The 140,056-nt window shown below is 44.3% G+C and overlaps 5 protein-coding genes and 1 long non-coding RNA gene across 21 annotated transcripts; 4 read left to right on the forward strand and 2 right to left on the reverse strand.

Moving 5' to 3' along the window:
- Window positions 1-237: 237 nt before the first annotated feature.
- THSD1 (thrombospondin type 1 domain containing 1) lies at window positions 238-31,289 on the forward strand. Its single transcript, XM_075741916.1, has 5 exons — window positions 238-488; window positions 6,845-6,984; window positions 12,348-13,313; window positions 21,563-21,721; window positions 26,088-31,289. The coding sequence occupies exons 2-5, from the start codon at window positions 6,927-6,929 to the stop codon at window positions 27,461-27,463; spliced, it is 2,559 nt and encodes an 852-aa protein (XP_075598031.1). The 5' UTR covers window positions 238-488; window positions 6,845-6,926; the 3' UTR covers window positions 27,464-31,289.
- On the reverse strand, window positions 31,064-54,538 carry LOC104635807 (fibrinogen-like protein 1). 6 transcript variants are annotated; one of them, XM_075741925.1, is made up of 11 exons: window positions 54,341-54,538; window positions 53,915-54,044; window positions 51,365-51,450; window positions 42,364-42,422; window positions 40,502-40,586; window positions 38,614-38,824; window positions 37,360-37,519; window positions 35,775-35,872; window positions 35,606-35,694; window positions 34,033-34,223; window positions 31,064-33,325 (listed from the first exon to the last, which is right to left on the reverse strand). In XM_075741925.1, the coding sequence occupies exons 5-11, from the start codon at window positions 40,574-40,576 to the stop codon at window positions 33,136-33,138; spliced, it is 1,014 nt and encodes a 337-aa protein (XP_075598040.1). In that variant the 5' UTR covers window positions 40,577-40,586; window positions 42,364-42,422; window positions 51,365-51,450; window positions 53,915-54,044; window positions 54,341-54,538; the 3' UTR covers window positions 31,064-33,135. The 6 variants fall into 6 exon arrangements, with proteins under 6 accessions (XP_075598040.1, XP_075598043.1, XP_075598041.1 ...); XM_075741928.1 differs by lacking the exons at window positions 51,365-51,450; window positions 53,915-54,044; window positions 54,341-54,538 and adding an exon at window positions 42,711-42,945; XM_075741926.1 differs by lacking the exons at window positions 51,365-51,450; window positions 53,915-54,044; window positions 54,341-54,538 and adding an exon at window positions 42,804-42,827.
- On the forward strand, window positions 53,984-74,401 carry LOC104640912 (phosphatidylinositol 3,4,5-trisphosphate 3-phosphatase TPTE2). 7 transcript variants are annotated; one of them, XM_075741924.1, is made up of 19 exons: window positions 53,984-54,054; window positions 55,605-55,673; window positions 57,734-57,811; window positions 59,808-59,855; window positions 60,577-60,738; window positions 61,146-61,265; window positions 64,100-64,199; window positions 65,003-65,066; window positions 65,564-65,628; window positions 66,183-66,243; window positions 67,159-67,240; window positions 67,323-67,411; window positions 68,662-68,723; window positions 69,660-69,740; window positions 70,750-70,855; window positions 71,513-71,610; window positions 71,995-72,090; window positions 72,589-72,659; window positions 74,138-74,401. In XM_075741924.1, exons 2-19 carry the CDS (start codon window positions 55,624-55,626, stop codon window positions 74,238-74,240), a joined length of 1,536 nt encoding a protein of 511 aa, XP_075598039.1. In that variant the 5' UTR covers window positions 53,984-54,054; window positions 55,605-55,623; the 3' UTR covers window positions 74,241-74,401. The 7 variants fall into 7 exon arrangements, with proteins under 7 accessions (XP_075598039.1, XP_075598038.1, XP_075598033.1 ...); XM_075741923.1 differs by having other exon boundaries at window positions 54,035-54,054; window positions 55,600-55,673; XM_075741918.1 differs by lacking the exon at window positions 53,984-54,054 and adding an exon at window positions 54,641-54,876 and having other exon boundaries at window positions 55,600-55,673.
- Window positions 74,402-78,006: 3,605 nt separating this feature from the next.
- On the reverse strand, window positions 78,007-93,630 carry SLC25A15 (solute carrier family 25 member 15). Of its 3 annotated transcripts, XM_075741932.1 has the most exons (9): window positions 93,491-93,629; window positions 92,582-92,703; window positions 91,082-91,144; window positions 90,645-90,773; window positions 86,588-86,846; window positions 82,935-83,072; window positions 82,432-82,601; window positions 81,248-81,406; window positions 78,007-80,343 (listed from the first exon to the last, which is right to left on the reverse strand). In XM_075741932.1, exons 4-9 carry the CDS (start codon window positions 90,697-90,699, stop codon window positions 80,219-80,221), a joined length of 906 nt encoding a protein of 301 aa, XP_075598047.1. In that variant the 5' UTR covers window positions 90,700-90,773; window positions 91,082-91,144; window positions 92,582-92,703; window positions 93,491-93,629; the 3' UTR covers window positions 78,007-80,218. The 3 variants fall into 3 exon arrangements, with proteins under 3 accessions (XP_075598047.1, XP_075598046.1, XP_075598048.1); XM_075741931.1 differs by lacking the exon at window positions 91,082-91,144 and having other exon boundaries at window positions 92,590-92,703; window positions 93,491-93,630; XM_075741933.1 differs by lacking the exons at window positions 91,082-91,144; window positions 93,491-93,629 and adding an exon at window positions 92,864-92,882 and having other exon boundaries at window positions 92,590-92,703.
- LOC142599896 (uncharacterized) lies at window positions 93,538-97,443 on the forward strand. Of its 3 annotated transcripts, XR_012833340.1 has the most exons (4): window positions 93,538-93,660; window positions 94,181-94,257; window positions 94,980-95,063; window positions 96,390-97,440. It is a non-coding gene; the product is annotated as an uncharacterized LOC142599896 (long non-coding RNA). The 3 variants fall into 3 exon arrangements; XR_012833339.1 differs by lacking the exon at window positions 93,538-93,660 and having other exon boundaries at window positions 93,814-94,257; window positions 95,656-97,443; XR_012833338.1 differs by lacking the exon at window positions 93,538-93,660 and having other exon boundaries at window positions 93,814-94,257; window positions 96,390-97,439.
- Window positions 97,444-98,673: 1,230 nt separating this feature from the next.
- MRPS31 (mitochondrial ribosomal protein S31) lies at window positions 98,674-121,156 on the forward strand. The gene is made up of 7 exons (XM_075741936.1): window positions 98,674-98,865; window positions 101,099-101,389; window positions 102,055-102,213; window positions 107,931-108,077; window positions 111,161-111,234; window positions 115,497-115,640; window positions 120,803-121,156. Exons 1-7 carry the CDS (start codon window positions 98,735-98,737, stop codon window positions 121,012-121,014), a joined length of 1,158 nt encoding a protein of 385 aa, XP_075598051.1. The 5' UTR covers window positions 98,674-98,734; the 3' UTR covers window positions 121,015-121,156.
- Window positions 121,157-140,056: the final 18,900 nt, after the last annotated feature.

The raw sequence follows: 140,056 nt of genomic DNA on the forward strand, positions 1-140,056 counted from the left end.
GCCCGGCTGAGCCTGGGGCGCATACGGCGAACGATCCCGGCGCGTCCCTCCCGGAGCCCCCTCTCCCACAGGGGCCACCACACCCCGGCGGCGGGCGGGAGGGCGTGTGAGGGCGGTGCGGCCCCGGCAGGGCAGGGCAGGGCAGGGCTGGGCTGGGCTGGGCTGGGCAGCGCCTCGCTGCGCCTCGCCCCGCCGCCAGGGGCGCGGGCTCCCCTCGCACGGCGCCCGCCGCCGCCCCGCGCCCCGCTGACAGCCGCCCTGACAGCCGCGCCGCGCCGCCATTTAACCCTCCCCTCGCCGCCGGCCGGGCTGGGCGCTGCCGCCGCCGGAGGTGAGTGAGCGCCCGCCCGCCGCTGAGGGGCAGCTTCGGCGGCGTTTTCTCCGCGGGAAGGATCACGCTTCAGCTCCGTTCTTACGCGCCCGTCCCGCCAGCGGCGCCGGTGCGGCGGCCGCTCCCCCCGCGCAGAGCCGCGGGCAGCGGCGTGGAGGTGAGTGCGGGCCGGGCGGAGGGGGAACCGCGTCCCCTGCCCCGCGGCCCGGCCGCAGTTTTCCCTGGCAGCGGGGCGGGCGCGGGGGCCGGCGGGGTCCCGGGCCTCGCTGAGGCGCCGTCCGCGGGGCGCGGGTGGGTTACCCCGCGGCGGGGGTTGCCTCGCCTCGCCGCGGCTGACGAGGGGCTCAAGCTGTGGGGGAGCCCCGGGCAGCCTCAGGCTCGGAGCTGGCTGGGTGGCGTCTAGCGGCACCGACCCCAGCCGGCACAGGATGGGGACAGCCCGTAGGTCGCCGACGAAGGGTGCTAGCAGGACCGTGCTGCGTTTGCCGTAGCGCTTGGGTTATTCGGGTTTTTAAAAATACCCGTGTGACTTCAGGTTCTGGGTTTGTATCTGTCCTCTGCCTAGGTTTTCCCTGTGATCGCCTCCCCCCCGAGGCAGGGATCGTCCCGCCCGGGAGCCCTGGTGTTTTAGCACTCCGAGGTGCAGGCAGCACTGACACGTCAAGTAACTGTCGGTTTTTTTGTCACTCTGAGTCTGTGATAAGTAGGATTAATTTTAGCATTTTTCGGTATGTTTAGTGATTTCTACTTTATATTAGCCGCTAGACCAGGCGAAACCACGTGAGTATACGACAAAATCAGTGTAAAGCATAGGAGACAGCTTCCCAATTTTCTTTTTAATACTGATACCTCGTGATATTTCAGACCTGCTTCTCAAACATATTTCTAATTGTTTTAGCTGGGCAATATTTATTCCTCATACTATGATCTTTAAGATAAACTTCACTAAAAGGGGAATTCCAGAAATAGTGATCATTATATACATATTTTAAAAAAAAATCTAGAGGGGAAAGAATGGATGACTGCATTCCATCCCTTATGCCATAAGGGGTGATCTAATGTATTTAATTCTTTTCATTCATTATTTATTATTGCTTGGACACTTTCCCAAATCTCCTTGTGCTTAATAAACTTATTTTCACTGTACATTTTCCAAAGTAAATCTCATCCATATATTCAGTCTACTGTAGCCCTTAGGTTTTAAAGGACAGATACTGATGGCCAGCTAGCTCTTGAATTGCTGAGTTGATATCAAATGGAGCTGAGAAATCCCAGGATTTTGTGAGATCAGACCCCAAATGTTGATGAAAATAGGCTTTACCAGCTAATTATTGGCTTTTTTTCTTGCACACAGATAATCTGGTGCTGTCAGTTTCAGCCTAGTGAATTTAGATGCATAATTTTAATAAAGCCATTATCTGATAACAATGTAAAATTGTCTGATGTGTAAATAAGAATGAAAGATGCCTTTGAGGATGTCAGCTCTAGCCCCCTGCTGTGGCAGGCTTCACATACGTACTTTTCTTGCTAAACTCAATATGTTCTGAGAGGTGGCATATTTTTGGCCCTGACCACTCTGGTCAGTAGTGATTAGATTTTGATAAATTGTGATCTACACCTGAGGTGCTCCCTCTTTAATGTCAAAGAGAGAGGATTATATGGGAAGTTCTGAAATTCCCAGCAGGTGGTAACACTTCAATAGCTGCCTAATCCCACATAGCAATAAGCGAATGCTGGTTGAAAATAATTAATCTCTTTCCTGCCATACAGATGAAGTATCTTAAATTTGCAGAAATGTTGCAGATAGATACACATTTCTTTTTGCTGTCAGTGCTGCTTGGTGTCCATTAAATGAAACGTAGGGAGGATTTGAGGACTTTCAGGCTTTTCTGTCTTTAGCCTATTTTACCGCTAGCCTCTCATGCGTAACCAGAATTGTGCAAATTTCAGGTTGCAAATATGACTGAAAAATGTTTACTAATGGACAGCTATTAAGGAAGCTGTTTTTCATCTCTTCCCCCCCCCCCCCCCCCCCCCCCCCCCCCGCCTTACATTCTGGCAACATTTTGCTTGTTTTATTTTAAATTCCAATAGATAACTTTATTTTTCTGACAGCATTACTCCAGACCCCGGCTGGTTCCCTGGGTCCATCAGGTGGCTGGGGTATATCCCGCTGTTTGGGGTGGCACTTGGCAGGGGGGGCAGGATGGCTCCGAGAGGATCAGTCCTCAACCTGACCCACACATGCACACTTACTCCTGCCAGAGCCCTTCTCCCACTTTGCTCTCAGGTGTGCCCTGGGTCGTGGAGGATCCTGTCCTGTGGCTGGGTCCACCTTCACCTGCATCTGTGGGGCCTGGGGGACAAGGAGGGAGCAAGGGGGGAGAGATGAGTGAGGACAGGCCTCTTCCTGATTCCTGAAGGAGGATGGAGCTAGGGCAGGGGAGGGCTCAGCTCTTGCAGGGATTTGCAAAGAGGAGGACTGAGGGTATCCGTGGTGAAATACGGGATCCATTAGTGGCACTCCCCTTTGCATGAATGAGGTTATGGAGCACTGAGGTTTTGAGTGCCGTGAGTTTGTGTTCTCATTAAAGTCAGTGCTTGGTCATGGAGTAGCTGATTAACTCCTGATGGCCCTTTCTTAACTGCGGGGCTCATTTGCCTCTCATCTCACTTCTGAAGGGGGAGTAGCTGCTAAATGCTATGCTGTTGCAGCTGATGAATCTGGTAACTGGTTAGCTGTGCTAAATCAGCTGGTGACAGCGCTTGGAGGAGATGGCTGGTGTGTGAAGTGTCTCTGTGGCCTTGGATACTGCTGCAAAAAGTACTGGGAGTCACAAATCCAGTTGGCTTGTGGTTTGTTGTTGTTTTGGGTTTGGGGTTTTTTTGTTTGTAAAACCAAAATGATCACAAAGTACTTTATGTTTTTAATGATGTAGAGAAATAGGGACATTATTTGAGTATATTAATATATGTGACTCTATATATAAACGTATACTGTTACTTCTTTATTTGCAAAAAATATTGTAAATAAAATTGTAAATTTCATTTGGTTTGTTTCTTACATGGTTCCTGGCACTGAGGTGCCTGTAAGCCTTGCACTTCATGGTGGATTTATTCTTGTAATACCTGCACCAGATAGATAGTGAGGCACTATTTCCAGTGGAGAGCTATGACACAGGAAAATGAAGTGATGTGACCAAGATTGCACAGGAAATCTGTTGCAGAGCAGGGACTTGAAGCTTTCCTGTGTCATTTGAGTTACACACAAGCCTCTTGGTCTTCATTTCCAAGGCGTTTTATGGCTTATTCCCTCCTCATCTGTCATTTCCAATTCCCTTTGGAGAGGAAGTCTTCCACTTCCAGTCAGCCCATTACACCATCTCTTGGAAGAAGAAAGCATCTTTTTATGTTGCTGTGCTTCTGCTGCGTCTCACACAATAGAGCCTTAGTCCATGCTTGTCCACGAGAGCAATAAATTAAAAAAGCCAATTATTCAAAGTCTGATAGCCTTCTCTGATCATTTTTCATCTCATTAAGCTAATGAACTTGAGGTAGGAGATCTGAATAGGGTAGAAACCATTTAAGATGTGCTGTCTGTCTAGAAAGGCAAAATTTTATGGGAGTATTAAAAGTGGAAAAGTAATAGAGTGCGGGGCAGGAGGCAAGGATGTGGAGAGTTTTGAAGACGACCTAAAAATGAGAAGAAACCTAGAAAGAAGTTGGCTTAGGGAAGGCTGAGGGGAGAGAGGAGAAGTCTGAACTGAACTTGGAGGTCAGCATAAGGTCTGTCCAAAACTGGGGTGAGGCAAAAGGAGGGAAAGCTGAAGGAGGGGAGGGGAACAAACCTGTGGGGAAAGGGAGGAGAAGGACAGGGGCAATACTACACCAGAAATGGGCTGGCAATTCTTGCATTCAAAGCTACTGTTAGAATTGAGCTAGCAAAGGTGCGAAAACTCAGGGAGGCTTCATGGAGGAGCTTTAATCGGAGCTTTGTTCAAAGGAAGGGCTGCATTGCAGCCGGTGGCCTAAAGTAGCTGTATGTGAGGTGGGAGGGCTCCTGCTGTGCGGCACTGACGGCAGAGACTTGCTGTGGGTGAAGCAGCCCCGGGCTAGGCTTCCAGAGGTACCTGATCTCACTAATTGGAAGTTAGTTTTGGTACCATTTCAAATACTCCATTCTAGCTTGGGTGTTGCCCGCGCTGCACGCCGGAGTCTTTTCCCAAGTGAGCCAAGATAACACAGAGGGAAGGGTGAGAGAGGGAAGGAGTCTTTGGTCTGACGAATGATCGGCATGGGCCCTGGCACTGGAATCTGTCCGCGAGCTTAATTAGAAAGAGTCCCTGTCCTGAAAAGTCTGTGCTATAAATACAGAGCAGGAGAGATGGGGTGGGAGAGCGAGGAGCGGATTAATGCTGCAGTTTGCTGACACGGTATGCCTGGCAATGGCAGGAACAGAAGTCAGGTCTCCTGTGCCTCCCGCCGGCGCCCTGTCTCGTGAACCATGCCTCTTTTGCCTGGGTCGGGCTGACACGCACAAATTAAGATGCAAGGTGACTGTCTTGATTGAGAGTGTTCTCCCATGCAGGCTTTTTTCATTCTTCCCGAGGATTTATTTTCCCTTCCATTGCTTCATTTCCTCTCTGCAGTGTGTTGCTCGTTAGACTGAGATTAGGATTATTTGAATTTCACCTGTCAGTGTGTGACTCTCTGAAAGAAGTGTTTGTAAAAGCCATTTGAAAAATATACAGCTGGGAGAGCTAGAAATGGAAAGGACCTGTTAAATCATCCAGCATAATTACGGTTGTGGCCCACAAAGCAATTTTTCCCCTCTATTTCAGAGCAGTTTACAGCAACGCTGCATAACTTCTGTTTTCCTTGAGTACTTATGCTAGAGGCTGAGGCATCTATCGCAATTACTTTTTTTTTTTTTTTTTAAACCAAACCTACTTTTTATTCCTTGGACTGCTTTGATCCTTTGTTTCGATTAACCGATTAATGATCCATAATGATACATGAAAAGAATGATGTACCCAATGCTGTGCTGTGCTTGCTGCTGGTAGCCGGGGGTGGTTGGGGAGCGGCCGCCCTGGGGAGCAGGCTGGCTCTCCACCACGCTCTGCTAGCAGCCCACCCCTGTCTTGAGGCATAAGGTTTGTATTTCCTGTAATTTACGGCGTATCAAGTGAAATTGTGGGTGGTGGCAGTATCACTGTCCCTATCTAATTCTTTCTGGAGCCTTGTCAAGTTCGTGGGCCAGATGATGATTATTCCCTTCAGATATGTACAGCTATTACTGTAATGGGCTTTTACTGAGCAAAGCCATGCTGTTAGTCTTTTCTTAGAAATTATTCTCTCCAGCCACTTGGCACAGAGAACAGTTTAAAAAACTTTCAAATAACACGTCTGCTGTCTCTTAGTTCAACAAGTCTAGCAATGTAATTGTTGAAATATCTCATTTGTGATTCCTAAAGACATACCTGATCTTTGTCATACCTGGTTCCTACATTTTACCTCTATGCTCTGCAGCTTTTTTTGCTCCTAACTGTTGCCCACTCCAGTGCCGGATTTCTCTCATAAAATTAGGTTGTAAACTTTATGGAACAAGAATTTTCTTGCATGTTTGCTTGACGGCAAACACAGTAAGACTGACTTGCCAGTGCTCCTATGCAATACAAAAGAGCAGTTCTTGTATTTTGAGAATGGTTCCCTTGAGGTAGATCTCTTTTTAGATTCTCCCCTTCTGTTTCTGAAGCAAACTGTTGGTTTTGCTGCTATCATTGGGCTTCCAACCTGTTTTATGTGGTTGTTATGGGACTCGTAAAGACTGGTTTAAAGCACATGGACACAAAATTTTGAAACTTGTCAGAAGGAATTCAATTTTTTGTTGGCTTAACCAAGGCTGCAAAGAATGTAAACTTAAAAAAATGATGGAGGAAAAAGTAGAAGCACCTTCTCCACATAATCAATGTGAGTGACATAAAAGGTAGTTATAGATCTTTTATAAATCTAGTAAGATAAGTGAATATATTACTAGACCTGAATAACAGGGCAGTTTGAGGACCAAAATGGTAGTTTTCTACTGAGTCTCTTTCAGGCTTGAAAGCAGTTGACAGTAAATGGTATGAATTGTATAGCAGCAATAAATCTCCAATATCAATATGGCTGAGGTCAGAGTTACATTTTGTATAAAATACTTGTTATTTCATGATCATGAGTCTTGATCTTAATATAAGACATACCCAGCAGCAGTTACTGCAGTGTAAAGGTAAATTGTTGTGACCTGTCTTTGTTGTTCTGGCTCAGGAGCTGACATTTCAGGAGGGAAAAATTACTGTACAGTGAGTTGAAGTTGTGCTTATTCAGATCCATTGATACAGTATTAATAATTGTTAAGTAAATGGGAGAAAAATATTGATTTATAGTGTGGATTTTTTAAATTATTAGTGGGATGTCTTTCTTCTTGTATTTTATGAAGCAAAGTCACCACAGTTGTCATTTGTTAACTTTCAGGTGTTCCTGGAAAAAAGTGCCTGCACTTCAGAGCTGAAGAAGGACATGAGGAGTAAAAGGACCTGGGATCTCACTGGTCATAATGAAACAGATGTTGAAGGATTTTTCAAATCTGTTGTTAGTAGTGCTCTGTGACTACGGTGAGTATTAGAGCTGTCAAGGGAAAACTGTGAGGTGTGTATTCACACGGTGGTTTTGGATGGTGCTGCTTCCAGGTGATCTGTTGAAATTGGATGCCACAGAAGCCACTGATATGCATAGGCTATAGTCTAAATCTTATGCAATATTTAGGTGGAAAATGCAATTTGTATAAACTGCCCCTGTAGATCAGAGTGGCAGCAACCTTTCCTTCTGTAAATTTGTTCAGAGAAATAAACAAGATAAATGAACAGATTTCCATGGGCATCATTGAGGACTGGCTGTGTTAGAAACAATAGCTGGAACTCTGCTCTCATGTAAGACTCATATTTCGTAATATTTAATGAACGTCATGGAAGATAGATCTGTTTTAGATATCCATACCAGGATGGGCGGAACTGTGCCATACAACTACCTGTTTCTCTGCATTAACTATAAAAGGAACCTACGGTCTTTGGCTGAGATGTAAGCATCTACAGTATGGGCAACCTCCTGTGATTGAGTGAGCCTCCCTCCGATGGACCTGAGCTGCCACTTAGAGAACTTTTGAGAAAAACAGAGGTGTTCTTTCTTCTGACTGTATAATAAGCCAAAGGATGGTATTCATACTCATTCAATTTTAGTCTTGTAAAATTAGGCAGCTAGTCAGAGGCAATCAGTCGCATTTGAGACACACAAATCAGCACATATTGAAAGCAGCTCCAACCCATCTGCAGTCTGAGATGTGTGGAATGACAAAGCACCTCCTTCTCACCATCAGCTGCCAAGGAGGGAGATTAGATGTCTCAGTTAAAGTTAGACAACTGTAAGATGTCTACAAGCTGAGGGGCATCCTACGCATGGTGTCTTATCTTTCTCCAAGAATGTACTAAGTAGGAAGTATTTGCAAAGGGAGTTAATTCCTTATTGCACATTTTACAATTTTGAAAATAAGACTTTTAGTTCCTAAATAATACATATGTTCTCAAAAATTACATTCCTAATTTAAAAGCAGGTGTTCTGACAGCTGCAGAACATTGTCAAACCATGCTGAAGGATTAAGCCATGCACTGCTGAAACGTCTATAGCATGGAAAAAATGGAAAAACGATTGATTAGTCCCTGCTTATGGAATGAGCTGTGGTAACAGGTAGTTCACACACCAAATGGCTGAAGATTTCTTACAAAGGAGAGAAATGGACCAAAAATGTATGCAGTTTGCTTTCCTTGTACAAGTGAGAAAAATCTGATTATAGTTAATGACTGAATACTAAGTATGCTCAGCTACTCATACCTCTGTGCTTGCTCCATCTCCACTCTAGAACAAGGGATCACTAGAAGGTGTAAAGAACCTAGAATTGCCATCTTTTAGATGAACTTCATTCCAGTAGAATTGGAGACACTTGTCTATGGCTTTTGGTACCATTTCTTCTTTCAATAAGACAAAGTTAACTAGCCAAGTTAGGAACACTGCACTGAGTGGGGAACACAGTGAAAGTAAGTATTGAATTCACTTAATCCAAGAAGTGAGGTGAATGATTGCAATATCCACTGGTTCTTGGTTAGCTAGTCCTGTCGGCATTCACAACTAGCTGACTCAGAGATAAAAGCTATTATTCCTGAACTTTATAGAGCGTGGCACTGTAATTAACGCAAGGTATAGTTAAAGAGCTAAATCTCTGCTGCAAACTTTAGGTGCATCATATTTTGCCTTATTTCCAGTTAAAGGGTAGTCCACAATTAGAAAATTACTTCCAAACAGTTCTGCGTATATGCATCTCTGAGTTTCACGTGTACATAGTTTTTAGATAACTATTATTTCACTCATACGCTTCTCTGTTTCAGATCAAGACTATTTTTTAAATGATCCAGTATGCTCTGGAAAATTCCTGTAATGCTAAAAAAAGCGCTAACATACAACAAAACAGTATTCTCATTTCTTATCAGGTTTTCTGATGTGTTTGTTCTTCTTAGCTCTGTGCTACTGGTGGCTGACAAGCCAACAGCACAACCCAAGCTGGCTTAAACACAATTAAAAATAAATAAATATCAGTATAGCACCCTCAAATAATTCTTCTCGCTCTTCAGCAAAAACAAGGATTTTCCGTTTGATCTTTCTAAGCGTGAGTTCATGCAAAGTCTCCTCTGGCAGGTTGTTGGCGCCACAGCCAGGCTCCATTCAGTGGGAGACCATTGTAATAACAACCAAAAATATACAAATGCATTGAAAGCTGCCCCTGACTGGCTGTCCGAACAACTGGGACTAAGTTTTGGCATGTGACACAGTGGTGTGCACGCAGTGCTGAAGGAGCTTGCGGTGGAAGCTGGCTACTTCTGACTGGTGCCCTTTGGAACATCATGAAAAACTGCTGTGTGGGCTGTCCTAGAGTTGCAAAGTTCTCGTGTTATTAACCAAAGATGGGAGGAAAGGATGCTGTGAACTGGGGCACAGCAGAGCTCTGCAATGCTGTAACAGCATCCTCCAGTAATGTTCCCTTCTCTCACTTCCCAAGTGATCTGCATTAGGATTGATGGGAGCTGCATGGCTGTCCCCTGGCCTCTCACCAGCCCTCCCACACATATACACAGTGGTGTTAATTCTTGTCGTCTGAGCCGTTCCAAATAAAAAATAGTGCAAGAGAGTTGAGGCAGTCGTAAAAGGGAGCAAGGACAGTAGAGCAGTAGATACAAATATCGATGCTTTTCATTACTATCAAGTTAATGTTCTTGATGTAAGTTTAAAGCATGAAGTTGGAGTTTTCCATGCTGGGTTTTTGCCATGGTATGATCTTTTTTTTTCCCTTGCAATGTTTCAGCCAATTCCTTTGTAGAGAAATGCATAATTTTGCCCATGTTCAAAGAAGCAAAACCAAGCAACTCAGAACTATTTCACTGGGAAACTCTTAACACGGCTCTGGGAACCTCATGTTTGTTTGAGTGCTCATGGTGGCCTGGGACATGCTTTCTTCTGTGCCTATGAAGATTTGCTCAGACTTGGTCCAGATCTAAGTCCTCACAGCTAAGTTAGTGATGAAGTTCTCTGAAGGGTTGAACGTGCTCCAACTCCCACTGGCTCCTCTTGCCAGCCCCACACAATACTGTGTGTGCTCCAGCCCAGGGCAGCAGAGTTCCCCCACATTTGTAATATCTGGTACTAGAGTTGTTTGTTCTGTGCTCTCTGCTGTCATGCTAGCAGTGAGGAAGAAATGCTGGAGTTAATTGCTGGCCCAAGGAACAGGAGAAGGTAGAACATCTATAAGGCAAAGGGATGAGGACAGGAGTTTGGAGAATCGTGGCAACAGAGTTAGGACAGTACCCAAGAGATATTGGCAATAGGTAATGGTAGGAACAGGACTGGAAAATATGGGCAGGTACAAATGACAGAAGCAAAACATGAAGAGCAAGGAGAATGCATTGCTGGGCAATTTATAGAGAACCATTTTTCACAGGCATTCAGGGTCTGTTTCCTACTCCCTGAGTGTCAGAGTGGAGATCAGGTTTGCTGGGGTGCCATGTGCTCACCACAGCTGGGATCAGTGGGATCCTGCTTTGGATGTCTGAAGGACCATTGTATTTAAAATCAGGTGCTGGATGTCTTAGGACATACACAATTAGTTGATACTTGACAGTTTTCACCTTTGTGCCTGTGCCTTGATTCCTAACACACTAAACAAGAATAGTGACATCCTCTCATCTTTTGGGGATATTGGAAGGATAAACTCATTAATATTTCTAATGCACTAATATACTATGATGAGAGCACAACAGAAGAGTCTATGGGGGAAAATGAATAATTCCGTGTTATCAGGATGGATTTTGGATTGTATGTGCAGTCAATAATGCATGGGACCACCCATGGAAGAATAAGAACAAAAAAGCCCTCTGGTAACGAGCACCATCCATCTGCCAAATGAAGCAGTGTCTTGTGGAAATGCAAATTAAAGACTGAGTTATAGTACATATATGTAAAAGTATATGCGTGATTTATATGTGTAAGGCCACCTTCATTTGGACTTTATGGATGTGGTTGGAGCTGGTTATTTTAAGCATGTGTTATAGCTCACCCTGATGTAAATGTCTATAGCTGGTCAGATGAATTTCTTCCTGAAAATTTTCCCTGCTGACAAGAAAGTGAATCCAAGGTGACTAACTCAAATTGAAGCTTAGAGCGGTAGGCGTCTAAAATTATGTGAGATGAGTCCTGCTACTCCTGACTACTGAGTGCTTGCCTTGGCAGTTGCAGTGTTTTCCCAGCAAAGCTTTCTTTGAGGTAGTCTTAAGACATGTGTAACAGATTTAACAAGTCAAAGTATTGTTAGTTGATACTACTTATGAAAGGATTGCTTTAACTGAAGTTTTACACTTCTGTAGCACCTTCCATCCAAGAGTCAGAAGCCTTTTCCCAGACAATTAATTAAATAAAGACGTCTCACAGCACATTGTATATCTGGAATTGATGTATGCAGATCCCATTTGTCAGATCACCTTTCTACGTCTGAAATCCTTAAGTTTCAAGCAATGCAGAAAAGCTAGCTGAGCTGAGAACAGAAATGTGATCTTCCCAATCCATTGCTTTAGATACCATCTATCCCCGCTAGTTACAGCACGTCTCAGGATAATTTGGCAACTTGCACAAACATGGTCATGCAAGAAGTGCATTTAAAAAGACTGTGCCATTTATAATGAAATGATGTCATTTAGACATGTTGCACCACATCTGAGACAAGAAAAATGCTGCAGTCACCATCACTGTTATTTTCAGCTCTTTCACTCAAGTGTCTCTGTGATGCAAATGAGCAAAATGAAAGATTCATAAGACAGAGCAAGAGAAGAGGCTTCAAAAAGCATCATGCAGACTTCCTATTTTATTTAATTTGAGGGACATTTTTCATGTTTCTGTATTAAGAAACTACTGTCCTTTTTCTGCTAAATTATAGCTGAAGTAAGTGGAACAACTGCTGGTCACTGTGAAGTGGACTTTAAGAATCTGTAAGTGAAAGAAGTTGAGAAGTTTGAGAATCTATCTTTATTTATTTATTAAAAAAAGTTTTCCCTGAATCTTTTGGGTTAGGTTTTTTGTGGGTTTTGTGTTTTGTGGGTTGTTTTTTTTTAAAAACTATTTTAACCTTCCTGAACGTGTTACTGCAGTGGACTTTGAGGTGGTCCAAACCACATCCCAACACAAATGAGAGGTGGTGACCTTTAATTGCTATAGCTAGGACCTTTTTTTTTTTTTCTTTCTTAGGTGAACTGATTAACTTTTAAAAAGTTTGAGAACCACTACTTAAATACCCACTTTATAAATCTTTGTTCTCTTTTATAAGGTAGATAAACAAACAGTTGTCTCCTTGGTTCTTAATACTGTTGTGAAACTGTTTTCCTTTCAGTTCTCGGTGAAGTGGAGTATCTCCTGTTGGAGCGCCCAGGTCATGTAGCCTTCAGCAATGACACAGTGTCTGTGGAATATCAGTACTATAGTGGTGGTAATGTGACAGCAGAGCATCTGTCCGTCCTGCTGCTGGATGCCAGCACCAATGAGATCATTGCAAGGAAACAGCTTCCAGCAAATCAGTCCCAAGGGATGGTAGAGTTTGAGTGTTTCCATTTCAAGAGTGCTGGGGACTTCTTGTTCAGAATGATCTCTCCCAGCGATAACGGCAGTGCTGCCCAGTGGAGCAGAAGAAGCATGTCCACCCTCCATGTGGAATGGCCTGTATTTCACATTGATTTGAACAAGAGTTCAGAGGTGCTTGGGAGCTCCCTTCAGGTTGGACTTTTTACAAATGAGCAGTTGTGTGCCATGAATGAGACAGTGATTTCACTGGATGTGATATTCACCAGCACCCTTTTTGAATTTGGAAGAGTAAGCTCAGATGAGACTCTGGGCATTAGAACTAGTAAAGGAATCCCCCTGTCAAGGTCCCAATGGATAGAGTTTGACTGTCCACCTATTGGTCAAGAAACATACATCACTGTGTTACTGAAATCGCTAGAAACACATTCCATCATTGCCTCCATAGGACCCATAGATCTCCTCCACAAATTTGGATACAGACTGGTTGTGGCACCAGAAGCAACGTGCAAAACTTTGATTCAGGTTTTCGTAGTCTCTCCACCGTGCACTTCTATCAGTGGAAAAATTGCCGTCTATAAAGAGGCTCTCAAGCATCCTAGTCAAAGAACAACTTGGCTGTATGAAAACACCCTTCACCCAGGAGACAACAGGACAGAATTTAACTGCACTTTGTTTGATGTGGGGAAGAACAAATACTGCTTTGACCTCTTTAATTTCTCAAACCGAAGCCATTTCCCAACAAGGGTTAAGGAGTGTATGATGATCCAAAGGAATATGGGTTTGTACTGATGTTTGTCCTCTTTTAGCCAAAATCAGCACTCTTCCCAGCCAACATGAGTAATGATAAATAGATTTGATTGTGGTGTCCGCTATTGAATAGCTACTTTTTGGGTCTCCTACACCGGACAAAATAGTTGTAATGTCATATGGAGATGGGAACGAGATGGAGTAGACTTATGTAGAAGCGTACACAAGGACATTTGATTGCAAATGCCACTGTGGTAGCTTAAAATTGCACTAAGTTAACACTAAGTACTAACCAAAACCATTTGGGGCATTCTGAATAATGTATCTATCTAGTCTGGGTAAAACTGAAACTTGGCCCTCTCAGTGAGATAAGAAGCTACTGCGTAGATCTGGCCCATTGGAGACAGTAAAGGTAGGATTAGTCTTACCTACGTATAAGTGTCTAAAAGCCAAGGTGCCAACATTAAGTAGCTGTCTAGCTGTTTAGTCAAGAGAGATAGGCATCTCGTGAGGGTGATTCACGGGTATAGAAGATACACAGGCTGAATTGTCACCTGGGCGTCTTTTTCTCTAGCCCATTTGGTGTAGGAGTTTAGAATCCTACCTGTTAGATACACAAATTTTGGTGAGATTAATCAGGCCATAGCAAAAGACACTGTCCTGTCACTTGGACAGCTTACGTGTTTTTCAAGCAGCCTTTCAAGACATGTCTCTGCTGCTTCTTAAAACAGACTACGGCACATTTTCTGACCCTTGAGGCCACCTGGCAGATCATGGGTCACATTTGTATTGCTAAACTTTTCCTCCTAGAAAAGATTAGAATCATGCAAACTGCCAGCTAGGGACAGTCTGTGGTCCATGTAGTCCTTTGGGCCATGACCAGCCATGGTCTGGGAGAGTGCTGGTTGGCAGAATCCAAAACCATGTCCAGGAGGAGTATGCATTATCATGGTTAAGGAGTGATCACAGTTAAGACAGAGCTTGTGCCCGTTCCTCAGCCTTGTTTAAGGAATATCTATACATTCTATTTATATCTATATATCTTACACAAATGTAGTTCAGAGGTGGCGGTCCATGGTTTGGCAGAGTCTACAAATCACAGTAGTGTGGCAGAGCAAGCAGATGAACTAAATGTCCTTCTTATCCCTCATTTGTGGAAGGCAACCACAGTGAGGGCTGGGCTATATGTGCACGAGGGGATTGGGGTTGGGTTGGGTTAGGTTGTGTTGCGTTGCCTACACTCTGGAATGGAAAAGTGAATGTTCTCATTTGGAGCAGGCTTGTGTCCATATGTAATGAATTAGTCTTTCACATGTAAACACTTCAAAGAGTTTGGGTTGAAACGTTTGAGATGTGCACCATTTTCTACATCTCCCCAGCCCTGGTCTCCCTGAAAAGGAAGTGCAGGAACTCGAGCCAAAAAAGGGTCATTGCACTTCATGGGCTGGTCTCTAAGCAGGGTCATCAGGAGACCAGGAGTGTAGGACATGCTCCATAGCACACAGTTCAGACACAGCCTACCTTACTTAGGTTCCCAGTGTCATGTGGTCTTTGTACTATTTCATAAATTCTAACACTGTTACCTCTGTAATTAACACTCTGTACTAAAAATGACCTCTGTTTTCACCATATGCTAAACTCGGTACATAGTTCTTCTCTTTATCTTAACTTCCCATCTGCGTTCTCTGTTGGCACTCTCTCTCTTCCTTTGGCATAAGAAAGTCTATTTAAAAATGAAAGCATATTATTTTCTTAATGGAGAATAATTCTCAGGGAAAAAGGAAGAGAGAATTCTAATTCTTTCTCTGTGCTTGGGTGGGATGTTACACTGATGCAATCTAGATAATTACCCTGACAGATGAATACCTAGGATATGACATAGATATGTTTCTGTGCCCAATATTTGACTGTTTTAATTGATGAGATCCACCTTAAGCAATTAATCCCTGCAATGGGCTTTGTTTCCTTGGGTTCCCCAATAGCACCATCCTTACAACTGCAGTCAAAAGAATCGGGCTATGCCTGTGAAGAACAGAGTTAAGTCAAGAGCTGCCAAGTTAGAAGTGTCAAATCTACAAAGCCGATGAAAGCAAAACCATGCCGCGTAGCCGTAAATAAAACGTCAACCTGAAATTAATTAGACTGCAGCACATCTGACTTTGTGCCTGTATCCGTGAGACTTCAAAGCCCGCAGGCAGCGTTGGAAAGGAGTGAGGTGTTCTGGGAGGGGCACATCACACTGAAGCCACGACAAGCAGAGTGAACCTGTGCTGCTTTCAATGGCCATCAACCTCCTGGCTGTTTTGGAAAGCTCTCTCCTGGGTTCCAGAGCATGTCTCACCCTGCTGCAGGGCACTGTGCATAGACCTGGATCCCTGATAGCTGTTCATGTAAAATGTGAGGCTGCTGCACAACAGGCACCTCTCCACAAGTCACTTATATTCTGCTTTGGACTCCCTGAACTCACTTTAAGGCAAGGAGAGGTGATAAATCCCCTAGTCTGGGCTCCTGGGCAGCATGGGCCATCACTTTTCATCCAGTTGCCTTATTGTTGAGTCCCACAACTAGTCTTTGCATTCATCTGCCACTTATCCTCCAGAGACTTATCCAGTGTTTTATTGAAGGCACCACAAAACAGAGACCCTTCTGGTAATTTCTGTCAATAGTCTGCTCTGATTTTTTTTTTTTTTTTTTAAAAAGGGAAGCTCTGTGTGTTTCATAACTAAAGCTCATCTAGCTTCATCCTCTAGTGACTGGCTCTTACTCTGCTGCTCTCTGCTAGAGGAGACAGCTGTTTCCTATCCACTTTATTCCCCCCGTGAAGGCATTTGCACATTCAGCTCGTCTCAGTCCTTCCAGATGATCTCAGTGTTCTTTGAAAAGATTAAGTCTTTAGTTAGAAGGTAATTTCTTCAGGATTTGATTAATTTTCTGGCTCTTTTTGGCTCCATTTCCATTTTTTTAAACAGTCCTTTTATTTGATGACAGGGTTACCAGCTTTGGGTGCTGTGTTCTGATGTCCTCCTCACTAATGCCCTTTGAGCAGCTACTTATTGCCCCTCTGCTTTAATTTCCACCAATTGCATTAGCTAATTTTGCCATAACTTTTACTCTGTAAACTCCTCTTGAGGTGTTTTTGCATACGACCTTTCCATATGTAATCTACCATCCTGCAGGTACAATTTGTATTCCTTCCTCCTACATTTTACGTTTTGCTGATTTACAATCTACTTTGCTTGAGTTATCCTAACTTAGCAAGTAACCTTCATTGCTCCATACAACCGTACTATCTACTTATGTCATCACAGGAGTGACATATTTTCTCATTAATGGTTTTGTATTTATTTCCATGTCAACTAGGCAAGCACTGTACAGCACTGAGCCGTATGCTAATCCGTTTGGAATCTCTCCAAATGCATTCCCACTTGGTGATGGTTTTCTGTTGACAATTGCACATCAAATCTGTCACTCAGTTCTTACTTCATTTAGCATGTGCTCTATTATTATGAAGCAGAGATATCATCTTGTAAAAGATCAAATCTCCTAAATCATTAAAATTATCTTCATCCAAACCACAGAAGATCAGATGAAAGATTATTTTCCCACACCTGTTTTCCATAGATCAGGCATCAGTTATATTCCTGACCCTTCGTCAATCCTGCTCTTTACTCCTCATCCCAGCCAGGTTTAGTCCAGCCTGTGGAACAGGAATCTGGCTTGTGTCTGGAGTAGGGAAGAGAAGGTTCCTGGTGGCCCTGAGTGGGCCGGGACAGCAGCTCTTCCAGCCCAGGCCATCAGACTTCAGAATGAGTGTCACAAAAAGGCTTATGCTATCGAAGACTGTGATATATCTATTAAAGGTGGGGAATACATCTATTAAATGTGACCCAGCACTTGTGCAGCTTTCTGTAGACTCCAGCTGGAGAACCTGTGAAAAAATAACGGTGAGATGTGAGTCACTTCGTTCATCTCAGTGGGGTTTTAACTGTTCCACGCTGGTGACTTAGAGAGAGTCATACAGCTAATTTTTTCCCTGTGTTTGATGGGATTATTTGAATGGCTGAGGTAGGAAACTCTGTTAGATCATCTTACCCAGCAACAGACGCATTGCAGGCTCATTCTTTTCAATGCTTTATGCTGTGCTTTTCTCATCTGGGATTAAAATGTCCCCCAGCAGTGAGACTTCTGCACTCCTTAGGAGGATGTTCCATGACCTAGCCTGTATCCCGCTTGAAACATTTGGATGAGACTGATAAAATTAATGAGTAATGCTACAGCATAGAAATGGGCATATTTTCTTCATATTTCCGGTGTTAATTAACTTTCTTTCACAGTTCTTAGTTAAACGCTCAGGAGACCAGTTTCAACTTTGGTATGACTCTCAAGTGAAGTCTCTTGCACTTGTCAACAGCAGAGATGAATTTTTTTCATCTGACTTTTGCTAACTGTCAAATAAAAAAGCTATCGGGAAGTCAGCAGGGCATAAGAAGTGCAGCTGTTGCCAGTGAAGGGAAGGAGGAAGGTAGGGGAAGACCTTCTGAAGGGAAAAGTCAGTAAGGGAGGAGAGGAGTAAGTGGAGTATTGAGGGGTCAAGCAGGGATATACAACTTCCATCAGATTTTTTCTCCCTGAATAAGACTGTATGAATCAGACCTGCCTATCTGTAGGAAAATCTGGAAACCAATTAGGTCTATTGCCTGAATCTGTGCCTGGCATGCATTTATTTAGAAACAGGCAGATGCAGGGGATCTGGGTACACCAGGGCTGCTTTGTGCCCCATGCGCTTCTCTTATGTCAGTGAATGCTTCATCTCCACACCCCCAGCATTTTAGGAATGAATCAGGTGTTAGGGACTCACTGGGATAACTCTTAGCTTCTGAAAAAAAATTTTTAGGTTGTGCCTCTGCAATTCTTAAAGATGCCTGTTTGTGGGGAGAAGACTGTAATTTGCCCAGGCAGAGTTTAGGTTTTCTTCCTTTAAAGGGATCCTCGTCCTTTCATTGTCCAAATTAGTAACGTGTTGGAGCATGCCACCATTTCAGTGCAGCCAGACTTCATTTCCATGGAAATAGAGAAATACGGAACGGGTGAGAAGGGTATTTTCCCAGTTCTTATCCAAACATCAATACAACTTACAATACCCAATCTCAGGACCTGAAAGCTGATCTCAACTTTCACAGATACTCTGCAATCCCTCAGGCTAGCCTAGGCATTTACATGAGCCTGTAAATAATGAGTGATTTTGTCCCATGTCACTGGGCTTGTTGAAGTGCTTAGGACTATCACGTGCATCAGGCTGGAAGGATGATGCTGAGCATCCCTCGCTGACTGTGCCATTGGATAGCATTATATGCTCAAAGTCTTATGAACACAGAAATTTGAGGGGAGATATTTATGCAGAGCAACAATTAACACAGTTAATTGCATTTATCTTTCATGTTGGCAGATCTGCCAACTGTCAGCTATTTCAAACTAACTCATCAGTTAGATGTCTTCACGTTGATAATTGATTCCTCAATTGTATGTGAAAAAATTCACACTTATTAGAGCTCGTTTGCAGTGCATACCTTCTGTTTTTTCCCCTGGCACTTTGGATCTGTTTGTCTTAAATGAAGGTTAATCATTTCATTTCCTTGAGGGAGAATAAACTATGCTTCATTTTCTTTCACATTCTGGTAGTTGCAGGAAGTTGCAGAGCAAGTTGCAAGAGTTTAAATCTCCCATCTTTCATGGGAGCTGGAGCATTTCCTGCTCTCCTGCTCCTTAAAGCACATACTTTTAGCCCCAAAGCTATGGATGCCAAGTGTTTTTCCTAGGGAGCTCTGTGCCCTCAGCTAAAGCCGAAGTCAGTGAAAAGTGCCCCGGAGCAACGGGCACATCATAGGTTTGACGTCAAAGTTAGAAAATTACTCATCCTAAGTGTTCTTGTACATGTAAGCCCACAGGCATCAATGTGAAGGCTGCCAAGCACCCTCCACTATCACCAGTGTTAGCACCGGAGGCAACCAGAACCTTTCTGGGTCTGGCTCTATATCTGACTAATTAACAGAAGTTTAAACAAGCAGGGAATGGGGAGAGAGGGGAATGAGCTAGCTCATGCACTGGAAGTTATGGCAGGGACTCACCAAGCTGCTCACATAGTCTACAAGGAGGTAGGTGCTTCTCCAGCTAGCCTACCTCCCTCTGCCAATGATGAGGGACACTGCTGGAGCCTCTTGTGATACTCATATGAAGAAAAGTGTCATGAGATCCCCAAGTACTGTGACACCATGAAGTCTTTTGGAGGAGGGATCAGTGAGCCCTTGACTGACTATTGATTATGGCCATTTTTTCTTGCTGCCCTCACTAATAGCTCTGTTTGCTAGCTGGTCTCATTTTGCAACTATCCAGGTCTGTACCTTTCAGGGACTCTTTACCCCGACAAACTTCACCAGTTCCCCCCTCCTTGACATACTCTGACTCCCTTTCCTCCGGACACCACACACTATCCTATCTTGCTCCATTTCACACTTTGCTGGGGACTGGTGCGGCTGCAAACTGGAGGAGGAGTGCCTCTTCCAAGCTCAGCCTGCCTCTGAGCTCCTCTCCCCTGCTCTAGTAGCTCTCCAGCTTCAGAGACAGAGGGGTGAAAGCAGAGGGGTGCACAAAGTGAAAGACACCCTGAGATCATGGATATCCCAATATTGCGGTAGAGTCAGTGGCAAATAGCCGGGGAGGTCACTTGGTGCTGTGTGGGCTTAAAACCACAGCACACCGGGGTTTCTCACCATGCCCATCTCTACTCTACATTAGGCAAGGCAGACATACTCGAACATGCGTGCGCAAAGATGTGTGTGAGTATGTGCCCACACACGCTTTGCAGCCTTGGCTGGCAGCACACGTGTAAGCTCAAAACCTCCGGGCCTCATCCTGCAATGCAGGTGAGTACCTGCACACGGGAGAGCAGCCCCACTGGTTCTGTTATGCTGCTCACATTAATGTTTTTCATACTGGCATGCTCACAAAAAATTGTAGGACAGGGCCCAAAGCAGTTTATTAAAACACAGCTGAATTTATTTTTCTTTGAGACTTTTAACAATAATAACACACCATGAACAATACAGCAACCGATTAACCTGAAATCGTAAAACCATTTCCAGTTATGCATGCTGTCTAGTGCTTTAACATCATAAATTGTTTGCTGATCAGGAGCTCAGTGGCATGCTAGCAGCAAAGCAATGCTGTAAGAAAATTAAAGATTGTGACCTGTGTTGGCAGTAGCAACACCATAAATTATTTAAAAGAGCAAACTTTAGTAAATCTAATCTACATTTTGTGATTTAGTTGATTTTCCACTTTATCTGTGAGCAGTGAAATAGAGTAAGTGGTCTATTGTTTTTCTTTCTGGCACATTTCAAAGCCAGGTCACTGGGGAGGGTCCCCAGGGTATCTGTCCTTAAAGGCTGCACCTGGACTCGTGCATTGGTTTGGAATTTAAAATTGTGGCCCTGCTTCAGTGTCACCGCTGTCAGATACAGGCAGGAACAGTCCCTTTCTCTTTCTGGGTTCTTGCTGCTGTAAAGTTTGAGAGTTGAACACTGGATGAGGATGTTGTCTAAGCAAAAGAGGGATTTCAGTACATATTAAAAAATTATAATATTTGAGGTAGCAATAGAACCTGAGCCTGCCTCCACTTAAAATAAATAAATGAACCTGCAAAATTTCATCTTGAGTTAATTGCCTAACCATAAGCAATAAAACAATAGGGACCTGTAAGCTGTCAAATGAATGATTCAATAGCATGTTTGTGTGCTGAGAAGATAATAAAGAGAAAAAACAATATTGCCGTTTCATTAGGCCTTGTAGGCTTATCCTCCTTTCACAGTCATATAAATCAGGAGTAACTGCACTTAAGTCAATGAAGTTATCCTGCTGTAAAAGCACTATCTGTCAGGCAGGAATTGGATTAATATATAAATTATGAAACCGTTCCAAAGATTTGTGGATTAATTTCCATTTGCTGTTGTTCCAGGCAGTTCCTGCCAGCCCCAGTTAACTGACCACTGTGTCGCTGACTGGCACTGGAGTGAAAAAAGGGGGAGAAAAAAGTGGGAGCATTGCCCCAGACTCCGATGGGAACAGGAGCAGGTCTCTGGATGCTGCTTGCTCTTTTGGTGTTGCCGTTTGCATTGTTTGGTTATTTATTGTTGGGTTTCTTAAATAAGAGAAGACAAATGACTATGTCTTTAAAGGTAAGGAGGCAGATGCGTTCCTCATTGCTGTGAGCCTGTGTATTTGCAGAAACGTGGAGCCCATGGCAGCCGTGGAGCCCTTGCAGCGTCACCTGTGGGGATGGCGTCCGGGAGCGCTTCCGAGAGTGCCTCACCTCCTCGCCGGCAAAACCAGGCTGCGCTGGATCACCAAGGGAGACTTCCTTGTGTTCGCTGGAGGAGTGTTTGTGTACGTAGTTCTGCCGTCCCCTTCCCTGTGGTTGCGTGTCTGCCCTGGCAAAAGCAAAGGGCCTGTTATTAGAAGGGCTTTGTAAAATGGCAGCATCCGATCTCTCTTTCAATAATACTGATTTTGGGGGGGTGTCACATTCCTGCAGTTGATAGAGTAGGGCAAGAGCCTACATGCGTTTGTGGGACAACTGGAGAGATAGGGCTCTAAGGCTTAAGGTTTCTGCGTGCCCGGAGTGCCATGGAAGGAGTTTAAAATCTCCAGGATGGCTGGGGAGTGTGGAAGGGCTGGGGTAGAGATCTTGGGGCTAGCAGAACATGTTCAGTACTGAAGGCCAAAAACTCCAGGCAGTGAAAACCTGTGGAAAAGTGAAAACCTGTTAAAAGAAGACTGGTTCCAGCTGGGACTCGTGGTGTGGGATTTCACTCTGAGAGTTTTTTGAGGTGGCAGGTCCAGGTCTCCCCCCTGCTCCAGCCTACTGGCGGGTGGCAAGTGGGTGCAGATAGAGGAGACTTGAACCTCCTGTCAGATGAGAGGAGGTTACAGCCCCGATGAGGCTGTGCCGGCACCATAATCGGGTGCTTGCAGCCAGCTTGAGGGGCAGGAGAAGCGGTCCCTTTTAATGGGCTGATGGTGCTCAGTCCATGCAAAACTTTTGCTTCTTACAAACTCCCTGCTGAAAAGGACGGTGCTAATGCCAAGGGGCCCCAGAGGTCCATGTGCTCAGAAACTGGCTGATGTACAAACTCCAATGCCTTCGTGTCCCACAGGTGCCACAGAGGGCAGGGATGGGGAAGGAAAGGTACACAGGGACTGTGCAGGTTCCTAGGCTCTCACGCTGTAATTGAACAGATAATTTATTACAAAGTGAGCAATGCCTTACCCCTTGCTTTGGCTGCTTCCATCTTCCATGCACTTCCTTGTGCTGGCAGAAGTGGAGTGTGGAGAACTGGAATGGAGCCAGCTAAAAAATGGACAGTTGGGGGATGTGGAGAAGTTGTTTATCACACAGCCACTGCAATGCCTGCGCCACTGAAAAGGGAAGGGCAGCAGAGGGGGAGAACGTGTAGCTGGAGCAGGAAGAGGGCAGGACTCCTTTTTGATGGAGGTACTGGTTTGAACCAGCTTCAAGGTGTTTGTTCAATGAATGCCTCAGAAGTATACAGGCAGGACTGAAATGTATTGTGGACCACTGTAAGAAATGGGTTGGTGTTGAACAAAAGGTTGGGTGAAGGGAAAATCGTAAAAATTACATTCCATCAAGTCAGGTATTGCATTTTGTGAGTGTTTCTGCAGCACTTGGGATGTTTTAACAGTTTATTGTTAACGCGTCTGATGTTTTGTGTCTGATGTTTTTAATGACTGGAAAATGCTGGCCCTGTGGGTTTGCTTATTTCGTAAAGCTCTGAGTGTAAGCAGAGAAGAACAAGTCAGACGTTTAGGGGCCCAGCTTAAAGCCAATGCTCTGCTCTAGGGCTAGTTGTTGTCTCTATGCCAAACTCTCTCAGGCTGCTGCAGGTAGTGATGCCACCAGCAAAATGCAGTGGAGTAACTAGTGTTTTTCTAAAGCCGATGCTAGGCTGTGCTATTCCGTGCCTTCTGTTACCTGCTGGAGGGGTATTTCCATAAGCACAGTGTTTGCCTTGGCTCCTTGCCTGCCAGCTTCACCCTGCTCCTCTGGAGCTGAGGGAGCAGTCCCGGTGCACAGAGCTGCCCAGAGAGGGGTCTGCACGTGCAGAGCACGCGCTGGACACCTGATTTGGGTGTGCACTTTGCTTTACGCGCGCAAAAGCGACAGGCCTCTCTGGTGCTTCTTGAAAGTGTCACTCTTTCCATACAGGTGTGCAATGGTATAGGGCATACGATGATTTCCACTGAGGTCAGCTGTCCTGTGAATGTGCAGTGCACATGGCTGTGGCAGTCTGGTTGGAATTACTGTCTGATGGTGCTCAGCAGGTCTGGAGAAGACTTAGATTCCAGTGAGGTCTCTGGGTTAATGAAGAGAGTTTATATATAGGAAACCCAGATGCACAGGAGGCCTACATCTGCACCTGTTGTGGGATCATCTGGAGGAATTACCTCGCTTCTCTCTTGCACATGGTTTCTAATCCTCCTGCTCCCACATCAGGCAGCTTCCTTTATTCAATCATCTACATGATTTCATCTCATTGAACCTTAAATTGCTCGAGAAGTGACTCAACAGTGTGATCTTACAGTGTTCATCTGCTGCCTGATTTCAGGCTGGGAGTGTCATCCTTCCCACCCCCCAACTATCCGTACCTTTCTGGAGCAGGAAAACTTTTTTTCAGCATAGCTATGTTTGCAGTCGTTAGTCCAGCAGATGGAGCAAATGGCTGAATAAACGAAACCAGCACACAGGCTAGGGGCAGAGGTAGATGAGATGGAGAGAAGCAAACCTAAGTAACTAAGTCCTGTTTTGAACTTCGCTGTTTGCTAGCTGTTTCTACTCCAAATGATACAACACAGTGAGCATTGCAGATAGAAAATGGAGTCTTTAGAAAATAACTATGAGACTAAGAGAAAGATGAGCAATGCTCTGCTGCAGCAGTACTGAACTGTGCAATTGCTGGTCCTGCCTTCTCCCCTGAGGTCCGCGTGTTCACTCACTGACTCAGGCCCCAGAACGACAATGCTCCGTGCTGCAAACATGGGGGCATTGGGCTGAATGCAACTCTTAGAGATTGTCTGTAAAAGATTCAGCAGGCAGTGCTCGTGTTCTTTATTCTGATGTCGAGCTCTCAGAGTGACATGGAGATCAAGGTTAATCCCATGGCAGGATTTTTTTCAAAGGTCTTGGGGCTGTTGGGTAGCCTCAAGTAAAAGAAATGGGTGTCCTGCCCACCCAGCACCCTGCATGTCTGTTATTGTAGCAGCCTCAACCTTCTGGTCTGTGTCCATCAGTGCATCCTGCACACCTAATAGCTGTGCTACCAGCTTGCTATTGAATGAGTGTTTTTCTGGATTACAAGAAGTACATGGTGTCTGCTTCTCATTATTCTGCAGACACATTTCCTATGGCTGGATAGTCACTGTGACGCACCTGGCAAGTTTTACAGCAAAGTGTCTATCACTCTGATGGAAGGCTTTGTGTTCTGCATAAAACTAGATGCTGGGGCAGGGTTATTAAGTGGTTCGGTATGAGCTCACAGCTTCATGGCCAGCTCTTGTCAACTACAACTGAGTAGTCTTGTCCTCCAACAGCATTTTCATGGCCTTATGGAGCTGATATTTGGCGACAAGAAATTGGGGAGTGCTACACACACTCAAATTTGCTGCTGGACCAATTCGTCCCCTTTCAACAGTGCTGTATTCTGCTCAGGGCTGCCCCTGAAATGCTAGAGACCTCATCCAAAAAAAGAACTATTAATCTCTTGTTGGTTCAGCTATCTGTAATGTGGTGCAGTGGGCAGGTGAGAGGTTAAAAAAGGGCTGTTGAAAGCTCTGAGATGTTCATATTACAGGTTAGGATCATAGAATATCTCAAGTTGGATGGGACCCATAGGGATCATCGAGTCCAACTCCCTGCTCCTCACAGGACTACCTGAAACTAAGCCATATGATTAAGAGCATTGTCCAGACACTCCTTGAACTCTGACAGGCTTGGTGCCGTGACCACTTCCCTGATGAGCCTGTTCCAGTGACCGACCACCCTCTCAGTGAAGAAAAGTTTGGAGAGTAGTATTCTCTCTTTGAAGGCCCATCTCCACGACAGAAGAGTGTCAGTACTAGAATGCCAGGGGCACCAGAGCAATGGCCTTCTCAGCTGGGAGCTTGCTGTGCAGGGGGAGGGTTTTGTCCTCTGGGGCTGTGACACCAGGCAGCGGTGGAAGAAGCACCCTCAAAGGACTGCTTGGAAAAGTTACACTGCTCCTGCTAGTGCTGCCTCTCTGCTCTTCAAACTCACTGCAATTCTCACACCCACTTAAGGTATCCTAAAAATAATTTTAAAGTGGCACCTGAAGTACTAGCCTGGGATGGGTTATTTTTACCCCTTTTATGGCACTTTTCACCAGGGGATCTTAACATAACTTCATAAAGGAGGGCAAATATTGTTATCCTGTATTACATGTATTTAGGAGTGCCTTACAGAAATGGCAGAACAGGCAAAAGTTAGGATTACATTTAAAAGGTCCATGGAAGCCTTCATTTAAAGAAAGTAGATCTATTCCTCCCAGTTGGTAGTCAACAGTAGCAAGTCATCTACAATGAGCAAATTTTAACGGTTGACAACTTCCTGTATTGTATTAATTGGTTATTTTTTTCTTTGTAGTAAAGTATCCACCCTAAAATACCAAAATGCTGATGACAGTGCAACTCTGACAGACTTGTGTGCTCTTTGTTACAGCTATCAAGCCTTCCACCCCACCTTCTGTCCAGCCAGGAGAGGACCAGAAAGCAAATAACATAGTTACCATCACAGGTATCTCCTTATGCCTGTTCATCATCTTTGCCACCGTTCTCATCACTCTCTGGAGGAAGCTCTGCAGAGCTCAGAAGTGCAGCACTGCCGTCCACCGAAACTCTGTCCATTCCCCTGGCTTCCGTAAAAACTCCGATGAAGAGAACATTTGCCAAGGCAACAAGCAGCGGGACAGCTTCGCTGAAGTAGGGGATGCCCCTGTTAACATTCCTCTGACCTACAGGCGGAGCCTCCAGTTTGCCCAAGAAGATGAGGCCTCTGGAAGTGAGAACTTTCAGCCAAATGCCCAAAAAATAATCCCTCCGATTTTCAGCTACCGCCTCGCACAGCAGCAGCTGAAAGAGATGAAGAAGAAAGGCCTGACTGAGACCACCAAGGTGTACCACGTCTCTCAGAATCCCCTCACGGACACAGTTGTTGGTGCCACCACAATGCTTCCCCTGAGTGGGGAAAACCAAGAGGAGGCAGTGGCCAACAAATTTAGGATCAAATCTCCGTTTCTGGACCAGCCAGCCAGCCAGCCCAGATTCCCAGGGGAAAGCTCTCACCCTAGGCTGGATTTTCCATTCTCACAGGCCAATCCAGCAATGAGCCCTACCCAAACCTTGGTAAGAAGACCTCATTTCAAGCACCAGGATAACAGAGGAGACTTGCCCGAGAGGGGCTGTCACAGAAACCCACACTTTAGAAGAACAGCCAGTTTCCATGAAACTAAAAAGGCCAGGCCTTTCAGAGAGAGAAGCATGTCCACCCTCACCCCCCGACAGACTCCTCTCTACAACTCCAAGACCAGACCATGGGACCAGGGTTTGGAGGACAGGACACGGCCAAAATCGAGAAACGCTAATCCAACTTGTGAAAAGCTGGACCAGCCCCACAGCGCTGTGCTGGGGTGTGAACCACAGGGCCATGGTGCCAAGGGCCACCACAGGGCAGGTCCTCCGGTGAAGAAGCTGGACCCGATCACTGACCGTCAGCCTGCTGGTCAGGAGAAGGCAGCTGATAAACCTGAGCCCAACCGAAATAAGAGGGGCCCTTCACCTAACCCCAGAGGTGCATGGCGGAAGGAAACGGGCTCGGCTGGCAAAGATAATTCCCAAAGAGGTCTAAGTGTAAGCCCTGCGCAGTACCGAAAGGACAAGTGCCAGAGCTTCCCCTTGGACCCGGAGTTTGCCTTTTATGATAATACTACTTTTGGCTTAACGGAGGCAGAGCAGCAGATGATCGACCTCCCTGGGTATTTTGGCTCAAATGAAGAGGATGAAACAAGTACTTTAAGCATTGAGAAGCTGGTGATCTGAGTGACTCATTGCAGCCCTGCAGGAGGGGCGTGCACGGGAGAGGATCCGCAGGATCTGTTGGCTTCTGGTGGAAGGAGAAGCAGGAATCACGTTCCCCTCCGCACGGAGCAGGAGGGAATAATGGCCCAAGTCTGACTTGTGGGAACACATTCCTTTCTGATTACTGGAAAGTGCTTCCATATAATTAATTTTGGTATGTATGTGTGTAAAATACACACAAAATACCCTGGGAAAGCATGTGTTAGTGAAGGCGTGATGCAGGAGTAGTCAGTAGATTTTATTGCATAAAGAGTCACGTTTCATGCATCGTACATAATGAATGCCGCTGATCTAGTCTTTCTCACCTTGTGGACCGTGTACTAGTAGATTATGGTGTCCTAAAGCATCCATTGTCCACTGTCCTCAATCATCTGTCCTAATTAGTCAATCATTTCCCATTTAGAAAACACAAACCTCAAGTTGTGAGCAGTTTTTATCGGTTTTTTGGTAGTTGTTACTGACCTGTGTTAAATCATCGTAATTGCTCAAAGAAGTCATATGTGTTTCTTTTAGCTGGTTGCACGAAAGTGCAAACAACTGATGCTGAATACTTGGAGTGAATCTAAAATTGAGGGGGCATTTTTCATCATTCCAGACTTTGATATTTTCTTTGTGCCAATATTTATACCAAGAAAACAGAGTAACTTACAAATATTTGCATTTACAAAATGAGTAGAAAAGGTCCTGCTACTGGGAGGGCAAAGAAAATTGATGATCCAATTTTAGCCCTCAGAAGTGTTACTGGAGAGCAAAGTACCTGTAAAAGGCAGTGAGAGAACTATTGAATCACCCATCTTTTCTATAATCATCTTTGCCTTTATTAAACTTTTGTGTGTGTGTGTAATTGGCAATAATGCTACTACAGCAAGTTCAAAATAAATTATGAACCAAACCAGCGAACAACACATTTATTTGATGAATACCTGTTTTGCAGACAAAAAGAAAAAGTAAAATGGCTTGACAACATCTGGTGATTCCTGGAGAATTTATGGCGAAGTACAAAAGTTACGTTGTGGGTTTTGCCATGCTTTAAAACCAGAGATCACAACCTGGCCATTACACCCTGCTGCAAGTATTCAGGGCTGGGTTGAAACCCCAGTTAACAACAGAGACAGAGCTCTGGCCAGCGAGAATGACTCAGAGACTTCGCTTGCCATTTGTTAGGATAACCATCCCTTCAGGGAGTTTGCAGAGACCAGGGGAGTGCTGTTGGGCAGCGACAAGAAAAGAGGAAATGCTGCCCATGGAGGATGGAGTGAGAGAAGGTAGGTTCAGGCAGAGGACTGTCAGCCTTAAAACAGCTCTCCCATAAGGAGTCCAACCCTGTGGGCCCTTTAACCTGCCATCTGGGTGTGAAGGAAAAATAAGGATGTGCTCAGTTCTCTGGCAGGAGGCGGCTGTCTTTCTCAAAACTGGCTTTCTGAGTGGAAAGAGATTTCCCAATCCCACGCTTTTTTTTTTTTCTCCAAACCAACAACAATTTTAAAGGGAGAGCAGCATTGCTGTGTGTTAGGCAGTTACCAGTGGCACCCCACTGAAGTGTCCAAAGCGTGCACAGGTAACTTGATGGGCGCATGGCGGGAGGGCTTGCTGTGACAGCCTAGGAGCAGCAAGACTCTCAGCATTTGGCCGCCAGAGTCAAACCCCACCGTTTGAACGGCCTTTTTGATGGGTAACGTTTCGCAGCGGCTGCTGGAGCGCCGGCTGTGACTCGCAGGGTGATGTGAGCTCCCTCTTTCCCCAGACCTGCACCAGCGTGCTGCATTGTCAATGTTCAGCCCTTTGGCCCAGCGCGGTGTTCGTACCAGCTACATGTTCCCATAAACTGTCAGCTTGAAATGCTGTTTAAAGCATTTGAGAACATGTCCACACTTGAGCAGTGATCCAAAGCTAATCAAATGTAATGAGTCTGTAAATCAGACCTCTGAAGCAATGGCTGCTTAGGTTACTTACCACCCCTGCATTAAGGTAAACTCCGCCGTGTGAAGCACGTTTGCCCTGGAGCAGTGATTTGTCAGCGTTGGAGCTGCAGTGCCACAGTATCTATGTACAGCTTTGGTGAGCCTCGCAGCATGGGAGACCCTGGAGAAACGGGAGATCAAATGTAGAGCACAGCAGCATTCAGCCAGCATTCCCCTAACCTTCTGCGGGAGTGATTCAAGCTTGGCGGTAGCCCTTAGATCAAATAAGTACTCGGCTAGTGGCATTTTACCCTGGTTTTTAAGATAAAGAGGGTTCTGAAACACTTCCTGGGGTTTGCTGTGGGAGTTGAGGGTCCTGCACAAAGCCCTGTGACCCCTGCATCTCCGAGGGGGTTCTCTGTGCTGCAGGAGGGCAGAGGAGGGGGAGCCTTGCTCTAAGCCAGATGCTACTGCCTGCAACCTTGCCTCAATGTTGGGCTGCGTTCAGAACAGCTACTGTAATGCATTAGATGCACTTAGGTACATCTTGCATCTAGGACAGCAAGACAGATCCCTTCCCTCCCAGCTTGTCAGATCTTGGCCCCTTTGTCTCTCTCAGACGAAAAGGCACCATAACATCTTGATGCTGGCTGAAGGCAGTCCAACTATAATGCCTGCCTCTCCATATGGACACAGGGCAAAACAGGCGCTGTACTCTGGACTTTTACATCGCTCACTGGGGAACTGGACTGGGTAGCACTTGTCTGACTATCGCCCACTTGATGCTCCATTTTCAGATAGGTTATGGGCTGCTCAATGAACTGTCAAACCACTGGTGTTGCCCATTTGGTGCTGTAGTTGATTTCCAGCATGCAGCATTGAGCATCACCAGTCTGTAATCTTTACCCTGCTTCCCTAGCCCTCTACTGAAGAACGGGGTTGAGCATCATCTGCCAGAAGGCATTAACAAGACCTTATTTCACTCACATTTCTCTGTGTCTTCTGTCTAGACAAAAATTGTCCTTGCTGCCCTCAGCACTGCATCAGTGGCCACATAGTTCTAACGTGCACAGCAATTCCTCACGTTCCCGACATGCCGTTAAAACCTCGCACTAAGATTTTACCATTGTAAAATACAGCAGCAGTGATCAGAAAGGAAATAGTAAGTGCTGGTTGTTCACACCTGCAGCTTTCTTCACAAGGGCAACCTCATTTCGGAGATGTAGGTGCAAGGTTTGTTCCGCATGGGTACCTGCCCACGCTTGGGAAGAGGGCAGCGGCGCAGTTTTGCCAGGGCACAGGCTTTAGGAGCACGGCTTCCTGGAGTGCTGGCCCGCTGCGCTCCGGTGTTCACGTCTGTGCTCACTGGGATGTCCAGGAAGAAGTGAGAACAGGGTTTACCTCTTGACAAAGCAAAGGAACTAAACCAAATTTTTTTTACACTGAATGTTTGCGTGTCTCTGCATTGTCTTCAGGACGGCTTGAGCCATGGAAATTAAACTTACCTTGCAGACCCTCTAAACTACCCAGGACTGCAGGTGCAAAAGCACCAGAGCCAACACCAAAATAATTAAATTCTCGTATTATGAGCTTTCTCAAGATTTTCATCCATATTTCTGTTCAAGTTCCTACTGTTGAAAACCAGACACAAAGCATTAAGTCCTACTCAGATGGTTTTATTTCACTCTTTATGGATACATAAAGCAAATTACAATATGTATGGATCTAAAAGCAAATAAATGGAAAAGAACTACCATTTTTAAAAATTACTGTAATTCAGAAATAAAATAGTCTCATTCTACAACATGGTAGTTAAGTGATTTGCATCAAGCTCATATTACTGTTCATTTTTAACAACTTGTGGAAAATAAATTTTCAGTATTCCATTTCTTTCAGTCATTTGTGTTGCTCTCGTTTCACTCCAGTGAGACAATGAAAGCAGTGTGCCTCATGGTTCAATCACTTTCCACTTTCTGATTGCCCTTCCCTCACCTAAAGTCATCTGGTAGATTACACAAGACTGTACAAATGAATCATGACTGCATTTTATGAACTCCTAAGAATATCTGTGCTCATCTTAAATTTAGTAAAATCTGCCTATTTTTAATCTGGGGCTTAAGTCTGGTGGGCAGTGTTGTCTGCGTTAATGTGTTGCAATGTGCTATAGAAGTGGATCTGCAGCAGGAAGCTGTTGGCAATGAAACCCAGTGTCCGTGCTGTCCATGTTGAGGGGGTTTACTTTGAGCCGCCTTGGTCTGGATGCACATTAGCAGTTGGAGCACGTCCATCCACTGGTTTGGTTTCACACACTCAGGAGCACTCTGCAACTGAAGCGTGGCAATAGGGGACCAGAGGGAGAGTGGCTTAAAAACATTCTCCTGATCCAGAACAAAGCACTAACAAAGGCACACCAGATGAAGTCCAATTCCCCATCACCTTGTTGTTTCTGTTCTTATGTTCTCCTACCTGAACCACTGATGTTTAAAATCAAGATGAGAAAAATTTAGCCTGTGAAGAGTACAGATAGATAAAAGAACATGCTTGATCATTGTCATGAGCAAGTTTGCAGATGACACCAAATTGGGAGGAGCTGTTGATTCCGTTGAGGGTGGAGAGGCCTTGCAGAGAGATCTGGACAGATTGGCGAACTGGGCAATCACCAACCGCATGAGGTTTAACAAGGGCAAGTGCCGGATTCTGCACCTGGGAAGGGGCAACCCTGGCTGTACATACAGACTGGGCGATGAGACGCTGCAGACCAGCCATGCTGAAAGGGAGTTGGGGGTTTTGGTCGACAGCAAGTTGAACACGAGTCAACAGTGCGCCCAGGCTGCCAGGAAGGCCAGCGGTATCCTGGGGTGCATTGAGCATGGCATTGCTAGCCAGTCTAGGGAAGGGATTGTCCCACTCTACACTACGCTGGTGTGGCCTCACCTCAAGTACTGCATGCAGTTTTGGGCGCCACAGTACAAAAAGGACATAAAACTATTGGAGAGTGTCCAAAGGAGGGCAACAAAGACGGTGAAGGGTCTAGAGGGGACGACTTACGAGGAGAGGCTGAAGTCCCTTGGTTTGTTCAGCCTAGACAAGAGGAGACTGAGGGGAGACCTCATTGTGGCCTACAGCTTCCTTGCGATGGGGAGCGAAGGGGCAGGCGCTGATCTCCTCCCTCTGGTGACCAGTGATAGAACCCAAGGAAAGGTCATGAAGCTGCGACAGGGGAGGTTTAGGTTGGATATCAGGAAAAGGTTCTTCACCGAGAGGGTGGTCGGGCACTGGAACAGGCTCCCCAGGGAAGTGGTCACAGCACTGAGTTTGACTGAGTTCAAGAAGCGTCTGGACAACGCTCTCAGTCACATGCCCTGATCCAGCTGGTCCTGTGTGGAGCCAGGAGTTGGACTCATGATCCTTATGGGTCCCTTCCAACTCAGGATATTCTATGGTTCCATTCAAAGTCCAGAGAGCTTTTCATAAACACTCTCCAATGAAGTCCTGAAAATTGCTGAAAAAGGAAACTGTGGTTATTCCATGACAGAGATCCATATGTTTTCCATTAAATTGTTGGCTGGCTGTGCTCAAACAACTTGCGGCGTTAGCTTCAGCTAGCAGAAACAGGTGCAACTCCAGTTATCACAGTGCAGGTTTGGCAACTGGCAGCAGCAGAGGGCTGGCTGTTAATTTACATGATTCTTTTCAGCCTGTACCTTTTTTTTCTTTCCAAAGCAGCAGGTTTCATCTGCCCTGGCTGTTCTCACCATCTCCACTCTCACCATCAACAAAGAACGGAGCCCTGATTTTCATGGCCGAGTATTTTAGCGAGTACCACGTCCCATGCCACGTAGACCAAACCATGCCATTGTCGTGGGATCCATTGTACCTCCCTGTTCTGTAGTATCGTCCATTGAGGTTTACGGCATGGCACCTTGTAACGATGTAGGAGAGGGGAAAAAAGGAGATTCAGTTTAGCGTGGGAAGACACTGCATCATTACAGCAAAGTACAATTTTCACACAACATACATTTAGAAGTACCAGGATGGGATTCATTGACAGGTTCAGACACCTAGATATATTTGTCTGTGCTGAACTGGTTATCTGAAGTCCTATAATAGCCTATGGAGATCCAGTTAATGCATTTAGTGGAACCCAGAGAAGTAAGTGGGTCATCATAAAGGAGACACCTACGCTGGTCAGATAATTCAACTTGTTGGCTCCTTCAAGTGTATTAACTAGGGACCTGATTCAGTTGCCTGAATGGAGGGGTGTAGTGCCATTTGGTAGGCTCTAGCTCAAGTTTAGGCAGCTACGTATTGACACCTAAAATGCAGATGTCTTTTAATCAAGGTAAATCCCATTATCGATGCACGTTTCTGTAGCTCCACCGATTTCAATTTGTATGTGATGAGGGCAACTTACCTGTGGCCCTGTTTCTTCAAATGAATCCAACTTACCTGCTTTGCTTCATAATGAAAGAAGCAGATTGCTTTCCTTTGAGGATTTGTGGGTGTGAATATCTTGCGAGGTGGCAAACGCACACAGCAATCTCCAGCTGCTGTAAAGCAGGTAAGTCCTCTCGGCTGTACAGCCACCCACACCCTATGCATCCAAGAGGAATCAACTGTTTTCCGTACCTGTTAAACCACCAACCGCCCTTGTTCTCTAATGCACAGTTGCCTGCCAGGAATCGATCGTGATCCTTGTCAGATGTGGTGAACTGCATTCCTCTGTGAGAGGCTGACCACTGATCTTCAAAATTGCTGCCACCAGACAGAGCGTCGCCAGCGTTACCAGAATAGGTGCCAAACCATAACCTGTAATTGTCCTGCAAGAATATGTGAAACATGTCTTTAATATCAGCTCTTTCTGCCCTTCCAGTTTTGAGATGAAATTTGTTCTGGCCATTGTATCCACTGTCAAAGGCAGGACTGTTGAAATCGAGGGTGACTTTTGGCTCCATGCTTTAATGATCCCAGTGTAGATCAATACAGGATTTAAACTTTCAAAAGGGATTGCCAGTTACTACTGCTGCTACAAAGGGCTTCAGGCCTTATTGTCTTTCAAGAACCATTTGATACACTATACAACAAGCTGGAAGGCTCTTCCTAGCTCATCAAGAACAACTTAGCAGGAAACTGTGCCAAGTAGTTGCCTTCATAAACTCAGTTGTTCAGCTAGAATAACTCCTTAGGAATGTTGCTCCTCCAAGAACTAGAAGCCATCTGATTTCTAGCTAAATGGTCCTGTCCTGGTAGGAATACTTGGAAGAATAGTTCCACTGTGCACAGCTAACAGATCTAGGAGACATTTGATGTGAGATGGATGATTACTTTTGTGGTGTGGGATTTTTCCTGTCATCATATTCCACTTTTGTTTATGAAAAATAGCAGTAAGGTATTCAAATGAAATTGTTCAAGGTTTTCATAAGAAAACTCTAATTGCTAACTGAACATAATGTGTACATTTCTGGAGCAGTGATGGAACTAGGACTGGTCCATGCAATGGAACTCATGTCCTTGGGTATTCGGGCTTCTTACACGTGGTGTTCAGAAAGGTAAGCCTGCAAAGAACAGTGCCTGCGTTGAGCAGGACGCTGCCTAAGCTAGAACACAAACATGAAAACACAGGGATTTACTGCCTTTGGGCTTTCATTACTAAGTGTAGTGCTACAGGTACCTCTCTTCAAGACAGAAATTTACAACTGCTCTTTCAAAGCTTTGATTAGAGTTCAATGCTTAAAACAGTAGAGGGGGGTTGTTCTGATGGTTGCCCTTTATGTGACAGCCTGAAGCATTCTCCTAGGAAGCAGGAGAACAGGATTCAGTTTCCTTGCAGAGGTTCAAACCCTATCTCCTCCCTCATGGAAGACTCTTTTAACCATAAGGCTGGAGGTGAACGCACATGGGAACCCCAGTGCCCTGCGGCAGAGAACTGCCCTCCATGCAGGAGCAGAGTTAGCAAGAGAGCATGTGTGATGCTGTCACCTGGTGACTTTGACATTTGCTGGTTGTGAGGAAGAAGTCTCAGGCTTATGTCCCTGCTCCCAGGGCTGTTTGTCAGTCAGCCAAACCAGGAATCCCAGGAACCAGAGAAGGTAAGTTTTGCAGAGCTGTAATTACAACCCTGATACTGAAGTCTGATGCTGCACATGCAGATGTCCCACCTTCACAGATAAAAAAGCAAATTGCCACTCTCTCCATTTCTTACCTGCTCATTTGCAAGCCGGAAATTTTCATAGACTGCATAACGTCTTTCCCCATGCCAGTCCATCAGATCAATCTTTAATGAGTTCTCTCCTAAACACAAAGCAGTCTCCTGTTAAATGAACTATTTCATGTGAATTGGAAAGAAATTTGTGGAGGGAAAATACTTGTACCTCTAGCGAGCAGGTCATAGATGTGGTCATTGCCCAGCCAGTATTCATCATTCCTGCCCTGGAATTTCCCAAATCCCAGTTTGTAATCATCCCATTTCCTGCAGCAAGATACAAATATCAATTTCAGCACTTGAAGGAATTAGTTTGTGAGACTTAGCTGTGGTAACCAGTAAAACTTCAACTGTATCTCTAGACATTGTTTTCTAAAAGTATCTGATTCATGGCAAGCTGAGCTGAGATTTGTCACTCTGCCTTAGAAATAAATACAACTCACAGTTTCTTCGCCTGCTAAACCTGTGCGCACACATATATTGGGATCAAACCTTCAAACTGCCAGATGTAGTGCTCGCAGAATGAGGTTGTCAGATAGATGGAAAGGGAAAGCAGCAGTTGTCATATTGGTCTTCAGCAAAGCATCTGATACTGTTCTTCAGCAAGTCATAATTAAAATACACTCCTGCCTGGAAATTAATGTTGCAGTCTAAGATACGCTTGGATGTATGATGTGGTATGGTGAAGAATCAGAAACTGAATAGAAGCTGCAAACAGAAGCTTCCAGATGAAGCTAAAAGGAAAATATCTGGGTCTGATTTCTGCTCCTGCTACACTTAAATCTATTTTTGATTCATTGACTGCTCTCACCTCTGCTTTTTTTGCAGGATCACTGTTTGGATGTGGCAACTTGTTCTTCAAAGATAAATACTTATTTTTCATTAGCATTTCATCAGAGATCTCCTGCTGTTACTTTGTTCTCATAATTTGTTTCTCTTAAAACCTCTGTTGTTCATGTATTATCTTTGATATTCACATATACTTCCTGTATATCAACATCTCCAGTTTTACTAACCTTGTGTTTATTCCCTTTCTCATGTTGTTATTAGGGATATGAATTCAGCCTGACCTACATACTAGTCAGTGCTCCTCCTGAGGATGTTTTTCATTCACCTGTGCTGAGCGCTGAACTACCACAGCTAGACAGCTACCACTCTCTGGGCAAGCCAGGTTAGACCCAGTTGAGGTAGCTTGGGAATGGACTGTGCTCACTGTGAGAGACACCATACATGCCCTGAAATTGTGTGTGCTGTGGTAGTGAATTAATCTGCACGGGAATGTTGCTTCTTTACTGTGCTACCAGGGCATCTATCCTCCTGGAGATTTCCAGGTGAAAGTCACCTCTCTGGGATTTTTGCATAGAGGAAGAGCAATCTGGACCAATGGTTTGGCATCTTTTTGAATTATCTGAATAAGGAAATAAATGTTCAATGGGTCTCAGTCTGTGTGCTGGCAGCAGATGCCTGCCAGTTTGGAGCCTTCAGCAGTCTTCAGTAATGATAAAACAAGTATGTATACACAGACACACATACTCAAATGCAGAGAAACCATGGAAAAGGCATTATAGGTCCATTTGAAAATGGCCTCCCGCTACCAATATATACTCCCACATTGTCCTAATGCACAGTTATCATTAAAGCATAGTTTTGCATATTCTGCTTCTCAAATGTTGGGTTTTGCCAGGCAGCAGGATGGAGCGAGGGAGCTGGAGGCCTAACTGCAAGCCATGATGATGCAACCACGGCGCACCTACCTGTTGAAATTCTCCTTGCCGTTACTCCGCCGCTGAATGACAGTCCAGCCCCCACCATCAGACATGTCACAGTATGCCAGGAAAGGCTCTCGGTCTGCTCGGGGCCTGATCCGGTAGTAGCCATTTTTGGTCTTCTTCCGATTAAACAATGCGGAGCAATCTAGGCAGAACAGTACCGCTTTGTTAAACGGGGTGGGGAGAAAGCAAAGGGGTATGTGCAGCCAAGAGAAGACATCACCGAGAGGCTGTGTGGGACAAGAACACTTGGCCAGCCTGAGTAATAGCTCTGCAAGCCCTGCAAAGCCAAAGCGAATGGTTCAGCAAGGTGGTAGCAGTGATGGTTTGCAAACTGCTGGGCCTGACGAAGAGCATGAAGGCTTGAGAGCCTTCTCAGCCATGCCCTCTGAGGGAGTCATTCCCAAATCTTTGGTGAAGTATGGGATGGCTGCAGCTCAGGCTGGGGCTATAGCATGGGAGTGACGCAGGACCAGGCCTGGCTCTGTCAGCAAGATCATTTGCAGGGAAGCTAATTCCATGTGGAAGGTATCCTCAGCTGTACTTCAGATTGGATTTGGGCCCAAAATTTCTAAAATAAGAGGCTAAGGTCCTGTGACCAGCTCTACCAGGGCTGCATCAAGAGAGTGCCTTTCAGGACTGCAGGGCTGCACACTTTCAATGTAATGCCCATGAAGGATAAAGTCGTGGTCACAGGCCACAATTCCAGTTATGGCCATATTCTCAAAGTGACACCGAGGAACAGAGTATGCATGCCTGCTAGCGCGCCGCAGAAGTGATGGAGGAGCCGAGGACCAGGGAGGCTGGGCTCCCCCAAACAGGTTTCAGTGCTCGCAGCTGAGCCAGGCACTCTGGGATCCCGTAAGTCACACAGGGGAAATGGGCTCTTCAAGAGTCAGACCCATCTCTTCGTAAAGCAGACATCTAAAGGAGGTCTGACTGAAAACATCTGAGAGGTTCCTGTTCCTCTCTGCACCAGCGTCCCAGGTGAGAAGCCCAGCTGCACGTTTCTGCATTGTACCTGGGCAGTAGCTGACTTTTTGGCCCCAGCGATGTCCCCTGGTACCAGGGCCAGTCTGCCCTTCTCCTTCCCATGTATCTGACTGTATTTTAAATCACAATCCACATTAAAAATTCTAAAACTTTTAGCAGAAATAAAATATGACACATGGGTCACTGCAGGGAGAAATAAACATTGTGGCAAGCTGAAATTTCCACACACACTACTGCAAACTGTACCTTGGTCATAGACTATCAAATTTCCACTGGTTGTGGGTAAAAGCATCTCATGCTGCATGCTCCTGTTGCCTGAGAAAAGCCCACTTTTTGTTCTATGGTAATTGTTCTCCAGGATGTCCTTCAGTTGCAGCTCATATAAGTAAAGCAAGTCTTGAAGCAGTTTTAACCTTTGTCTTAATTTATTGTTGTCTAGGAGGCAGATATCCTTTTCCTACGGAGAAAATAAAACAAAAAAAACCCCACGCTTCAGGCAGTGGTAAGAACAGAGAGGCAGAGAGAGAAGTAGTATCATAGAATTGTAGAATGGTTTGGGTTGGAAGGGACCTCAAAGATCATCTAGTTCCAACCCCCCTGCCAGGGGCAGGGACACCCTCCACTAGACCACGTTGCCCAAAGCCTCATCCAACCCGGCCTTGAACACTTCCAGGGATGGGGCATCCACAGCTTCTCTGGGCAACCTCTTCCAGTGCCTCAGCACCCTCATAGTGAAGAATTTCTTCCTTATATCTAATCTAAATATACCCTCTTTTAGCTTAAATCCATTACCCCTTGTCCTATCACTCCATGCCCTTGCCAACAGTCCCTCTCCAGCTTTCTTGCAGGTCCCCTCCAGGTACTGGAAGGCTGCAATAAGGAGTATCTATCTCCTCTTAACCCTAACATGTCACACTGCCTCTGTGGATCAAGACAATACAATGGTGGTCTCTCCCTAAGACACATGAATTCTGCACAGCATGGGCTGTTGAGTTGAACTCAGTGGAAAAGGGTTTTCTACTATGATCTTGCCACTGCTCAGAGCATCCCAGAATATGATCAGATATACAGAAAATTACTTTGGACAAAGTTCATTTGACTTGACTCCCACTTAATGAACTCAAAGGGAGTGTTTTCAGACTGTGAAATGGCTTGTGGTACTAAGAGGGGGAAAACTTGGCTCTTGCCCTGCAGCCAGGTGAAACCAGAGAGGTTCCAGAAACATCTTCTTGTAAAACTGGAAGATAAAAGAGCTGATATTTGGTGCAAATTAGCTGAAAGCAGTGAGCCTACAGTGGTATAACTTCAGAGCTGCATTACCGTAACCAAGACCAGACTCTGACCTGCACTGGTTGGGATAAACATTTTCAGTAACAATCTAGTCTGTGGCTGGTGTTACTCCATTAAAACCATAAAAAATCAGAGCAAAATATCTTCTAAGACAACCAAGCAGACCTGTGCAATAAGAATCATTAGCTGGTTTTGCTCTGAGCAAGCTGGCTTGAGTGATACCAGGTCAGGACCAGTTCCAGGCATAAGCAAAACAAGCAGTTGCTCATGACAACAGACTGCCAAGCATGCTCAAACACGGCCTCCCAGCTGCCTCTTCCTTCTCCTAGGCCTGTCAGTTTTCCTCCACAGAGGAGGATTTCCAGGCTGGAAGCACACAGGGGCCTGCTGCAGACAGCCCTGAGCTCGCCAAACTCTCCTTGCCCAGCTCTGTACCTCATTGGGATGGCCCAAGAGAAACGTGCTCATCAGCAGAGTACAGATCACCTCAGACTATGCCTACCTCCTCTTCCCCTTCCTGTTTTCTAAATCACAATGAATAAATGAAGGCAGTTGTCCCTGAGGGAGCCATAAAATTGCTAATTTTTTGTTTTAAAGGGCTTTTGTTGTTGTTTTTAATTTTTGGCAATGTCGGTCCAGCCACCCAGAGAGCTGCACAGCCCCTAATGCCATGAAAACCCTGTATTATCAGAACAAGAGTGAGCTTCCTTCAGCTGCAGGCAGATACCTTTTTGCTCTGCTTTTGCAGGTCTTCATCCCTCCTGTGGGTAAGCACCTATCTCTACATGACTGGGAATGAGAAACCATTGAGAGGTTGTACAGACACTAGCTGAAAGATACGCACCGAAAACCTGGGTGCAGGTGAGCCAAAACTGACCAGGAGAAGAAGCAGCAGCAACCACGGCATCATCACACTCATTTCTTATCACCTGAAAAGAAGCACTGACAGGCTGCACAGGAAGTTTCTTTAGTTCCACTCACAACTTAATCCCCCCTCACAATCACGTTTAATTCACCAGAAAATGCTGCAGGATTTGTTAAGGAGGTTGCTTGAAACTAGAGGCAGGACAAAATCGGTGATGCTGATCCCTGAGACGGGGAGTTACTCAGTAGTAATGCCTCCTTGGAGGACTTCTTGCTGAACTGGTGAGCCAAAATCACACAGTCCTTATTCAGTCCAAACTCCCCAAAGTTAAAAGGAATTTTGCTTCTTGGTTGCGTGAGTGTAGGCATTGCCTCTCCTTGGTCCATGGAGTGGTCAATCAGGATGGGATTACCTCGGAGGCCGAGGGCAGAAGTCACACAGACAGAGTGGCACAGGATAGTTTTTGCTTGAATTTCAGTGGGAGAGATCTCTGCTGTCAGCCTGCCCCAGCGCACAGATGGGGCTTTGGCCGGAGAGTCTCAGCTAGAAAAAACACTAAGCGACTGCCACAGGGAACACACAGCTGAACGTAAGCGAACAGTACAAATTGTTCGCAGTGTACTTGCATGGTGCTTTTAAAAGAAAAAAAAAAAAAATCAGAAAGAATGAAAAAAATCTGCAAAATAGGCTAAACCAAACTGTGGTAGGCTGACCTTGGCTGGAGGCCAGGTGCCCACCAAGCCGCTCTATTACTGCCCTCCTCAGCTGGGCAGGGAAGGGAGAAAAATAAGGTGGAAAAAAACCCTCATGGGTCAAGACAAAGGCAATTTAAGAAAGCAAAAGCAAAGGCCATGCATGGAAGCAAAGGAAAAAACAAAGATTTATTCTCTACTTCCCATCAGCAGGCGATGTCCAGCCACTTCCCAGGAAGCAGGGCTTCAGTACGCATAGCAGTTGCTCCGGAAGACAAACGTTGTAAATAACAAATGCCCCCCCTCCCCCCTCCTTTCTCTTAGCTTTTACTGCTGAGCAGCCATCATATGGTATGGAATATCCCTTTGGTCAGTTGGGGTCAGCTGCCCTGGCTGTGTCCCCTCCCAAGACCTCACCCACCCCCAGCCTACTGGTGAGGTGGGACGTTTGGAGACAGCCTTGGTGCTGTGCCAGCCCTGCTCAGCAGTAGCCACACCACCAGGGTGTTACCAACACCTTGCTGGCCACCAACACACAGCGCAGCGCTGTGAGGGCTGCTGTGGGGAAAATTAACTCCCTCCCAGCCAGACCCAATGCACCAACTCCCCCGCTTCACATCTGGAAGTGCTGTAGAACCTTGGCTGCCCAGCTCCTCGCTCTCAGTGGCGTGCTTTGTTTCAGCTATGGCTCTAATAGCATCCCCTCAGCGGCTGAGGGGAGGGCTGCTTCCAGAGCCGGCAAAGCTGCTGCGACAGGGGAGCTGTCTGCCAAGCCGGACAGACAAGGCCCAAAGCAAGCTAAGAGACAAAGCGCCCTGTGGAAGTCATCCATAAAAGATGTCATGCAGGTGGGTGCCCCAGCACAGGGCATTTTGTCAGCTCATGGAGAGAAGAGTTCAGTATTAGAGCAGGGGACCCCCCAGGCTGTGGCCGCTGGTGCTATGCATTCACACCACCCCACAGCAGCCGTGGCGGTGGGCGCAGCACTGGCACTGAGGTCAGAATCAGGCCCCATAGCATGTAGGTAGAGGCAAAAATCTAACAGGAACGATGGGTTTGAGCAATGGCTCCTCAAAACCACAGTGAAAACCAGAGGGAAAGAAAGCAGCTTCATCTATGCCTTTATCAACATGTATTAAATGCACATACCTGTAACTCGCCTTCCCTTCAGACCTCCTCCTGATAAGATTATCTCCCATAAAAGTCAACTGCAAAAGAAAGCAATCATAAACCTGGCTGTATTTCTAGAGGTTGATGAGATTTTCCTCTCCAGATGGCCCACATCACGGGCGCAGATGAAGGTGGTTTCACGGCACTAGGCAGTTCCACAGAAAAGACACTTGCAATCCCACGCATGAAAGAGTTACCCAAACCCTGGTTTATCTGTTGTTACCCAGTAGTCATCCTGCTGCTTCCCGGTGAGGATAAACGACAGGTTTCTATCAGCGGTGCTCTGCCAAGGCAAGGGGCTCTGCTGGTTGTGCACCACTACCCACCTTATTTGACTAGGAGGCTCAACCAAGACTGACTTCTTTTAGTGTTTATATGAATCACTCAGACTAATGCTCCCTGTGGGAGTTTTATCTCACATTTAATATAGCCAGGCTCATTTCAGTAAGTCCTGCAAGGTGGAAATAACACAGCTTTCCCATTCAGCATTCCTTTGACTGTTTAATCTGGTTTATATGTAAAAGCACAGCACAGCTGTAACGCCAAAGGAGCTGCAAATCTGAAGCAAGCAGCGAACATGGGGATATTAAGCAAGATTTGCTATTAGACTGAAATCTCAGGAGGTTTGCAGTTGTGTAACTCCCCTCTGAGCTGGATGATTAGATTTGCTAGTTAACACAAACAAGGACATTTGTGGAAGAGAAAAAAAACCACCCAAACAGATGGGTGCCTCCCTTTGCATTATGGCCAAGGAATTACAGATTATTTTAAAGAAAACAGCAGGAATGTTCCATTTTACAGAGCTGTGTTTGGAGGAGAGACCATGCAGCCAAAAGACAAGGCATATAAGTCCATCGTAAACTTCTGTCTTACTCTCCAGGAAAGCAGGACTGTCCAGCTATTACCAAGTACCCTGATGCTGTTTATTTTTTAAAAACTGCATTCCTCTTCTCCCGCAAGAACCGCTGACCCACTTCATTGCCAAAGGATCATGTAAACAGTGCTTTTCTTCTCACTTGTTCTCTGGCCTCGGTTTTAGGCTGGTTTTGGAAGCTGTGAAATTAAATAAGTGAAATGTCTCCTCTCCTCCTTAGTGGGTACTCGGCCCTTTCTTCCACCCCTTCGGCCAGTGGCTGCAGCTGACAGCGGGGTGCTCGGGTACTGCACACCTGAGCACAGGGTGGGCTGCGCCCCATCCTCTGGGCTTTCATCCACAGCAGCATCTCTTTCTCAGCTGGAACCAGCCAGCCAGCACTTGAGATGCTGCGCACCAATTTATGTTCTTGCCTAGATGGCCAACAACTTCCTTGGCCCATGAGCACCTCCTGGTCCCAGGTGGGACTGGGGATGGGCCTGGGTCTGTGGCGGCAGTGTTGGAGTCACAGCGGGGGCAGCACGGTCAGACCCCACAGCTGTCTGCAGGGCTGTATGGCCAGGGAGCATCGGGCCCCACGTCTCGAAGTCCTGCTGGTCCCTGGGTAGGAGGGGGCGGTGGAGCTGCAGTCCCGGTGGCACTCACACACGTACGTTACGTGAGTGCAGCTTCACAGGAGCAGGACTCAAACTCCAGTCAGAGAGTTACTCAGCTACTGGATAACTTCAGAGACCCCCCCCAAACACCTCTCAGAGCCAAGATGTCTGCAGCACTCTCATGATCTTTCGAGGACTCCACCAGTGTTAGCCTCACCAATGTCTGCATGTGAATAAAAGTCGGCTGGAATGTGTTTCTTGCATACCTGTTTCACGATGAACTTATTTTCCCAGCCTAGATGAAGCTTTAGGAATATCTGAAGCACTGCAGAGGGGATGCCATGAGGTTGAGTTCACGTGAGGTGGGTCTAGCAGGAGGGTGTGTTCATGTACTGCTCCACTGGCCCAGAGCTAAAATAATCAAGTCATCGTAAAGAACGTGGACGCTGTACGATCACTGATGTTGTTTCCTCACAGATGTTCAAATCCCTAGGCAATGGGACTGTAAATGCTCTTCTTTTTTTCCCCTGGAATACACATGCTTCACACATATTCTGCAGTGCAAATTCCTGTTTAGTTACTTGGAAGGAGATCAAATTCCCTCTTAAGATACTCAGTGATCTTGTCAGCAAATAATAACAGTTTCATTAACTAAAAACCTCCCCACCCTGCTCTCCTCCACCATCCTTCCAGCAAAAGTACGTAGGTGCTGAATAACACTCATAAAAAAACTATTGTTCACACATTAAATGCACAGCCAGCACAGCAAGAATGCAAACTAGTGGATAAACGTGAATGAAGAGAGTGGCTCTGGGGCAGCTCTTGATATCCCGGCAGTCATGGGGCACTGGGCTCCCCCAGAAAGAATGGCTCAGGATGAAGACATGAAGACAACACCTGATGGATTTTCTCTCCCCCAGAGCTCAAGGGAATATCACTGCAGCTGGAAGACAGTCATGGCCTCTCAAAACTCTCCAAGATCAGTTTCTTGTTGTTTGTTTGTTCTTAAAGGGAGAAGGGAAGAAATGAGGCGGACTGCCTCAGACTCCAAAGGAGGTACAGAGACCTGAGGTGTTCACAGCAAGAGGCTAACTGCCTAACGATGCCCTAGGAAAATTCAGAGTAGTCTAGAGCCAGCTCCAAGCAAAGCAGCTCATTTGCACTGAATCCAGGGGCTTTATGCATTTGCCATTATATTTATACTTCTCTATCATGTCGCACCTTCCATGAATGTCCTGCTCACTAGGAAAGACCGTGGACCAGGCTCCTTTGCAGGCACTACAGGTGTGGATGTACCAGGGGCCTGCAGGCTCTTGATGTGTGAGCTACTATAGATCTTCTGAAGGAATCTGGGCTGCCAGGTTTGTTAAACCCAAGTTAATGTATGAGATCTGAAACAATTTTTTTTTTTTTTAATCTAACAATAAAGGGTTTCATCAAAAGATAAATTTAAAAGGTCAGGATGACATCAGCTACCATAGTTTCAATCTACAAAATAACCGAAACCAGCATATGTGCATTAAAAGTCTGTGGTTTGTTAGCAAGGAGTAACCACAGAAATCTGTGTACAAAGAAGGAGTAATGGTGGCAGACCATGAAACATGCTAGATCTGAATGTCTTGATAACGTTCAAAGAGCAAAGACATAATTCAGTCTAACTAATGAGTCTGCATGCAGCCTATGAGTATCTAATGGGTTGACACAACAAATGTAATTAGTTTGTAAGTTCCTGAGGGCAAGCACAGGTCCGAGCGGATCTCACATCAGGAATAGCTGTACCAAAGGGAATTAGTCACAAGGCCAGAGGGAGTATGTGGATTATCTGTGTGATCTTCTACCTACCTCAGGTCAGAGAACTCCCCTGACCTAATTCAATCCCATTTGAACTAGAGCATCTCTGAGAAAAAGACATTTTGGTGGAAAATATTCAGTGTTGAAGACCCAGCCACAGACCTTAGCATGTTCTCCTAATGCTTAATTACCCATATTGTTAATTATTATTGGTTTTTGTCCTGAGTCTGAATCTTCTAAGTCTTATCCTGCAGCTTTTTAATCTCACAATGCCTTACTCTGTGAAAGAGAAGAGCCTTCTGCTGCCAAACGTCTTTTTCCCTGCTTAAGGCTAGGTCCAAGTACATACAAGCTGTGTGCCTGCCCCTGCCTGGGAACCCAAACCCTGGTAGCTGCTTTGGCTGTGGGCATACGTGCTGGGGGAAAGCCAGCAGGGTCATGGAGCGAGGGGTTGCACGGAGCTTGTCCTGGGCAAGGCTGGGCACCATGGCACAAGCACATCCCGAGGGAAGAACACTAGTGGGTAGGGCACTCAGCTGGCATGGGGAAGGAGGAAGGGCAAGAGCAAGTTCTGCTCTTGGGGTGATTTTATGCAGGGCTGTTTAATGCAGAATGTGTACAAAAAGGTGAGAAGAGCTGTGGGTGGTATATGGCAGTGTGTGGTGGAGGTGGTCTCACTGGGCTTGTTGAGGGAGCTCCAGGGACTGCAATACCCCTCTGCCTAGTTTTGGGATCTTGATCTGCCTTAGGCAGGGGCAAGCAGCAGAGATACATGGCCAGAACTGTGCAGGACACACAGAGGAGCACAACTGCAGGTTCCAGGGGATCTGATCTCTGCAGCCCAACAGAGAAGTACCCAATCAATTTAATTGCCTCAAGGGTTAGGCACCTGCAGAACAAGTTCCTTTCTTTGAGAGCTTTAAACTAGATTTGAAGGGGGAAAGAGACAAAACCAGGCTTGCTAGAGATAAGCCAATGTTTGCAGGACATGTTCTAGCGAGGTCCTTCGTTTTGCCATCTCAGTGGTAGTAGGGGATGGAGATCCATGCAGCATCAAAGATGCAAGGATTATTGATGTGTTAGAAACCACAGAAGTGCCTGAGAACAGTCACATAGGAATTAGGGCTTCTCCCCCCAAAAAAGGTGGCGGGATCAATAGCCCAACTGCAGTGCATCTACATCAATGCAGGCAGCATGGGCAACAAACAGGAGGAGCTGGAAGCCATTGGGCAGCAGGAAAACGATGATATAGTTGCCATCACGGAAACATGGTGGGATGACTTGCACAACTGGAGTGCTGCAATGGATGGCTATAAACTCTTTAGGAGGGCTAGGCATGGAAGGAGAGGCAGTGGGGTAGCCCTGTATGTTAGGGTGTGTTTTGACTGTCTAGAGCTTGACAACAGTGATGAAAGGGTAAGAATCAGGGGGAAGGCCATCAAGGCAGATATCATGGTGGGAGTCTGTTATAGACCACCCAACCAGGAAGAAGAGGCAGATGAAATATTCTATAAGCAGCTGGGAGAAGTCTCACAATCGCTAGCCCTTGTTCTCCTGGGTGACTTCAACTTACCAGATGTCTGCTGGAAATAGAATACAGCAGAGAGGAAACAGTTCAGGAGGTTCCTGGAGTGTGTGGAAGATAACTTCCTGACACAGCTGGTGAGTGAGCTAACTGGAGAAGGTGCCCTGCTGAACCTGTTGTTTGTGAACAGAGAAGGACTTGTGGGTGATGTGGTGGTTGGCACCATCTTGGGCATAGTGATCATGAGATGATAGAGTTTTTGATTCTCTGAGAAGTAAGGAGGGGGGTCAGCAGAACTGCTACCTTGGACTTCTGGAGGGCAGACTTTGATCTGTTCAGGAGACTGCTTGGCAGAGTCCCTTGGGAGGCAGTCCTGAAGGGCAAAGGAGTCCAGGAAGGCTGGACATTCTTCAAGAAGGAAATGTTAAAGGCACAGGAGCAGGCTGTTCCCATGTGCTGAAAGACAGGCCAACGGGGAACAAAACTGGCCTGGCTGAACAGAGAGCTTTGGCTGGAACTCTGGGAAAAAAAGAGAGTTTATGGCCTTTGGAAGAAGGGGCAGGCAACTCAGGAGGACTACAAAGATGTCATGAGGTTATACAGGGAGAAAATTAGAAAGCCCAACTAGAACTTAATCTGGCTACTGCCATAAAAGACAATTAAAAATGTATTTATAAATACATTAGTGACAGAAGGAAAGCTGAGGAGAATCTCTATCTTTTATCGGATGCAGAGGGGAAACATAGTGGCAAAGGATGAGAAAAAGGCTGAGGTACTTAGTGCCTTCTTTGCCTCAGTCTTTAATAGTAAGACCAGTTGTTCTCGGGGTACCCAGCCCCCTCAGCTGGAAGACAGAGATGGGGAGCAGAATGAAGCCCCCATAATTCAAGGTGAAATGGTTCGTGACCTGCTACACCACTTAGACACACACAGGTCTATGGGGCTGGATGGGATCCACCCAAGAGCACTGAGGGATCTGGTGCCAAGCCACTTTCCATCATTTATCAGCAGTCCTGGCTGACCAGGGAGGTCCCAGTTGACTGGAGGTTAGCAAATGTGACACCCATCTACAAGAAGGGCTGGAAGGAGGGCAGGGGCAACTACAGGTCTGTCAGTCTGACATTGGTGCTGGGGAAGGTTCTGGAGCAGATCATCTTGAGTGCCATCATGTGATCAGGCCCAGTGAGCATGGGTTTATGAAAGGCAGGTCCTGCATGACTAACCTGATGTCCTTCTATGACCAGGTGACCCGCTTAGTGGATGAGGGAAGGGCTGTGGCTGTTGTTTACCTGGACTTTAGTAAAGCCTTTGACACCGTTTCCCACATCATTCTCCTGGAGAAAGTGGCTGCTCATGGCTTGGATGGGTGTACACTTCACTGGCTAAAAAACTGGATGGATGGTGGGGCCCTAAGAGTTGTGGTGAATGGAGTTAAATCCAGTTGGTGCTCGGTCACAAGTGGTGTTCCCCAGGGCTCAGTACTGGGGCCAGGTCTCTTTCATATCTTTATCAATGACCTGGCCAAGGGGATCGAGTGCACCCTCACTAAGTTTGCAGATGACACCAAGTTGGGTGGGAGTGTTGATCTGCTTGAGGGTAGGAAGGCTCTACAGAGGGATCTGGACAGGCTGGATCGATGGGCTGAGGCCAGCTGTATGAGGTTCAACAAGGCTCAGTGCTGGGTCCTGCACTTGGGTCACAACAACCCCATGCAATGGTACAGGCTTGGGGAAGAGTGTCTGCAAAGCTGCCCAGCAGAAAAGGACCTGGGGGTGTTGGTCAACAGTTGGCTGAATATGAGCCAGCAGTGTGCCCAGGTGGCCAAGAAGGCCAAGAGCATCCTGGCTTGTATCAGAAAGAGTGTGGCCAGCAGGACTAGGAAAGTGTTTGTGCCCCTGTACTCGGCACTGGTGAGGCCACACCACGAGTACTGTGTTCAGTTTTGGGCCCCTCACTACAAGAAAGACACTGAGGTGCTGGCGTGTGTCCAAAGAAGGGCAATGAAGCTGGTGAAGGATCTAGAGCACAAGTCTTATGAGGAGCAGCTGAGGGAACTGGGGTTGTTTAGCCTGGAGAAAAGCAGGCTGAGGGGAGACCTTATTGCTCTCTACAACTCCCTGAAAGGAGGTTGTAGCCAGGTGGGTGTTGGTCTCTTCTCCCAAGTAATAAGTGACAGGACAAGAGGGAATGGTCTCAAGTTATGCCAGGGGAGGTTTAGATTGGATATCAGGAAAAAATTCTTCACTGAACGGGTTGTCAAGCACTGGAACAGGCTGCCCAGGTGTGTTGGGTTTGCGTGGCAAGGTTTTGGTAGCGGGGGGGCTACAGGGGTGGCTTCTGTGAGAAACTGCTAGAAGCTTCCCCTGTGTCTGATAGAGCCAATGCCAGCCGGCTCCAAGACGGACCCGCTGCTGGCCAAGGCCAAGCCAACCAGCGCCTCTGTGATAACATATTTAAGAAGGAAAAAAAAAACCAGTTAGGGAGAGCTTTTGCAGCCAGAGAGAGGAGTGAGAAGATGTAAGAACATCTGCAGACACCAAGGTCAGTGCAGAAGGAGGGGGAGGAGGTGCTCCAGGCACCGGAGGAGAGATTCCCCTGCAGCCCGTGGTGAAGATCATGGTGAAGCAGGCTGTCCCCCTGCAGCCCATGGAGGGAGGATGAGGGGGTGTAGCGATTCCACCTGCAGCCCGTGGAGGACCGCACACCGGAGCAGGTGGAGGCACCTGAAGGAGGCTGTGGCCCGTGGGAAGCCCATGCTGGAGCTGGTTTGCTGGCAGGACTTGTGACCCCGTGGGGGACCCATGCTGGAGCAGTCTGGTCCTGAAGGTCTGCACCCTGTGGGAGAGACTCACATTGCAGCAGTTCGTGAAGGACTGTCTCCTGTGAGAGGGACTCCATGTTGGAGCAGGGGAATGATGAGAGGAGTCCTCCCGCTGAGGATGAAGAAGCAGCAGAAACAGCATGTGATGAACTGACTGTAACCCCCATTCCCCGTCCCCCTGTGCCACTGAGGGGGGGCAGAGGTTGAAGCCGGGAGTGAAGTTGAGCCTGGGAAGATGGGAGGGGTGGGGGGAGGTGTTTTAAGATTTGATTTTATTGCTCATTCCTCTACTCTGTTTTGCTTAGTAATAAATTAGATGAATTCCCTCTCTAAGTTCGGTCTGTTTTGCTTGTGATGACAATTAGTGAGTGATCTCTCCCTGTCCTTATCTCAACCCATAAGCTTTTCGTTACACTTTTTCTCCCCTGTCTAGTGAATGAGGGAAATGATAGAGCAGCTCTGGTGGGCACCTGGCCCTCAGCCAGGGTCAACCCACCACACCAGGGAAGTGGTTGAGTCACCATCCCTGGAGGTATTTAAGACATGTAGATGTGGTGCTTAGGGATGTGGTTTAGTGGTGGACTTGGCAGTGCTAGGTTGACAGTTGGACTCAATGATCTTAAAGGTCTTCTCCAACCTAAATGATTCTATGATTCTACATCTAAATTTTGAAGCTTTAGGTGTGCTTACACCCCTTTTAGTGCACCTAGACTTTTTCCAGATCTAGTGCTGACCAACTGTGATTAAGTCACTCCTTTTTTTTCAGAAGTTGGACAGCTGTGAGCTCCTTGACCCAGTTGTGATGAGGTGCACTTCACAGACTTTTACTCACATCATGGCTCTTCCCTTTTCCTTCTGGAGCTGTGGTTACCAGAACCAGAGAGCTGAGAGCACACAGGAGCCAAGCAAAGAGCTCAAGCAATATTTCCAGCCCAACATCTTTCCTGTTTGTGGATCCAAGGATCTTGTTATTCCTTTTGAAAGAGCCATGTGCCACAACCACCTATGGTTGGCTATTCTGTACCGCTGCCCCAGGATTTTTCAGTTACCTGTCTTCATAGTACAGTCACTAATGTTCCAAATCTGACCTGCCATGGTGCTACTCCCTGCAGTCAGGATGGCTGTGATTTGCATCACAGAAGTTAGTCCAGAAATGCTTGCAAGTTTTTTGACTTGTACACACATACCCCATGTAGGTGGCAGGTGCCTCGCAGTGACGGTCAGTGGGACTATAAGTAGACCAAGGATTTTTTTTTAAGATGTTGCATGGTCCTTCAGGTACCAAGGGCTGAAAAGCACCGTCCTGAGTTCCTTTGTTCTGAGATTGACAGTGGATGTATGGAAAAGCACATCGCTCACTCATCTGTACTTACCAGATGTTACAATTTGTTTTGTGCTAGGCAGCCGTTCTTGTATCCGACCACTTTTCCAACCTCTGTGTCAGCTGCAAACTCAATCACTGGGGATTTTATCAGGAGCATGGTGCAGAACAAAATAACACAACATTAAACAGCGTAAGACAACATCCAGTCCCTGCAGAACCTCTCTGGAAAGGAATTGCTTAAGGATGGTTCCACTTTCAGTTATTTTAAGACTAGTGTGCTGGGTTTTCACCAATATGAACCAGACTGAGTTTATATTCTTCTACCTTTTTAATCATATGTAATTTTCTAGCCAGACAGTTGCTTACAGAAGCAACAAAATACTTTTATCAGTATCTTGTAATCTTGTTTTAAAAATATAAATTAGTTTGTCAGGAATTATTTTCCCTAATCCCATGTTGATTTGCATTAATTATTATTATTATCACTAAGCTTATTTAATATTTTATTAGTTGAAGCCTCTATCTACTCTACTCTCATTTTGTCTTGGAGCAAAGCCAAACTGACAGATCTCTCATCATCAGGTCATCTGATCTACCTGCTTTTTAATATTGGCAGAGAATTGATTTTTTTCCCCCACTTATCTCCATATTTCTGTTATCCCAAGACTTAACAAAAATAAAATTATTTTTCTTGGCATTTATATCTGATGCTCTTAAGAATATCTGATATAAATGAGCCATACCTGCTGATTTTAAAATCTATCAAGTTAAGAGATTCTGTTTACCACCCTCTCTGTTATTTTTGGAATGTAAAGTATGTCATTGCCCCTCTGAGATATGCATACTTCATCCTGCTCTTTACCTAGTATGTAACTGGATTATTTACTGAACATTTCAATCTCTTCTGCATTTTGTTGACAGTTCTGCGGTTTTACACTGATGAATAATCACCAAGGGATCAGAACCAGATTCTGAGGGGGTTTTAAATGTCAGTATCATGAGTTAACCAGCAAAATATAATGAAAATGATTTAGAAGTCTTGAATTTTTAAACCAGAATATTTTCAATGCTTCCTTTTTATTTTTAGCTTTATGAACCTTGGATCTTGTTCCTACGCTTTTCTCCACCAGCTGAGAGCTAGAAATTTAATTTTATTAATAAAAAAAAAAGTGGTGCTTTTAACTCCAGAAGTTAGGGTTTTAAGAAAAATATATCAACCACTGGGAAACTTATGATGACGCATGAGAGCTGGCAAATCTTTTACAGCATCACCAGTGCTATAAGATTAGCAACATTGAAAGGAACAGTTACAGTGTTATCATTGGCAAGAAAGTGTCTGCCTATTTGATGAAAAATTGGAAGAACTGGTTTTCCTTTTTACTTTAAGTGCATCTGCAGCCTCTAGCAAGCTGGTTCATTTACAGCCCTGGCATTCAGTCTAGATGCCAAACTGGAAGCCTCCCAGCCTGGTTCTAACTGAATGTTCTGTGAGAAGTCCTCTTCAATACCCAAACTGCCTTCAGATCTTGGTGCTTACGGGGCCCAGGACAGGGGAAAGTAGAGTCCCATATTTCTACACTCTTCTCTGATACGATCCTCCCTCTGTAGGTGCTCCATGGGCATAAGCTTCCGCTGAGAGTAACTCACAGGGCACCCACATGGTCCACAGGATCAAGCCTGTACCAAATAACCTGTGCATGTAACATTTTTTTCATGACTAAGAGCAAATTAATCTAATGTTGCTTCTCATCATCCAGCTTAGCTTCCATTGATGTTTAGCTGCTTCTCGAATATATAATTATCTTTATAGAATCATAGAATCATAGAATGGTTTGGGTTGGAAGGGACCTCAAAGATCATCTAGTTCCAACCCCCCTGCCAGGGGCAGGGACACCCTCCACTAAACCAGGTTGCCCAAAGCCTCATCCAACCTGGCCTGGAACACTGCCAGGGATGGGGTATCAACAACCTCTCTGGGCAACCTGTTCCAGTCTCACCACCCTCACAGTAAAGAATTTCTTCCTTATATCTAATCTAAATCTACCCTCTTTTAGCTTAAATCCATTACCCCTTGTCCTATCACTCCATGCCCTTGTAAATAGTCCCTCTCCAGATTTCTTGTAGGCCCCTTCAGGTACTGGAAGGCTGCTATTAGGTCTCCCCAGAGCCTTCTCTTCTCCAGGCTGAACAATCCCAACTCTCTCAGCCTGTCTTCACAGGAGAGGTGCTCCAGCCCTCTGATCATCTTCATGAATATACCATATCACCTTCTGAATATACCAAACATATTTAGCTAATTACTTGCTACCACTGTTGTTTGTACTAGCTACTTACCCATATACTTATATATGACAGACTTGAAAGGGAAACTTTCTATTTAATCTGATGCCCAGAAATGCTCCTTATTCTCAGCATTTATCTTAAAGATTTCATTTCATTTGGGCAAGGGACATCCAGAAAGTCTCCTGCTATCGGTTAACCGCATCTACTCCCGACCAAGCTGCAGCAGCCCTGGGAGCAGCCCCCAAAAGCTCGCTTTGAGCTCCCTCTGCCGCCGACCGTGCTGCAGAAAACCTTTCCAGCGCAGGCCTGGCCTCACCTCCAGCAGTATTCCACCGCAAGATGCTCATGCTCAGGGGCTGTTATTACTTGACTGTTGGTCACCGGTGAGGTAGGTGTGAAGCCCCTGCAGAGGACAGCGTCAGGAACCTGCCCTGCAGGCTCCGATTCTGTAAAAGTGTAAGTGCCCAGCGTTACGTGACGAACAAAAGTGCTTAGGGTTATGTGCCGCTGCCCTGGATGGAGGCAGCCACAGCCCCCAAAAGCTGCCATCCCACACGAAACACATTAAGAGGCATAAAAGTGCAGCAGCAAAGTGTAGAAAACCCGAACAGACGAGGCTCGGGGGAAGGCGGCAGGCACCGCTCCGCGGACTCAGCGGAAAGTTACGTTAAATTTCCTAAGGGCTGTTCTCCCAACCCTCCCGCCTTCCTTCACACCGGCCGGGCTGCAGAGCCCCACTCACCCGCCGAGGTGAGGCTGAGCCGCGGAGCGGGAACACCGCTCGACTCCCCGCCGGGCCGCGCCTAAATGACCCGGCGATGGGCAGCGGATAGGTTACGGGCCTCCCCGGGATCACGCCGTCCTGGGCCCGCACAGGCCCGCAGGAGCGAGAAGGCCGCCCGCAAGCCCGCTGCCCACCGCCCGCCGCTCTGACTGCGGTGTGGCGGGCGGTGTCGGGAGCGGCGGCGGGGCCATCGCCATGGCAGCGGGCGGTCCCGCCTGGCCCGGCCCCGACCCAGGTGCAGCCGTACGGCGCCGCCGGGCCATTTAGCCTCGGCCCGGCGGGGGGGTCGAGGTGTGTTCCTATTCCACGGCCTGGTGTTTCGGCTGGTGAGTGGGGTTCTGCGGCCAGGATGGGGTGAAGGAAGGCGGGAGGATAAGGAGAACAGCCCTCAGGAAGTTTAACGCAACTTTCCGCTGAGTCCGCGGAGCGCCGGGGGGCGGGTGTCCGGGGCTCGACTTTGAGCTCGGCGGCTGGAGGTGGGCGGCCGCGCTGAGGTGAGGGCGGCGGGTGGCGAGAACTCCCGGGGGGCTGGGGCCACCGAGGGCTCTTCTCGCTAGAGCTGCGGAGCCGCGGGCTCCGTGTGGTGGTCGCCCGGGGCTCGGCCTGCGGGGCCTCCGCTGGGAAGGGATGCCGGCGGCTGGCCCCCTTTTCGGGTGAGCAGGGAGGCTGCTGGCGGGACCGTACCCGCCTCTGTGGGAGCCTGTTCCCACTCCAGGACTGTGAAGCTGTGCCCGAGCGGCGGCCGCCCGGCGAGGCAGGTGGAGATGGGGGAGGGGGCCGAAGTGCGGGCCTCCCGGCTGAGGGGCTGATGTGCGCCGGCAGCTCTTGGAGCCGCTCCCCGGGGTTTCCAGCCTGCGCTTGCCAGAGCAGCCTGGGGCTGCATCCCTCCCAGAGGTGCCAGCTGGCGCTCTTCTGTCTTTCATAGCTCGAGGCAGGGGAAAATGCTTCATTGTGAGGTAAAGATGCAGTTTTAAAGTTATTGTCACTGTTGCATATTAGGTATAGTTAAAAAAACCCTTTATTGTACTGCTGGGTGCACTGACTCTCACTAGCCTTATAGATAAAGGTTCTGTTTTGTCAACTGTGAGGGGGGGGAAATAACTGCAAATAAAGCAGAAGCCCATCTGCTTGTAACCTCAGTGTGAGGCTGCTATAGGATGCTGGTATTCACTGTTTCTTGTACTGATCCCTCTTTAACTGTATGTGCTTCTCTTAAGACCAGCAGAACAACAACAAGCAAAATGGCAACTGTAAGGTACGAACAAGGGGCAGAGCTGACAGAAGCATCCAGGTGAGTGAACTGCACCAGTGGATGGGTTTGGAGTTGAAGTATGCTCTGTGTGGTCCCCCCGTCTAGAGTCTCTTGGTGCTTTAGATATAACAAAGTAATAATGATGGAGTGCTTGAAGTTTATATACCATATAGTCTGTATTTCCCCCTGCCCCCTTAAAAGGCTGTTGTCTGAGAGGAGTGATATCTTTGAGAGAAATATGCTGTTGTGATTGACTTCTTGCAAGTAGTTAAGAACTAAGTACAGAGCACCCAGCCCTGGTGTAACAAGCTCATGGCAGTAAATACTGCTCTATTCTAGCATCCAGAAATACTGTCAAGGTTTCTTGTAGAGCAAGATGCTCTTGCTCTGCTCTTCTTAAAAGCCTCAAGTCTGAAGCTCCCTTTAGCTGTGAGCAGTCAGAAAAGCTTATGCTCTGTATGGAGAGTGTGTGTAGTGAGGAAATAGGTTCTTCTAGTATATCCTCACATTCTTCTGCCACCCCAGTAGTCAAAGACTAGATGTAGTAGCTTGTGGCAGAGAGTTTGTTCCAGCTTGCACAACAAGTAGATGTAGAGCGCTCAACAAAACAACCTCCCTCAGAGGAAAGTGTTATCTAGAACTGAATTTTTGTGTGAGAGCGCAGTGAAAACAGTGTACTCGGACTTAGTTTCTGTTTAATGTTTGGTGTTAAGAGCCAATCCTCAACACAAAAAGAAATGTTGTTCATTCCTCTACTGCGATTAAAATAAGAAGGCGGCATTTGGTGCATTTCCTGCGTCCACAAGTATAAGCAAGTGACCTGCAGCAAAATTGCTGTAGCAGCAGCAACCTACTTCAGTGAGTGAAGCATTTCAGCTGCACAGTAAGTGGAAACTCCCAAGTGAATATCCTGTAAGAGCAGCTGGGAAGCAAAGCTGAATGGCCATACATCGCTAGAGCTTTGCATCAGTTCTAGGAACAAAATGAGGTTACTGGTGTCTGGAGATCCTGGAGCTGGAAAATTAGCCTTAAATACCAAAATTGCTGGGGGGTAGTCATTCCTCTATTCAGCATGTACTGATGATTTACCACCCACACTCAGTATCAAGTTCCTGAAACTATAGGAAATGCATCATTAAACTTCTTGCCTCAAAGGGGGTTAGCCCACACTGCAGAATCAGTGCTAGTACCTGGGTTCCTTGTGGAGGATGAAGAATGCTTGGATCCTCTGAGTTGTTACAGTAATGCTTCAAGCATGCTAGGTTGCCTCAGAACAGCATGGAAACATCAATATTGAATATGTGTATGTAGTTGCTCCTGCCCAAGAAGCAATGATGCCAGAGACAGAGCCACAGCAAACGCTGTGGCTGTGCTGTTACACAGCACAGTATTTCTGTGGAGAAGGTTGAATTAGAAACTCCTGGATTTGGATGTTACACTTTATTTTCTCTGAAGTCATCATGTGACCTTCAGAGATTCTCAGGTGGCTGAACAAAAACTTGATCTAAAGAGACCCTTTTAAGGAAGTTATGGCAAGCAGCCACTCCACCCCAGAAAATGCTGTTCTAGCACTAGCTCAGCTGCTGCTGCTCTGGTCTTCCAGTTTCCTGTCTGGCATCCTGCTCTGCACAAAAACATCTCTATGCTATGGCTTTTCCTGGTGAAAACATTCATTCTCTGAACAAGTAGTTTACTGTAATAGCATTAATGTCATTTGGACTCTGAAGCAATTTTGCATATGCATGTTTCCAGCACTTCCAGAGTCTGGACTGGACTGTTAAGTCCTCCGTGGACTCTTGGATGCCCTACTTCAAAGCCCTTTATCCTCTTGCTGAACATACCTGTTCCCTTCCTCCCCTGAAAATGAAACTTTTGAGAGATGGATTGCTAATGGGAACTAGGTCAATATAAGTCAAGGGGTTCTGACATGCCAACATGTAGGAAGTCTTTCTTCCCCTGGTACTTTGCCTGTGCTCTGGCCCAGGCTGCTGCTTGCAGCTCAACTGACAATTAATATTCTTTTCTCTGGAACAATGAAGGGTAGCAATGTATAAAGTTGACATCTGTATCAATATGTGACGTGTTTATTCCCTTGTCAGCTCTCCAACACCAGAAGAGCCCGCAGTAAAGATTGACGATGGTCGTGATGAGGATAATGAATCAGACAGCTGTTCCAAGTAAGTTAATGATATACTAAATGCCTTGTTTACCCCCAAAAGTGGAAACTGTTGAACCAAAATAAGAAAGCAGATGGCTTGCTGCAGTAAAGAAACCCAGTAAATCACTTGATACAGACATTTGTTCTAGTACATAATAAAGACAAGTAAGTTCAGGAAGCTTCTTTATGCCTCTAGAAGTGAAAGCCCAACCCAAGAACTAGTTACAAGTCCATCACGTTATGGAGAATGGGTAGTTCAAACTGCATTGATTAAATTTTCCCAAACGGATGAGCTTGGGAGAGCACAAAAACAAATGTTGGCGCAAAAATGAAGCGAATGACTACTGGGGCAAATAATAAGCATCATGCCCTCATCAAGACTAAACTCTGAACTTGCTAGTGATTAACTGTGTTCTTGAAGTAGTTATTTTCTAACAGTGTTTAGCTTTTGTCACCAGATTGCTAACTCTGCTAGCATACTTAGTCAAGTCAGTGACAAGTGAATAGACTTGTTTCTGTGTTCTCGCAGCTCAAGAACAGTAAGACTAAGCCTGTTATCTCAGGTCTTCTATGTGACAGTATGTCTTTTCTAAAATTCAAAAGTTAGCATTTACAAATGCATTTCACAAAGTCTTTAAGTATGTGAGCAAATGTGCCATGTTCTCCTCAACTGATTTAAGATGTGGAGTGGCATGTGTATATTTCAGTCTTCAGTGCACCTAAAGGTACTCATTCTTAGACTGTGGAAGCTGAAGTCTTGGTGTACCTACTACATTTACGTTGTAGGATTGACTGGGCAAAGATGTAGACCAACAAACTGTTAGTGTAATTGTTGCAGTGCTTCCTTAGATATTAGATATTCATAAATGCAAGGAGAACCTCCTATATGCTAGGCTGCCTTAAAGACAAGACCTTTTATTACATCCTTGACTTCCATGTGAGTACTAAAACCTAAATATCTCCTTCCTGCTTAAGGATGCAGATGTTTGCTGGTTAGACCTTGTTGCTTAATTTAAATATGAACCTAATAATGAGAAGTGTGGGTTAATTCAGTAAGCCCAGCAAGATGCTTCCTCATCACTTCAAAGATATCTAGCCTTGTCTTAAACTGAGTTATTGAGGTGTTAAGGATATGCACCAAGTGAAATGCAATGCTCAAGTTACCCTGGAGGAAACAAGTAGCTCAGACTCACTGGGATGCAATATGCATTATTGAGCTCACAAAGACTTCCTGTAACAGTGGTATCTCTAATGGTGGCGAGGAGGGGAAGTGTAGTAACTCTATATAACAGGAAAAATAGGTTAGATATGTGAACAACACAAAAGGAATCTACCAGTACTTTTTGTCAGTATGTCAGATCTCTTGGTAGGTCCTACTGTTAGTGATATACTTGGAGAAAGTGTTTTCTTTTAAGTGTCCAAGAAAAGACTTGGTGCTTACAATAGTTAAGTAATCCCAAGATTACTTAGCAGACTAGCAATTTGTTTCTTAAACTCTCAGAAATCAGAGATTTGTCTTCCTCTATTCCAAGAGCACAGAAGCAGTAGTGGAGCTATTAACAGGTACAGCTTTTTCCAGGCCTGGAAAAAAAAAATCCTCTGATACAAGAAGCTGATACATTGAACAAGATACCTTAAGAAATGTTTATCCTTTTATCTTCCTCTTTACCAATAGCTATTATGTAAGCCCACTTCTTAAAGCTTATAACTGGACACTAAGCCAGACTTCTAGTGTCACTAAAATTGTGACACTGAATAGTAACTACACTGTGGTACTTGTAGGGTCTGTAGCTGATGAATATCTTTTCTATCAAATGGTCAAAGCATTCCTTTCAAGTACTGTCTTAACCTGCATACTTCATGAATGCAAGTGAATAATGTCCTCCTAAAGAAATCACTGCTATACAGAATTCTAAAACTGAAAGAATGTGAACAAAAGAATGTAACAATGCTCTTATAGCTAATATCAGTAGGAAAATGTCACTTGTCTTGATGCCACTTTTCTTCTCTTGCAGTGCAATTAAGAGAAAAATTTCCCCATTTGTGATGTCATTTGGATTCAGGTAAACGATGCTTGTAATTATATGGGTAGGGCAGAAATAGTCCTTATTTCTGGTGTAAGAACTTGGAGAGTTCCTTGAACAACAGTGACTCCAGCCTGCTCTGTCTGGAAAGTACTACCACCCCCAGAAAGGGTGACTTGAGAAAAGTACTTTGATTGGGAAAGAAGTCTTAAACAGATATGACTGCATTCTCCAAGGAAAGCTGAAAGTCAGAACTGTAAATGCCATTGACTTGGATAAAAGCTCTTTAATGGCTTACTCCAGGCTGTGGCAGCCTTTGAGCAGCCAGTTCATCAGTTGTATGCTGTCTAGGTGCTGAAACAAGGTACGCTGTTGAAGAAGTTAGTTATTTTTAAGGTACTATGCTAAGTCACAAGTGGGAGGGAAGGCGAGTAAGCTGAAAGACAAGCAATGACACTAGTGTGCCGTAAAACATTCAGTTTTGCACTGCTTCTAGGTAGTTGTGGAATTATAGGTTAATAACTACAGCTGAGTCTGAGGGAAATGTACAATTCCATGTGGATGATGTACTCTGTGCAGATCACAAAAAAAGGCAATTTGAATCCTTTAGCTGCTTATGCAGGCAGGCCTCAATCTGTATATGAGAACACGTTCTTGCTGGAACAGCTTAAAACAAAAATCTGGGCTTGTGCTCTTCAGTCAATAAACATCAGCAATGAACTCCTGCCTCTCACATTGACTTGTATTTCTCTTTTTGCAGAGTATTTGGAGTTGTACTTATCATTGTGGACATTATAGTTGTTATTGTGGATCTGGTCATCAGTGAGAAGAGGAGAGGTGTTAGAGAGATTCTTGAAGGTGTTTCCCTGGCAATAGCACTCTTCTTTCTCATCGATGTTCTACTAAGGGTGTTTGTTGAAGGGTAAGACATGGGCAAAATTAAAGTCAGCGTGGCAAGTCCTCAAGCTAGTCAGGAAGCAATACTTAAAGCTTGGACTACAAACATGGATGCCTTGTACACTAATTTTCTGGTCATAGATAATGGCCACATCTTTTCTTGGCCATGTACCGTAGCTGTTACCCTTCTACAGAATAATCTGTAAAGTGCTTTTGGTCTAAGTGAGCACTTGGAAACTGCATTGGCTTTGCTGTGACTTATGTGTGTAGACCAGGTGTAAGATTGTTTTCTTAGAGTCTTCAGTGCTTAGTGTTAAGAACTGCTTAAAAGAGCTTGACTCTAGCAGTAGCTCTATAGGTAATTCTCTTCCTGAAGATTTATTTCAGTCCTTGTTCATGTGGGCATCTGTCTAAAACTCTCCTTTGTTTCAGCTTCAGGAACTATTTCCGGTCCAAACTGAATATTTTGGATGCATTCATTGTGGTGGGCACTCTGTTAATTAACATGACATATTCCTTCTCAGACCTTGCTGCAGCAGATCAGATACCAAGGTAAGAATGGTATGGCAGCTGTTAAATGCGAGCTCCCTCTTCTTGATAGTCTTCTAAGAATTTTTTTTTGGGCACCTTGAAGCTAGATGTGTGCATATTACATCATGAATATGTCTGTGATAGTATTTCATGGTACAGACTAATGAAGGATAGAGACGTCTAACTTTGGTCTACAGTTATACTGTAGACTGTCCCTGTCTCAAAGGCAGAGATGATCTAAACCTATCAGGGTAACTAAAAGTGAATAGTGAGGCCATCAAATGCTCTGACTCAAGCATTTTGGGGTGTGTGTGTGGTGTGTGTAAGGTGTACAGCAGCCCTGATAGAGGAGAGTTTGAAGGTCAGAAAGAAGAGTTGAATTATAATAGCAAATGGAACAGACAATGAAGGAGGGTCTCCATCTAATGGATCTCGACATAGAGTTGCCACACTGTCTTGTTTCTTCCACCTTGCTTTCTCAAAAGCCCCATGGTAACATATGTTAGATTTTTCAGCCATGCTTTGGAGAGGGGAAACGTGTTTACATGCATAAGTTAATTCAAGTCATATTTCCATCTGACTTCTGTAGCTTGTTCAGATGATAATCTGTGAGAGGCATCCATTCCTGATGGAGACAGAACTACAACTCTAAGATTAGTTATCTGCACTAGGTTTGAACTAATGAGACTTGCTTGCCTCAGCCAGGGAAAGAAGTTGAGCTGTTTTTAAAAAAAAAAATAAAAAAAAAATCCCCCCAATTCAACTGGCTACTAGGCATGAGGGTAAAAATGTTCTTCTAGAAGAAACCAAGTCAAAGTCTAGTTATTGAAGAATCCAGAGTTGGACAAACATCTGGAAGTACTAGTAGTCTCTTCAAATGCCAGCTAAGCTCAAGTTTCAAAAAGTAGAACTGTCAAAGGAATAGCTCTTACAGCCTCAGAATCATAAAAAGCTGTTTTCTTCTAGATGGTCTTAAACATTAATCTGAGTTTAATGATTACGTCTCAGGTCTGGCCATATTTTTCTAAAACAGCTTTCATCTTATGGCAACATCCAGTTAAAGATAGGAGCAATAGCACTGTGACAGGGTAATCTGCAATGCTGTCTTTACTAGGCGATGTTAGTAGCAGGCCTGATCTTGCACTGACCCATCCTGTTGTAGATCGGCATGTGCAAGTTCTTTGTATGCTGACTTGAAGTTCATGGGGATTTAGAATAGGCTTTTGGGTCACATAAAAAGGTGTTCGTGCTGATGCTCTCAGAAGATACTTAGCTGGGGCCTAGCATCTCTCCCATGCAATTCTTGAGGCCTTCTGTAAGGCTTCTCTTAAGGGCTCTGCACTCCTGTTCTGACCAAAATATTACTACCTGGCACTAGATGATACCTCAGAATTGGCCAAATCCCAAACTTTGAGTCTTCCCACCTAATACTTCAGTAGTGTCCACACAATCCAACTAATTCCCAGTAGCCTACCTTGGGCAGGGGTGTGTGGGGTGTGTCTATGACTCTTCTTTCCTCATAGTCATTCCTCAAGAAGCAAACAGCAGTCTTGAAGCACCTGATACATCTCAGAATAATTAGAATCTGAGTAACTTTTATGTGGAAGAGATTGTATATGACAGTGACATTTTGGTGGCAATCCATAGAGGTAACATGCCCTGATGGGGTGGGGTATGATCTCTTTCTAATCTGGTCTAGCTGGGTGGGCACTGGGATGAGTTACCCATTTCCTTGAAGTCTGACCCGTAAGGATCTTGAGGAATGAGAGCTGGATATCGGTCAGGGAGCTAATTAATGCTTAACTGGCTAACTTCCTAAAGGGCAGAATGCAAACTGTTTTTATCCTGAAGAGCTACTTTGAACAGTTGTAGTTTAGGCTGGGGAGAGGGGTTATGGGGTCTTCACTCCAGTGTTGGTTTAGCTTCTTGGCTTCTAGCTCCTTGACTGCTAGGTCCAAGGGAACTCTGTTCTGAAAACAGCAGTGTAGTCCTGGACTAGGGGAAAAACTGAAGCTTTCTTCCAGGTATCCAGGATAACCTTGTCTTGCTGACTTTAAGCTCCACATCTGTGGAGAGCGGACTGTCTTCAGCTGGAGGTGATAGGATAATGTTTCCCTAGTATTTGTTCTCTTACTGTAGGTATTCACCAGGATTCTTACCTAAGTGTATCAGGACATGAAATATGTCCATGTGCTCCTTATATATGCTCGCATACCTCCTTAAGGAATGACTGTTAGTTTGCCCTAGTCCCTAAGGGTATGCAAAAGCCACTGCCCCTGTTCAGTTGTTTCTGTAGAACCACTCACATAAGCATCTTATTGCCTTCCAAGTTCAACAGCAGTTCAAAGTTCCTCAAACCAAGTCATCTGCTCAAGTTGCTGAATGATTAAACATGGGTTTATACGGATCTGTCCTCAGGTTTCTCAATCAAGGCATGATGTATGTAGCCTATCTAGATTCTCTTTTCAGCTGTTTTTTCAGGTGGCTACTCTACACTTAAATGTATACTTGAGAACAAGCTTCAAGGAACAAGAACTTGGGAATAACAACATAGGTAACATTAAGGGAATTTGTTGCTTACTGGGCAGAGGTGCCTGTGAAAGTCTGTTTGAGCAAGTAGGGGGTTTCCTAGTTCTATTAGCTGTTCAGAACATGTACTTCCAAAAAAAGCCCTCAATAAAACCATGGTATTCTTCAAGCATAGTATCCTTTCTCCAGAATCAGCCTGAGAAGTCCTAGTTCAGTATATGAAACAACCCTTTAAACTGTTCCTGAAACAGCTTTTAAATAGCTTCAAGCTTTGCATCTAAGTTTAATTGTGTTCACTTTCTTTCATGGTGAATCTGACTCTCTAGGATGGTTACTTTCCTGCGAGTTCTGAGAATTGTCATCTTAATAAGAATATTTCGCCTGGCTTCACAAAAGAAGCAACTTGAAGTGGTGACCAGGAGAATGGTAAGTTGGTGTCTAATATACCTAGGCTCCTGTTACTGTTTCCAACTCTAAGCAGCTGTGGGCGGTGAGTCGCAAGACTGCCCACAGCATATTGGTCTGCAGCTGATAATACTGCTTAAGCAGCATGTCTGGTCAGTGTCCCTGATGGGGTACTAGAGCTTTGCCTCCAACTTCAGTATAGCTAATAATTCTTAGCTTTGCTCAAGTAAGCAGCAACTCAACCTGGAAGGGCAGCATATCAAAGTGATTGCAACACCACCATGTGTCTCAAATGGTAATTTCTAGTTTGTGTGCTACATAGACAGTTTTCCCTCACATGGCGAAGAATAAGAGTTTTAATCCTTCTTCTGCTTATTCCAGGTGAAAACAAAAACACCTAGCTGTTGAAGCCCTAGCCATTGTAAATGCCTCTCACTTTCATCAGGGGCACTAAAGTGGTACTTGAAGCTTCAAGTATGTCCTCTTGGTTATGTTGCCCTTAACACTTTTCTTCTTTCCCTCAGCCCAAAACACTCAAATAGCAATAATGGATTCATGCTGCAGTCTGCAAAGAATCTGCAGTGATCTTTCCACTAGAATAAACTTGGATACTTCAGGGTAAAAATTCTGGATGGAGCTTCTACCTAAAAGCTCATACAACAATGTTGTTATTGCCTAATGCTGTGAACTTTGCTACAGCAAAATGAGGTTCTGCTACTCATGAAAACTTCAGAGTCTAGATGCTTAGTTTTCCCTAGTAACAGGCAACACTTGTTGATCTTTGTGTTCCTTTGGAAGACTACTATTTTTATTTATTTTGGCAGGTCTCTGAAAACAAAAGGCGTTATATGAAAGATGGCTTTGATCTGGATCTCACTTATGTTACTGGTTTGTAGAAGCAAATGATGGTTTGCAGCATGTTACATCCTCCTAATACTAGTTATTTGGTTAACAAGTGCTTGACATAAAATGCAGACAATGTTTTAGACTAATGAAACTTAAATATGAAGTCAAACCAGGCCTTCTCCTTTTCTGTGGGATTTTGAAATAAGGATTCCTGACTGATACTGTTCTCAAGGTTTAGCCTTCTGGGAGAGAGGTGGTACACGCTGTATGTAACGATAGAAATTCTTCTGACGTCTAGGGAGCTAGAGCTGAGAAACTACTGACTAATTCAGAATCACAGGCAAAAATACTATGGATACTGACACTTAGTGGTAGCTGATGTTCTAGTTATACTAAATGCAGAAGACAACCTCTCAGAAATGGGTAGGTGGTTTAGGGTACAAATAAACTGTTTCATAATGATGTTGCTCTCAATCGTGTAGTTCCTACATGCGGGGGAGGGTTCCCCATATTACTTCTGACTGCTGTCTTTTCCACAGATCGCATTATTGCAATGTCATTTCCATCTTCTGGGAAGCAGTCTTTCTATAGGAACCCTATAGAGGTAAAAAAATCTCTCATCTACCAAGTTCAGTGTTTCTGAATGGTGTTTCACATCTAGGTTCCCGCTAATTTGCATGTGGACTAGATTGTCAACTCAATCCTATTCCTGCTGGCTTGGCTGGTTGGGATGACTAAATGGTGGTCTCCACTGTGCTGGACTGCTTGTGCTGTAGTCTCTTAGCTAAGCCTAGTGGGATGTATCTCACAGTGTGGACACACTGGTGCTCTGATGCTCCTGTTCCTTGGGGAGGCTTCAGAGAACCAAGTCGGTTCTGTCCCAGGTTAGTAATAGTATGAGTAGTGAGAACTGTACACTCATCTAAATAAAGATGTTTAAAAGGTCTATATTAATGCCCTTTAGAGCTATGCTGCCTGATATTGTGGAAACATAAATGTATAGGGCAAGGAAGATAGTGGCAGTAGTACTTTTAGTCCAGACAGGAACCTGAGCTATTGGGCTGGAAAGGCCAGCTGCCTATGGGCTGTTTATGAATGTAGTTGCTGAGGTGGCAGTGGAAATAACTACTCTGAATTAGTATCTTGTTACTGATTTAGGAAGTTGCAAGATTTTTGGACACCAAACACGCAGACCACTATAAAGTCTACAATCTCTGCAGTAAGTATGTTTAGCTGCTGACTGTATTGAAATACTGCTAAACAGAAAAACATCTTTTTGGGGTATAATGCTGGCAATACCAAGTCTCCAAGAATTTAAAGTCTGTCAAAAGTACACAGCTGTCTCTGACCGCCTTCTGTCCTGAATGTGGCTGTTGACTTTGAGCATCTAAGTATATTGTACCGAAGCTTGCAAAGGAGATACTGGATGCCTTGCAGTTTAGACTTCCTTGCTCATGCTGAACAACTGCTTCAATGTTCCAGAATTCTTACTAAAGAAGTAGAAAACTAAACCTAGGCTAAAACTTGGGGTGATACTGGAGGATTTTTTCTAACGAAGGCTTAGAATGAGGTGAATGAATAGTTAAAAGCTCTTCTGTTTAGAGGTGGCTAAACCAATGAAAAATACTTCAGGAACAACTATCCTGTGGTTTCTGGTTTCATAGTAGAGCATCAGAGCTGGAAGCAGAGAAGGTATATTATAGAAGCATAGATACTGAAGTCCTGAAAAAGTTAAGCTGTCCTCCAGCCAGCAGAGGGATAGGTGAGGGGTCACAGATGAGGAGTGTGGTGTTAGCAGCTCCTTACCACTTCATAGGTGGTTGTTGCTGTGGCTGACACTGACAGTATGGCAGAACATTAACTCTCAGATCCCCAAATAACCCCTGTGGAAAGGAATGGCCATCTGGGCCTGGATATGAATTTCCACTTACAAGTGAGAGGCATAAAACTAGAAGGTGAGCAAGTGCAGGTTTTTTTAGCCAAATTACCTCATAGATCAAAGTGGAAAAACTATTTTTACTACTGTACTTTAAGCAGTAGTATATGCTCAGACCAGAAGTTGTGTGTCACAAGCCACTTTCTTTGTTGCAAGCCTATTCCCTTTCCTGGCATAACTCCAGATCTTTCCTTGTAGGTGAAAAAGGTTATGACCCCAAGTACTTCCACTACCGGGTGGAAAGGATCTTTATTGATGACCACAACGTCCCAGCGCTACAGTGAGTCTTGTCAAGAAATACATACATCATGATAGCTCTGTGTGGGTGTTTGCTTTGATCCACTAATGTTCCTTTTACCTAGGGACATGCTGAAATTCACTGCCAGTGTTCGTGAATGGATGAGTCAGGATGAAAAGAACATCATAGCAATTCACTGTAAAGGAGGCAAAGGTAGGACTTCTCATGTGTAATCTGTGTATGCTACAAATTACACATTATTTTTTTCTTTGATGTAAGTATGGCCTTAAGCTATAGCATGAGATGGGTTTAGAGTATAACTTGACAAATTCTGCAGACACTATGATGACTAGCAACAGTATAGTACTGCATGTTTAGTTTTACCCAACTCCATTTCTCAGTAGCCCAAATTGGTTCTTAATCTAAGTTGACATCTGATCTCTTAAAATGGTCTTCAGTAACTTCCTGCTGTCCTGACTGCTAGGACAGCAGTCCCCCAGGAGAGGCTGGGGATAGGGAGCTACCAAAACTGCTACTATCAAAAGTGTTAAGCTGCTGCTTAGGTTCCCTGGCTTAACACTAGTCGCCCACACTGAATATCCTTCACTGTAATATACCTCAAGCTTTTTACTTTCTTGTGGCGGCTATGTGAAATGTTGTGTATCTTTAAGATCCAGCAGTACCTACAAAGTATTAGGTGATAGTGCATTGTAGTCTTATGGGGGTGGGCTAGGCAAAGCTACTGCACGTGAGCTGACCTGTGGGTGCTATCTGCAACCTGTAGTAGTGCAGAAGCTGTTGAAGTGCATAAATAGCTGTGCAAATAAGCCAAATCTGTCTGGAAACATCTGCCACATCTCTAGCTGCCTGCTGTTACTACTGCAAATATTGGCTTAAACCAGGTGATTACTTAACATAAAGAAGGCTCTTTACCCCTGCTTGGAACCATAGCTTATAAGGTTTTGCAAAACTGAACATTGAAACTACCTGGAGGCCAAAACTAGATTGAAGAACATGTGTACAGAGGAATGACTTGACCTCAGACTTTAAATTCAAAACCGAGACTATATTGGAGTCTTTGTGCTAGCAGTCTTGATGTTGCCTTAGTAGGGTTGGGGAAAAAAGTTGGAGTAGAGAAGCAACTCTTGAGGCTTAGAGCATTAGTAAGTGCCAGTCTATAACCTAATCTACTAGTGTGTACTTGACTCCGTCCCCTGCTAAATGGAGTATGCAGATACTGGCCAGCTTCCTAAGTATCTCTAGGAATACCACAAAGTAACATGGGGACTGCTTTCAAGGAACAAGTTAAATTGCAGTATCTTGTCTTCTCAGAAATACAGGCACTTGACTACTCTATTGTCACTTATCTCTGTTACTCTATTTCAAATGTTTTATCTTCACAAAAATAATCCCAAATACCTTTGAACTCCTGTAGTTCAACCTGTCTCTTACTTCTAATATAGGCAGGACTGGAACAATGGTCTGTACCTGGCTCATAGACAGTGACCAGTTTGAGAGTGCAAAGGTAAAAGCTGGTGTTTATTTTTTGATTCTTCTAGTAGTTGCCAATTAAGTAGGCTCTACAGGGGCATTTTGAAATGCACTAATACTCTACAAAAAAATCTGTACTGGAAAAAGGGCACTAGACAATCTCTTTTATGAAAGAGTTCTTGCAAGTCTTGCTACTATGTAAATTCCTTCCTGATGAAGACTATTCTTGATCAGGAAGAATTGGGAAAGTAGAATTTAACAGGATACCAACTTTTTTTGGATGCATAGTAGACCTAGGATCTTGAGCAACAACTTTCTTAAACTGCAGTTTATCTTCTGAGCATGCTCTTCTAGAGATAGTGTCACTGTTTTTTAAGTGCAACTTTTTCCCCAATCTCCTTCCAACTAGTGTGAGGCATCAAGAATTGTCTTGTCTCAACTGCCAGCATTACAGCAACAAGCCCTTGTTGGGAAAGGGAGAAAGATCAGCAAGTCCCAGCCAGGACAGACGCATATTCTGCATTGTTGTCCCAGGTCTGGTCTATCAGTCTGGAGACCTGGGTTGCAGAAGGCTCAGATCACTCGGGTAGTCTGGCCAGAGTGTGTATCAATTTAATCACTTATTTTTCTCTGAGTTTGGTTTGTGAAGATCCAAACTAATGTTCAGCTTGGTCTGCCACAGACTACTTGAGAAATACAGATGGTTCTAAAGTAATTGCTTAAAAAGCATATTGCTCTCCTCCTTCAATGAGCTTCATTAGTACACTTACATTGTCTATCATCCATGAATCTGACTTTCTCATTCTAGTTAAAAGCCTCCTTTAGAAGGTACCAAACCAACTATTGCATATTTTCACTTGCATTCCTTATTGAAATGGACTAGCATAACTGTAGTTTACTGTCTGCTTCTCAGGAAGGGGAATAGTGGTGGGATGAATATCTTAACTCTTTGAATTATTTTCCTATGTAGGAAAGTTTAGACTACTTTGGGGAGAGAAGAACTGATAGAAGCACAAGTACCAAGTTTCAAGGCGTTGAAACTCCATCCCAGGTAAGCTTGAGCAAGTCCAGTAACAGTAGCTAAACCACCACTAGCCTTGTGAGCACTTAGGCTACCCCACCCTCCATGCCTTGTTTCAGAGATGTAGTTCCTACTACATGCTTAACTCCTTAACTTTCTGTACTCTTGCTTTAAGCATTGGAAGACTTGCAGCTGGTAGGGTTGCACTGCATCTTCCCCCTCTCCCCTTTGTCCAAGCACATTCCTTATGCCTTTCTCTGTGTAATATCATCAAATCGGAGTTGTGGTATCTAAGATAACAGAATTGTTGAGACTGGGTGAGCTTTCAGTCCAACCCCACTGTTCAGGCATGGTGAGCTAGAGCACGTTGCCTAGGGCGGTGTCCAGTCAGGTCTAGAATATCTCCACAGATGGAGATTCCACAACCTTTCTGGGCAACCTCTCGCAGTGTTTACCCACCCTCACAGGAGCATGACCCTACAAGACAATTGGGCTGTTGAGCAAGGATCTGGGGAGGGCTGTGGCATTGATGTGGCTGGGTAGAGGAATGCATCCTCTAGAGGATATTTCACAAGGAAATACTAAACAAGTTATTGCTCAGATTGCAGTTTGGGGCTTTGCTCATCTTGATTCACTGTGTACTGTGAGATTCAGAGGTGTGAGATGAAGCTGGTGACAGAGGAACTTTAGTTGCTCGTATGAAATAGAATGGAAGTACAGCTGTCCTTCAGAATGTGTTTCTGTAAAATGAATGTATCTTGTACATTTAAACATTGTGCCCCTTAAAAGCTCCTCACTTCTTGCTGAACTCAAAAGTACAGAATTCCTCTCCAAACATGAAGTTTAAATACTGCTTAAATGTAGGTGTCGAATTTGTCTAACATTGTTTGAACTGGGGAGGGGAAGGAGAACAAATGGCTATTTTCTTAGGTTTTCTATGCAAAGTTCTTAGCCCTCTTATTTAATCCTATTTCTGCCTAGAATTAGTCTGTGTGGGGTACAGAAACTGCATAATGTATCTGGGTTTTTTGCATTACAGAGTAGGTATGTTGGGTATTATGAGATCCTGAAAAACAAGTATAACTTGAAACTCCCACCAGAGAGACAACTCAAAATAAAAAACCTCAAAATCCACTCTATACATGGTAAGAACTCTTGAATTTGGGCATTCCTCTATCTGGTAATGGTTTCCTAGTACAGGCAGCTGATCTCTGTACTGTCTCTCTTGTTAAGCCCATAACAGGAATGTAGATTTATTGGGATTTAAGAATTCAAATGGCACAGTTAAATACAACAAAGAGCATCTTGGAGAGCAATTACCCCATGTGTTCTGTCACTTTCTGGGTGTCTGGGCAAATGGTGGCTCAGATACAACCTGCTCTGTTCTGGGAGGGGAATCACTTTTCAAGTGAGGTTAATCCACATGTGGAACTGGATCACTAATGTTTCTCAGCTTGATATACATACCTTTTCTGTACATATGTACTGGTAATCTTGATAAAAGGCTGGAAGTTCAGCATTACTTGTTCTAGGGGACTTGAAACTGCTGTTCCTGTTCAAGTCAGTGGAACTAGACTCTACATTAGCCTGTTCCTGCTCCACTAATAGGATTCACTGCTATTTCAAAATACAGCTTTCAACTACTGAATCTTGAGCTACCTTTAAGATTTGAGTTTCTCAAGTCTGTAGCAAGGTGTTCTGGAAAGAAGGTACTTTTGAATAGGATTACAGTTGGTTTTCATGACCACTTACACTTCTAGCTAATGTATGTACTATGGTATAATGCAACTCTTTCTTCCTAGGAGTTGGGAAAGGCAATGGAACTGATATGAAGGTGCAGGTAATAGTGAAGAAGCAAGTTGTACTAGAATGTGTATGTGCCAATCAAGGAAACTGCAAGGTAAGGGTGCTATGAAATTGTGTCAGTGGAGTCACAGGAGCTGAAAACTGACTTATAGGTCAAAAGTATCTTTCTGTACAAGGAAGATGTATGTACTGGGCATAAATACCTAAATAAATAGATGCTGTAAATTCTGAGAGGATGAAAAAGCTAAGCTTTGCTAAATCCAGGGAAGAGTAGTGGTAAGATAATGAAAGGTTTCCCTAGAAGTCACTTAAATGCAATAGCTCACTCTGACCTGACTAGCTTAAATTGTTGGCTGTTATTCTAGCACTGCTATTGTATTTGTATACCATGAATGAATAGCTAGGTATTGTCATGAATGGGTCCCTTGTCTCTCTGCAGCAACTCTTCATAAAAGCAATACTTTGTTTTGTTATCCAGCTCTTCTTTGATTTGGAAAGTGACTCTGTAGTCATTGGCTTGGAAGACAGCCCTGTTATAAGTGGTGATGTGAAAGTCAGATTTGAATCGCATTCTGTGAGTATAATGGCATGAAGACCTTCGCTTGAGTTTGAGGAGGGGCTGCAGTGCAAACAGCAGCTGGGTGCTGGCTGTGCTGCGTAGAGCACAATCTGTATTCCTCCCCAGTGACTTCTGCTGTGTGGGGTGGCCTCACTCGTTGTAGCAGCTGTTAGTCCACCCCTGTGCAGTGCATGACAGAGCAGATGTTGCTACATCAGCCTGTGCAGGCAGGGCTGGCATCTGGCTGTTCATACAGTACCACCAAGACATCTTGGTTGAGTACCTGCTGTTTCTAACACGGGTCTCTTACTTCATCTTAATTTTGAGTAGCCTAGTCCTGAAATAATGTCAGTGAAAATAGTGATCTGGGTGTGATATTGGGGTCTTCAAGTTTACTGACTTTAGTGCTGTAGCTTTGTAAACCAAACTACTGAGGGCAGGTGGGTACTCTTGCCTTGCAAAAAAAGAGTCCTATTGTCTAATGGAGTCCTTAAACAAGGCTTTTGTGTTTAGGATCTGCCCAAAGGCTATGATGACTGCCCATTCTTCTTCTGGTTCAACACTTCCTTTATTGAAAATAACAGGTAAGTGATCATAATGACTGCCTTCAGATCCTAACTTCTGGTGTCTGAACAGAGCTGAAAGTTCATAAACATAGCTTCTATCTCAGCTTTCAGTACTAAGACAGGCTTGATCAGCCAGCTGTGTGGGTACCAGTCTCTGACTCTCAGTTGTAACTTGTGAGCAGGCAGTTGGTACACGCTTGCACTGTGCCAAGTGTTTTAAACATATATGAGCTCTTAATCCATTGGACACTTTTTCCTCAGCACTTTAAGTATTGTTAATGAACTCTTAATTCCAAAAAGGTAATGCTAACTATTCAAACCTAAGGCAACTCCGCCATCCTCTATAGCATGGCTGACTGAGAGGTTGAAACTCGTTGAGCAGCTTAGCAGGCAAACATTAAAACCAGAGTTAGAGGTACTGATGCTTGGAATCCCAAGGAAAGGCTCGTTTACTGCTTTTCATGTTTTTGTTAAAGTTAAAAATTACTGTGGTTTGTTCTTGTTGAGACTAGAACTCCTGGGTTTGTCTGTCTTGCTAGGGGAGTGACATAGAAATGAAGAGACACGAGATCCTTTTCTATCAAACTTGACAGATTGAGACAGAGAAACAGTGAACTTAATGTGTGAGAGATAATTACTATTCTCTCCATGACTGAAATAGGAAGTAAACAATTTTTATGTAATTGATCCCATCAGAGCATGAGAAGAGGTAGCCATGAGTCTGTGTTCATAACTCTAAACTTAATCAGCTGAGCCAGCAATGCACCTTGCAGTGTAGGTGCAGATGTCCAGTTAGACTAAACCAGTGGCAGCAGAAATGCGTGCCTGCTGTCTGATAGCTCTGCAACAGTGCCATCTCAGAAGTTTCACTTGAGTGCTTTTGTTTCCTCCAGTGCCAGGGAAGGTGTCCCACCAGACCTTCTCTTAAACACAAATTAGTAGTGACTATATCCCTTTCTGCCCAGAGAATTCTGGTAGACCTCAGGTGGACTAGATCTGATAGAAGTGAAACAGCTGCTAAGGCAGTGCTCCTGTCTCTGTGCCTCTATTCAGCCACAGCTGATGTGCAAGTGCTGTTAAGTGATAAATAGCCATGAATTTGGTAAGCTTTAAAAGTGGATAACATGCCTGATGAACTTGACTGAGTACTGAATCAAATCCTTGCCATTAGGAAGGTCAGCTATTAAATTCCTGCCACTTGCATCCCATCAGGAGGCCTTGAGCTGAAGGTAATGTTAATTTTACTTTAACTGTCTTGTATTGTGGGGCTCTGGAGGCAAAACCCAAAAAAGAATCAACACACCCCACAAACCCATCATGGTGACTGCATGTTTCTCAGACTGCTTCAGATCTAAAGCCCTGGCATGGCTGATGTCTGTCTGAATTCAACATCTGAGGCTGTAGTGTTCCAGGGCTGAGCTCAAAGTTGTCCTGGCTGGCTGAAAGGAAAAGCATGTCTTAGGCTGTAAGATACACTACTGAATTTTGTCTTTCAGACTCTACCTTCCCAGGAATGAGCTGGATAACCCTCACAAGTCTAAAACGTGGAAAGTCTATTGTGAGACATTTGCTGTGGAGGTGAACTTCATTGAAGCATAAGGGAAAGCCAAAAGAAGGGAAATGTAAAATTCATCTCTCTTCCTGGAGAATGTCTTGCTGCTTCAGCATAAAGTGAAGCAGTCTTATTTTGATGTACTTAATGTATTTCTGTGTGGATACAACTTCTCAAATAAACTTACACCAGGTTCTGTTGTGCAGAGCAATAATACTCTGAAGAGTTATTTAGTGTTAGCTGACTGTCGTGTTAATGAGCTGTGGGATGCTTTGGTGCTTAGATGTCTCTACATACAGATAATCCCTAATTTATTAATTTAAGACAATTGTCTGGCTTTAAGCAAGAGCATTAACCTGATGGTGGGTAGAGACCAGCAGTCTGCAGGAGAGTGCTGGAAAAATCTGACACACATTCCCTTGGCATCAGGGTTTTCCACAGGTCAGTAGAATATGGGAATTTGGCAGGAGGAATAGTAATCTGGCACAGGCAGACTATTATTTCTTGGACAGAAGTCTTGGCATTGAACCACTGTTTGTCAGAAGGACAGTGATGGAGCGTTTTGAGCAACACCTGGCCTGGGAGCTGATTGTGGGAGTTGGAGACTGCACGGCTGCTTCTCTGCCACTGTACCTTCCCACACAGGGCTGAGGTGGCACACCAGCTCTCAAGTGTGCACCCTGCCTGGGATCAGTTAGCCAGGTTTGCCTTAATACCTGTCTGTGATGGGTTTGATCTGCAAATGCTCACTGACCTCTCTTGAGCTATGCTAAGTAATGCACCAACTTCCAGGATGCTTATTTTGCTTCCAAGTGTTCTCAGCAGTGCAGCTCTATTGTGGACACTGTTCAAGCCTTCCTTGATGTGAAATGTGTTGAGGTGAGCTTCTTGGTTCTGTTGCTTCCTTAGTATTTTTATTGTTGGGAACTAAGAACGGGAGTGACATGGCTTCCCATAGCTAATACCTAGTTAATGAAGTAGGCAGAGAGATCATGCTTTCTGGGTGCTTGCTTTGAGGGTAGTGACATGTTATGAAGTGTATGTCTGGACTCAAGTTTTGCTATTGTCAGGTAATTACCTGGTATTTAGGAGTTGAGCTGTGGGAAACTCCCACAGCATTGGAGGCTGCTTCTGTTGGCACTGTACTTCAAGTGTGGAGGTTGAAATCTGTGTTCAATGACAGTGTGTCCTAACAATTGTGTGCTCTAGCTGCATAATAGAGTGAGCCTGTGTCATTTAGATCATAGAATGGTTTGGGTTGGAAGGGACCTCAAAGATCATCTACCCTGCCATGGGCAGAGACACTTTCCACTAGATGAGGTTGCCCAAAGCCCCATCCAACCTGACCTTGAACGCTTCCAGGGAGAGGGCATCCACAACCTCTCTGGGCAACCTGTTCCAGTGACACATCACCCTCATAGAGAAGAATTTCTTCTCTAACTCTACCCCCCTTCAGTTTAAACCCATTACCCCTTGTCCTGTCACTACACTCCCTGATAAACAGTCCCTCACCAGCTTTCTTGTAGCCCCCTTCAGGTACTGGAAGGCTGCTATAAGGTCTCCCTAGAGCTGCCTTCCCTCCAGGCTGAACAATCCCAACTCCCTCAGCCTGTCCTCATAGGAGAGGTGCTCCAGCCCTCTGATCAGCTTTGTGGCCCTCCTCTGGACTTGCTCCAACAGCTCCATGTCTCTCCTGTACTGAGGCCCCCAGAGCTGGATGCAGTACTCCAGGTGGGGTCTCACAAGAGCAGAGGGGGAGAGTCACCTCCCTTGGCCTGCTGGTCATGCTGGTTTTGATGCAGCCCAGTATACAATTGGCTTTCTGAGCTGCAAGCATGCGTTGCCAGGTAATGTTGAGTTTCTCATCAGCTGACACCCCCACCTCCTTCTCAGGGCTGCTTTCAATCCATTCTCCACCCAGCCTGTATTGGTGTCTGGGATTGTGCTGAACTCATGTGCAGGACCTTGCACTTGGCTTTGTTGAACTTCATGAGGTTCACACGGGCCCACCTCTCCAGCCTGTCAAGGTCCCTCTGGATGGCATCCCTTCCCTCCAGCGTGTCGACCACACCACACAGCTTGGTGTCATCAGCAAACTTGCTGGGGGTGCACTCTGATCCCATTGTCTGTGTTGCTGACAGAACTGTTAAACAGTGCCGGTCCCAGTACCAACCCCTGAGGAACACCACTTGTCACTGGTCTTCACTTGGACACCAAGCTGCTGACCACACCTCCTTTGAGTGCAACCATCCAGCCATCCCTTAAGTGGCCTGTCTGTCAAATCCACATCTCTCCAATTTAGATACAGTGTGATGTTTAGGGATATTGTGAGTGGAACTAGCTGGAGATCATGCAGTCCAAACTCCTGTGCAAAGCAGGGCTTGCCAGAACAGCCTCACAGTGCCTAGTTCAGTTCTGTGTTATCTCTAAGGGTGGGGATTTCATACAAGACTTAATTTAATAACTGTTATTCCTTGTTGGAATTTCCCACATTCCAAGTTGTGCCTGTTGTCTCTTGTCTGGACAGAAGAGCCTGGTTCTGTCCCCTCCCGTGAAGGAAGTAACTGCAGACAGCAGTAACATTTCTCCTGTTCTCTCTTATGGATGAACAAACCCATCTCTCTCTACTGTCCATCCTGGTTGCTCTCTGCTTGACCTGCTCCAGAATGTCACTGGGGAACATGAAACCGGATGTAGTATTCCAGATCTCTGACAGCAGTAGGAGCAGAGGGCCAGAATGCATTTGCTGTTTCCAGAGCCTGCTATTGCAGCTAGTCTTTGCTGCAAGGGTTCAACTTCTGCAACGCTGTTCCCAAGCTGTAGTCTTGATGCATGTTATTGCACATTAAATTTACTAAACTGCCCCTCAAGGTTAAGTGGTGCTGGTGAAGTTAATGTAACCCATGTGTCTGCTCCTGCCAAGCTCTGCCTTGAGAAAAGGAACAGATGATACCCACTTACACAGGGGTGAGACCAAAGCTGTGTCACTAGAGGGCAACGGAGTGAGAAGGCAGACAAGGCTCCTGCGTCAGCACGGCGGTAGGAGCTGGAACGAACGGGGATGCCATTTGCTCGCAGCTAGAAGTGGCTGATGACTCAGTTGCTTTTGGCTTAGCTCTGGCAACTGGATATTGCTGTCCTAGGATGGCCTCTCTCATCACTTGGAGGGCAGTTAGGGTGAACCCTCTTCCTGCTTATGAAGTAAGCTAATCTCATATAGCAGCAGCAAAGGCTGTAATAGCAAAAGTCAGATTTTTTTTTCTAGCTGAAGCATGCAGTTAAGGCTGTTGTGCAGGCAGGAGTGAGTAACAAAATAGCTATGAGAGGGAGATACGTCACTCTTCAGCAACCTAAGCACCACTGCTCTGGTGGTAACAGTAGGTCTTGAACTCCACAGCAGTGCCAAGGTAGTGGACATTCATCCCTTACATGTGCAGAATACAGGTGACCTGTGCCAGACTCCTGGCATTCTTCCAGCAGGAAACTTACCCTTTTAGCAGGTAACATGGTCATAACTATCTAGGAACTTGGGTTTAGCCCTAATGTTAGAACTGACTGTGGTACTAACAAAGCAGTGGGCAAAGGGCTAATCTATGGCTTTATTTTCCATAGCAGATGATGTAAAATCTGCAGTTGTTTCACAGCACCTTGTTATAGCTGGTGCTTTTCCTTTAGTTTTGGGGACTTTATACATTGATTGCAAAAAGCCTTTTCCTTTAATTCTGGAGAGGTGGTGACATTGACATCACCCTCTTTTGCTCCTCAGCTAGACAAGCTTAAGTGTTGTCACATAAACAATAGTCCAGTACTCAATTAATCAAATCAAACTTTATTCCCATGAATTCCTATTCCAACATTATGAAGTTCTTAGCTGAACAACTGATACATGTGTACAGCTTAAGCAGCTGTGAATGGAAAAAAATTACTGCTCATATCAACTTCAAAAGGTAAAGTCTCAAAATGCATGTCTACTTCAGCCCCCAGCTTCTTGCTGTGGGTTCAGTTCTAAATATCCCGCTTCTTTTGAAGCTTCAACTTTTGTATTAAAAATTGCAACCATGAGCTTTAAAAAATGAAAGCAAAGACAAACCTAAGAAATAGATTGAAGTATTCCACTGATGTGGAGTGAGTCGTTGCCTTTTTATAACTATTAAAAACATGTAAAAATATACTATTTCTCTTGGGTAGACAACTTTGAAAAGAAGGGGAAATTAACAACTCTTAAAGCCTCCCACCTGAATTTTTTAAACATTTGGCATAAATTCCTTTTAAAGTACTGACAATGCACAGTATTACTGTCCCGGTGTGCCGATCACTCCAGGTAAATTGTTGCAATAAACAGAAGATTCTTCAGGCCTGCTCTGCTTGTAACTGTTCTCAGGGGTGTATGAAAAGGAGATAAACAGTTCTTGCTGTGTGTGAAAGCTGGGGAAGGAAGAAGAGGTTGTGGAACTCCAGCAATCACCTTTCATCAAAGGGGCTGTTAACAATGCAGTGGAGTAGGCAGTTTAAGTGCACCCTGGCTCCGCTGCGAGAGGCAGTAGGTACTGAGATGCTTTCATCTATGGCTAAAGCTTTTACCTGTGTCTGGATCTGAAGGGGAAGCTGTAACACGCAAAACTGAGCTGTGACTGTCATCAGTCACTGACAAGCTGTGATTGCTGTGACAAGTTGCTAATCTCTGTGTAGCTCTCATGATCTCAGCGGGTCAAAGATCTCTGCTGATCCCAGGGGGCAGCCTGTCTGTGCCCTCCACAAGGGTGGGTTGTCACTTGCAGCACACAGACAACATCCCTCTGTACAACTCCAGGCCTGAGTCTTGAACTGTGTTGCTACTGAGACCTGATTTGCCTTCTCTCAGGATAAGCAGTAGCTGCTGCTTATAAGGGAGAGCATGCTTGTATAAAGAACATCCTACTTAAAGACAGTGGTAGCTAGAAATAGGTGTTACTGCAATAAATAGGTGTTACTGCGTCATTTTGGGTAACACTGACTAACTGCACATTTAATCAAGCAACATGACCAAGCACACATTCCCTCCAGGCCTGAGGGTGACATGAACTATCCAGTCATATGAGCTTTTTCCACTCAGCTGAGGAGACACAGCCTGTGGCAGAACTCCAGCAAAAGCAAGCACTACACCATGGAGACCATGGTGTCAGTTGTCTCTAAGAACTCAGTTCTGGCTTTCTGCTCCTCTCTAGCTTCCTGCCCTTCAAGCACATGGACTCATTCATGTCAAGGTGACCCCAAGCAGGAGCCTACACAAAGTCAGAATTCTGTGCTCAGAGCCAGCAGACATTTCCAGCAGTTGCCCTTATGTTAAGTATTTAATTCAGTGGTGCTTGGTGTAGTCCAGCACTTCTTGGATTTAGAAAATAATAAAATGCTGCCTGGACTCCTTAAACCCAGTAACCGTGTGTTTTTATGTCAAATGCAGGCATATCTCACCTCTGAGTCATACAAGGTAGGGAGTGAACACTTCCTACTGGGACAGAGGTCACAAGTCAGTCACCAAGTGCCATGACCTTGGAAAGTCACAGAGCAGAAAGGAGCTGGAAAAGGACAGGGGTCTAGCTGAGGGATACAGGTCAGTCAGTCATTCTCAGCAAGATCAGACAGGACTGCCATTATTTTTGAGTCAGACACTTGCCAGCAACAACTGGGAAAGTTCACCACCACAGCATGGATTTTAAATCACAGCCTACCACTGCGTGTTACACCAAACCCAACAGGTCAACAGAAGTAATTTTAGCACCATTACAGGTCAGGAAAATACAATTTATGACATGCAATGTACCTAGCACAGAATCTGCAAGATGGAGATAGTTCTGCTGGTCCAATTCAAGCAGCATGTACACATCTCTCTAAAATCACCTGTATTTAAAAAATTACAAATCCTAAACTGGAGTTCCTAAAATCAGGTCACTGATTTGGCCCTGCTCAGACCATGATGTGATCTACACATTTTTGATTATTAAAGTGATCCTCACACAACCTTTTGTTCTCCATCTGCTAGAAGGGATCAGTAAGAATCTATTTGTTGCATCATAAGTTTCCGGCTGTACTCATAAGCAAGGAATAGTGCCCCGTTGGCCAGGAATGCACGGATCATAGTTGGCTTTAGTCCAGAATACAAGGCAAGTACACCTGGAAAGGAAATCAGGGCCTGTTAGCAATTTATTAGAATGCCTATCTGCATCAATCACTCTGTTTTTTACCTTTGCAGGATACTGAATTAAGGCTTCTGCTTACAGGGATGTGCACACACAGAGCTGAGCTCACTGGTGTAGCAGCTCACTGCAGTGTTACTGGATATTGATACAGGAGGAGTACCTAGAGTTGTAACATGAGGTTAGCCGTTTAAGTGTTTATGTTAGAAGCTTATCTCAGGTATGACAGGGTTTTCAGAAAGCTACCTTGGTCACCTGAGGATACAGCTCACAGCAACTGCACCACAGCTGGCAAGGGGACAGAAAGAACAGCAGGACTATGTTGGAGCTGTGCCCCAAGCCAGACTCCCGCTCTGATTAGTGTCTTCCCTAGCAACAGGGCCAGGATTAACATCTGCTGCCATGTGCATTCTGACACTATCTTCTGAAGCGCTTGATAAAGACCTTCTCCAGAGATGAGACACTGAGGCAGATGCCCCAAGTTGCCAAACTAGACAGGATTGATTTATTAGACGGCCTGCAGTCAGCCATATCTTAACTTCCAGAGGTGAAGAAAAATTCTGTACGGAACTTAACCAGTTCCTTCAATTTTCATGTATAGGTCTGGTCATGGGTAATGGAGCTTTTAACGCGTACTGAGCTGTCAGGTGTAAGTGAATTGTCTCCTGAACCAAGAGACATGGGAGATGCAGTAGGTCTCAATTTCTAGATTCCAAACTTTCCAGACTACATGAAGCATCAATATTAGTTTGCTAGAAACAGTTATTGTCTGTCTCTAACACATTATCAGTGGACTAGATTTCTTAGGCAATTTTTGATATTGGAGGATATAGATTTCAATCTGCAGCCCTGCAGATTCAGTTGATACGCTGCACACTCACCTTCCGTTCTCACAACAGTTACAAATGTTCCCATAAAGCCCGTCTGTTTTCCAGCCATTGAAAGAACCTGAATTCTAGATTTGACACAGTCCACAGGATACACAGCAATCCACAGACAGCTGCCTCCAAAACCTCCACTTAGTAGCAAAGGAATGGGACCTAAATGTAAGAAACAAGCTTTTATATACACCCCAAAATATTCACCAACATAAACATCACATTATTTCATCTACAGAATTCAAAGAGAACAGAGGAACCTGCTTATGACAAAAAGAGCAGTTTCTGCTCCCCCCCAAACCTTTAAGTTAATTTTAAGCCACTGGTGAGTTGCAAGTCTAACCAGAAGCTCAAAGGTTACAAGGAGTGCCTCTTCGCATGGCCAATAAACTAAAAAAGCATAACTCAGAATTCTGTTTTGACTGTATTAACTAAATTAACTCCACTTCTTTCACACCTGTAATCACTTTCCAGTGCTAACTGTGAAATGGTTTAGAGTAACATCACATAGTGGCACCAATCACCTCTACAGAGATTTGTTTGGTACAGTGAAGTTACTTTGTGATCAGTCATTTTTCACGATGCAACCTCATTTTGTGTTTCAGATCAGATGTTTATAAGCATTTTGCAACAGAGAGCAGAATGCATGCAGCTGAAATCCTAACTCCCAGCAAGACAAAGTATTACTGTTCAGTCTTTGAACAGCAGACAAGCAAACTTTATTCTGGCATTGCCTTATTTTTACATGTCTGATTTTCAAACTCAGTGTTCTCTTACTATCATTGTAATGACATCTACCAGTCAGCATACACTTGAACACACTGTTCAAGAGAATACAACTAAAGACTTCAAAATCGCTCAGAACGGCTGCTGAAATGAAATAGTCCAGAGTTGTGTTGCACCGTAGGGTCAGATATTTAAGTAGTTTTGTAGTATTACCGTTAGCTCGCTGTATTTATTTGTTATTTATAATACATTCTGCTCCATTGGAAAATGTCACTTCAATAATTCACTACTATATACACAAATTGCAAACCTCTGTATTTTTACGTCCAGTTTCCTTCATTTTGCATGTATTTTACAACTGCTGCGCATGATTAGCATATCTTCAGGGAAGACATGCTCACCCCTCTTTATGTTTCCCATGACAGCATGCTAAAATCCACCTGGAAAAAGGGGCACCGTACCTAATTCATCTTTTGATCTCCCAGAGGCAAAGAATGTCCGGCTCAGTTCATACCCTCCAAAGAAGAAGAAATAGCCTGGGACTTCCCGCAGCAAAGTGCTTGACAGGCCACGGTAAAATCCAAGGGGACCATCCTTTTGAATAACACCCTTCACTACTGACCAAACTGTACTGATAGAGAGGTTGATCCAGTTAGTGATGCTTAATAGCCAGATAATGAGAAGGTTACAGGACAACAGGCAACTGCAGTAACAAAGAAGGGTTAGACCCATTGTGTTAGACAATATAATTCAAGTGACACTTAGAACAAGATCCTGCTGGGAGCCCTTCACTGGCATCCAGCTTCACTAGTACCTGGAAGATCTCCAGGCTGTGACCCTCCCAGCCACAACTCTTCTCTGGTTAACAGCACACTACAAATGTGACACTGAGAGCCAACGCAGAATTAAAATAATAAATACACATTAAAGTGTTTCAGAGGTACTGTGCAGGGCATATACTTACTTGTGTCCCTGGATTATCTTTCCTGACAACTGCATTTCGTGCATGGCCTGCAGCCGGCACTTCACCAGCTCCGTTGGGCAGAGGACAAGGGTGGCAAAGGCAGAGGCGAAGGAGCCTGCAGCAGCATTCTGCAGATCACTGCAACAGAGAAGCTGCAGAGGGTATCTGGGCACTGACCTTCAGTGCAGTGGAGACGCTGCACGAGCTATCAGCCCCCTGAACATTGACTCTAAATACCATAAACAAAAACTGACGGACAGTCTTGGGGGAAAGAGTCCAAAGGGAAAAGGGCTGAACTACGGAGATGATAAACCTAGCTCATCCCATTGCATATACAACTCAAATACATCCTTTGACACTTGAGAAGATATATTGCAACATTTACCTTTGTTGCTATGCGTTAGTGATTACAGTAGAGTAAACATTATCAAATCTTCCCTTTCTTGGCTTTTATAAAAGTTTTGTAGATTTGTTTTACTGGGCAACTTTTGGATACTAGTACTATTCCTCAATGAGAACAGGAACAATAATCACCCTATACAGACGGTAGTGTTCTCAAATTCACCTTATCAGTATTAATACCAGTTTTCAGTAGAAGATGATAGAAATCCAAAACCAAGGCACAATGGATGACTATAATCTTTATATGGATGTGCTGCCATGAATTCAACCATCTGAATCAGAGATGGTGCAGACAAACAAACCACACAACAGAACAGGACAGCACTGTAATCTGCATTGACTCACAGTATTCCAAAACTGGGACTTACTTAGCAGTGATTCTACACATTTGCAATGTCTGGGCTGCTAAACTGCCAGAACTTAAAAAACTGGTATTCCAGGATCATACAGCTTTATGATACACTTTAAACAGGTTCCTACAGATGCTGGCGTTGGACAGGAGCTGCACAATAGCAGAGAACAAGCAAGTGGAGCTTCTCTTTTTTTTTTTTTTTCAGAGCCTGGGGAGTCAGCACAGCAGAGACTGACCTTGCTGCTGCACAGAATCTCCTTCCACGCAACAGAGATGTTAGCCCAGTATCCAGCAGTTTTATACACCTACAGTATCAGTGCTTAAAGCTACAACTTTTCACCTTACGGAAGCATCATAGAACTAAAGTTGTGACATGAAGCAAAGCTTGTGACATTCAGATATGGCAGTGACACAGTCAAAGTGGAAGAAATCAGTAACTGCCTGACAGAGCAGCAACTGAATAATAGGCAGTAAATAAAAAATGGCAAAAGTGATTGCACATTGCTTTTCCAGCATGCACACAGCTTGGCATAACAGGGATCTGAGATGCAGCCCACTAAAGCTCAAGACAGAACAAGGCAGGGTTAAAAACACAGTACATGGCTGAGCCCTGCAGTCATTAAGCTATGAGCTAAAGCAAGGCAATAAAGGTACACTCTGAAGAATTAGAATAAGAAAATATCGAAGAGGCGCCTTCTAACCATGCGCTAAAGAATGCATGGGATCCTTCCTCCTTCGAGAGAGAAAAAAACCAGATGCTATCAAACTTGAAAAGAATTCTGACACATGTACATAAAGTACTAGATTTAGCCATAATTCAGATCTTTTCTACTTTTGCCTGTTGATGTTTAATTCTACACACAAAAATTCAACTAGACCCACTGTTCAGGCTTTGGTCTTTAATATAGTGAGCCTCGCAGAAGTAATAAACCTTGAATCCTGTTCAAGTTCCCTCTCAATTCAAAATGCCTAATCCAGTATTTTTTCTGGATGGGAGAGTTTTGATCACACAGCACAGGAACAAGAATCCTCTACTGTTTACACTGCTGTTTCTTCTGTAAAAGGCATTTATCTTGTTTTTTCAAAGAAAATAACCTCCTGAAGATGACTAGTCACGTACTAAGAAAGTCAAACTGAGGTGAACAAGGATAATAGTTCTCTCAGTTTAGACTTTGGCATGGCACAGAATCAGTTTGGTTGGACTAAATGGATGTTAAAACATAAATGGAATTTAGCATTTCTCTCTCCATTTATTTTCTTTTTGACTCATGCATCAGTGGCATGCATTCTTTTAACTGGAATACGTGGTGTTTTGTAACTGTCCCGGTAACTGTTTTGCAAGGCTTCACACACTGAGTGGGGTACTCCCAAACACAGGCAGACCAGGCAAGCTTATTTCCAAGCCCTTTAAAGGTATGACTGAAAAGGTAACTTAGAGCAAAACCAAACTATTATAGCTGGCTTTGAGAAATCACAAACATTATAACATAATGAAAGAGTGAGAAGTAAATATGAGTAAGAAAAATGGTCAGGTTCACTTCAGTTTGCAACCTGATGCATTTTCTTCTAAGGCTAAGATAGTATCACCCTTTTTTAAACAACAGAGGCAATGAAGGTAATTACAGTTCTCCACTTCTCATGTCTGGAGGATAACTACCTCATCAGGGTTTCTCCCCTCCCCTATAGCACACCACAAAGGCTTCTCAACTCTTCCACAATGAGAAGGGGTGGAGATGTCCTGGACAGGCCACATGTACTCAGGGCACCAGTGCAGACCATGTCAAACAATTCTCTCATACATGCACTTTGTAAGATCTCCCCACAATGATCCAGATGAAGAATCCAAGGGAGAAACTTTTCAAGTAAACTTAAACCTTTAGTGTTTTGTCCTAGTACAGCCATGCAGTCATGCTACTTGCTTTTCAATCAACACTGAATTAAACAGCCATCCTGGATCTGAAAAATACCAGTATGTGACCAAGGAAAGAAGGGTCAGATGTCAGAGGCACTTGCTATTGCTACATATTCAAATTACATTTCCATTCTGTATCCTATTCTAAAGATGTCGAGTAGTACACCTACGTATACTGTTTGAAAGTTTCCAGCACTACCTTCCCTACATACACCCTGAACATGCTGTCTCAGTCACTGGAGGAGATGATCCTGGGACCTCTGCAGGTCTGTGGTCTACCTCCCAGGAGGGTCACAAAAGATGGGAAGTGTGCTGTTGGTAGGCCTACCTCCTACATTTCAGTGGGTAGGAAAAGATCTGTAAAGGTCTGTAAAAGATTTGTACAGGTCTGTAAACTGAGCAAGCAGGAAATCCCTGATTTAAGCAAGCAATAAAAAAAGGTAGAAACAATTCTGTCTCAGCTGAGAGGTCTCAACTGCCAGAAAACAGTGAAAGAGAATGCAAGTAGACAGCAATTAATATAAATTGTTTCTTCATCACTTCATACTCCCTCGTAGCAGGCCTCAGTTTTAAGATAAAGTACATCTTAGCATGTGACAGGAGAACATCTCACATAATGCCACTTTTAGATACTTGTCTTGCACTTCGGTAGCTACCCACGTCATGTCAGAGATCAAAGGCAGAATCACGGCCTCCCCTGCTACTCCCATTTGCAGACAGACATGACAGAGGCAGAACAAAGCTAATATTCCAGTTAAGTTGTGATTATCTAAACCAGTCAGTTGCACTGACAAGTAGATGGCTCTGTTGTAGTTGGACACCATATCCTAGCACAAAGGTGTATATTCCAAAAATTACTACACTGCATACTGGCAGAAGGGGGCCTGGGACATCAGCTGCACCCTGACAATACAATATTTGAAAGCAGCAGTTGCATGATTTTTTATTTATTTAATGTAAAATATGAAACAGATTTCTATTACTAACCTGAGCTTTGTTTTCCTGTCTACTCCAACAATTCTTCTCACAATTTGTTGGCAAAATCCATAGCACATGAACAGAACGGAGTTCTCCGCAATGTTGGCTACAAGCGCTGGTGTGGTTCCCTTGTAGAAGCCTCGAAACCCCACTTGCTTATAGGTTTTCACAAAACAGTCAACAATTCCTTTGTACAGGTCAGGGAATGTCTGCATCTTCACCTTCGCGGTGTCAAAGGGCTGGCCAGTCACCACGCATGCTGTCCCACCTAAGCAAGCAGTGGAAGTTAAAAGGGTGGCTGAAGGTTATCACAACTGAAAGGCCTGTATATATGAACAGCACTATTAGGAAAATCACACAGAAAGCAAAGATGAAAAGACAACTGCATTGATTTTAGCACAATGGCATCAATTGTCAGTAGTGAATTTAGTTAACCTGAACAAAAAAAAAATCATGCGTAACAGCAGTAACAGTTTGATTCTCCTTAAACATTTCTTTACCTTGCTAAAAGCAAGGATCTAAATGAATCCTTTCACTTACATAAACGGGTACTGAATTAGAGGTATTGTTCTGCAATCAAGTCACTTGTGTTAATGAGTTAAGCAACATCTTCCCTTGCTCATTAACACAGTGGTTCAAAAGCCATCTGATTTTGCTCCAACAATAACAAAAAACTGAAAGATTTGTAATCAAGTGAGACAAAGATTCCCCTAGAACAAGAGGAACACTGCTGAGAGTGCTAAAACTGATGATGCATTATAAATTGATAACCAAAGACTTTACTTCAAAACTCCAGATGACTCTTATTTACATTTATTCCCATATACTGGAAGAAAGCATCCAGGATAAGCTGAAAAGGGGCAAAAGGGCAAAGTTTCTCAATGTGTTATCTTTTCCAAACTAAACTGCAAGGCCAATACCCTGAAAACTTGTGAGATATATCCATCAATGTCATCAATAACCACTTTGCCCACAGTGCAGTGTTCTTCCACAAGATCTAACTCAATTCAGTACTCTGCAGAAGGAGCTAACGTTACACTTTTCCAGTAAGAAATACCAGCACACACTGACAGCAATCTTTTAGGAGCCAATACCTAACAGGAAACATATGATAGGTGTACTCTATATAGACTTTATGGTTTTGCTTTTTTAGCAAAAAAAGAATCATCCTCAAACAGAAGCTGATCTTTAACCAAAGCACAGTTGACACGCATATACCTTAAACAGGGCAAGTTAACAAGATGTTTTTTCAGCTATGAAATGGAAATAATTATCTATAAATGCAGACAATGTAAAGAAACTGAAATAGAAACAAATGTCCAATTAAGATTAGTTATTTTTCCTCTAAGTGGGGAGTAAAAGAGCGAGCAAGTGTTTAACCAAGGTTATTTTCAATCGATTTTATTCTCTGAGAAAACATTTGTGTTATATTGTCCTTGCTCCTCTGCAAAGAGGTACTTCAGGTCTTGAGGAACTCAACATCCTAGTTCCCATAAAACCTCATTCTCAACCAGATGGACCATTAAAAGCTTCAGAGCAAATCATGCAAGGAAGCATGAAATGCTTCTTACTCTGGGAAGGATAACCAAGGATGGAAGTAGCTGGCTCAGACTAGTAACATCCATGTAAGCCTCAGATGAAAAGTGGAGTGGGAAAGGCTGAGCCAATGCTACTTGCAGGCAAGTCAGGTAGATATTCAACTACAGGACTAATGCTAGGTTCTTGTGTAAAGGTAGACCTAAAACATCCACGTGTAGTAAAATAATGGCTTTTGGAAGAAGCCCAAGAAAACCAGGAACGGTCTTGGGAATGCAAAGCTGAAAAAATGGGAGTTGACTGTGAACGGCTGTTCCAAAAAGGGAAAAGGCTCTCCTTACACTGTCATTGGAGGTGGCACAAGAAGCCCAGTAAGCTACAGCAACGAACTTTGTAAGCCTCAAGGTAAAGACCAAGAGTCCCAGTTAATATCTAAAATATTAAAGAAAAAAAATAATTCTTCCAGCCAGCAGTAGAGTCTAAAAAAAAAAAATCAACAAAAAACCCAAGACAAACCAGAAAAATAAGTCAACCCTGCTTGAATATTTAGATAAACACGGTCCTAATAATAACATAGGAACAGTATGGAAGAGAGTCCTAATTAATCAAAAAAGTGATTAGAGGTTGCTCAGATCCTAGGCAAAGGACTATGACCCACAGGCAGCTAAATGACTTATTTATTCTTGCTCAGAATTTACTTGCCCCAATATGTCATTACTTATCAGCTAGTCAAGACTGTACCTAGAGAGGAAGGTAAAACGAGGTTACGCATTTGCTGGAGGAACTAGCTGTTTGCCTAGTTAAATACACTTTCTAAAGGGTGCAGAGACACATGTAATACAGAAACGGGCACTACTAATGAACGTAGGCAATACAAAGCAAGTATGTGGAAAGAACATGGAAAATAAATACTAGAGGAACAGTAAAACTACCTATTACAACAGAAGTAGCAAAGAAAAAGAACAGTGATTGAGGATTACTGTAGTCATGTTGAAAAAGGTCTGAATTCCTTCATCTTATCTGAAGGCAGGAGAACTATACCAGAGAAGAAAACAGGATAACTAGTTCTAAGATCCTCTAAGCTCTACTGCCAAAAAACAGGCAAGCCTCAAGTGCGTGACCTGTTAGCCTGAATGTGGGCATGGAACAGTATCGCCAGGCAATGGGTTACTAAGCTAATGCCAGTTTCCAGCTCTTGTAGTAGCCAAGATGAGACACACCAGGCTTCAACTCAAAAAGTCAGCTTCCTAAGCCAGAGCACTCCACTGCCCTGGATGTTAATAGCAGCATTTCTGAGCTGAAGTACCAGGAAGGAAAGCAATCACAGTTCCCACTTAAGCACCTGGGAACATCTGCAAAACCATTAAGAACTGCACAGATATTAAGCTGCTGCTTTGGGAAATAGCACGTATATAATAGCTATTCTTTACTGAGGACCCAAAACCCAAGGAGAATGAACAGACTAACAGAAACATATTTTTTCTAAGGCAATGAAGGAATAATAGCAGCAACAATTCTCTTCCCTTGCAGGGACAGAGGGGTGTTGTCTAGTCAATAACATATTTTGCAAAGGCTAACAAAGCAGCTATTTGCTGGGCAAAACGTGGTGGCAGTCCAAACGCTTTACAAAGGTGCCAGGTTGGACACATTATCTGTCACCCCTTGCTTTCACTGCACAACGGTTAACTCCACTCTGACAAATGACCTCAAATAACTACCCTTGAATCCACTTAACACCATTAATACTGTCATATTCACAGCCTTAACACAGTCATAAAAGGATTGACTGTAATAGCTATTGTGCGGGGAAAAAAAAACATGCACTGTTTAAACTGGTCACAGCAGTGCAGTAGACAGATCTTTCCTTTCACCTTTTCTGTATAAACACCGTCAGCTTAGAAATGTCAGAAAGACCCCTTTTCCCTGGTAGAGTTCACCCCTCAGCCACAGATGTTACCAACATGATAACGTGAGTGAGACAACGCAACTGTTTTCACGTTTGTGACTGTCACAACTGGTCCAGCAAAACTTTACAGCACAGACCAGACCAAGTGGAAGTTAGTTAAGTGAATTCTTGATCATCAGTCCTACTACTGAGCGTCCTTCCCAGCTTTTAAAGATTCACACCAGGATGTTGTCTGAGCCAACAGCCCTTCAGATAGAGAGGGTTCCTGTGATAAAACCAGCACCTCAATCACTAACACAAGGTTTGAGTTCATTCCAAAACTCTACTTGCAAGCAATTCTTAACTCACGTAAGCGTGAGAACTAACAACGAAACGTAAACCTCCTCCTGGAAAATTATTAGTCTGAAATAAGGGTTACACCATCACTGTCTGGCAGGGGTTTCACCAGGGAGGAGTGATAGTGATGCAGTTACAACGCTGGCTGAGGTCACCTGATTCACCTCCATATGCTAAAATACAGAAGGCAAGGCTTTTTATAGCAATGGGAAATTGCTTTTACATTTGTCAAAGGTACCAAAACTGTCCCTCAGAAGTATTGTGCAATTAAGTTCTCTCCAGCATTACCTGCAGCTCCTGCTGTGAGGTCAATAGCAGCCTGAATAGCAGAGTTGATCCTCATGCTTCACACTTATTTAACAGCTACTTCAGCCTGCAGTCTCCCAGTTTCCTGGCAGGTGTTGAGATACTTGTCTCCTGAAGGAAGAGAAAGATGAAGCAGACACGACTTACGATAACACCGACAGGTAAAAGCATCACACAAATACATTCACTTCCACTCTTCCATTTAGCTTGTTCTAGACCATTTAGAGACAGAAAATGCTTATCCCCAGGACTGAGAAGAAGCATATCTGTATTTTGACTGACTAGTTTTGCCACATTAGGCAAGTCCTCTGGAGTATCACTGCCTAGCTTCAGATTATTTGGGCTTCCCAGCTTTCAGTCTCCCTGGATCTCTCAAATGAGACCAGAGAGTACCTCCAGGAAACACTGTTGAGGATTACCTTTCTATTGATTACAGAAGCATAGTCTCCATCAGGTGGCAGGAATATATCCCCCTATCTCAGCTCCCCACTTACAAAGCAAAACAGAACATTGATCTCCTCATGGTGAGCAGCAGCTAAGAAAACCGTATTCATGATGATACAGGCACATCAGGTATTTCTACGTGGCTCTCAGAAGATATGAGTAAAATAGGAGTGTATATGAACATCTAGAATTCTGCCTGCCTGTCATGTTGCCAGTGCAAGTCCCCCACACACCAGCATATTATAAATAAGAATTACACCTCATCTCTCAGGAAGGCAGCTGGAAAGCAGAAATACAAAGGTGACACTTTCAAATAAAACATGCAAATGAATTCAGTTCTCAAGTTTGCAGCAAGGTACTTTCACTGGGCGAGCAGTTAAAACACGATTGCTTATCTGGAGTAAAATCACTGAGCCAAAGAGCTCCTGCTGTTTCAGAACCATGTTGCTGCTGAGCGAGACACTTGGCTGGCAGTGCTGTCAAAAAAGTTGCATGACTTAAAAAACACACAAATACACACATGAATCAGCCTCTTGTTGATTTTTAGGCCTGGCTTCAAGCATAGTACATCAGTAAACAGAATGTTTTTCACTCTTTTGCCTACTGTAATGCTTCTTTTGAAGCCTGTTGCCTCCTAAAATACATTTTGGAGTAATGTGAATGGGAAACATAATTTCCAGTAGGCTACATTGAAAGAATAATTTAAAAAAAAAAAACCAAAACAAACAAAACACATTGTTTGAACCACATCCTTTGTACAACTTCTGCATTACAAGCACAGACACTTGCATACAAGTAAGGCTTTAAGGAAGTCTGTCTCTAAACAGATTTATTATTCCTGAAGCTTAAAAAACCAAAACAGTAGGCCAAATACTGTCACTCAGTAACTGCACACGTCCAGTCTGTTTAAGATGTGTTGCATGAATCTGAAGGTACTAGATTTAAAAAAAAATGATCACTGTTCTTGTAATAAATGGCACTAATACATGCTGTTTCCAAATTGTGGTTACAGATTTGAACTGTTTCACTACTGACAGCATAGTATGCTAGGTGTTACTTCAAAACAGAGGCTCCAAGACCATGTTACACTTCATTATCCTATATACCTCATTAGCGTTCACACAGCACTCTGCAGTTTTGCTTCTTATTTAGATGAAGAAAAGAGCAACAGATCAGCAAGACAGCCTCTGAATGAAGGGAATTACTAGAGAGTAACAATTGCCTGCATTCAGTAAAATTCACACTGCTTGCGTCATGGTGAGTGCTTATCAACTTGTGCCAGTCCCGAGAGGGAGCACATGCCAAATCACCCACAGATACCCACTGAAAGCTTGGCAGCAGAAGGAAAAACAGAGATGCCTATAAAAATACGGAAGTTTTAAGAGCCAAGGAAGTTTAGTTTCCTGATCTACAAGAGCACATTGCCACTTGCAGAAGATGTAAGACTTAGTCAAAACTACACTAGTATTGTATACGCACATACCTTCTCTCCTATTTTTTTCCTATTTGTAATAATACTAGCAGATTATAAACAGCACGTAGATATTGCGAGGCAACAACTGCTCTGTTACTTCCAAAGCAAATCCAAGCCTCAAACCTGGAAACACAGAAGCATTAGTTAATATAACAGGTCCCACAGAGTCCTCCACCGGCAGCCCCAGATGTTACTCTCTGCTGATACATTCTCCAAACACGAAGTTGATAAACCCAACAGGTAGCAGTGCTCCTTGGAAGAGCCCACAAAGGCTGGCCCTAACTCTGCTTCCAAGGTCTGAGCAGGCCGGCGGGCAGCAGCAGCACAACACCGGGGCTAGCGGTGCCAGGCTCCCACACGTGCTCACAGCCACGGCAGCGATGTGAACTCGTTACTGGCCATGCCGCCAGCTCCAGCGTGGGCAAAGCCGAAAGGTGGCTTTCCTTATGAGAGGAGGGCTCAGCCTGCAATCGCCGTGAGCCCCTGTTCCCTGAACACCCACCCATCTGGGGGAAGAAAGCCCCGGCCTGCGCTTGGCGGGGCGGCGCGGGGAGATGGCAGAGGCCTGCCGGGGCGGGAAGCCGCCTAATCCCGCACCGCCCCCGGCCCGACACCTCCCCCAGGCAGCTGTAGGCAGCCCCCAGGTTCCCGAGGGGCCACGCATCGCTGAGCCCCGAGGCCGCGGCGCACCCCGGGCCCACCCACCAGGCCCACAGGCCGCGGGGCAGCCCGGCTCCCATCCGGGGACCGCGCCGAGCCGAGCCGAGCCGAACCACGGCCTGCCCGGGCCCGGGCCCGCGCCCGGACCCGCTCTACCTGCCTGCCTGCCTGCCTGCCTGCCTGCCTGCCTGCCTGCCTGACCACGGGGCGGGCAAGGCGGCCGCCACCCGTGCCCAGCAGCACCACTCACCACAGCACGCCGCCCGCCTGGGCAGCCCTGCCGCCCGCCGCCGCTGCCCCTATATAGGCGTCCGAGGGAGGCAGCGCGGCCCCCCCGCGGCGCTGGGGAAGACGCGGGCCGGGGAGGCGCCGGGCGGGCAACGGGGCCGGGCCGGGCGGCGGCCTTCGGTGCCCCCGGCGGTGAGAGGCGGATCCGGGCGGGCGGGCGGGCGAGCGAGCGCTAAAACACGCAGCGGCCGGTGAGGCTGCCTGGGCGGGTGGTCGGGGACAGCGTTTTGGGGTCCCTGCAAGTACTAGCCGCTACGCTGCCCGCGCCCCGCTCTCCCTCCGCAACCCTGCGGCCTGGCGGGGGCCGCGGGCGCCGTGTGCGCTGGCGGGGCTGGGGTGACGGAGCCCCATGCCGGGGCGGCCCTGAGGCCTCTGCCCGGCGCTGGGGCTCCTGCGCGGCACGGCCCACGGGTGGGTGCGGACGTGGTAGGGGATGTGAGGGCGGCAGCGGAGCTGGTGCTGCTGCTCGGGTCGAATAGCAGCACATCATCCTCATTTCTTACCCCAAAAATCTGGCCATTTGGTGGGCTGCATTTCAGCTTACTGAGCAGGATTTAACTGAATTTATGAATTAGAACCACAATGTCTTTTTATTTTGGTTGGTTGGTTGGGGTTTGTTTGTCTGTTTGTTTTTAAAGAATGATTTATTTAGGAATTAAGTACCCTGAAAAAACAACTGTGTGTGCCTACAGGGGAACCACAGCAGAGGTGCCATAACTGCCGACACAGGTATTTATCCTGCAGCCACAGCCTGACTAGAGCTTTTTTTTTGGCCGCCTGCTAGTATGCAGTATTTGACACATTTTTTCAATGTCATTCCAGCAATGCAGGAGAAGGAAAATTAGCATGTGGCCATTTTTTTGTTATACATGCCAGAATAACAGCTATGTCAAACAAAAATGACTACTCCCCCTTCCCTAAAAGACAAAATTCCCCATTAAGTTTCACATACGTGTTAGAGGACTAAGCTATACAAGAGAAGCTCTTTTATACTTAAAGATACAGCAGTATAAAATCTTCTGTGTAAAGGTAGACAGTTATACCTGATATCTTGGATACTGACTAAAATTAAAAGGATTTTCTGCTGCCTCTGTAGTTGAATTGAATAGTCAAATACTTGTGGAGATAAAAAGTAATAGGTGTTCCTGTTCAGACATCGGCTAAAACCTCTAGCTTGACTTGCATGTAAAAGACAGTGACCTGTAGCGTGTGAACGTGCTACAAATTGGACATGGACAGACATTGCAATTGTAAGCAACGTGTAAGCAACTTGCTGCAGATAGACAAGAGACTTCTGCTAAACTGAGATGTCACTTTTGTGGTTGTAACTTTTCAGCAATATGAAGTGGAATACGGCAGCTGAAACCGCCATGCTGAGGGTTAGTACCACGTTCCTCAGCTGAAACTGTGCAAAACTCCTTTGATTTTTTTTTCCTTCTTCTTTGGATTAGGCATTAATAGAAGTGCTTGCAATAAGGCTCTTCAGAAGTAATGCCCAGGTGAAAGCAGTAGGACACTGTACAGCCTGCGGAAAGGTAAATGAGCATTATCTATAACATATATCAGTGATCAGTAATACTTGAGATATTCTGCCAGACCAGGCAATGTTTCTGGGAAGTGCTGTACGCCTGCAATCCCTGCTGAGCTGCACGTGTTTGTGTGGATTGAGACAAGCAGACCTACATATTTGAGCTTAGATCCGTGGTGTTTTCGCAGAATAAAACTGACCATTGCTACTTTCAAAGCCCAAACCAAGAAGAAAGCATTATAAATACCAGGAAGTTAAATGTACATTTTTTCCTGTCACTTTTAATTAATTATAGGCTTCAGATACAGCTGATTTTTCTATGCAGTTATTTTCTTTAAAGATTCCTTTTAAATAGTTTGGGGCCGTGCTTCAAAATACGGCAATTGTTAAGGAAGAGCAGGCTAGGTTATAAGTAGTTTCAGAAGCTACATCAAATTGTAAATTACTTAATTGCTTTAATGTAGAAATAATTGCTGAGTCTGTGGTAACCAGTTAGTGATGGTGAGTGAGTTAGTTGTGCGTCTCAAATGATCTGAAATACTTTGAGATTTCTGTTTGGTCACAAATAATTTTGACCTGAGTGCTGACTGCTTTTTTAGCAGGACTGCAGTGCTGTTGGAAGATTCAGTTGGTGAAAAATACCTAACCTCTAATGTAATGAAGCTTGCAACTAATACACCATTAAATCACGTGCTGCCTGCTGTTGCGGTTTGCCAGCTAAAACAACAGGTCTTGGAGTATTTCAGGATGCTTGTTCAGAACCGTGTTCCTCAGGCAGGCCACCAGGCCTGGTCTGCTCTTGTTTGGACCCGGTACAAAAGGTGGAGATGATGAGAGTGCTTGAAATGTTGCCTGGGAGATTTCATAGCCGTCAAATGCAGCACTACAATGAGCATATTGCCACCACATGGCTATTTCTGCTACCTGCACCCGTGTCTACTAAGCCAAACTCTACTTTTTGCCCCTGCACTGTGCTGGCGTGGAGGTCCTAATTGACAATTTGTTTGGGGCTTAACTTTAAGCTTCCCCGTGAAGGATTTAGGCAGGAAATGGGACACGTGCAGAGAGCTCAGCTTGCAAGTGCTTTGGAGGAATGTGGAAGTGTTGTCTGGGGCTGAAGGGGTCTGACTTGGGGTATGGGTGATTGGCTTTGGATGTGATGGCCCATGGTGTGACAGGAGGGGCACGACTGCTCTTGAGCAGAGTGTTTTGGCACTGGAGGGGTGGGTAACTTCTGGGAGCTGAAAAGCTGGGAGGAGGATGCTATGGAAACTTGTCTGACACAGGAGAGGAAGCAGTTTCCTTGCAACACGCATTCCTTTCCATCTTGCAGAATCCCAGCAGTCCAAGGCTGTCTCCTGGGCTGACCATCTCCAGCCAACAACAGGCAAACTATTTGCTCCCTGAAAGCCGTTTTGCCTTTCCTAATTCTTAGGGAAATCTTCATTGCGCAGGAGGATGAACGTCAGTTCTTCACAAGTATCATCTCAGAATAGCAGCCAGAGCTGCAGAAATGAGACCATCAAAACCTTGCAGTGGATGTTGTCCAGTTTGGAGAGGTGAGTCAAGCAGTACAGTACCACATGGAGGAAAAGTAAGATGGCTCCTGCATGTAAGGCGTTACACAGGTCATAGTGATTTAGGTACTGATGTACTACTGTCAACTGCAAGTGAGAGGACAGTGTTGGCCTTTCTGGAGTAGGTTGCAGTTGATGAAGTGAAGGTTTGGGGGACAGCTTCGAACAACGTTTCACAAGGGTGTTTGGCCCTAACCTAATGCAAAATAGACTCCCCAAGTCAGAGGTGAGGAGCTTCAGCACAAAACATTTCAGTCTGCTAGTCTGTTTCTTTTGCACCAAATTAATTACTAGTGTAGATGGTCCCACTACCTTGGGAACTCCAGAACTTCCTGGACTGTGGCATCTTCCTAGTAAGCGTGGAGACTGAAGACCTTACTGAAAATCCATCTGGAAGCACAGGGATGAGGGATAGTGCAAGTCTGAGGAAAAAAAGCTCATGTTCTTGATATAGAGATCATTCTGAGAGAAAGAGACTAGCTGCAGCCATTTTATCACAATGGAAAACATGGGCAGTGCAGGATGCATTGTGGTGTGAAACGGCAGCTGAAGACCACCAAAATAATTTGGAGCAGACTTGGTGACACAAACTGTGTACTGTGACTACTGCTTCCAACAGGAGTGAAAACATCAGGGGTGTTCAGCTGTGCTCAAGGATTGCGCTGGTCTGATTAACAGCAGAGTAAACAATCCACAGAGACAGGTCTTTGGAAGAATGTTTCTTTGCAATGTAAGAGTTGTACTTCCATGTTCTGTTTTCTATACTTTGCACAATAAATTGTTTTTCTTAGTTTGCTTAATATTCTTGGTAACTACCAGTTGCTATGATGATGCACTGTGAGCCTTTTCTGCCTGTTTGTTAGCCAACTGCAAAGACTTACCCTTAAAATCTCGTGCAAAAACAGCAACCCAAAAGACCAACACGCAGTTACTGAATATCAGCCAAACTCTGGGAATTGTCTTGTTGCATTGCCTCAGCAACGTGATACTACCAGGCAGCGGGTCACAGAGAAGGAGCGTCGTGATGCAAAAGAGTGGATTTTTAGGAGTACAAGTAATTTGTTAGTGAAGTTACCTAGATTGAAAGATCTGTGTGGGGGACATATGGGGCATTTGTATACCAAAGGTAAAAAAGTCACTTAGAAATTGCTGTTGCATGAAATAGGGGAAAAAAAACCTTGGAGGAGAAAAAGCACATGGACAAGTGAGTATTGCCAAAAATCAGAGTTGGAAGAAAGTGGCCAACAGCAGCAGTTCCCAGATCATTGGATTTTTGTTTTCAGTTTGTTTTCAGACTGACTTGAGCCAGACCCAATATTTTCCTTCCATTTCTGGTATATCTGCATTTCCTCTGCTCCTTTTCAGATAGACGAAGGTTCTCAGTAGTGTTTGTGCTCACAGCAGGAAGCCATTTTGGTCTTCAGGTACCATGGCAGCACAGTTCTGGTTGCTGCTACCTGTTTCATTTGACCTCATCTGTACTGCTGGCAAGTCAAAAAAAACAAAAAACCAAGACAGACTCCCTTTGGAACTTAAATCTATGGAATCTATTAAATCTTAATATCTTAAATATCAGGAAATATGTACTTACTGATTAGCAAACTGGCATGGGTGGGCCATCGTCCCACTGGGACAGGATTGGTGTCACTAACACAGAGCCAATTTAATGACTATTCAACGATGGCAATAAGGGGAACCATCTGACAAGACGTGAAGTTAATAAACACGAATTTTTTTTTTTTTCCCCTCCACAAAATCGTTAAAGGTAAGCACTTTGTGGCCCCAACTGCTCTTGCTGAGTGGTGAGAGCTGCAGCTTCCCCAAAGTTTTTAGGTGTCTCCAGCCGCTAAATGCTTCACAAGGGCTGTCCCAAGACTTGGTTTACGTGCCTGCAATTCCTGGTACGGAGGGAAAATCTGTAAGAAACCGGCTGTGACTGGGATGGTTTTGGCACAGGACCGGGCACCCTGCTCCTAGCTGAAGCCGAGCGAGGCGGGCGGAACGCTGGTGCGCGGAACGCTCGGCGCAGCTCCTGTTCCCAGGCGGCAGCTCTGAGGGGACCGCGCAAGGGGACGCACCGGGTTGCCCCGCCGCGGTCACGATGTGGAGCCGCGTCCGTGGCTGGGGCGGCGCGGCCGGGGGCTGCTGTCGCTTCGCCGCGCGGCTCCTCGTCGGGCCAGCGAGCGGCCGGGAGACGGTGGGGGCAGCGCGGCAGGAGCGGAGGCCTCACAGGTACCGTTGCCTCCCCTAAATCCTTCACCGGTGGGAGGGGGGGAGGCTTTCCCGTGGGGCCGGGCGGTGTCCGCGGCAGCGTCGCCCCAAACTGCGGCCTTTTGAGGGACGGGGCTTGCTCAGCTCCGCGGGGAAAGCTGCTCCTTTTCGCCGCAGGTGGGGCCGGCCCGCCGTGGGCGGGAGTTGCTTCGCCGCGGCCTGTGCTCCGAGAGCAGGTTGCCGCTCTTCGCCTTTGCGTTAAAACGGGGGCCTCGTGTTTTAGCGATTTTCTCCCGTGGCCGTGGCACCTGGACCGGGCGGTGGGGGGGGTACAGGGCCTACCCGGTGCCGTGCTGTGCCCTGCTGAGGCCGGCCCGCCGCCCTGGCTCCAGGGTGCCTCGGGGTTTAAACCCGCTCGGGCAGTAAGGAGGCCAAGCCCGAGTCCCTCTGTCCTGCTGGGGCTGGGTGCTCTTGACACCCGTGGGCAGAAGTCATTGGGAAAGTGAAATCAAGTAGAGGGGAGTGGATTGGGTTGTTTCTCGTGTTGCTTTCCACGTTGTCCTTCTCACCTGTGGGTGGTGCGAGCGATAGGCGTGTGTGACCTGAGCACGGCTGTACAGGGTACATCAGCAGAGCCGTGCTGCCTGTTGGCAGGGGTACGTGCCCAAAGCATTGGCTAAGAGTAATATTTGGAAGTTCGTTTTTATTTTTATTAAAAGATTTTAAATGCTTTTAATGAAAAGTCAGTTGTGTGTTTATTTTTTATTGTTATTATTATTTCAAAGCTCCTTGATATTTTTGGACAAGCTCTGATACTGTGATAGTCTCATGTATAAAGCAGCTTGGTTTCTTTTGTAGCTGTGTGTGCTTTCTAAGGCTAGGCTTCCTGGCAGAAGACAAATCTGATGGTAGGTGAAATACAGTAATGCGAACTGCAATCTGTTACTGGTTTTAAAAGTTTAAGGTTTGCAGTCTTGCTGTGTTTTTCTGTAAGCAAAGATCTCTGAATGGATAAATAGTATTAAGGAGCATGCAGCCTGAATTAATGAAAAATGTCTTTGAAGAAGATCTGTGGAGAATAGCTTCTGTGTAAAACAGCAGGACTCCTGCTGTCTTGTCAGTCATGTGGCTCTGAAGCTTTCCTTAAATTTTCCTGTTGCTTTTCAACACGGAAATTTAGGGTTTAATGCTGGCAGTTTAAGTGCAGAATGTCTGAAGTAATAATGTGGTGCCTCCTAATACTTGCAGAATTTTCTTTTTTAGCCAGAGAGAGGTGTGTGTGAGGGGGAGGAAGTATTTCAAAATTCTTTCAGATCTGTTGAAGTGTTTTATTTTGAATCCAAATAAATATTTAATTATAAGGGATTTTTTCTTTATTTTGGTAACTTGAAGGTGGTTTCTAAACAAAAAAGTAGTTGCGAATTTAAAGATTTAAACATTTCATTTTAGAATGTTAAAGTTCTTTGAATTTTATGGTAATTTTTCCAGAGGATGTAGTTGTGTCTGTGTTGCAGCAATATCTGAAGCAGCTCCCTGCTGTCCCTGGCTTCACATCCTCACCTCCACCGTGCTAGTTTTAGCATCTTTGCAGTGATGTGGTAAACGAGGTAGAGGAGCTGTTCCATATGAAAAAATAACCAAAATAAATTTTTTGTTTGTTACTGGATTATCTTGCAGTAGGATCTATTTCCTCGTAAGGCTGCACGAATGCTTGGCTGCTATATTGCAGGACATAGGGAAGGAGAATGTGATCTGTAGTAGTGCCACAAGTGTAAAACAATGTGAAGCTAAATGCGCGTGTGCAATCTTTTTTTCAGGTGGCTAGGAGTGATCTCTTTGTTGCCTCATTTTAAGAGTTAGAGTGGGTGTTCTACAGTACTAATAAATTTAAGTATCAGGTACCAGTAGATTCAAACTGTCAGTCTACTACCTAATGCAGGGATACTTTAGAAGTTTTAAGTTCCTAGATTAAAAACAATTTATTTGTGGAGGAAATAAAGTTGTGTATGTGATTTTTGTGATGAAGAAACCATAAATAATCAAGAGTTTTAAATACTACTTTAGCCCTTCTCAAAAGTCAGAAGGTACATGTTTGACATGTACTTAACATACTTGGTTTGCAGTCAGTTAGGTGTAGACAGTTGTAATTGATGGTGTTTTTTGTTGGCTTACAAAATTTAGCCTTGGACCCTGTTTGTAACTTCTGATTTTTTAACATACTTATTTATTTTTTAAAACTTTGTGTATCATCTAGCAAAATACAGAAACTCTTCAGCACAAGCAATGTGCTTTCTACTGAGAAAGATGAATCTACCGCTTCCAAAGACAGCACCACTGAAGTGGCATCAAAGAGTCAGGAGAGTACAGCAGAAACACCAAAGCAGAAGTTGTTAGACATTATTGGTAACATGAAAGTAGAAGTGAGCTACAAGAAGAAACTCCAACAGTTAAAAACACGTGAGATCAAAAAGCAAACCACAAACAGGCTGGAAGGCCTGGACAGTGAAGGTAGTATGCTTCAGAAAACTACAGAAGACACCCAGCGGTAAAGTATAAAAAACTTTTCTTAGCCCGTTTTTTTTTGTTGTTTTGGTTTTTTTTCCCCCAATTGTTTTTTTTTTTTCATTATCTATGACAAAATAAAGCATCAAATGCTATTTCCAGATACGGAAAAGAATCTTGTAAGGGAAGGTAGTGTAATGTAGATTGCATTAAGTCACAAGGGAGAATCCGGATAAAAGATGTTGTGTGCTTTCTACAATATGTAACCTTTTTCCCACAGGTAGCACTAGCAGCTACCTGTGGGAAATTATTTTAATGAGAGGGGGAAAACATTGTTCAGATAAAATACAATAAAGCTGAGGAAAAGGCGGGGGGGGAAGCACGAAACCCAAAATTAAGAATAGCATCATGGTTGTTGAGACTTGCAGATGGCTCCCCCACACATTGTGTTTATGATCTTGCAGGTCTGTGCTGCCTGTGGTCTTTGGCCACTTGAATACAACAGTTTGTCAGTGTCATTTAGCAACTAATACTTAGTGCAACACAGGGCAAACCTAGCCTTTCCTCTGGCTGCCTGCACCCCCTTTTGGGATAATGTGTAACTGTAACTTCTGAGTTAAGGCAAAAAATGACAGTACAGAAACAACAATTTATATATATTATAGCTTTTATTTTTTCATATTTTCATATTTGTTGTGTCTCTTACAGAGGCAAGCCTTTAAATCCAGAACTGGTGGAGGCTGCTTCTGCAGTTGCATCTTCCCTACCACGCGACAAGAAGCAGACAGAATCAGAACTACTTGCACAACTAAGACGACATGAAGAAACCACAGATAAACAGAAAAAGGGGGGAACTATTAACATACGGTCTGTATATTGACTGTTACTCTCAGTAATGTTTGAAATACTGATTTTTGCAATGTCATCTTGAAGGCGCCTGGGTTCTGTGTCGGAAATATGGCCCTAAAAGATACATTTGACAGGTTATACTTGGAATTAATGAATAATGGGAACGTCATTGGTCTGGTTGTACCAAACTCCCTAAATTTTGCCGTCCTCATTCTAAAATGGTTTTGCAGAAATGGAATTGTTTTCCTGCCCAGATCATTTCTTTCTTGGACAGGCTAGCAAAATAACAGGTCGGTCTGGTTTTTTTCTTTTTTTTTTTTTCTTTTAGGGTTTTTTTGTTGTTGTTCTGGGTTTTTTTTTCCCCCCAAGCTTCTGAAATTCTCACACAATGGATGGATTTGTAAATGTTGCAGACGTTCTGTCTGGACTGGTGAATTTTCATGACAGCTCTGCAGAACTGAACTAGAGCAGCTCTATTTATAGCCCCACCCTTCCTTTCAAAACTTTCTAGTCAATCCAAGAAACTCATCTCTTGGCTTAACTCCGTTTCCAGTGTGGCTTTCAAACAGATGAGAAACATTTGTTTGGAAACTGAAACAGTTGTGCATACTGCTCTTCTGGGTGATGGCTAAAGACAGATTTTTTTGTTCTCTTTTTCTTCAGCTGGTATTCAGATAACTAGTCAGAAAATAAGGCATTAAATCCAGGTGAAATGCTGAACTAAACAGAAAATTGGATCTTCAGCAAAATTTGAATGCGAAACCTTCATGGTTATCCTTATGTGGCATGAACTGCAAGCTGCTTATCATCTTAGTTTTAATTTATTCTGTGAAAATGAATTTGTCCCAAACCAGGATTTAAGTTTGACCCGTGAATTATTTGTAGGTTGCTCTAGGGATCAGTAAAGAATCTGCTTTGTATGTTTATCAGCGAACTGCAGAGTAGCCAACAAACTAATGATGTTTGTGGCTGATGTCTACCCTTTATGGGAGTGAAAACATTACAGATGCTTGCAAATAGATTGAGTTAGATGGTTGCAAATAGATTGGCAAGCACAATGCTCAGTGAATAACTGTTTTAAAAAAAAATGCATGCTGTTCAGAAGTTGTGAAGGGAAAAATGAGAAACTGCAAGTTTTCCTTTTAGCCTGTATTCATGACTCTCTTTACCAAGAGTGTTAATGGTGGTTGTGGAGAGCAGAATGAAATTCTCTCCAAACGTGAAGTCTGTGCTATTTGAGGAGGAAGTATGGTTTTAGGTAGTACACACAAACATCTCCAAAGGCTCTATGTGTGCTCCGTTTTCATAATGTCCTCTCAGCCTGAATATAGGAGATCTTGAGAACTTGACAGTAGCTTATCTTTCCATAGGCTTTTGGAGCCAAAATGAATAGTTTTAAAGGTTAGAGGTCTGGCTGTATTATGTAAAACTGATATGTTTTGACATTTTGTTTTGTTTTGGTTTTGTGTGCAATATTACAAAAAAACTAAAAGACACTTACTAATGTAAGGAGAATAAATAAGGAATATTTTATATAAAGAATATGTTCATTGAGCTATTAATTACCAGCAAGGTTGTTCCATCTCTGTCACTGGGGTTATTAGAAGAGCGGAGCACATAAATGTCTTAATAATGGCATCAGCTGTGGGCGGCCAACTTAAACGTAAATGGAACCTACTTCAGTTTTTGCTAAGATGTTGGGGGACCATACTGATACTGACTGAGCTAATATATGCAGTAGCTAACCTCATATGGGCCTGCATCTATTCCTTAATGTATACATACTCTTCTGTCAATGTGGTTGGTCTGCCTACTGGCAACAAGGGCTTGCTCTCCTCACCACCCTTTGCACCTCTCCTGAAGTGCTTACCCAGCTGTGGCTGCTAGGAAGAAGGCAGGCATCTAAGGAAGTTGTAGTCAAAGGAAAAAGGCTTTTTTTCCATTGAAAGAGAGTTTAAATTCCTCAGAAATTTAAAATCTGAAGTCCCTGCAACTGTACAGTGCCTCTATATAGTTGGTCGATGGGTTAAGATGTGCTATTACGACATTTTATAACATGCTTGTGGATGAATCACTATGGTTAGAAAAATGCATTTTCCTCAACCAAAACAAGCCTTTTTCGTTGGCTAGGAATGTCATAGCTGGCTTGCTCTGATTTGAGTTGGCAAGTTCTACTTCCTGAGGCAGCTCTGTGAACTAGCTTGCTTCTACCTGGGAATAGATGTTAATATTTTTTTATTATATGCCAGAAAGAATCACAGAATAGTTTGAGTTGGAAGGTAACTTTAAGGGTCATCTAGTCTAAGCCCCCTGCAACTAGATCAGGTTGCTCAGAGCCCCGTCCAACCTGACCTTAAATGTCTCCAGGGATGGGGCATCTACCACCGCTCTGGGCAACATGTTGCAGTGTTTTGCCACCCTCACAATAAAGAATTTCTTTCTAATATCTAATCCAAATCTACCCCCCTTCAGTTTAAACCCATTACCCCTTGTCCTGTCCCTACACTCCCATATGAACAGTCCCTCTTCATCTTTCCTGTAGGCCCCTTCAGGTACTGGAAGGCTGCAATTAGGTCTCCCCGGAGCCTTCTCTTCTGCAGGCTGAACAATCCCAACTCCCTCAGCCTGTCCTCATAGGAGAGGTGCTCTAGCCCTCTGATCAGCTTCATGGCCCTCCTCTGGACTCTCTCCAACAGCTCCATGTCCTTCTTGTACTGGGGCCCCCAGAGCTGGACGCAGTACTCCAGGTGGGGTCACCTCCCTCGACCTGCTGGTCGCGCTGCTTTTGATGCAGCCCAGGATACAGTTGGCTTTCTGGGCTGCAAGTGGATGTTGCTGGCTCATGTCCAGTTTTTCATCCACCAGCACCCCCAAGTCCTTCTCCTCAGGGCTGCTCTCAATCCCTTCATCCCCCAGCCTGTATTGATACCAGAGTTTGCCTGAACTAGGTGCAGGACCTTATACTTGACCTTGTTGAACCTCACAAAGTTCCCGTTGGCCCACTTCTCAAGCTTGTCCAGGTCCCTCTGGATGGCGTCCCATCCCTGGGGCGTGGCAACCGCACTGCTCAGCTTGGTGATGTCTGCAAACTTGCTGAGGGTGCACTTGATCCCACTATGTCATTGATGAAGATACTCTGTTTTTTTCCTTAATAGTTAGGTAACAGTTTGAAACTCTTACCAGTGGATGAATTTTCTAGAAAGACGAGAGACTCCTGCTGATTTTTGTGTCTGAAATGTTGGTTAATAGCAACCCTTCACAGACTGAGGTGAAGTTGTACTTTAGGGTTTCTGATCAGTGTTAAAACTATTGATTTTAAAAACTCTAGCAGAAGATGTTAAAATGCTTTTAATATATTAGAAAGCAATTAACTTTATTTATACATGATTATTTTGTTTTGGATTTTATTTGACAAGAGAATATGGTCAGTTTTGCACTTCATTTTTTTCCATAAAGGTTTCGCATTCAGTGTACACATTTTAAAAGCCAATATATATTGCTCCATTATTTAAAACTATTAAAAAATGAGATGCCTTCACAAGCAGTAGAGCCATATAATGCTGCAAAAAATTGAGCTGCTGTTGTTGAGATTTAAGGGGGTATGAAATAAATTGTACGTTTTCAAGATCTCTTGGTTCGTCCTAATTTTTTTTTCCAGGATTGCGGCATGACCTCCAGAGGTCACTGTTGTACGCAGAAGTCTCATCGCCTTGTTTTGTAGACAGCGTGAGGACAGTGTGTTCACTAGGAAGGGAAAATATTAACGATACAGGAATTTATTTTTCTCAGTGTGGGATGAAGTTTCACTCGATGGAAATTACAACAGCACTATACCAAAATAGAATCAGCGGCACTACAGGTTGAAATTTCAGCTCCTGTTTTGGGTGAAGAAGTAAAGTAATTCAGAGCTTAGGCTAAAATATATTCCAAGCTCCTCGGGTCTCTGTTTTTAGTGTTATAATTATTGATTGCTGATCAGGAAGGAGAGAGAATCGGTGTTTGTTACAAAAGCTCTACCTCTTCCCATTTCTGGATGGCAGAAGTATCTAGGAGCTTACTTTTTTAACCTCATGTTGTGACATGAGGAAATATCATGTAATATCTAACCACTGTAGGTACACTGAGATTGGAGTATGAATTTGTAATCTGATGTTTTTCATTACAAAGACATTAAAAACATCTTTGTAGTTTTATTTTTAGTTAATACGGGGCACTTTTGATGGAGTGATGAATATTGCTGCCAGAAATGTTCATATACCAACAATGGGGTGACATTAGGACTTGCCAGTGAGAAGATGATGCCATTGACTGCTTGTTCTGATAGCTTGGTAGCATAGTCTGTCCAGACCTACTGTGCAAAACCATAAATAAATCAAGACTGGCTGTGAGAAGAGCTTCTCTGAGGAAGCTTGACTCCCCTGTAGCACGGGAACGCTCCAGCTTTGTAGGTCGCAGCCAAGCCAAGCAGTTGGGCTGGTCCGTGCATGACTGACCTTAGGAATTATCTCCCTTTGACCTTCAGAAGTGTGTCAAGCCTCTGGCCCAACACCAGCTCACTAATGCTAGTAGGCACTTCATAGAGTAATTTCTAGTGTGAGCTACACAACTGATCCGAGATTATTTTAAGATTAAAGAAAAAACAAAGTGATTTAAAATTTGTTTGCAGATGCCCTTCTTTCAGAGTAGGTACTTGAAGCGCTATGCTATTCTTGTTCTGCCATTTGAAACCACATCAAAGACCGAAGAGAAAATCCTACTGTGTTGCTGTGGCAATTAGCTTTTACAATTTTCCAGAAGTTTTCCTTCCTTGTTAATAAAATCTCTTTTGACTTAATCTGCCAAAAACACAGTTTGAACTTCATTCAGATTTTCATGAAATGGATATGCAGTATTTTTGACTTGGCCTATTTTTGGGTTTTGAGACCATATTTTTCTCTTAAAACTTAAGCGCTGTAAGTTTGGATGACTGCATGTTGCTGGAAGCAGGTGGAGGAGAGGATAGCTGTGAGGAAGAATTATCGACTTGGTCTTTACCAACAACAGACTTAACAGTTAAGGGAACTAATCAGCAGAGGCAAATTGTTGCCCTTTGCATTCAGAATGAGCTGCAAACTGCTCCAGAAGAGGTCAGAGCATTTGTTCTTCACATATGATTTTGACTACAGAATTATGAAGGAAGATGTGGTCTGTTAATTCTGTACTATGACAATGCAACACAGCAGATTGTAGTGGATCAGGAAAGGTGACCTACTTATTAGGGTGGCATGACTGACCCATGTCAAGCTTCCTTTAGGTCTGTAGCAGCACAGTGTTGGTTCCCATCCAAAAACGGGGTGATTTTTACCTCCCTATTTCAACGTATTCCTTGTATCCAGACAAATTCCTTGTTTACTTAAGCAAAATATACCTAATGCACTCTGTAAATATTGGTATGCAGATATATGAAATTTGTCTTTTAGTTGGAAACTAAATAATTTCAAAGAAAGCATTCATTGTAGATTTACTAGGGTAAAATAGCACTTTTAATCAGTACAGAATGTAACAAATGAGGTGGTTTAAAAAGTAGGACTTGAATGTTTGATAAATTAAAAATGGGTGTATTTTGTGAGGAATCTATCATTCTGTCTTACAGAGGCTTATGAAACCAATTGAGAATAGAGTTTCTGGTTAATACATGACAAACTTCCTTGCTTTGTCAGTTTGTTGAGTTTTTACATTCATCTTTTTAATTTCAGCAACGTTATTTCAGAAATGGCAATTAAAAGGCAGTCTTCAGCTCAGAGAGGTGTGTGGATATCCAATCGCATTTCCTTAGAGTTGGACGAGGATGGTCAAAGAACCAAGCCTGAAAGACTCTCACCTCAGTCTTTTGACTCCAGAAGGTATTTTTGTTGCGTTCCCTTCCAATAGGAGTGTGCAAAAAAAATTACAAATGGATCATATTTAAACTTAGTCATACATACTCATATTAACATGCTACTTCAGAGCTTAAAGAAATTACTTATGTGTTTTTCAAGAAAAGTGCTGTTAGCATTGAAATGAACTTCTGTGAGAACACATTAGTTAATGTTAACCAGCTAATCAAGTAATGTGCGCTTTATAATATTAAATTTTAGATAATTAAAAATACTTGGCGCTGAAATGTAATTGTGTTTGTTTAAATTATTCTGGCTTATGCATAATACAATTTTATATCACTTTCTTAACTTTTTGGGAAACGGAAGCTTTGAAGGCTTACTTTTGTCTAATGGAAAACTTTGATAAATGTTCCATGCTTAGAAAAGTTTCATCCATTCTGTTGGGGTTTTAAAGAGATTTTTATTTTTTACCACCTTGTTGCAACTGATTAGTCGTTCTGTAATTGATTTTTCTGTTGTCTGTGACATTATAATTGTCTATGAAATGAACTTTATAATTTACATGATGATTTCAGGGTACTCCTTAAATTTATCTTGCTGCTGGTTTATGTGGCCAGTCTATTTCTTAATGAACTAAGGAGTGCTCTTAGATTCTTATTTTTTTCCCCTCTTGTAAGCTATGCTTTTTTGCTTGCGGTCTTTTGATTCTCCCATGGGAGCTCATCATCACATTCCTTCTTAGTGTATTCTTTCTCTAGCAGTTCTGTTTTAAGTAAGATTAACTTCTCTAATCATTAATTTAATTTGCAAATTAATCTCCTTTTCTTGGGGTTAGGAGCTGGAAGTTGAGGGAATAATTTGTGTTTAGATTGATAATGCTGAAGACAGAATTTAGATAACTAAGAAAAAAAAAAGAAGCATAAATTTATGGGTGAGTAGATGTACAATATTCTGCCCTCTGGCTGAGACATCTATATCAGTTTATCATAAACAGAGAATTGTGACGTCCCATAAGGAACAAATTGGAACATATGCGTTAAGCCATGTAGATCATGCAAAAACCTCAAAGAAGTGGCTATAGCCAGTCATTGGAAGAACTTCCCCTGCTTGCTGAAATTCTTCTGAGTAATTTCCTTGTTCTTGAACTACTGAACTGTTAAGGTGTGTTAGGGAAGTATCTCTTGGGCCTCTTCAATGGTATAAGGCCAGTAAACAGCGTTTTCTTTTCCTGATGCAAAGCTTGTAAAAAGTGCAAGAGCGGCTTCTTGTAATGGAAGTTGAAGGGAGGAAGTGGAACAAGGTTCTAGACCAAGCCCTCCTGACTTAGATATTTCTGTCCTGGGATTTTCATTCAGCTACAAGCTGCTGGTTTGAGGAGCAAGGAAATTGACTTTATTATCAGTTGCTGCATAGGTTTGCAGATATTTTTAATCTGGGGATAATTATCGGACAGAGTTGGTAGTCACATGAAAGTAATTTTGTTATTAGGCTATGATTCTTTACTGACTATGAGAAATACTTTATTTAAGGTTTGGTTTAAAAGCTTTTCAAAGTTTGAAAGAATAGAAATAATATGATCTAGAAGTATAAAACAAAGACCTGAGCTATTACATACTTGTACGGTGTATATTATTTTATATCTTTGCTAGACTTTTCATTTATTAACATACTGCAAAGTAAAGAGAATTTCACTAATGTTTGGGAACACTTACTAAATTTATATCTGAGAAGCTGTCTTGCCCTTTGTGTGGTGAAACTGTACTTGGTATATAACTTCAGGAACAGTACCTTAAAATAGTTTTAAAAATTCCGGTAATGAGCAAACTGTCTTCAGTTTCAGTCCTAAATTTCCTCCTGCATCCCTCAAAATCTAATGGGTATCCTTATCTATTGATAATATGACAATAATGGGTTAGGAAGAATAAAAAAATTAAATGGAGTTAGTAGATTTCAATGAAATTAGTGATGTTGCTTTATAGTACTTTGAACTAGTCATTTTAAAGTAAATGTTCTTCCAAGTCATGCTTGTATCTTTGGCCAATGTTATTGGGAGTTACACACAGATAGGAAAATATAATCCTAAATCAACATTCTTTTAAGGCTCTGTAATTAAATTGCTCTGTGCTGAAACAGATCCAGGGCAGTTACATCAGTAAAATGTAATATGACAAGAGCAGGTTTGCAGAAGTAGTTGTGGTCATCAGAAATCTGCAGTTAATCCAGAGAGGTGAAATTTTAAGGTCAGGAAGGGCGAGTATTGCCAGCATAACAGTGAATATGTAATAACACAAAATAGGAACTGTTAGAGTTTCAGTGGAAACCTAGAAGACTGTATGATTAAAGGAATAATTTGTTCTAAAGTTCAGTGTGTTCTACAGTAAAGACATTGGTTTTTCTTTGTTTCCATTTATAAGAATGTTTATTTTGACTACTTGTTGAACTCTTGGAATTTTTTTTTTTAATTTTTAGTATAGGTTTATCCTAAAGGTAAATATGATTAAAAATAGAAGATCAGAGTGAAATATTTTTATATTCAGAAGAGAGAGCTTCAGGGTGATGCTATTTAAAATATACAGATATGCTTTGAGTGTTTGCCATATGGCAGAGAAGGTGGCTGTGTAATCTTCCAAAAAGGCTATTTATGTCATAAAGCAGGAATTGTTTGATTTAGCTGTTGCTTTTTCTCTTCCTGAATTGTGCAATATTTTTTACAGGGAAAAAACCCAAATCACCAGATTCATTTTTAGTTGCAACTTTGTAAAATTACTTGAGTACTGTGGTTTGATATTGTTTAGCTTTGTTCAGATTCTTAAATATTTCAGCAGAAAATGACTGCAAATGCAATGTTTGATTTATGCTCATTCTTTCACACAGAAATGTTTTGGGAAGCTCTGTTACGGATGAATAATAGTCATAAACACTTTCTCTGGTTAAAAGCCTGAAGATTTAGTGAGAGTCACTATCTCTCCCTTTTTTTCTTTTCTTTTTTTCCCATTTCTCCAGAGATCTGTTAGTTCATGAGAATATTTTGTGCTTTTAAATTTGTTATCTGGCAATGTTGTGAAGTGTTGTGAAATACTAAATACCGTTTTTCTTTTTGTTTATAGAAGTCTCAAAGTAGGAAAGAGGCTTAATATCTTCACTAAGGCTTCTACAGAAGCAGAAAATGCACTGAAAACAGGTTAGTGGAAATTAAATAATGAAAAACCTAGTGAAGCCAAGAGAATCAGGAGATCCACTGTTGTGGAGACTTGTGACCTGTTAACTTCCTGTTTTCAGACCTATAAAAAAATGAATAATGTAACTCTGATTTTTACTAAGCAAAACTTGCATGCAGTGTAATAGACCAATGTTTTCTGTACTAATCAGGACATTCGGTTACTGAACTTGAAGGGTAAAACTGGCTTTTTGTCAATAAAGCCAGTCTGTCTTCTGTGAGTGTCAAACCAGCCTGGAGAATGGGTATGTTGGCTCCGGTAGCTTATTTGGTCAAATTGCAAACTTGCTGCATTCATTTTATGGCAAAGAAACACAAGGCTGTGATCCCAGGGGGGAAAAAAGTGTGCTCCACAGGTGGATAAGCATAAGCAGGGTAGAAAAAACCCAAGACCATGGATTCGATTGCTTTGTGGCCTTCTCTTGTTTAGTGCTGTATACGTAGCTTGAAAATTCCTGTAAATGGCTGACAAACGATGCCTTGCTTTACGTACTGTAAAGCTCTTCATATATGTTTAGAATCATAGGATCATAGAATGGTTTGGGTTGGAAGGGACCTTTAAAGGTCATCTAGTCTAAGCCCCCTGCAACTTGGTCAGGTTGCTCAGAACCCTGTCCAACGTGACCTTAAATGTCTCCAGGGATGGGGCATCTACCACCGCTCTGGGCAACATGTTGCAGTGTTTTGCCACCCTCACAATAAAGAATTTCTTTCTAATATCTAATCCAAATCTGCCCCCCTTCAGTTTAAACCCATTACCCCTTGTCCTGTCCCTACACTCCCATATGAACAGTCCCTCTTCATCTTTCCTGTAGGCCCCTTCAGGTACTGGAAGGCTGCAATTAGGTCTCCCCGGAGCCTTCTCTTCTGCAGGCTGAACAATCCCAACTCCCTCAGCCTGTCCTCATAGGAGAGGTGCTCCAGCCCTCTGATCAGCTTCATGGCCCTCCTCTGGACTCTCTCCAACAGCTCCACGTCCCTCTTGTACTGGGGCCCCCAGAGCTGGACGCAGTACTCCAGGTGGGGTCACCTCCCTTGACCTGCTGGTCACGCTGCTTTTGATGCAGCCCAGGATACAGTTGGCTTTCTGGGCTGCAAGTGGATGTTGCTGGCTCATGTCCAGTTTTTCATCCACCAGCACCCCCAAGTCCTTCTCCTCAGGGCTGCTCTCAATCCCTTCATCCCCCAGCCTGTATTGATACCAGAGTTTGCCTGAACTAGGTGCAGGACCTTATACTTGGCCTTGTTGAACCTCACAAAGTTCCCGTTGGCCCACTTCTCAAGCTTGTCCAGGTTCCTCTGGATGGCATCCCATCCCTGGGGCGTGGCAACCGCACTGCTCAGCTTGGTGATGTCTGCAAACTTGCTGAGGGTGCACTCGATCCCACTGTCTATGTCACTGATGAAGACATTAAACAGTACTGGTCCCAGTATGGACCCTGAGCGACACCACTTGTCACTGATCCCCATCCAGACATTGAGCTGTTGACCACTACTCTCTGTGACCATCCATGCAGTTCCTTATCCAGCAAATTCACATGCTAAAACTCATGTAAGAAAAAAAACAACGGCAAAACAGGTATGACCCACCTTCACATACGTTGAATGGCATAGCTCTGCAGAAACAGTCTTAATGCCTCGTAAAGGGGATAGCTTTCACGCATGAAGACTCAGCTTTACTACAGACTGGGTTTTAGCTAACAGGGTGTGAATATGGGCCAAGTCAGTTAAAGAACTACCTCTGTTTTCTTTCTGAACAATGAAACTGTGCATTGTTAGCGCTGATCTTTAATACGGTGATTTCCCTAAGCTATTCTGAGACCCTTTGGAAAAAAGAGTTTATTTGGGTGTAGTGACTTAGACCTATATATAAAGCCTGCAGCTGCAGAAGAAATAGTATTCCTGTCTGATATCTTAGAAAATTATATGCGTTTGTTTCCATTTCAAGAGTAGGAGAGTTAGTTTTTGCCAGATTCTAGCTGAGTAGTTTTCTCCCTTTTTTTACACTTGAAACTGCAGGGAGAAATTAATTTGTTTACTTAATTTCTGTAGTAAAAAGTCAGATAGTGCTATTTGCTTGTTTGCAAGCAGCTGTGAGCTTTCTGAATGCAGCCACCTCTGTGGTAGACTATGAAAGTTGCTTATTAGAATGAAATTAAATTTGTTATTTTTTAAGAGGGACAATTTCCTGAAAATTGGTCCATTTTGCATATAAAAACATAATGAATGATGCAGTGTTTTTTTACCTATTGACAAATGTGATGTTCGAGTAACTGGCATTTGAGTTGAATCAAATTTACTCAAGTAAAATGGTGAGAATTTAACCTTTCTTTTTTGCATGAGCACAACGCAGACACAACGGCCTATAGTAGTCACCCTAGATAAAAAAATTGACATATACTTTTTTTTTAACACGAGACTGGATTGTGTACAAATTGTGTAAGAGAGCAAGCGGACTTTATTGGATTTGTAATTAGATATTAAGAAATAAGTTTCCAGCTTTTCGTGGTGTTTCCTTGTTTGATTCCACATAGCCTTGAGGAAATCTACGATATATTCTAAGCCAGGAAGCTTATTCCTTGGCTTATTGACTAAGCCTGACGACAAAATATTTTTTTGCATTAATCTTGGGAAGTACCAGTGTGGTACTTGATATCTTGATTAACTTGCTTTCACTTTCTTCGCTCATATTAGTGGAGATAAGAAGTTAAAATATTGCTTATACATGACAGAAAAGCAAGTTCTGTGTTATGTATTGAATATTTATTTTGAAAACCTGAATGTTAACTGGAAAGTAAATTGGCATCCTGAAAAAAATTATTCATAACTGTTAACATAAAATATCAGTAATTGTTAACATAAAATATCAGTATTACTTTCTGTTTCACAGAGGTGAAAAATATAATGTTTATCACCTCTACTGCAAGCTTGAAAAAATGAGTTTCTGCTTTCTTATAATAGAAGATTTATTAGTAGTGCATTATTAGAAGGTATTCTTTAAGATGTGAACAATAATTTCATTCTGGTATGGTTTATCATGTTGTCTTTTATTTGTCTTTTATTCCTGCCTCCAGCCCTCAAATCAAAGTAGGCAGCTAGGGAGTATAGTTCTGGGAAATTTCCTTGCTAAGTAAGAAATAATTTGAAAAAGTATCTTTTAATTTAACACAAAAAATGAAAACACTTTTCGGCATGTAAAAATACTGTTTGCCCTTTCATTTTGTTTTTTCTTAAAGGAGGGGAGATATATTTTTTTTTTAATCCAGTTGAATTCTAAGCCACTGAGCCAAAGATGAAATGATATCTTAGTTTCAAACGAGTAGTAAAATAATAGCTGATTGGCCATGATCCACTTCAAATGGAGTGTAATATTTGAATTTACATCAAGCTCTCTGTCCCAAGGAGCTTAGGGGTGAACTGATAACTGGGGGGAGACAGCAAAAACAAAGAGGAGCCCAATTTACGCCAGCTCATGAGACAGCAGCCCAAGGCACTCCCAGCAGTTCCTCCCTGTCCTGTGGTAACAGCTTGTTCCCTCCACTTCAGTGATGCGGTCCAGTCTGGGCTCATGACCAATTCTTCTGGGTGGAGGGGCAGGAACTCCGTAAGAGTAACTGCTGCTATATGAGTACATGTTGGTTAAAAAAAAAATTAAAAAAACCCAAATCACTATATGCATCAGGAGAGATTCATCCTTAAGAGGACTGTATGACTTCGGGAGAAGAATAGGAAATCAGGATTTCTCAAGCCCTCAAAAACTGGGACACTTAATGAGTGTTGGGGAAGGAATTGCCATCATTTGTAGATTGAGTTGTCTCCCTGAAGGAGAGTATAGTTGTGAAGTACCTGAAGACTCCTGTAGTAAGCAAGATTCCTTTAGCAGGGTGTACCAGTCAAGTTCAGAGTTTGTCGTATGTACAATTTGTGAAAGACAGAAAGAAAAAAAAAAAGATTGGAAAAACTAAATTACTGCTGTGTGTGAAAGGCTTAAAAATAAATTGTCCCATAGGACTTCAGAATACGTTTTCACCAGACATTTGAGAATTTAATGGACTTCCACTTCAACAGAGAATTCTCATTTGAGAAAGGTGATGCTGGCATCTATGGTAGAAAAATCTGCACAGCTGGAAGTATTGTCTTTGTAAAGGTTAATGTTAAAGGACTTTGTTTTAGCTAGTGAGAAGTCTTTGGCATGCTGACAGATCTTTACAAAATTTCTTTTTTAGTATCTTCGCCAACAATTTGGGATCTGGAATTTGCAAAGAAGGTTGCAGCAATAGCTGCACAGCCTCCCCGAAATGGTTTTGAGGAGATGATCCAGTGGACAAAAGAAGGAATACTGTGGGAGTTCCCAATTGACAATGAAGCTGGTATGTGCACTGTTAACTTCTATTATCTATCTATGTTTATCTTTTTTGAGAATTAGAACATGTTATGACCTTTGACTGTTTTAACGTAGTGTTTCAGCTATGAGTCATGCATTTGATAGTAAACAAATACAACTTTCCAACTGTCCCAAGTCAGAGATGCTTCAGATGAACTCATTCTGGCGCTCCTCAGGTGAAGCCCTGCAGATGGTTTGGCTGATCTGAGGACTGGTGGCTGCCAAAAAGGGGAGAACTCCTTCCCTCTGCCGTGATGCTTTCAACACCAAAAGGCAATTCAAGTGTATTACGTAACACCTTTTACTACACAACTTCTTTAAGGAAGCTTCTAGCAGAGGACGAGGAATCTTAAAACTGAGGTGTGTGTTTTATAATGCTGATTCTGTTCTTTGGTGTGGCTCACCGACCAAGTGGCTAGCTGGATCTTACTCAGCTATCTGCCAGTTCCATATCTGCACTGGCTGTGTGTTAAACACTTGTTTGCGCCCTTTGTTCTATCTGTTTCATAAGAAAGAACAGTCACAATATTCACTCTGGGAATCTATCTTCACTAGACATCTTTGTGTACTGTATTTACTTCTCTTACCATTTAAAAAGAAAAAAAAAAAGCAGCTCTTTGTGAAGTTAAGCCAGAAGATAGAGACCAAATGTTCAGGAAGGGAAGGAGAACTACAGAAAGCAAGGGAACACTTTAGGAATGGGGACTTCATAACTTCAGGGAGAGTTTGGCTGTGGGTTTTTTTTTTTTTTTTTTTTGAAGACTTTTAAAGACATCAAACAGAACTACTTTAGAATGATTCAGTCACTGAAAGCAAAACAGGTTAGTATCTGAAGCTGGGAGTCTTTGAAAATCTGTCCTATACTGAGTTGCAAGTTGCATAATGTGGTTCATTGTTTCTTAATGTTTATTCTCATCCTATTTTGGCAGTTTCTTCACAGAATTTAATCACTGCTCCCAGAATTGATTTCTTCCATCATGTAGAAATCCGAGTATATTCTAGTCATGTTTTTGCAAGCTTAAAACCACTGCGGCCAATGTTTTTTCTGTTGTTGTAATGTGGCTGGAACCCTGCTGTCTGGGGCCGTGAGTGGACCAGGCGTCTTTGGCGGCCAATGGTTTTTCTGTTGCAGCGATGCGGCCGGAACCGTGCTGTCTGGGGTAGGGTAGCAAATGGACAAAGAGTCTTTACATATACTTAAACAAGAATCTTTATTGATTTGTCCACAAATACTAGTCATGTGGAAAATTCCAGTGGAGTGTTCCAAAATCTATCACCTCTCAGGTTGAAATATCAAGTCAATAAAATCCATCCTATCAAACTGCCAGCCACAAGCTGTTAATCAGGTCAGGTATGTCAAAGCACAGTTAAAAGCTTGAGAACCTCGCTCCAATTATTTCAACATATTATACTTTCAGTAGCTCTGCAAAAGAAAGATGCCCTTTCCCGCTGTTCATTTTGCAGTTTGTAGCAGTCTCCTCCCTCAGTAGGAGGACATTACCTCAGCTTGTTCTGTATCAAGAAATGTGTGGGGTTTTTTTATGCCATGAGCACATGGCTTTAAAAACATACATGTAATTAAATTTTCTATTTAGGAAGCACATATACTCAATTTTAAGCATTATGAGATCCTTTTAACTTTTAAATATAAAAAAGAAAACCGCTTGTAACTGTTTTTCTTAGCTGCAGAGCATCTCTGGTGTTCTCGTTGAAGTGCTTTACCAAGGCACTGTACTGTGCTTTGATGCATGAGGGCAAGGCTGTGATTTTTGAAATTTCTCTGGCCCTGATGCAAACATATGAAACTGTGGCTAGACATACTGACTTGTTGCAGTGACCAGCAGCAGTCTTCTCCCCGCTGCTGCCCTGTTGTCTGCTCCTGCCTACGTGTCCTTTCCCTTCTCTGATGCAGCTGAAGTCAGTTAGGCAGAAAACTATCTTTTTTTGTTTTTCTTACATCTCTCCAACCTCTGATTAATTTTTACCAGGTTAGCAAACCATTAGTATAGCTTGCAAAACATTGTTCTCACTCCTCCTCCTTTCTGCTTGCCTCTTCTAGTAGCTTTAGTTCTGCTCCATGATTTGCTGTGGCAAAAAGTTCTGCCCCTTTTTAAAACTATTTCTGTTCATTTATGCCTTGATGACTCAAATCCTGAGGAGTGCAGTTGTTAAAAAGGACGGTGCAAGTTATTGGTGCTACTTTTGCTTTAGCACCTCATTCTGAGGACCAAATGCTTCTGGTGGGCCAGAGATTGTTATGGCAGAAGTGATAGCTTTAATGGAAGTCTTGGAAAATTAATTCGTCAGTTGCCCCTGATGGTTTCTGTAGGCAAAAGTTTGCCAAGTCCTGTTGCAGCTGTTTTGCTGAGATGCTGTTTCCAGCAGAGAAGCATTGGATCAGTTTGCCAAGAGAGGTGGCAAATGTTACACAGTCATTTTAGGTTGGGTTTGTTTTACTAATTCTGAGTCTATTCCAGGGACCTACTTTAAGGGCGTGATTTTTCTCATTCTAAAAATCCTAGAAACATAAAATTGTTTGGGTTGGAAGGGACCTTTAAAGATCATCTAGTCCAACCCTTCCCCTGCTGTGGGCAGGGATGTCTTTCACTGTATCAGGTTGCTTTGTCATCTTTCACTAGATCAGGATACTTGGTCCTCTATTTACTATGACCGTGTCAACAAGACTCCCTGTAAGGATGGACGTCTGCATTTGAGATGTCATCTTTAAGGCAAAGTTGTGATCTCTTGGAAGGGTTAGTGTTTTAGCTAGAGAAATTCCTCAGACTCTGCTTTATGGTATGTAACAGATTAGAAATACAGTATTGAGAGTGGGTGACTTCTTGCTTTGAGGTTGATAAAGAAAATCCTCTACTGTAGACTCCCACCATGCATGTCCTTCCAAATTAGGCTTCTGAGGACAATGCAAGAGAGGCTGAGGGTCAGGCTTGCTCTTTCCATGCAGCAGGAGTTACAGCTTGCTGGAGGTGGAGTCGTCAGTGAGCGTATCTCACCTAATCAGTAACCACCAGAGGTCTCAGCCTCTGATGCTTTGGGCAATTGTGGTCTCTTTTTGTGATGCACACTTTACTTTTTTGAGGACTGAAATATGTGGTCTAACTGAAATGTTTGGACTTAGTGCTTCATCCCCAAACTGTATATCATGTCTTTGACAAATGGGACATCAAAATACATGATGTAATGGTTCCTTCTGACCTGAATTTTCGTGTGAGACTATAAATGGTTAAATTTCTTTCAGGTTAGAGATGAAAACGGGACAAATTATTAATTAGACATACTCTCTCCCGATACCTTCTATCCCCAAAAGAGCAGCATCCAAAAGGACAGATTTTACTGGCAGTATTATTCAGATTCTTTCAGTAGTGGTTTATTTCTCTTGAATTTTTGTCACCAACGGAAGTACGGAAATCTGGAAAGGATGTTAGCTTGTGAAAGTAACCAGCAGCATCTAGGTACAGTGAGATTCCACCTTCCCTTGGTGGGGGAGAGTCAGTGTGGATGGCATGGTAAAAGGATCATCTCTGAGCTTCTCTAAGTGGCTATAGGTTTCCAACCACAGCAGAAACTCACCTTCTGAAGCTGACATGACCTTTTTTTTTTTTCCTTTTAACATAAAGCAAAAAGAAGGGAGCTTCCGAAGAAGGAAACGTGCTTTCTTTTTCAAGTACAAGGGAGGTAAAGGTGGCGTGTAGCTGGCATTGATAGGTACTCACATATTTCTGGGAAAACTCTGTGGAAAAACTGGATGTATTTCCTAGCTCCTTCGGGTATTGCAGTACCTAAACTCTAAAGCAGGAAAGAAATAATGGTCACGTAACGAACAGGACATACAAGTAGAGAGACTTCTCCATCCCAGTGATGCTCCTCTGAAATGGAAGAAGCTCTTAACACAGGAGGAAGCCTAGGACTGGAGTGCTTCATTGTCTATTTTAATATTCCTGATTTGATGTTGTCAAATAATACAACGTATCCCAGCTAGTATAGGAAAAAATCTGCACTTACATCTATGGAGTAGACTTCCCATTTTTGTCATCTGGAAGTGTTCATACGCAATATTTTTTCTCTAATAACAAACTTTAAGTAAAAGTTGCAAATGTCATTTACAAATCTATAGCAGATTGGGATCAAATAAAAACTTTCATATATCTCTAACTGAAGTAAAATCTTTCACTTGCAAATCAGAATTTGCCTTGTTTTTTTTATCTCAGAATTGAGAACTGCGAAAGCAGCCTTTTTTCTCTATGTAAGAATTTATGTTCTGAGTATTTGTCTTGTGTACACTAGCATCATAGTATGAACAGCAGCAAAGGAAATCTGCAGAGAACAAAAATTTACCACAGGATCTGAGCTCTGTTTGATCAGAGATCTACAATAATCCCTTGTCCTGTTTTCCTGTGGATACTTTTGAATGCATCATCCTTTGCGCTGGTTACAACTTAAAAGTAGCAGCTGGTGAGATACACAATGTTTTTACACTCACAGATTCCAAAAGTGTTAGAAAAACAGTTTCCTGTGCCCATTTGATTGCAATAGGATGTTAAATGATGACTCGCAATAAACATGCAAGTTTGTGTTTAGGTGTTTAGTATTAGATACTTCAGGAGGTTGCCTTTTTTTTTGTTCCAGACTAGCTTGTGTTCCTTAATCCTCTGTGGAATTCAGGCAATCAGTGTTTTCTTAAAGAATTTATTAAAGTGACTACAATCTAAAAGGTGGTACCTGTGATGAATCAAAGTTTTCATGTATTGAACAAACAGGTTTTTAAGCAAGAAGATAGATTTTTTTTTTTAATTATTATTTTTTCCCTGGCATCAGCTTTCAGCGAGGTTGCCAGCCCAAAAGTCGATATTCTTATAAATGAGAGCACAAAATGGATGTAATATCGTAGACAGGAATATGATATATGCTGACATTTTTTGTGTGGAGGGAGAAATTAATGTCTTAAAGTTCTACAGTTTCTTCCACTTCTGTGTTGGTTGGCTTAACTGTGCAAAAGAATTAAAAGACAGAGAACCATTAATGTTACTAATTTAAGGTTTTTTTGCAAGCTAGATGCTTTTTTACTTGTGAAATTCACTGTCATATTATGATAATGACTTTGTCTTTTTTTTTTTTTTGCCCTTCTTTTAGGGATGGAGGATGATGCTGAATTTCATGAACATATCTTTCTGGAGAAACATCTTGAAGGCTTCCCCAAGCAAGGACCTATTCGCCATTTCATGGAACTAGTTATCTGTGGGCTTTCAAAAAACCCATATCTCAGTGTTAAACAGAAGATTGAACATATTGAGTGGTTTCAGAATTATTTTGAGGAAAAGAAGGAACTTCTTCAAGAGATTTGAGACGTAGGAAAGTGCTTAACCTTGAAATGAAGAATCATTATGTCAAAATTGATGATTTCTTATAATGGAAATACTGTTAGTGCATAGTAATCATGTGACCCGAAAGTTGTATTTTAAATAATAAACTGAAAGGTCATACTTTCATGTGTGTATACGTAGGTATTTTTTAACAACGAACGAAGGAGCTGAAAAATACGGCTTTTGTATAATGTGCATTTAAAATTCAGTTTTATCAAAACTGTTGTCTTTTACATTTGAAACTAATCTTTTGACCGTACAAAATACTAGGTCTAATTCCACTGCCTACACCCTTCACACTTGGTGTGTATCTTGACAGGTTTGCTCACCTTTCCCACTCTGGAAAACCTAGAGTGCTTTCATATTTAAAAACTGCTGCAGCTCTCATTTTGAAAAGCTGTCACTGAGATAGTAACAGTTCATTTTGGTAATTCATTAAACACACTGGTATTTGGATGATATTAATCCTTTCTATCCTCCTCTCACTAATCATTTTTATTGGTTCATTTAAAAATTTTTGGTAATGACCAAGTCATTTGAATTGAAAGCTTGTTAGTTCGTCTGCTCAATGAAAGGCTGTCGCATTCCTGGGATGTGTGCACAGCATACAACTGGTGAGTCGTATGAAATCATCCGTTCTGAAGCTTTTACCAACTTCTCATCAGTACTTGTTGTTTGAAAATGGCTCTGGTTGTCAAGTAATCCATAAAGATCTGTGTGATTAGAGCAAGCAGATTTGTGATTGTTCCAATGTTTAGAGCTGAGGCCTCATCTCCGGCATCTGCAGGGCTGGCAAGGAGAGTTGCTACTTACAGATTGCTGTCGTGTGATGCCACTGCTGTTTCCTGTCTGGTCCTCTGATGTCGGTGAAGCGACTTCATATTTTCTAGATGATCCTTACTCTAATTAAATGCGTATTGGTCCTTCGTATTTGTTCAGCAATTGCAATATATTTTACTTACCTTTCGTTAAATTTTCATCCAGAATTATTTGTTCAGTCATTCAGAATCCTCGACTGTGTCTCACTGTTTAATTTTCCGGAGCATTTCCAGCTCGCATACTGTGTTCTTCCTTGTTCTTTCACATTCACTCCAACTCTTTAGCAGCTACTGGCCCTATACATATCTTTTTCTCACATTTGCTTGTAACTGATGCAGGAAGGAGGAAGTTCTGGAATGAAGGTAAACTACTGGCTGCTTGTGCAAACTGATTTTGAATCAAAAATACAAGGAAAGAAATAAAAAGAGAGTTGGTGTTTTTCTGTGGGTTAGAATATTGTTGCAGTGGTCCGCTCTTCTGCAGTATGCGTGTTTGCCTGTCTGGCAAAGGGCAAGACTCGGGCTGTGGAAGGGAAAAGCAGCTTTTTGACTTTCTAACAGTGAGAACAGAGAGGTTCAAATTCTGCAGAAATTTTTAGAGGCTTCATGGCTTTGGAGAGACAGAATTGTATCAAAGTCTCTCCATTTAGTATTAGGATAGTTTTAATTTTTGGTTCAATGCCCAGATATGTTTTACTTCAAAAAATCCAAATTTCCACCAAACGATGATGCACAGGCTGCATACTGCTGTATTTCCAGTCTTTTCTAAAACAAGGTACAGTGACTTTGAATTCACCACGAGCTTTTAGAAATAGTTCCTCTGCGTATTTGTACCTAACCTGCGTTTTGATATGAAAGATAGGACACTCACAAGCTTGGCTCTTGCTGGAAGAGGGTTGGGAGCTTTTGCTGTGTATGAAAGTCCTGAATTTCACCTTGCTGGGAGCGAGGCGAATGTTATAATTTAAACAGATTCATTAGGAGGTCAGTACTTCAACAGGCTCTTAGCAAGAGCTCTTGGTGCTTAGGATCTTTGGAAAGCTGTAGTAATTCCTACTTAGGTGCTTAAATATAGATTTGAGAGTTAACAGGATTTGAATAATCAGACCTAACCGCATATGTACTGGTGCTCACTGGGACTGCTTGAGGCACATTAAGAGCCCAAGTGGCATGGCTTTTAGGTGTGAGGTTTTTTTCTTGGTAGTGCCAAAGGAGTAGGCTTGCAGGAATTTAAAGCATTGCTTACAGATTAGTCACTTGGAAGCATAAAAATCACCTGTTTGCAGCCCAAAGGATAAAAGACGTCTGCCGTTGTTCGGAGCGGAGCCAGTGCTGCAGCTAGTGATTCCTACTTGGGCTTTTCTTACGATGGCTGGTTTTCCCCCTCTTGTAACTGGTTAGGTGGTATTACCTGTAACTTAATGGACTCAGCATTAGGCAAATATTTTAAATAAATAAATAAATTTGTCCTAGGCAAAATAGCATTCGTTACATTCTGTGGTCTCAGATTTCCTTCTTTATGCATGAAGCGTAGGTCTTGTTAATGTGCTGCTAATGCCATACCTCTGTGACACCCCCATTGGAATGTTGTCTGGCTTTGGAGGGGCTGGGCCAGTTGATGATGCAGCCCTGAGAAGAGCGAGAAGATGGAGCAGACTGACCTGGAGCCGTAATTGCGGGAAACGTCCCTGTGCGATTTTTAGATGACAGTTTTTCCTCTGGAGCAGCTACAACGGGTACGCAGCAGCAGGAGAGCGTCTTGTTGAGTGGAGATTGCTGAGCCACTGCAAAGTTGCACGCAGAGGTGCAGAGACTCCCTATTGGCGATGGTGGTACCTGTTGATGGCACTGTGAATGGTGGCCATGGCTTCCCCAGCTTGGCTGCTACACTGTGAAGAAGTCCAGCTCCTTTTGCCCCTTTCTGTCATGCCCAGGTAATCTCCATCTCCCACCTGTCTGGTGCTACCACAGTGGTTTCAGGGTCTCTGGCCATCTCGGAGGAGACAGAGGCACTGGTGTGGGTAGAAGACCTGGCAGAGGGCAGCGACTCCATATTGGCAGAGCGAGGGAAGAAGGGAGGAGTGGAAGGGGCCCGTATGGTTTGTAAAGGTGTAATGGAGAAATTCAAGATGTAACATTCAATATCTACCTCTGTCCCTGTAACTTTTATTTCTGCTTCCCAAGGGCCAATCTCACCCCACAAATGGTGGAACTGATTATCAAAGTTAAGTTTGTGAGCACTTGCTCACAAACAGGTTTGAACTTGGCTCCATGTCTCTCCCCACTAACTGGACAGGTTAGAGATTAGGCTGGAAAACCCCAAACTTCTCAGGGATGGTCCCTTGCCCAAAGGGAAGGATAGGAGTGAGTAGGGTGAAAACCCCATGAAGGGCTCAATAATTTATTGTGTTAACAGCCAGCCTAAACCTTGTCTCTGACATCTGATGGCACTCTCAGTCTTCTCAAACCTATTTGATATGAATGGTTTGCTGGAAATCAAACTTGGTGAAACACTTTTTTCCCCCCCTTATGGAGCAAGCAGAACCGTTTGCTCCCCAGCGTTGTACTAGGAGGAAGCTGGAGGAATGATTGGTTTGGTTGCAAGATTATCTGTGCTGGGATTTCAGCTCTTGGTCCTAACCCCTACCAAGCAATTATACCGTGGTGGTGATGTAACATGCCTAACGGAGGGGTTGTACTCCTTGAACACTTCCCAAACACTGGAAGGAAGATACCAGTGGCTTAATTCAACCCTTCTGACCAGGCAGTGGAGCTACAATGATGGAGTGAATAAGGAGGAAAACCTTGCACACGTTCCCAAACTGCAGGCAGTTTTTGCTTAAAGCATGTATTTTTAGATGAAGGGAAGTGTTCAAGGAGTCCTGGAGTGCTGCTCAGGTCCATTTTCTTCTAGCGCTTGCAGAGATAATAAAATTCCAGCATGAAAATAGCTCCTGATCAAAAGCTTGGGCTTTGATGAGAAGCCTGAAGCATTGTGGCATTTATGCAAGAGGGGCTGTGGTATTGCTTTCAGTGAGGATTTAAAATGAAATAGTCTCCTTTTAGTTGGGTGTGCTGGCTTTGGCTGAGAGAGTGTTAATTTTGTTCATGGTAGCTGGTATGAGACTATGTCTTGGATTTGTGCTGAAAACAGTGTTGATGATACAGAGATGTTTTTGTTACTGCTGAGCAGTGCTTACACAGAGCCAAGGCCTTTTCTACTCCTCACCCCAACACACCAGCGAGGAGGCTGGGGGTGCACAAGGAGTTGAGAGAGGACGCAGCCAGGACAGCTGACCCCAACTGACCAAAGGGATATTCCATACCATATGACATCATACTGAGCACGTAAAGCTGGGGGAGGAAGAAGGAAGGGGAACGTTTGGAGTTACGGGATTTTGTCTTCCCAAGTACCCGTTACATGTGATGGAGCCCTGCTTCCCTGGGGATGGCTGAACACTGCCTGCCCATGGGAAGTGGGGAATGAATTCCTTGCTTTGCTTTGCTTGTGTGCATGGCTTTTAAACTATTAAACTGTCTTTATCTCAACTCACGTGTTTTCTCACTTTCACTCTTCTGATTCTCTCCTCCATCCCACCTGGGGGGAGTGAGCAAGCAGCTGCATGGGGCTTAGTTGCCAGCTGGGGTTAAACCACAACATTGGGTTTGTGAGGATCCCTTAGTAAAATGATGATTGTGGACAGAGAACGATGACTTCTGAGATTCCAAGGCCTGGTTTTCACCGTGGACACACCTTCAGGTACTTTGGAAAGTCTGGCTGCTGCCACAATGGTGTCCAGCAGGACACGGCGAGGGTGTAAATCCCACCCTGCAGAGTGGCTGTGGCATTCTGGTCTCATGATCTCCACAAGATGTCAGTATAGATTTAGTGGATTAGATACAAAATCCTTGTGCTGTTCCCCTCGGCAGATTAAAGAAAAAGCTGTTTTAGAACTGCACAATAGGTTTGATTGTGCTCTGGAATGTGTCACCCGTGGAGGAGCGATGTGGCCAGTGCTGGCGCCTGGGTAGGGGTGCAAATGACACCCTGAAAGGGGAGCAGAGCTGCTGGCAAAAAAGGCCAATGCTTTGCTTATATGAAGGTGCCCTTACCACCTTGGAAATGAGTTGCATATGCATAATATGCAATATTGCACTTGTGCAATAAAGGGCTCTATATCTTACTCAAAGAAAAGCTGGAAGCCTGAAGAAAAACTAGAAGGGCCAGCCAGGGTGGCAGGAAGGATCTGAGGGCAATTGGATCAAGTCACGTATTGGAGAAGCTTAACTGCTGGCATGTGGTATCTAAAGCTTGCTTTGTTTCTTTAAATATAAAAAGTGATCTTGCAGTGTTGAGCGATGGGCTGGGACCCTGCAAAGAAACTGCGCCACAGTGTCCAGCCCAAGGGAGTTCCCCTTCACCCTTTAGCTCTTTTGCATAGCAGTCCCTGCCTGACAGAGAAACTTTTTAATGCCTGTCGAGGCAGATCAGTGGAAGAAGATTCTCTGAAGCGCTGGCAGTGGGCAGTGGAGATGCTGACCCAAGCCCAGACCCAGGTCTGTCCCCGTGTGGGAGGGAAGTTCCCCAGCCAGGCTGGGCTTCTCCATGTCCCTGCACTGCACAGCCTCTCCTGGGAATACCCTGCCCTGGGCATCACCGGGCCAGCCGAGGTTCCCATGGGCTGCCAGCTCCTGGCTGCTGCCGTCATGGTGAGGAAAAGGCAGTGTGGACAGCAGCCACCGTGATGTTTCCGAGCCAGCTTCCCTCCCTTCTCCCTTTCAGCCCTTGGTATTTATTCCCATTTTCCCAATAAAAGCCAAATGCAATGCAGACCCCTGCCCCCCGGCTCTCCTTGCAGCTGGGGCTGCGGTCTCTCTCCCCCGTGGTGCTGGTCTGGCGTGGGTGGCCCTGCTCCCACGGCCGTGCCCGAAAGCCACGGGAGCTGTGGAGCGATGATTCATTTATGGTCCCCGGCGATGCACCCTGTCACCCGTGAGGGAGGGGAGGGAGCGAAAGGTGATGGTATTTGTCAGCGGTGGCAGAAATAGCCACGTTTCAGATTTCACTGGGGAAGTGGGGAGGCAGGGAGGGACATCAAGACCAATGTGGTGCTCAGCCCCGTTCCCAGGCCTGCCTCACAGCTGGGAGGGAAAAGCAGCGCCCCATTTTCTTTATGGGCAAGTATTTGCCCACCTAAATTTGCCTGAGAGAAGCCCAGCCGTTCCCCAGTGTTTGTATTGTGTAGATCAGCTAGAGCTGGGGATGTAAACTCCCTCTCTTCTCGGCATGTTGTGTACCAGCTCACCCTGGGGAGAGCCAAGGTGATGTTCTGGGGTCAAGGGGTGCCCGAGGAGGCACTCGTGTTTTCCTACCCACCTCCCCACGGCAGCCACTGGGCTCCACTTGACCGGTGGCCACACTGGAGGGCTATTTTTCTGCTGGCAAAGGCGTTTTGCCTGTTCAAGGGCCAGACTCTGCCAGTGTGTGTGCCACTGGGGCAGGCCAGCGGCTGGGATGTGCTCCCGGGCTGCCCGGGGCAGGGGATGCTCTGCAAAGCCAGGCAGTTTTCAAAGATAAGGGATAATCTTATCTTTAGAGCTGATTTTTAAATAGAATGAATCCTGATGCTCAGCACGCTACAGCCACATTGGATAAGGGAAAAGGTGCAAACAAAACAGCCGCCTGGATTTAAGGGCATAGCTGTGAGCTTGTTCCTCAGGTTAGTGATTACCCCTTGAAATCAATGGGATTGCTCAAGCAAATTGCCTTTTTGAATATAAGAAGACTTTACTGTGAACTCACCCTAAGCCTTCCTGGTGAGGGGATGTTTGCTGAGTGCTTTCTGACAGGAAAAATGGAGCTGGAAACACATACCAACAGCTGCTCCTAAAAACCTCCCGGTCCCTTAGACCAGGGTTTATTCCATTATATGTATTAGATACAATAGCTATAACATAGCAGCAAACGCAAAATTGTTTTATAAAACTGGCATTTATAAAGCTGGATTTATAAACCCACAAACTATAAGACAAAAAGGGGGAAAATAAAATACAATGAATACTTCAAATTTAGCCCAATTTTAAGATGAAAATTAATGTTTCAGCAGCGTTGCTCTTAATGTGATCAGTGGCTGTGTTTTGCTTAAAAAGGTCCTGTGATCATTGAGTTTAGAATCCTGGGAAACATTACTCTAATTAAATTATTGGAAGTTACTTTTTTTTTTTCCCCTTCTCTCTCCTGAAAGCAACTTAATATTGCAATTTTTTGAAAAGGATTGTTTTAGGACAGTCACAAGATATACAGGCCTGAGTGTGGCAGTGCTATATCAGATTGGCAGCGATGCTGAGCGGCAATAACCAGACCCGGATTGTGCCAGTATCATGAGGGTGTAAATTCAAGTTTCCGATTGCTCCAAAATCAGAAGCAGCTGCCAGGCGCATGAAAGGTTGGTTGCGTGAATTCAGGGCTGCAGTCAAATTGGTCCCTCTGTCATTGCAAGCCGCGTGATTTACTAATGAGAGCGGCGGAGAGGGATGAAGGCTGCCGAAAGCCACTCAAGGCACCCCCATGGCTGGTGAGTCTGCCATGGGTCCTGCTGGGATGCAGCAGGGAGGAGAGGCCAGCCATCCCACCCACCGTTAATTTTCCACTTTGCCCTGTCCCAGACCTGAAACATCTCCTGCTCCTTTGTAAGCGCCTTCTGCAGATGTTTCAAAAGCGACTGGCGAGCTTCCCTGCTGTGGGGGCTGCTCAGCTTCTGTCCTCCCCCTCCACAGAGAAAAGACCCCAATCTGAGGGGCCTTAGCAAGTGTGAAAAATGAAGGTAAGGGTCCTTTCCCTACTTAATAATTTTTAAAGATTTGGTGAAGCAAGCTTGGTGGTCTTTCCGGGTGCCTGCCGTGCCTCTCCTGCTTGCTCAGAGCCCAGTGCGGCACTCACAGAAGCCGTGGAGGCCTCATCCTGTGCGCTGGCTTCCACAGGAGCTTTGCCGTGAATGTTATCGCTCCCAGTATCAATCCCCATGCGAGACAAGGCCAGTACCCTTGTTTGGGATGTCAGGCTGGGGCCCCACCGCCATCGGGTTCCTGCTGGAGGAGACTTCGTGGCTGTGCATCTGCTAGATGTTGGAGGGGATGTGCCTTCTTCCAGGCTGCATCGACTCCCCGGGTACGTGTATACCGTATAATACACAGGTTTGGTTTGAGCGTAACCGCCACCCAAGGCAGTTTTTCTGTAGCGTGATGATAATAGGACTGACCAAAAACTGTAGCTAAAACACCCAACCCTGATATTTTGCCACTGTGAACCAAGGGGCTGGGAATGGCCGCCTTCCCAAAGCCTCACCCTGTGCTGGGTTGCACGGCGGTTCATTTTGCACATGGAAAAACGATGGTAAAGAGGGGATGGGAGCGGGCCTTGTGCTTCTGAAGGGGCGCATTTCAGTTTGGCACCGGGCAGCAAGCAAAGCGGGTTTGGGTAGGCTGATGCCTGGCCTGCAGCCCCCTGGTCCCTCAGCCACGGCATACCCAGCTGCATGCCCATTGGCTCAAGGCCGTAGCTCCTGCGGCTCCTCAAGCCCTGGAGTTCACAAAATTTTAAAAGAAACCTGGGTTTCTGTCTTGGCAGTGGTGCTATTTGGAGGTTGGAAGGGGCCGTGTGAGGCTTGTTCCCAGTTCTCCGCGGCCATTGGCAATAACTTGTTCTTTGTTTCTTCTTCTGCAGCACATCCCCCAAATGGACATTTAATCAGATGCCAGTGTAGGAAGCAGACAGCTTTCACCTGTCTTATCACCACCGCTGAAGTATTTCAACCATACTGTGGTGCAGGGGGGGATTCTGCATCCCTCCCTGAGCCTTCCTTGGGTCTCCTTCAGTTACCAAAGTGCCATGTCAGTAACAGGAGCAGGCTTGGGCATGGCCAAAGAGGCCAAAGCTGGAACTAGTGCCTGGTCAGAGGGCTAGGGGGAATGTCCCTGCTCCTCTCCAGGATCTCCAGCACCTCGAGACCCAGCAGCATCACTTCCAACCATCAGCCAGACCTGAGGGGTGAGCGCTGCAGTTTTCCCTCTTGCCCAGCCCTGGGAAAAGGGCTGAGACCTGTTAATCAGATCTTGTCCCTCCTCCCACCATGTGGAAATGGGGAAGGAAAATCCCGCTCCCCTCCTCTCCTGGCCGGGATGGGGAAGAGAAGCTGTATTTACTTTCCACTGCCTCGTAGCATGAAGGAGGAGGAGAAAAGAGGATGTGGAAAGGGAGAGAAGAGAGGCTCGGGGCACGGGGATCCCCATCGATGACCACACTGGGGTCTGCCAATACCCGAAATGGGCACACAAGGTGAGTAGTCTGCGGTGCGACACCCCTACTTGTAAAGAAAACGTTTACTGGGTCGTACAGTAACAGTACAGGGCAAACTGGGAAGGCAACCCAGAGAAAAATCTGTCCCATCTGTGTTTGTGTCAAGGGTGTCGCTGGATGTTATTTATATCATTTAATTATTATTATTTTTACTTGTCCCCGTTCTTCCCAGCCGGAGAAGGCTGCTCAAGCCACTGCTCAGTAAAGAAAACGGCATTAAGCTGTTAAAAAAGAGGGAAACTCATGAGGGGTTGTTTTTTTTTTCCTTTTCATAATTTTGCCATTCTCGCTTAGGTGGGCGCTGAGATTTTCTGCACACCTGACCTGAACGTAGCGGTTAAAAAGACAAGGAAGGGCAGAGCAGTACAGAGATACGGAGGTGAGGCTGGAGTAGTGTTTGCCAAATAAAAACCCCACCAACAAAACATGACGGGTATGTGTTGGGGCGGTGGGCGCTGGGGTTGCGGGAGGGGGGAGGCGCCCGGGTGAGGGGGAAGCTGGTGGAGGGACCATGGCCCCTGCCTGCCCCTGCCTATTTCTGCGTGATGCCTGGAGCGGGGTGAGAGCCTCTTGGAGAAGGAAAAACAGCCCTTCCACCCAGACGGGATGGGTCTGGGTGCTAGATGGGACATGCTGGCCCTGGAGAAGGTCACTTGTGGCAGCAAGTCCGGAGGCAGCTCTAGGGTTATGGCCATGTCTCGTTTCTGCGGTGTGTGGGAATAGTGAAAGAGCACCCCACACGTCCAACGTGTGCGTGTGGCCTGTGGCTGCCAGCATCGCGTACCCGAGTCTGGGGGAGTTGTTACTGATGCAAGAGGAGGTAGAATCAGGCATAAAATGTGAACCATGGGAAGAAATGAAAATCCAGTGCCAAGCTTCCCCTACTTTTTTTCTCTCCCTACACTTAAAGAAGAGAAGCTCAGGGGCTCAAGGCCTTCTACAAGCATTTACCTTGGGCTGTCGGCTCCAAGCCTACCCTATTTTGAGCATAAATCCCCCACTTTGCTGTGGTCTGGTGTAACAGTGTCATGTGAGATGAGTGTGACCCTGCAGAGTAAATGACTGCAGCGGCTGTCAAGTAACTACAATAAAAATTAAATATTACTGTTAACAGGCTCCTCACTCCAATTGTCATAATTAGGCCAGATAGAGCAGCTACTAATTTGAATAGTTTCTGTGGCTCCCCTCAGACAGCCTTTGCAGCAGCAGCAGTCCCTTATTATAACAGCTATTACCCTTTTCTGAACCATTTGCTAGACCTGCTCACCCCCGCAAAGGGTGACACATGATTTTACTGCACAGAAGCCAAACATAATAAATCAACAAATAACCTATGGTATCTGATAATCCAGGTGACGTAGGTGAATAATTGCCTACAAACTTACAGGAAGACGCTTGAATGCTGGGGGTTTTTTTGATGGTGACGAACCGTGAGTATCAGGCTGCATGCTTTGGCTTTTTGCAGGAATGGAGATAAAGATTTGAGTCCAGGACATCTAGGGCTAAGTCAGTTCAAAGGTCCCTGACACGGGTTTGTCTATGGGAGGAATGTGCTTCACTCCCTATTAAAACAGTCCTACATGGAGATAGCTACACTGAGTCAAGGTGCTCTTGCTGGGGGGTAAGGCAGTCCGTGTCATCCCATGCCACCCTAGAGCTCCCAAAGCCCCCATGTGAACAAGACCCATCATTCATGGATCATGAAGTCAAAGTGGGGCAATGCAACCCTCTAATCTGACACCACGTGCAGCACAAGCTGGGTGGCTTAATTTCAACTAGAGCATCTTTCTTCCAGAAAAAAACCAAGCAAACAAGCCAAACATTTGGAACTTAATTTCCACCGATGGAGAGTCCACAGCCTCGCTGGGTAAGTTGTTGCAGCGGTTAATTATGCTGATGAAGTCAATGCAGTTACTGTAAACTCAAGTTATACCACTGTGACTGAATACAAAATTTGGCCTAGTTACCCGAAAGGAGCAGCACTTTGAAGTCTCTGTATGTCTTTAAATAAAATTATTCTCCAACGGAAGATGCGGAAATGCAAAATTTTTCCTCTAAAGCATGCTACAGCAGTCAATCAGTCTCCAGTATACTACTGGAATATTAAAGCCAAATCCAAATTGCACCCATGTTTAAAACAGTTAATTGGACTTATTTTATACCTAAGTCTGTCTGTCGTCGTTAGGGCTATATTGCTGCTGGCTGTGATAACATTTTATCTGTTAACTTCCAAGCTGCTACAACTAACACCAGCTACTCATGAAATGAGTCAGCTAACTTTCCTTTTAACCGTTTGTTCTGCTCCCTGAAGGTGTTATGAATGTTTTGGTATGACAAGCTGGTTGACACTCATTCCTTTAAAGCTTATGTAGCAATTTTATTGTCACATTTATTTTCTAAAAAATGGGGTCAGAGTTTTGCAGCAGCTGGGCAAGAAACAGTTCCAGCTTCAGTGTGAAGACCTGAGTGAAAACAATTGATTTATTTAAAAAGCATCTTATTATGGAAATTGATATTACAAGTTCTAGGTTTTTGTTTCCACAGGAACAATTCTTAAAGGCTATCTAAATTATCCAGAAACTGCCGAGGCAGTTTTATACTTAAACAGGATTATAAGGAAATACATTGCAAACCACTGCAACAAGTCATTACTAATCACAATCAATTGGAGTGATTAAAGCTCTGAAATCTCTCCTGAAGTGGCATTAATGAATAAGAAATTGCATGCAAATGGCACTGCGATTCTTGGTCCCAGCCAGGTGTTGTGCCTCTTGTCCCCCTTCTTGCCCAGTGCGCTGGAAGGTTTTCCCTTGAGCCGACGTCCAGATAAATGACTTTTCCATCCCAGGTGAAATCTCCACAGGAAGACTGGGGACATTTATCCCAGACAAAGAATGAAGGCTGTAGCGTGTTACACCCTAAAAAAGTGTTAACCCCTATAGACTAGTCACACCCTTACTCAGGTAAAATATTTTCAGACCAGCTAACTTATCTCTTCGCATGTAAAATGTCTGTGGTATTCTTCTTAACTTCCTGTGCTTAACTGCTGCTGCTATGGCTGCTACGCATGGCCAAGAAGCTATGCTTTCCCACTTGAGACGTGAACAGAGAGCTCCAGCATATATTTATCTTTTTTTGCACACTTCACAGAAATATTTTGAAGCTTAAGAAGTCTCTTGGATTATGTTTGTTCGGTGTTTCAATAACCTCCTGTGAAAATGCTCGCAGAGGATTATTCTTTCTGGTTCGTGATGATTTACTTATTTCTCCAACTCAATGTTTGCTTCATGCTGATTATAAGGGCCATAAAACCTGAAATGGCACTGAAATGCATCATTTCCAGAGGCTGCTTGCTGTCTTTGCTGGGAGAAGACGAGGAATCACAGCCTGGAGGATGCTCCCTGGACAGAGGACAGAGCCTGCTCTCCTGAGGCTGCAGAGTAGGGCAACAAGATGTGCCAAAAGCTGCTGACTGGGAGCAGAGGGTGATGGATGTCCCTGGGGGAGGTTCATGGCTGATAGCATCTGAGGAAGGTCCCACAAAGCATGATCCTTAGTCCATCTCCTTGGGAACCCAGAAAGGCGGATGTAGTTGGTGGGATGTGGATGAATTTGAGCCCTGAGACAGAAGAGGACAACAGTTCCTCCATGCCTACTGCGCTGGTGTAAACGTGGCCTGCTCAACAGAAACCTTTTATAATGTTCCTGTGTTTTATCCTCACCCAAACCATCCAAAATAAAAAAGGAAGTCCACAATTACCAGTGTGCACCTTTCCATGCCCCCCAGGAGAGAAATGTGAATGTCTGCTGCCCACCTCAGCCAGGAGGCAGAAGATGTGCCTACAGACTTTGGTGCCCGCACCTGGGAGAGCTGAGGCATAACTGCTGAGTGGTGAATACCAGTTTTTCATGTTCTGGGATCCTTCCCTACATCCACCCACTTTATATGATCCTTTCCTGTTTAGAGAGGAGATTATCTCAGCCCACACACACCCCTGTAGTGAGATAGCTTTGTGCAGCTCTCCTCCGTGTGGCAGAGGTAATAGTGAGGATGCCCCATGTAAGGAAACCTGTGCACCACAGGATCTGTTCTCCGGGCTGCTCTGCTGCTGAGCGCTCTTTTTGAGGCCTTCTCCTCCAGCCACTGCACCGCAATAAACCATGTCCGCACCACGTCTGCAGCGCGGAGAGCACCATCAGCTCAGTGAGGTTTTGCAGCTGCTGGAAGAGGCACCGCTAGGATCAACACATGCTTTAGGATGCTCCCATATCCCAGCACAGCACAGATGTCCCCAAAGGCTGGGAGAGGTGACCCAGATCCAGTGCATCGTATCTCCCCAAAGGGTGTTGCTGCAAAGCGGCGCTTCTTGACGCAATTGCTTCTTAGTGACAGGAATGAGGTAGGTGTGTTCTAATGAAGAGCAGCTTTAGCTTCACTGCGAGTCCCTGTGTGGGAGGATTGCTCTGCTGTGGGTCAGCGCTGTGGGTGGGTTCACCCCGCTCCTCCACACAGCCACTGGCTCCAGGCACTGCGGGATCACCCCTCTGGCTCTGGCCAAAAAGTCACCAGAAATCCTTCCTTGCTGGTGGTGCCAGTGGTGGTGAAGGAGGTGATGAGCTGGACTGATAATTGTATCTTCTGTAGAGCTATAGATAAGCAAACATTTGAGGAGGAAGAAACTGGTGAAGAGAGAAGAACCTGTATTTCTCACAGTATCAGGATACTAGCGCTTAACTAACAGGCCAATGTGAGCTGGGGCTGTTTCAAGCCAGACTGTTTTTGACGTGGCAGAAGGGCTAGCTGATCTTGGAGGCTGATCACCTTCCTCCTCCTGTAAAAGTCAAAGGGCTGTCTCCCCAGTAGATCTGCTTTGATTTAATACTCACCTGAAAGGAATCAGGAGTGCCTCCACAGCACCTAGCGCTTTGTGAGCCTACAGTTCATCCCTACAAACTTGTGCATGGTTCTGTGTGTACCAGAGTTTCAGCTCATGGGGTATCACAGAGCATTTTCTGCTTCATTTTTTTCATAGTCTTTGTAAGAATTCCCTATTTTTACCCTCAGCTGTTACTTAATGAGTTGAAGGGAGGTACTTGCAGTGGATATTCATTCCAGATTACCTGGATGGCTGCCTGAGAGGCTTCATGTTTGTTCTTACCTTTGCGAGCCCTTGTCCCATGGTATAGCTTCTCTTGGAGAAACCTGGCATCTGACCCTACCATTGCTCCTCCATTCCTGTGAACAGTTTTATGGTTTGCACGTTTGAGACTCTGTTCTGCTTTTCTATCTGTCTAATTCACAACTACTCACCACTGAAATGATCCTCTAACTCTGAGCTGACCACAACATTTTGCTGCGTTCAGCAAAAGCAGTTTCGCTCTTCAAAACCTTACCTGTTGCCCCTTGGTGCAGCATCACTCCGTGAATCAGTATCTCACTTCTAATGGTGAAGAGTCCCAATTATAGTCAAGATGGTGTTTCTGGCACTGAACATAGCTGTCTTCTGAAAAGTCTCTCCTGCTCCTCTGTAATCTTTCCCTTTTTAACTGTGCGGGTTGTGCATGCTCTGCTTCTCAGAAGGTACTAGAAGCCCTTCTCTGAAGACTCTTGCAAAAAGAGTCTTTTGCTTCTTTTAAGTGAGACAGATCTTTGGAGAGCCAGACACTGCTAGTGTGTGTTTCCTTCCATGCTTTAGACAGTCTTCCACGCCATGTTCTGTACGTTCTTTCTTGGCGCATCTTGCCAGTGTCTCCCTGCACCCTCAGTTTGCATCCCCTTTCTGCACACATTGCTTTAAAGTAGTTCTTCCTACCTCCATGAAAAGACAAAAAAAAAAAAAAAAAAAAAATCGTCTTGCATGATCAGTGCATTCCTGGGATGCTTTGACGCCCTGGAATCCCTGGTTGCTGCCGCAAGGTTCCCGCTTTGCTGGTCACCCTCCTTCCCCATCACTCTTTGCCCTGCCTCCACTTCTGATATGAAATCAGTGTTCTCTGCTGGTAGATAAGGTGAGCCCTGCGGCAGAGCAGCTAACGAAGATAAGTCTTTGTTGTAATAACAGGTGAAGGGAGCAATCTGAGAGGGGAAGATCTACCTTACCCTGTAGTACCAGTACCAGCTGACTCCATCTGCAGCTCTTCCAAACAAGAATATTCTGGTCTCCTAAAGGCCGTTGGTAATTCTGACTATAATACATGCAGGAGGATCAGACTTTAAAGTCCTTGTCAATCTTCTCTCCCTCTCCGCTGACACCAGCCCATTTTCAGGTCAACATATTCATTTTTAAGTTGCTATTAAGTCTACAACACTGGCATGGCATTTCAAAGTAAATTCAGTAGCAGAGGTTGAACAATGGTCACAGATTACTAATTTATGTAGCTTTTATCAAAGCAAAGTACAAAGATGCTTTTAAATAATAGTCTTTTATTAATACCATCAATACTATTATTACACGGTACAATTGAACATACAATTTTATGTTTAGCTGTGAATTTATTTTACAGAAAAGAAGATGGTTTGCAGTTCTGGCTGAAGATCTTTCAGGTTAAGAAATGATGTTGTATATAGAATGGCTGCTGCCTTTGATTTCTTGTCTTTGTATAAGGAAAATATGTGTGCTCTCAGTCTTTACTGCTGTTGGGCACCTGTAAGTCATCTCAAAACTTTGCAATATGTGAAGGTTTTCTATCCAGAATTGAAGCAACAGCATTAGCCAACACATTGTCTTCAAACACAGAAATTGCCTCAAAAGTATCAGTTGATATTTGACATAGATTGGATCAAGAATTTGACAGACTTTAAAAAAAAAAAAAAAAGGCAGCTGATTGACAGCTGTGAAGTCAGATTACATTTTGTTAATGCTGCTTTGAAGGAGGGCTTTCTTGGTCAACGTACCATCAGTGGTACGACTGTAAAGTTTGAGCCAGAGCCAAAGCTTACCAACTCTTTGCTCTTTGACTTGCTCCGATGTCTGATTTTGTGACAGTTGGGATTGCCCTTGGAGAATGAGCACGGGCTAATGAAGCAGCTGCACATATCTCTAGCAGCCTGCAGGAAGGGTGGGCTTTGCACCCAGCTGTAGAGGTGTGAAGGTAACTTGTGTCCAGGTCAGCGCTAGCTCCTCTACGTTGTTCCCATCAAGTCAAAACAGAGGACTGCTCAGCTCTCCTGGCTTTCAGGTCAGCCTTTGGATAAGTGAATTTTCTCTGCCTGTTTTTCTTCCTCAACTACAGATGGAGCCGAAAGTGGCTGGCAAGGACCTAAACATTAAGTTTTAGATGCCTGAGTCATGGTAGGTGAGTCTTACCCACACGTTGAACTGCTAAACGAAGCCGCACGCAAGCTCTTAAGCCCTCATCTCCCCAGAAGCCTTGGCCAGCACAAAAACGACTTAAAAGCCACTCTTCCACCTTACGACTGGGAAGATTGCAGGTACTTTCCCCTTTGCCTGGAGATATTGTTAGAAGACAGCAGAGGCCCATTTTACCACCATAACAAGTTAATTAACTTCATTTTCCCCCAACTAAGCTGAGCAAAAGTTTTGTGCAAGCCACATGCACTATATTGAGAAGCAGGACTTTTCTCCCACGTTCTTGCTGTGCCTGCAGTGATATGGCTAACAAAAGCTGTTGTCTTCTCCAAGGGAAAATCATATTTCTGAATTGTTTCCAATGGCCTGGGTTGCTCTTTTGGTTTTGAACTAAACTTGCTGCATTAGAAGAAATCCCTGTTGCGAATTGCCTGCTTCCCTCACCAAGCCCTTGTGAATCATCCACGAGGGAGCAACACGGCCCCGCTACCGTGCTGAGCACAGCAGCTGCCAGGCTGCTTTCCTCGTCTGCTGCAAGACGATGGCCAACATGAGCATTCTACAGCTTTCATGGGTCGTTCATGTGACTTTCAAAATTTTTGGCCTTCTTTTTCCCTCCAGTTGATTCAAACAAGACATGCCATCACGTTTTGCAAAAGAGTTTCCAGATACTTTTTCATAGTGGGGCTGCCTGTGCCAAGAAGTGTACAAAGCCTCTGCAAATCAGGAAACTTACTCTGTGGTGCAGTCGATATAGGAAAAAAGCTCACTTGCCGCTTTTTGTGCTTGGCTCTGCCAGTGCAGATTCAACATCTCGCAGCTTCGATTCCTGCGAAGCACTCTCAAAATATTTTTCACAGACTGCGTTCACTCGAAATCCATGGGAGCAGAGCAAGCTGTGCAACACAGCATGCCAGCATGCTTGTGAAAAATCCCTTCTGGATGCCTGTCATTGCTCTGCTTAGCATTTGCCTTTGCACTCGCTATAGCCATTTTCTTGACCTTGCGTTTACCTCCATGGCACTTACCCACTTCCTTGCTCAGCTGCAGATCTGGGTGGCTGGCTTAGACATTGCTGCACATGCAGCAATTTGTCTGCTAAACAGTAACCCCACTAAGGAAGAGATGTGCTGATTTCATCTGACATTGGCACATGAATTTGATTAAAATATCAAAGAAAGAATCCATTGACGTAGGTGCTTTTGAAGACCCGTTTGCACGACTTCAGAGATGCTACTCAAATAGATGGTTTTTCTGATCACCATAAGAAAATCTTGGGTTTGATGATGGAGGAGGAGTCACTACTCATTCTGTAGCAGTGGTGCTTGGGATGAAGAGTTGTGTAATCGATGTGCCAGTGCTCCACAGCTGATGTTTTGCAAACCACTCATCTGGCGCCTGAGCTACTGGCTGCTGCTTTCACAGCACCAGCAACCACCGAGTCTCCTTTCTCACCAGTGGCTGGATCAAGCTGAAAAACGAGTGGATGGAAGCGACTGCTTCTGCAAAGACTTTCCTCTGGCCTGTGTTAGGCCACAGAGTACTGTCTTGTCCCTGGAGAAACAAGAATTGAGGGGAAAGATTATAACGCAAACCCATCATGCTGCAGAACTGCAGCTGGGTAAAGACATATTCCTGAAGATCTGTCAGAAAAGCAAAAAAAAACAGAGAGCTGTTCTGGTGAGTTACAAATACTTGGCCATCACTGTCTGCAAACCACAACCTTTGATAACCAGTCAGCTACTGAGAAATTTGACATACTCAACAATGAGTTTTACAACCATCTCCCCTCTCAGCTACCAGCTTTTTAAGAACATAATGACATCTTTTTGGGGTTCCTTGTCCTCCCTTTGTTGTCTTCTCCTTTTCTTATCTCAGCAGTTAGGCCCGTTCTTGAGCTACCTTCCCACCCTTGACAGAGAACGCCATAAGATGACTGTACATCACCTTTTTCACTCTTTCTACCCTCTCTTCAAGCTGCCAGATGTTCAGCATTGGTTAAAGTTGATGCCCTGGAGGGGTCTGAGTGATGTAGATACCAACACTGTAAGATGTGTAAAATGCAGTTATGGTCCATTGGTCAGTCTCCAGGGTGACAAAGCTGGAGACTGTTGGTGACAAACCAAGTCATCTCCACAGCCCTGGGGCTCTGGGGAGGGTAAGTCCTTTCCTCGCCTCTGTGCAGGCTGGCAGTCTGAGTCGTGGAGCCTGCCTGGTTTGGGGAACTGACTTTGAACGGGTTGTATGCTGCTGTGCTGGATCTCGAGTGTTGCTCTGGAGGAGGCTGTACACACCCGAAGAGCCCCTCTGCTAGCAGGGGATTGGGGAGGAAGGGTCTAGGCAGGGTCAGACCGGTGCCTGTATTTGCACTCTTGATTTAGTTCCAATATTAAAAAAAAACCACCCTCATTAGATTCACATGATGGAGCAGCAAAGAAAGTGCCTATTTATGGAGGCTGAGGAGAATCCACAGAGATGTGGGTTGCTGTTATGTGTCTGAATGGCGCCTCCTGACATCACGAGTGGCTGGAAAGGCTTGT

This window comes from Balearica regulorum, chromosome 1 (genome assembly GCF_011004875.1).
Source record: "Balearica regulorum gibbericeps isolate bBalReg1 chromosome 1, bBalReg1.pri, whole genome shotgun sequence".
Lineage (NCBI taxonomy): Eukaryota > Metazoa > Chordata > Aves > Gruiformes > Gruidae > Balearica > Balearica regulorum.

What these genes read in the sequence shown, in the direction of transcription:
- THSD1 (XM_075741916.1), top strand. Translation starts at nt 6,927, where the DNA reads ATGAAACAGATGTTGAAGGATTTTTCAAATCTGTTGTTAGTAGTGCTC. An exon ending in AGTAGTGCTCTGTGACTACG is followed by an intron (nt 6,985 to 12,347) that starts GTGAGTATTAGA and finishes TTTTCCTTTCAG; the next exon opens with TTCTCGGTGAAGTGGAGTAT. An exon ending in GATGATCCAAAGGAATATGG is followed by an intron (nt 13,314 to 21,562) that starts GTTTGTACTGAT and finishes GTGTATTTGCAG; the next exon opens with AAACGTGGAGCCCATGGCAG.
- LOC104635807 (XM_075741925.1), bottom strand. Translation starts at nt 40,576, where the DNA reads ATGAGTGTGATGATGCCGTGGTTGCTGCTGCTTCTTCTCCTGGTCAGT. An exon ending in CACCTGCACCCAGGTTTTCG is followed by an intron (nt 38,825 to 40,501) that starts GTGCGTATCTTT and finishes TTTTCTCCGTAG; the next exon opens with GAAAAGGATATCTGCCTCCT. An exon ending in GGCAAGGAGAATTTCAACAG is followed by an intron (nt 35,873 to 37,359) that starts GTAGGTGCGCCG and finishes ATCTTGCTGCAG; the next exon opens with GAAATGGGATGATTACAAAC.
- LOC104640912 (XM_075741917.1), top strand. An exon ending in GGATCTCACTTATGTTACTG is followed by an intron (nt 65,067 to 65,563) that starts GTTTGTAGAAGC and finishes TCTTTTCCACAG; the next exon opens with ATCGCATTATTGCAATGTCA. An exon ending in ACCAGTTTGAGAGTGCAAAG is followed by an intron (nt 68,724 to 69,659) that starts GTAAAAGCTGGT and finishes TTTCCTATGTAG; the next exon opens with GAAAGTTTAGACTACTTTGG.
- SLC25A15 (XM_075741931.1), bottom strand. Translation starts at nt 90,699, where the DNA reads ATGAGGATCAACTCTGCTATTCAGGCTGCTATTGACCTCACAGCAGGA. An exon ending in GACAGGAAAACAAAGCTCAG is followed by an intron (nt 83,073 to 86,587) that starts GTTAGTAATAGA and finishes TCTCTGTTGCAG; the next exon opens with TGATCTGCAGAATGCTGCTG. An exon ending in GAGATCAAAAGATGAATTAG is followed by an intron (nt 81,407 to 82,431) that starts GTACGGTGCCCC and finishes TCTTACATTTAG; the next exon opens with GTCCCATTCCTTTGCTACTA.
- MRPS31 (XM_075741936.1), top strand. Translation starts at nt 98,735, where the DNA reads ATGTGGAGCCGCGTCCGTGGCTGGGGCGGCGCGGCCGGGGGCTGCTGT. An exon ending in CAGGAGCGGAGGCCTCACAG is followed by an intron (nt 98,866 to 101,098) that starts GTACCGTTGCCT and finishes TGTATCATCTAG; the next exon opens with CAAAATACAGAAACTCTTCA. An exon ending in CCCAATTGACAATGAAGCTG is followed by an intron (nt 115,641 to 120,802) that starts GTATGTGCACTG and finishes CCCTTCTTTTAG; the next exon opens with GGATGGAGGATGATGCTGAA.